General features: G+C 44.1%; 2 protein-coding genes and 1 long non-coding RNA gene across 5 annotated transcripts; 1 reads left to right on the top strand and 2 right to left on the bottom strand.

Annotated features, from left to right (window-relative positions):
• Positions 1-24935: 24935 nt before the first annotated feature.
• LOC135314046 (uncharacterized) lies at positions 24936-29373 on the bottom strand. The gene is made up of 4 exons (XR_010373533.1): positions 28822-29373; positions 28535-28658; positions 27598-28069; positions 24936-26914 (listed from the first exon to the last, which is right to left on the bottom strand). It is a non-coding gene; the product is annotated as an uncharacterized LOC135314046 (long non-coding RNA).
• A 22983-nt stretch (positions 29374-52356) lies between these two features.
• Positions 52357-110033, bottom strand: SHQ1 (SHQ1, H/ACA ribonucleoprotein assembly factor). 2 transcript variants are annotated; one of them, XM_064453457.1, is made up of 12 exons: positions 109954-110033; positions 107638-107820; positions 106537-106601; positions 105541-105663; positions 104590-104741; positions 102871-102983; positions 100798-100925; positions 90110-90264; positions 88260-88313; positions 85468-85591; positions 75561-75681; positions 52357-54156 (listed from the first exon to the last, which is right to left on the bottom strand). In XM_064453457.1, the coding sequence occupies exons 1-12, from the start codon at positions 109989-109991 to the stop codon at positions 53508-53510; spliced, it is 1905 nt and encodes a 634-aa protein (XP_064309527.1). In that variant the 5' UTR covers positions 109992-110033; the 3' UTR covers positions 52357-53507. The 2 variants fall into 2 exon arrangements, with proteins under 2 accessions (XP_064309527.1, XP_064309528.1); XM_064453458.1 differs by lacking the exon at positions 109954-110033 and adding an exon at positions 109674-109876 and having other exon boundaries at positions 52358-54156.
• A 7563-nt stretch (positions 110034-117596) lies between these two features.
• Positions 117597-141495, top strand: GXYLT2 (glucoside xylosyltransferase 2). 2 transcript variants are annotated; one of them, XM_064453455.1, is made up of 7 exons: positions 117597-117934; positions 124936-125125; positions 125333-125464; positions 131782-132033; positions 133065-133188; positions 136380-136552; positions 137290-141495. In XM_064453455.1, exons 1-7 carry the CDS (start codon positions 117735-117737, stop codon positions 137470-137472), a joined length of 1254 nt encoding a protein of 417 aa, XP_064309525.1. In that variant the 5' UTR covers positions 117597-117734; the 3' UTR covers positions 137473-141495. The 2 variants fall into 2 exon arrangements, with proteins under 2 accessions (XP_064309525.1, XP_064309526.1); XM_064453456.1 differs by lacking the exon at positions 117597-117934 and adding an exon at positions 118455-118567.
• Positions 141496-144179: the final 2684 nt, after the last annotated feature.

Genomic DNA, 144179 nt, shown 5'->3' with positions numbered 1-144179 from the left:
AGTAGATGCTCTCTCAAGGGAAGGGGAGAGGTACAGGGAGAAGAAAACTCTTCATCCAGCTTTCATGCCTAGAAATGGATTTCTCAAACACCCAGGGATTTCCAGTTCGCTTCTAAATTTGGTATGTGTGTTTTTCCTCCCAGAAAACTTAAAACTTCCTCTATTCAGAAAAGTAAGGGTGTTTTTAAAGTTTTCTTTCTTTCTTTTTAATACAACCTTTGTATATACAGTCTTTCGTGGGTTCTTTGGAAAATAGTTTTAGAACTGAATTAGCAAGTGATCAAATGCCGACTATCAGGAACTTCACACAGCAAGCCAAAAACTTTCTATCAGAAACAGGCTGCCGAAGAACAACGTAGTAGGAAAAGGATCTGAAAGATGAGGAGCAATATGCAAGCAACAGCCAGTGCCAAGAATCTCCAGGGTCTGCAAACCCTTAAAATGCCAGACAGACAGGAGTAGAAAACAGCCTGAAAAGGTAGAGAGGCATAAAAAGCTCTGCGTGCAACAGCATTAAATATAAAACTCAGCTGAGTAGAAAAGAAAGCCAACAGAAACTAGAGGCTCTAGCTAAGCATCCTGCATGCTGTATTCTACAGATAGCAAAGGCTGTGCAATTTAAATCTGTAATCCCTTCCCAAGCAAAGAGGCTTTTGCAGTAGCGCAATCTGGATGTCACCGGCATATGAATAGGCATCTTGGGACTGCTCTGGAGAGCAGAGGTCAAAGTTTAGTGATGTATGTAGTTGTCTCCCTAATGGGTCTTATTGATTATGATCCATAGAAACAAGCAATGTCTCCAAATCTGCCTCCCCCTTTGTGCTAGATGCCAGCCACCCAGAAAAAGCACCTTGATCTTCTAGCTCCATGCGGTTTGTAGAACATCGAAGCCTGCAATGAGGAAAGACACAAAGCTGCTGAACAGACTAGTGAAACACAGAAAGTGGAGAAAGGTAAATAGATCTGTATAACATCTGCATAGCAATGATACATGGGAGCACGGTGTCAAAAATATCTAATAAAATAAAAAAAAATTACGGTAACACAAGGTGGGGAAAGTGCAAGTCGACATTGCAATTCAATCACCTAAGTAAATTATGCATTTGTTATGGAAGGGGCTGGAAAACCCCAGTACAGAATAAGCCAAATTCACACTTGTCCAACTACAGGTATTCCAGCAAGGTATCTTAAATATAGCAGTGAAATTCTCATATCTGTGATACCAAATGGTGGTAATAAGTTGGTATCTTGACAGGACAAGCACAATTCTGTTGTGGCAACTTCAACAGGAGAGCAAAAATAGAAAAAGCATGAGGAAGACTGGACCAAAAGTACCAATGCTATTTTTTCCTCTTCTAGTGAGCACTGCTGTGGCAGCCAACCAGCACGGGGACGTGTGAGCAGAGCCATCTCAGGTAGGGCAAAGGGAACCCCCTCAGGGGGAGACTAAGTTGATAAATAAGCAAGGGCAAAGGTGATTATCAGACTCTTCAAACTTCCTGAGTTTGCAAGATAGAAAGAGAGAAAGCAGGCTTGCTCTCAAGATTTTGGTGCTTCCACTTCTGACTGCTGCTAGAAACTGGAAGGGGGAGGGGGACCCCAACCCTGTCTACAATATTTCAGAATCGCAGAAGACATCCCATTTGGGTTCAGAGTTAGGAACCGTCTCAGGTGGCAGGGAGGTCCTGGCTCTCTCTGGAGACGTTTGCCCACCTCCATATGGAGACACAAGGCTATTAAGGCTGGTCCTACTGATGTGCTGCCTGAGATCTGGCTGTCTGCTCTGTCCGTCCTCATCCATCTCACACATTGCAGGCTGAAAAGGGGCAGAAGAGGTTGGCAAGTGCTGCTGCAAAAACCAGGTCAGCAGTAACTCCATTTACTCCAGTGGAACTGTAACAATATGATCCCAGCCCCTGCCAGGGCTGTCGTTGTTCAATGCAACACGTCTAAGTCACAGAACAGCAACAAACCTGCCACACACTCCATTTTCTTACATGGACAGCAAATCTGGCTTCCTCTGGGGTGTGTGAAGGGACCAGCTCCAGGCAATCAGAGATGCTGTGCTTTTGTGCAGCTGGCATTAGGATCAGCGGCATCTGGTGGGAGTGCAGCTACTCAGGACTCACCAAAACAACAACAAAAAAGCCTCTTTTCTCATAGAGTACAGCTGAATTCCCTTCCTCCCATTCCCTTAACAGATGTCAGAAAAAAGCATGAATGGCTGCAGCTCTGTGCTTGACTTGCGGCTTTCACACTTGCTGCAGAGCTGGCCTACAGCTTCTGAAGCTGGTTCTGGAAGGTGTTGCTTTTTATAAAGAAAAATACAGAGAAAGGAAAAAAGAAAAAAAAACAACACAACATTAAACACTTAATAGTAAACTCCTTCAAAAGAAAACTTGCTTCAAGCCAAAAAACATTTGCCAAGTTTCAACTAAATGTGAATTTTCACAATGCTGTAATAAACACCTCAGTATGGGGGTTTCAGAATGAGAATGCTGAGACACCTTTGCTCCAAGCAGTTCAAAAATATATATATGTGATATATAACTTTTTTTTTTAAAGAGAAATCAAATTACCCCAAGGAGACATTTTACAGTGCCTCAGTTATATATATATATAAATATAGATATAAAAAACCCAAAACACAGAGAAAGCAAAATGAAAAGCCATTGATTCATCTGTTGCCCATCATCCCAGTCATGCAGGAGGATGTAGGCAGGAACAGGACTCTCTCCCCAGAATCAGATCACAGGTCTGGATGCTATTGTAGCAGATTAACCTGGGAGCACTATGGGAAGGAAGCGTTTCCAGGAGAGAGAAGTGGTCTACCGCAGAAATGCTCTTGCAGAACCTACCTGGCCATTTTATCTTCTCTAAACTCCAGCCAAGGTTCCTGTGGACTCTGCAACACACAGCGTGGATTTCTGAGCCCAGTGCCTCCTTCCCCAAGCACCGCACCAAGTGGTGCCTGCCATAGCTGTAGGCGTCAGCCTGGCTCCAGCAAGGCTCTCCAGCAGCTGACAGTGATGGCATGAGGTATTTAACATTCCTTGGACTGGAAGAGTCAAAATTCTTGACTGCTCGGATGTTGAATGGCTTTTCTTGCGCTTAGGCTGGTGCGTAGGGTGGGATCCCGAGAAAGCAGAGCTGTGGGTGCGAAGCGTGATCTTTTCTCAGGGCTATGTCTGGCTGCCTGCTTTGCAGACACCTGCCGATTTGTTTTGGAATGTACAAAAATGCCCTTAAATCCAATTTAGGCATTAGGGGAATAGTATTTTTGCAGCCCCAAAGACAGCTCCTGAAGGGACAGCCGTGCTGCCATCACCAGTCCAAAGAGAGTGTCATGGTGCTGCCAGCTACAGCATCCCTGCAGAGACAAGCAGTGGGACTGTGCTGCCAGGGGAACCGATGGCCTTAGGCTGGTTTTAATTCTGCCTGGCTCCCTCCTGCCATTGCACATAGGACGGATTGGGAAAGCTGCAGCAAGAGAACAACCCGTGTTTCTGCAGGGGAAGAGACTGTGTTTGGGACCACAGCCATAAGTTAGCTAAACTTGTCCAAACAAAAAGGGGGAAAACACCCTACTTACACTGTTTCCCCAGCCTCAGAGGAATATGTTCCCCTAGGATCAATTCAGACATAACAGGTTGCTATGTTCAGAGCTAAAATTAATCTTAGACCAAGAGAATGAATTAAAAAAATGAAGAGCTTGCTGCATTCATTGCTAAAAAATTAATCTTGTGCTGAGAGCTTCCATTTCTACTTTCCAACTGGCCACCTCGCCTTCATTCAAGGAAAGCCCAAGTGAAAATGTAAAACCGTTTCCAGGTGGTTTTGGTTAAGGCAGACAAAGAGCCATGAATTGTGTCTGTGCCTGGTTTCAGGCATGGCAGAAGGTGGAGGGTTAGCCAGAAAGAGAGAACCGCTGCTGCTGAGATACAGCCACTGGCCTAATTAGGTGGAATAGCTATTAGTGATTCTACCTAATTAGATAATTAGATTAATTATCTAATTAACTGAGATTGTTGTTAGACAAAGGCAGGTAGAGCCTCAGAGGTGATAAGGAAGATATCAGGGCAAGGTTACTCTGTGATTTATATTGATTTCTTTAACAGTTCAAGAACTCCCCTGGTTCCCACATTTATTTACCCTAGTCTTACTCCTCAAGGGTTGTTTGAAAGTGATTAAAGCAGGGAAGAGGGGGGCTGTTTTTTAAAAATGGAGAAGAAAAAAAAAAAAAAATCTCACTGCAAGTTTCTCCCATGCTGCTGAAAACTCAGGACTCAGCAGGGGGGAGAAACCAGACTGGGCAGGGGGAAGCCTTGCAGACAAGGGCTGCCTGTGCCCCCCATGCCTTGTGCTTGGATTTTGCTGCATATCTTCCCCACAGACCTTTTTGGATACCCAAAGGTATTCAAAGGTTTGTCTTTGGGGAGGAAGCCAACATGTGAACAAGTGATGCACCAGCACCAAACGGTAGCTGTGGTCCTGGCAGATTTTTCTCCATCGCTTGTTCTTTGCTCGCAGTGCTGGTGGGAACCACAAGCCAATTAAGGAGGCCTCGTTACGGTAGACGTGGCGTAAAAGTAGCATTAGAGCATCCTGCCCCAGAGACCCAGCAGTCCTCAATACCCAAGGGCTAGCGCAAGGCAGGTTTGCAAGTTTAATAAGCCAAGTCCTCCTCGCTCAGGCGTGAAGCTAATATTATGCCAGGCGGGCCCGGGTGGAGGAGGCACAGCCAAAGCTTCCACAATTTCAGCTGCCTGCTTTGAATTTTACCACAGTGGAGTCAGGCCCACAGTGGAGCCCAGATTTCAGGAGGCACAGGAGGGCATGCAACCAGATCGACCCTGCCCTTCCCATCCTACATCTATTGTTAGACGCATCAAGGAATTTGACCCGCTTTGGGAGTTTCTGGTGGTTTTTCACATTCCATTTGTCTTTTCTGACTAAAGTTTCATGCTCGTGTGTCACAGCCCTGGCTCTGTTCCCTGTGGTGGATGTTCAGATTGCCAGAAGAAGATCCAGCTGCTGTATCCTACTGCGTTTAGAGCTTCTAAGCTCTGAGCGGATCCAAGATGCTACCCGCACTGGGTTTTGAGTCGTCCTCTCCACGTGCCAGTTCCGCCTAGCATCTTCCCTTCTCGCCGAGCTTCCCTCCTCCAGCCGGCTGGTTGAATTCAGACCTTACAGGCATTGCACACTCGCTCACACCAAGTACACAAGCTTTGCAGGCTACAACATAATGTTTGCAGAGGCCCATACCAAGTGCAATCACAGGTGGGCTCTTCCCTGAGTTTTGGAGCTTGGCTGGTCTCTGCTTATGCTGCAGAGCACAACAGCATTTAGAGATCTGGTGAGCAGGATGTCCTCAGCGCAAGACCAGCTCTGTTGCTCACCTCCCTGTAGGAATCTTCACAAATCAGCTGTATGACAGAAGAAAATGGTTTACACACCTTGTCAAGAGCTCAAAGGTGACTTAAGGTTTATCTTCTCTAGCTTTGGTTGGTCCCACAGCTGAACCAGCCCCTTCCCACTACCAATGCCTCACTGTCCCTTCCCCTAACTTCTCCTGTGCACCTCTGAGGTATCTTTTTCATACGCCCTCATAGCACTCGACTTCTTCATTCAGCCAGAATACCTGTATATAACAATAGCTTAATAACTTTATAATAGCTCTAGCCTCTCTCCAGAGAGGTACAGAAATAAACCTGTCATTTCTAGTTGCAGAGACTATGTTAACAGATCCATTATTGGTCAAACCGGAGTCATTACAATTATTAGCACTTGTTGCCCCTGCTCCAGTGCTTGTGCCTTTGCATTCTTTTCAGTAAGATGCTCCACCCAGTCCTTAGCAGCATCCCATGGGAGAGCTGCAGAGTATAAATGTCACACTGGTGCCTTGGGTACCACATGGGGCTGGGCAGGCTGTGCCCCACTGGGCATTGGGCTCCCACTCTCCTGCCTGCACCCCCCATGCCCCAGAGGCCGTGGCCATGATCTCAAGAAGGAGAACTTGCTCTTTCCTCACAAAACATTTATGTCTCCACGGGAGCTAAAGGGTTGCAAGTGCAGACCAGCCGCATTGCTGCAAGCAGCCATCCATCTGTTAAGATTATTGGAGCAAGCGACTTTGAAAGCCAACAGATACTTTTTTTCAGAGTTTTTCCACTGTAGAGAATATCACAAAAACTTCTATTTTGTTGTGTCATAATACTGGTAACTAAGAGAGGTTTTTGTAATTTTCAACAAACTCTGAAACCCATCCCAGGCCTCGGGGGTGGGGGGAGTGTTCTTCAAGCAGCCACAGGATGTGCTGCCCAAGAAGACGACCAGTCCCCAGCAGCCCCGGACAGTCTCCTCGCCTCCGGAAAAACTTCTCCCAACAGTTTTGGCCTCCTTGGAACTCTGTCACCTGTATGCCGAGGCTGTCCCCCATTAGCCAGAAGGGCAGGGGGAAACCACAGGCCAGGGGGAATGAATGTAAGTCATGCCCAGCAGCAGACTTTTAATCCCTATCACAAAATCTGGCTGTTTTGCTACTGTTTTCATCTGGTTCAACAAGTTTGCAGGAATCAGGCTGCAAGAAATCAAGTGATTTAACTTAAATCTGGAGACTGATCATCCACAGAATCTAGCGGCGTTGATGTGCTGATCACATTTGGTACCAAAGGGCCTGGGCGGGCAGTTGTTTCATTTTCAAGGCTTGGAAATCAAGCAGCGTGTCTCACTGCAGCCACAGAGTTCAGACCCCAGAGGAGAGTAAATCAGGGAATGGTGCGCAGGCAGCACATTGACACTCCTCGGCATAAATATCAATTTTCACACTGTGGTCAGGTTCTGTAAGTGTGGGGAATTGGTGTGGCAACGGGATTTAAACAAGGTCTGGTTGCGATTAATTCCTTTCTAGGGAGTTTCTCTAAATGACTCGATTCCTTGTGATCACTCAGTAATTATGAGACTAAACCAAACTGTGAGGGACTGCAATGAACAGTTGCACGAAACTAGCCAGGTCTGGAAAACAAAGTTACTTGCTAGGAATTATTAAAACAGCACCAAAACATGGAACTTACCTGAAACAGAAGGTACATTGGAATGGGTAAGAAATAGCATGTTTTAGTTAGTGCTGTACAGGACACTACAGCAGGACGGAGCCAAGCTGCGAAAGAGCAGAGCAAAACCCACAGCTGAGGTTGGCCGCTACAGAGCGGCTTGTGCTGGGCTGCTCCCAGCCACACTGCCATTCAGCGGGGGGCACCCATCCTGGCAGGGGCAGGTAAGAAGCAGCAGCAGCCCCAACACAGTGAGATAAATAAACCGAATTCAGTCACTCAAGTTCCTACTCTTACTTCACCCACCCTCTTGCTTTTACCCCTGCAGCAGAGAAGATTCCCTGCCCAGAGACAGCCCGGCTGCTATCAGAGTATGCTGGGAAGAGGGAGAGAGAGTTTGCTTTGCAGAGGAAGCAAACACCTTCCTCCAGCCAGTCTCCATCGCTCTTTATCTACCCACAGCTGCTCACAATCTGGCCCCACAGATAAGGAAGGCAGCGCTCCCCATCCTTCCCGTTCCTCCAGCTGGTGAGGCCTGGCAGCTCCACGTTTTCTGGAGCTGGGGACAGCAGAGCTACGTGGCAAATGAGCGTATAGCTGAGTCCCGTGTCCTGCCGTGGTACGGAGGGCACAGTACAGCAGTGAAGGCACACAGGCTCAGCACACATCTGCTCCAAACCCACAGCCCTCCCACGCTCCAGGAGGGGGGCAAGGGCAAGGGCAGAGGCGGGGCTGGGCTGGGCTGAGTCTCTCTGTGCCCTCCCAGATTCATCCCTCCTCTCCATCCTTTTTGCCACGGCTGCAGCAGTAACTCAGTACCCTCCTTTCTTCCAGTTTAGCAGTATGGCTCTGTCAAGTGCATCCACTGTAAAAGGGCCAAACTCATGCCAGGTGTCGGCACAGAGGCTTAACCAGAGGGACGCTTGGGATGGATTTAGCCCATTACACAGCATGTTAATCATATTACTGCAGAAACCTGACGCAGTTCCCAAAGCGCAAGCCGATGAATCCTCGTGGAGCCCGGCAGGCCTCGGAGCCTCGTTCCAGCGTGCCAGAGCTTCTTTTATTCATTAATCATATTTGCTTAATAACCTTGTATCTCTCCAGCGGAGGGAACTGCCAGGCTCGCATAAGGTAGTTGTGGGATGGCTCTTCTGGAGAGACGGAAGTACCAGCATTTTCAGCCGGTGTGTGTGGCACAGCTCCATGGTAATTCCTCTCCCCAGCCTCAGCCGCAAGGGCACGGGGAGGGACGCAAAGCCCTGCAGATGTTAGCTACCCTTCTGACAGTGCTTCTCCCTCGACCTGGCAGCAAAGTTTATCACAGTGAATTTATGATGCTCTGGGTCTGAGCTGGCTCTTGATTGACAAGCCCACGCGCTGCAGCAGCATGTTTAGTGCAGGTAATTACTGATGATGTCAAGGAAAAAATTGCAGAGAAGATCCTTTGCACAGCCTGTTAATTGTACCTGTTCCTCTTGCTAAAAGTTTTGATAGGTGTAATCTATCAAATATGCTTTACGCAACTTTGCAGTGGTTGACTAAGGGCCAATTTTATTGTTTTAGATATCGATGGGAGCAGCACTGTTGGGAGCAGAAGATCCCGTCGGCGTTTCCCGTCTCCTGTATCAGCACCTGGTGTGCAAGAGGAAGGTGCTGATTCCAGAGCCGCCTTCTCTCTGTTGCTCGCTTGCTCCGTGCGGTGCCTGCTGTCGCTGTCCCAGGAGCATTTTTTGCTCTTGTACTCTACTAAAGCATCTGAGATTAGCGCTCGTGTTGTTACAGCATGGGGTCTCACTTTGTAGCTGAAGTTCAGGAACTTCCTTTTGATTAGGCTCATTGAGAATCAAGCGTTTTAAATTTCCTGTGATTATATCACTGAAAATCTCGAACTGGCACATTTTCCAAACTCTCTGCTCTTTGAGTGATGTTTATCAATTAGCCCAGGGTTCTCCATCCCCCGGTACACCCGTTCCTGCACGGCATCGCCTGGCTGTCAGTCCCAGAGCAAGGCAGAGTGACACCCCGCTACAATCCCCAATGTATTATTTTCCCCACAGTTGATCAGGGAAGGGATTCCCAGCTGGCAAATACTGTGGCCAGAGCATGGAAGAAGCGGTATGGAAGAAGCGGTATATTTGATAGCTCGTTCCCATGCAGTATTGTCCACCTAACCCACGACTCGGTTGCACCCCGGCAGATGATGCACCATTTCTCGGAGGGATGGGGGCTCGGAGGGGCTGGGCGGTGCCTGCGGGGACGTGGGGAGCGTCTGGTGGCTGCTGTTTCCTCTCTCTTCCTCCTCCCAGGCAAGGAGTGGTTTCACATAAGCAGCCTCATGGATGCAGTTAAACTGCAGCCTGGCCAGTTTTAAATCAGCCCCAGATGGGCCATCTCCTTCTTCCAAAGGGTGGTAAATCTGCTTCAAGTCCCGCTGACCTTGGCGGCGCTGGGTGAGGCCCCTCAGACTGGCAAGACGCAGCATTTACCTGGTGCTCTGTGTGCTGCAAGCCCTGCAAACGCCTTGTTAATCCTCACGAGATGGACAATGAACTGCATTAATTTCCAGTTTGCAGATGGAAAAGTGAGAGAGGACAGGTACCCAGGGAGGGCACGTGAGGGGTGCTGCTCAGGGCACAGCGTGACGCTCCTCCGCTCCTCCTCGGCTCATCCCGCCGGAGCAGCACATCCCGCTCCAACGCAAAGCAGAAATGACGTTGACGGAGTACGACGGGAATGTCAATGCTCTTCCATCAATGGCAGAGGGAGACCAGGGGAGGCATATGTGTCTGGAGCTGTGTCACTCTTCTTTCTGAAATGTACTACCCGAGACCCCCTTCTGGAAATAGAAAATCAGGGACCTGCTGGCACATATATATGGTGGGGAAGAACTTAGGAAATTCAATTGAAATGCTTTTAAAAAGCAAAGAGAAAGCAGACACCCTCCCAAGATGAGGAGACTAAAAGGTGCCTCGGCTATTGGGAACAGCTATAAACGCAGGCAGGCTGGTTCTGGCGGAGTCATGATATCATTTAATAACATTGCTGGAAGGCTAATTGCATAGTTTAAAAGCAAACTTAATAAGTAGTAACTATGAAAATGCTAGTTCTGAAGTTACAGGATTATAAGGAAGCAGGCTAGTCTATGCTGTATGTTAATGGCTGAATCAATGTATTAGAGCAATAATCTGCACTTGGTCTAGCTGTATAAACCTGCTCAATATTTCAGCAGCCAGATATTTTTGCCTTGGTTCTCACAGAGAAAAATACACTCATTTATTTCCCCGAAATAGCATATTATGATGGATGCAACTGCCAAGCTATAGCTAATGGATGTAACATGATGGAAAACATCATTATTTAGGTGTGGGAAATTGTTCTTTAGGAATCCAGTGTCTGTAGCAAACCTGCACTCCTTGAACCTCAATTCCACAATGCGTTTCAGATGTGGATTTTAAGTGACTGTTTCTAATTAGTGTATCACAGAGCCCTGTCAAAATACCTTTTGGTGAACAGCAGTAATGTGTGCACAGGATTTTAAATCGGATCTAGACAGCAGCTGTGGAACTCGATGCCTGGCCAGGAAGCAAGAAGACGAATGTGGGGACCAGACCCTGCACTCGTGGGTGCTGCTGGTCCCCTGCCACCCGTGCCCTCTTACAGTGAAGGTGCCTGGGGAGACGGTGCAGCTGGCAGCGTGGATCAGGCTGGTATTGCTACATCTGCAAGAGGCTTCTCTCAAGGGCTGTGCATCTCCCGAGGGCTGTGCATCTCCCGTCTGCCACAGCACGGGTACCCGAGGGCCACGCTGCGGGGGTGAGATGCCTGGCACCGCTAAGAGATGTTCCCAGCTGCACAGGGAAATTGTAAGCTCCCTGGTGACACATGGCACAGGAGGAGGTCTTTTTCTACTATTTCCCACAGGAAAATGAAAAGGAGTGATCAAGGCATGTGAGTGCGGTGTACAGCAACGTGCCCAAGCAGCCCAGCTGCTACAGAGGAAATTCGTCCTTGGTTTAGGATTTCTCTTGCTACCCAGACTGATGGAGTCAGCCTGGTGTAACGCCTGCGGAGAGCTGCTCTCTGTCTGCCGGGGCTCAGGAACTGGCCTGCGCTGAGCTTCCTTTGGCCATTTATTCATGGTCCAGCGCTGAGTCACTGTAATGCCCCATCACGCCGCTCAGCCCGAGTGATGCAGGCCACAGCCCAGCAGCCCCAGTCCAAACGCACTTACTTGCAGCTTACACAGCACTTCCTCACAGTGGAGAAAACCCCTCTCTGCTCCCCCAGCAAAGGCATGAGTATAAACATTTGCAGCTGGCTCCCATCAGCCGCACAGAGGCGTGTGCTTCAGGTGTTTGATAAATGTTCCTTGCTTTCTATGAATGCTTCTGCTATATATCAAAAGAGGCATTAAACCTGCCTCTCCAGCCTTCGCAGGGGCACTTCTGATGGTTTCAGCTGTGCTAGAACAACACGCTTTGCTACTTCAGTGCTCATTCTTGCTCCTGGAGGTGTTCAAACAACTCCCATTGAAGCTGGTATGTTCAAGGGATGAGTTTCCAAGCACTTCATGGGTGCTTTAGCCAGTGTTGAGAGATGCACAGCTCCCAAAGGCCAGGTGCTTTGGGATGCTGCCAAATCATCCCTGTGTTCAAACAGGAGGTAAACTCCAGCTGTTATTAAGTGGACTGAACCCTTCTGGTCGCTTGGGCTTGGCTGGCATCAGTGACCACCAGACTTTCAGTGCTGCTAGCACTGGAAGGGCACTAGCATCATTAGCTCTCATTAGCTGATTGGGAAATTAGTGATAATCAACTTGTACAAAAGCTCCAACTCCAGCAGTTGTGTGACTGTCACTGTCATGTATAGAGGCCTCTCTTGCTTCTCCAAATTACCCCGAAAAGCCTGGTCCATGCATAGCCTCAGTGACCACAGTGCAAAAGAAATAAAGCAACACAAAATTATTATTTTAGCATCCCAATTCTCAGATCACTATCACTATTTCTAGCACCCACTACACATTTTTAAGCTCTTGGCAGAGCCCTAACTGTTAAAGGAACATATACCATGCTGGATCCGACAGCCTGAGAGAGGGGAGGCTGCTGCAGCTCCGTGCCCTCAGCAGGCACATGCACAGGGTTCAGTACATATATATATTTACACACACGTGTACCAGGCTGGCCACACGGATCACAGGCAAGCACTCAGGGCACCCACACAAACGGAGCCAGCACCAGTGGCTTCATCCCGCTTCCCTCTCTGGCTGGACAGGTTGGAACTCCGCTAGCGGGAGCACGTGTGTACAGGGTGGGTCATGGACCCCCTCCTCCTGCCAGCAGCAAACCCAGTCCCCCGTGCAAATCTTCCCAGGGAAGCCGTGTGCTGGGAGATGGCCGAACACAAAGGCTCAGTCAGCTCGCAAGCCGCCGCGCGTGGCCCCTCGAGTTATCCGTGTTAGAGCTGGTACCTGCTGCAGAGCCAGGCTGGAAGGGGAATTGCATTAAGCTGTTTAACGATGAGAGCAAAGCTGCCAGGAGGAGGAGAGCCATGCTGCAGCCGCTGCCACCCACCGAGCAGGGAAAGCCACCCCAGAGGCAGCACTCCCAGCCCAGCAGCCGGGGAGCCACAGCCACGTCCCGTGGGTGCAGCACCCACGCGGAGCCAGCCCCTGCAAACGGCCCTCGTGGAGGGGGGTCCCTGCGCCAACTGACCGGCGACACCCCCTCCAAGCTGTCGGCAGCACCCAGGATGGAGCAGTGTTGCTGGCATGCTTTTTGCCGGCCGGTGTGCATGGAGAGGGCCTGCCTGCTCGGGCTCTGAGCAGCTGCTTGCAGGGGTTTTGTTTGGCTTTTTTTTTTTCCCCCTCTCTCTCTTTTAGCTGGGAGCTTATTGTGCATTTCCAACAGCAACCGGGTGACCCGGGTGATAATTCAGCTGCCACTTGGCCTGGCACCAGCACAACTTGGACATGTTTCAGACACCTGGCACCATGCAAGGAGGGAGGGAGACAAAGGGGATCGATACCTTCTGCCCCAAAGGCAAACAAACTGCATCGATTAACTCCAGCGGCCACGGAGGCTTGCAGAAATGATCTGGGTTTCAGCAGGTCTCACAGAGACAAACTCCTCCACGAGTTCCCTTAGGGAGGTGGTTTGGCATCCCCTGAGCCTCCCTTCCCATGGAGAGCCGTGGGGTGAGACCCTGTTTGCTCCATCTCTCAGATGTCTGAGACCAAACCCCCCAGGAGCACACACAGGGGCAAGAGGACCCAGAAACCTGCCAACCCCCTGGGATCACTCCTCAGAGGAGACAAACATTAAGTATAAAACACATTTCTTTGCCGCAACCTAAATATGAACAATGCAATTACAAGGTTTGGAGACAGGTGTGAGGAGAGAGAAGCAATCCGTGCCTGTAGCTGCCAACGCTTCCTTTCAGCTCCAAAGCATCCTCTGTTTGAAGCGGTTGAGCAGCTGCTGGGATGCACGCACAGCTCCCACGGCTGCGGTCCGGGACCACAGGCTGGGTCCTACTTTCATGGAGGTGGCTCTTGGTCCAGGAGTCTTTAACACGCATGTTCTCTCCCTGGGGCTCAGCTCAGGCTCGGACTTTCCCCTCCGCCCTCCCCTTTCCCACAGCTCCTCCCAGCACGTTCTGCAATTCATGACTTAATGGAGGTCAGGATTTAACGCTTTTCTCTAAATTGGTCACTCTGAATTGGATTCCCCTCTAAATTTTGGAGGTGCTGACGTTCCCCCGGCACGTCTCGGTGGGACCCCCTGGCCAGACAATGAGCAAAACTCCCCAAACCCTGTCTCAGCCCTCGCCTGTAAACAGGTCACAGCCCCCTGTGAGGGGGACGCTGGTTTGTACGCTAAAATCCCATCCTTGCCAGGACCAACATATGCCCTGCGTGTGAGCCTGCGTGTGATGCAGCCGTGTAAAACAATGATCAACCCTTACACAAAAGCACCATGCAGGTAAGGCACCGCTCTCTCTGGGCGCACCCCAAAATGGTGCTGGGCAGGAGGGTTTGGGGAAGAGGGTGGCTGCTACCTGTGGCTCCCACGGGCCTGATCCAGGCCAGCAGTGCCACTGGCATCCTGCTGCGGCTCTTGGGAGGTCCCGGGGGCTTTCCCACGGAGCCATAGTGCTCCCACTGCCTTTCCCTCTGCTCTCCCTTCACCCTTACACTGTTCTTCTGGCTGCCCAGCTTGATACTCAGCCAGCAAGGACATAAGCCACTGATAAAAGGAGAGAGGCTTTTATTTATTATTCAACCATCTCCAGGGTTTCAGCGCCACAATGCATTACCCTACTTCCCATATACATTATTTATTTCCTGGTTCAGCACAGGTAAAGCTAAAGTGAATATGAAAGATGTTTGAAGCCCCTACACAAAAGACTAATCCAGCCCAGCTTCCCCAAGCTGAAATCCCTTCCCTGCTCAAAACCCAGACTAAAGATGAAATCCTGCTCTTGCTGAAGTCAAAGGGAGTTTTTTAATAATGAATTTCAAGGGCTCAAAGCCTTAACAGATGTCTGGAGGAGGAGTGGCCCTGGATGCAGGCGTCCCCTCTCAGGCAGCTGAGAGCGGGTCTGCCCAACCACCCATCCGTTTTGGGGCAGGGCTGCCCTCACCGCCTCCAACACAAATGATTACAAGCTCTCAGGCAGCAGTGACACCAGTGTCGCGAAACCAAAACATCTTGGGATCTTGCTACTTTTTTTTTTTCTTTTTTGGCATCGAGCGTTCGAAGGGAAGCAAATTCAGGAACCGGAGATGTTCCCGAGCCTTTGGGTCACAGCCTTACTGCCATCTGCAAAGGAAGCAATCAAATTTCACCTCAGCCCCGGTGAATCCCAGGCCAGCGCCGGTGGCCGTCCCCGCAGGCTGCCCGCCGTGGCAGGAAGGCAGCGTGCATTGGGCAGCTGCCGTGCTCGTGCCTCCCCGGGCTGGCCGGGACAGGCATCGGCTCTGGTGGTGAGTGCCGAGTTCCGACGAACACCATTTCTTTAGAGAACAATGGGTTTTCTTTCGATAACTACAGGATTTCTTTGGATAAGCTCTGTTTCCAGAAAGGAAGGAAAGGATCCTCCACACGTCAGTCCCGAGAGGGGAGTGAAAAATGATCAGCTGAGATTATTCAGGCATTTAAGTTTCAATGAAAGGCGGCACTCGCCGGGAGTTACCTTGCAGAGGAGATGTTCTTTTTTTTGCCAACCCTGATGCAAAGGATTAACAAAATCAGACAGGGTGGACTTGCAACACTTGTCCTTCATAAATGTGCTTTGCCGTCCCTAGATGTACACGCAGGGACGTTGAAGGGGAGCTCCTCCGTGCAGGGCTTCCCTCCTCACCTCCTCCCACCCCTACCCACCTGCTGTCCCACCAGGCCTTGGCACCCTAACGGATAATTAGCAGAGCAAGCGCTGTTAATGTGTAGGACCTGGAGGATACTTAGGCAGCTTCCCCATCCTCCTCCTGGGAGGCAAATGAGCCCTTTATGTGGGTCTGGGGGCTTGTCCTATATGATGGGGGCTCCCTGGGCAATGTCCCATCCATGGAGGGCTCTGGGACCCCACGCCACCTCCATGCCTCACCCTGTCCCCATCCCCTCCCTCCTTGTGCCAGGACTGGCTTTCAAATTCAGACTTTGTCTTTCTATTCCACGCTTCAGCTTTGCCCAGAGGCAGCGGGATCTGGGAAGATGGCCCACAGCTGCTTACACTGGGTGTGAGCATCACAGGACCCCCCGGTCCCCTCCTGCCAAGGCCAGCTTGGAGGAGAAATGCCCCTCATGCAGGCAGGGAGCTGCCAGTGCCCAGTGTCAGGCAGGGGTCAGCCACCAGCTCCTCAACCCCGTGTCCCCCTCAATGCCTCTGCGGCCGCTCCGCCAGGGCTTGCTGCAGAATCATGGCTGAGGACGGAGGTTTGCTGAACACCTCCATGTCCGCCACCCCTCCTGGCAGGAGGATGGGCCGTGGCTCTGCAGGAGCCGGCTCAGGAGGGGATGCTCCCCCTGTTCCTGCCACCGACTTTGGCTGTGACAAGGCATGGCCATGCCAAGACCAGCGGCCCTCCCTGCAGCCAGCTCCTGGGAGCTGAAACCCTCCTCGGATATGCACGGATCTCCCAGCCATGGGTGTTGATACAATGATTACTGTGTTTGTTATGTTAAATACCACTATTTAAACAAGCTGTGCCCTTAAGCACGGTGTTTGGGAGCCCATGTCAATATTAGCTTGTGAGCAGCAGCAAGCAGATAAGCTGGAGCCGGCGAGGACATCCTCTCCCATGTGCTGTGCAAGTGATGCCTTCTCCGTAACTTTCAAACCTTCTTTGATCACTTCCCACAATTATCTTGTCGTCAGAAAACGGAATGTGGCGCTTTATAAATAACATTTGCTTTGATGTAATATCTCTACATTTTCTGCTAATAAAATGGCCTTGATTCAGCCCAGCCCTGAGCAAAGCCCATAAATATTGCTTTTCCCTTCTTAAGAGCATGCTTAAGTCCCCCCGATAGCGTGTGCACATGCTGCAGCGCGTTGCACGCTGCAGTTTCACCATGCACTTAAGTGATTTGCTGAACTGGAGCATTAAATGGGAAGCAGCGATTTCTTTTAACTGCCTATAAATACCATAACTTCTTCTCGTAGCTGGAGCTATTTTTTAATGACTGGTGCTTAGCTACACTGAAGTTTAAAACTCCCTAGGAAAAAAAAAAAGCCCTACTTCAGCACATGGCTAACACAAAAGCAACATTTCTTGTCCATATGGAGAGCATATTGGCTGAACTCAGCTACGAAGCGACCTTTATCTTCACTCCTGAGATGAGACCAATTAAGGCGGTGGTGGCAATGCTGGTAGTGAGTTATCGCTCTCCTTCCTCAGGCAGATAAAGGTCAGGCGTGAGGCGGGCGATGCGGTGCTCGCTGCACGGCGGCTGGCTCTGCTACCTGTTGCCCTGAGACAACTGGGGGTGCCCGCAGCCTGCTGCTCCTTGCGCGGCCCAGAGGCTAATTTTCAGCTAATTGGGAGATTTTGGACCCCCCGACCTCAGGCAGGATGCTGAGGAGAGGGTCCTCAGATGCATGTGCATACATATATATATACACACACACGCACCCCCTGGCATTGTGCATGGTGGAGCTCCGGCCTGAGCAGCCTGAACCAAACCCCTTCTGCAGCCCCAAGGGTTTCTTGCCCCCCTGCCAGCCCCATCCCACCATGGGGCACGGCTGGGGACTGCAGGGCACGCAGTGGCCTTCGAGCCATATATCACTACAGCTGGGTATCACGGTCGGGGCACAGGGCAGCCGCCTCCCCCAGGGGATGAATTATGGAGCAATAAACCACGCTCATCTCAGCAGGAGGGTTTTATGCCTACCATCAATCAGGAGACACAAACAGCTCCTTTCCCAGCAGGACTGGCAGAAAGCAAGGCACAAATGGGTGCATGGGGATCCTGGGGATTTATGGGGGGGTCCTGGCCAGGATGGGAGAGCTGGGCACCTCGGCATCCCCCCGCCCGGGTGCCCCCGCGGTGTAAAGCATTGCTGTGCTGGGGATGTGGTAGCATCTCCCTTATTCCCCATCCAGCCTCTCAGCGTCTGGGAAGGGCCCAGGCAGAGGCGACGGCTGTGGCCGTGGTGCCCCAGATGCCTCGGGTTTTATTTAAGCCACTCACATTTAATCTGAAGAAGTGCCAACAAGCCTGGCAGCTCCCAGGCTATATATATGTATACATCTATATTTACTCCTGGAGTTCGTGCCCAGGCACCCCATGCTGCTCGGTTCAAAAATTCAAATCACAGAGTAAAAACCCAAAACTGCCCCAAGGAGCCAGGGAGGTTTCAGGAGTTGGCAGCAGCCTGCCCACAGCAGAGATGCTGCAGGTGCAGTTTTGCCAGCAGACACCTGGCTCCCTGCTTGTTTGTTTGATCTTTAATTGATAAAAGAGCATCATGTGAAAAAAACCTACCCTCCTTATAGAGATTTTGGAGGAAGGGAGTGGAAGATGTGCATTTGGGGCTTCTAAACCCTACAGCGATAGTTAGATGCCTAAGTGCTTTGCTGAATATGGCCCTAAACATCTGCTTTCCCATTACTTACAGTTAGGAGGAAAAGCAAAATCCAAGCTAGCACATCCAAATTACTGTATCCTAAGCACAAACACCTGGACAGAGAGAATATCTCTCACCTGATACCTGCTCCCTGGTGAATTTGTATTTTCCTAATAGGCTTGTTTCCGAAGCATCCTGAGCAGCACGCTGCCAGCTTGCTGGGGCGGACAGCTACAAACCAGCCTTCTTGTCAAGACCTTAACCAAGATGAAAAGGCAATAAAACTACAGACCTCAGTTCGTTCTTCAAGAGAAAAGCTCAGATCTGACCAGCAGAAAGACTGCAAACCTGTTTCGCTGGGGTGCAAAGGGTAAAACGAGCCACAGCAGTGCAGAATCACATCTTAACCTTGAAAACCCGTGGGATGTCTCCCCTGCATTTCTTTGGGCAGAAGAGCTGCCTCACGCTCCCAGGCAAGTGCAGACCATCACCCCTCCTCCAGTCGGACATTCAAGCCATCCTCCCGGCCAGAGCCCGCTCCCCCTGCACCAGCAGCACGAGTCTCACTCATCTCCATGGGATCCCAACATGCACTTATTTTGCTGCAGGAGATAATTCAAGGACATGAATAATATGGGATAACGACACAACAAAGTGCCATTCATGTATTTATGTACAGTCTTCTCCCTGGCTCCGGTTAGCTTCTATAAAGCCGTCAGTTTTAATGAGCACCTTGCTGTTACCCTAATGTCGCAGGGTCTTATATTTTTTCCTTGCTCTGCTACGAAAGTTTTCCTTGCTGTTGTATAGATGTTTTTCCGAGCTAAAAATAGGATTATCTTTTTACCAATCAAGTCTGTCTGGGATTATGTATTCAAAGAGTGTGATATAGAGATGTGGAATAAAGGTTTAATGAATCACAAAATTGAATTCTTTAGGGGCTGGCAGCATTTTTCTGAATAAAACAACAACTTAATGTCCTACGTGTTGTACTTTAGGAACCAGGACCTAAACTTATCTTGTACAAAGGAAATTACAGAGGCAATCATGGGAGGTCTTTTATTAGTATTTCTTCTCTCCCTAGCACAAAGTAGAATATGAATTGATTGTCAAAGATTTTTTTAAGTGCCTTTGATTGAAGAGATGATCTCTGATAAGCTGCTGGAGGAAAATAGAAGCCAACAGCTGCTCCATTTAACATCAGTTAGCTTCCAGTTCTGGCGGTTTGCTAAATAACTATTTTACATTCATAAACACATCTCTGTGTCACAGCCACGCTTGCACACACCTCCCCATTTCTGCGGAGCGCCGTGTGATGCCAGCTATTCGGTGGTGCTGTGGCAGAAGTTAGGTTGTGGTGCTGAAAACATACACAGCTCCTTCTCCATCTTACCGGCCTGGACACTGGCCTTTGTCATTAATAAATTTTGAGGGGTTGGTGATCCCTGGATAACTCTGCCACGCTTCCCCCCAGCTTGCTGCATAGTACATCAAATCATTGCTGGGCCCATTTCATAACTCTGGTACCTGCTTACTCCCATAAACCACCTCCACCCACACCGTGCAAATTGTCTTTATTTTATCACCATCGCTGTCCACTCACTTCCCAGGCTGCGCAAAGGCTCACAGCCCTGCGGTGCCCAGCCCCAGGGGGAGGGGACTGCCAGCTCCGTGCCCAGCTTTCATCTCCCCAGCCTGCCAAATCAGGACAGATGTGGGCACAAGCTGCCCCAACACGTGCTGGGTGCTGGGGAGAGAGGCAGCACGGGTTGCTGGTGCCGCTGGGACCAGGGAGCCCCGGCTGGGGTCTGCTCCCCACTGAGAGCATCCCCCAGGGAGACCCGGTCCTGCTGCCATCTCTAGGGCACTGCGGCTATAAAATGCACCTAAATGGCCTCCAGTTCATCAGTGTCGAATGCATGGGTGTACATCTGCAGTGCCTACCTTTGCATGCAAGAGCAGCCCTACATAAGCACAGCTATAGGCTAAGAAGCCCCCGTGTCCCTCAGCTTTCCAGCCCAGTCCTGTGACATACAGCCGCTGCATGCACAAGGTCACCCTGCAGATGCGGGAGCAGGACCGGAGCGGTGGCCCGGAGCAGCAGCCTGCCCCACGCTCCCCCCTCAGCCGGCTGCAAAGAGAGGAATTTATGTCCCACAGCTCCCCTGCAAGCTGTGCCCCAAGGCACCAAAAATGAATCCCTCAGTACAGTTTTATTACTCAGTTCAAGGTGCAGTCGAAAGATGTTGTCCAACGTGGCTGCGCTTTCCTCCTCCTCCATCCCTCCTTGTAAAGGAAAGGAGGAAAATCAAGTTGCTGGCTGCCATTGGCACCTCCCCTGCCCTGGGCACTCCCACGCCAGAGCCAGCAGCCCTTCTGCACGTGTTGCAGCCTGGTTTATTGGCAGCCTGGATTTGATGTTATCCTGGAAAGGCTCTGAGAAGCTCACAGGCTCCACGTTTAGTGCAGGCAAAGCCTTTTCCAAAGGAAACACTTAAAGGCTTATGCAGGAACAAAGCTAAAAGGGCTAGTAATTATTTAGAGTTGGGCAGTGGCTAAATCAGCCAAGCAGAGTCATTACCCGCTACAGATCTTCACTGTAAGGCAATGAGAGGATGCAGATCTCCTCGAGCTGCAGAGCCGGCCAATTCAGAGGCTTTATTCAGCCCAGGAAAACTTTGGTCTCCCAAACCAAGAGGAGCTGCAATTCACCAGAGAGGAGGAGCTGATGCTAAGCAGCTAAAACTTGCCGCAAACCACCCTGACCTGGCCTGGCCATGTGTTGCAGAGGGTTTCTTGCCCTCTGATCCTTCTCACAGCCGACCAACCTTGCTGGGGTGGAGGGGAGTGGAGCCACAGATAAACTGGGGCGCAGCAGCTCTGGGAGTGACTTTGCAGGCTCCCTCCCTCCTCTTGCCCCAGACTGCTGTGTCTTAAAAAGTCAGTGAGAAGAAATGGCAGCTTCTGGCCATCACTTCTGATGAAGCACTCACCGAGGCAGAACCAGCTCCTTCCTTCTGCTGCAGGGCTCGTTCTGTTGGAAAACATCCCCTGGACTCTGCCCGGGATTAAGCGATCGGAGCAAAAGACGCCAGCTTGGGCCTGCGCCAGAGCACCATGGTCAGCCATCGCCGGGAGCGGTGCTGTCAGGGGAAACCTCCTCCTGCCCGAGGGAGCAGCGCGGGTGGCAGTCAGACCCGACTGCTGAGGTCCCCGAGCAGGAGCAGCCATGGCAGGGATGGGCAGGGGTTTCCAGTGTGTTCAGGCTGGACTCAGAGGCGGGGGGGAGGCAGGAGCAGGGAGGGGACTGTCCACAGAGGTCGGGTCTGCTCTTACCGTGTCTTCCTGACAGACAGGGAGAGTAGCTGTATATGTACCTCGGGTAAGTGGGAGCTTACTGGAGAGATGGAGGGGAAACTGAGGCAGCACCTTCTGCAACATGAATGGCTCTTAAGGCGCTGGAGGAGCATCACTTTGGTGCCCTGACCCAGATATAGGTCCCTTTTGGTGACGGCCCCAGGGAATGAACCTGCCTGTTGTTGGAAGCCGGCCCAGCATCTCGGGGGTGCCAGCGCAGTGGCTGTGGGATACCCTCTCTGCTCTGCTGGCAGCTCGAGCATTGGAGATCCTGCAGTCTCTGAAGCACAGAAACAAACCTGGCAGGATTTGGTTTCGAGACACAATTTCACCATAATTGGTATCATAAATATTAAACCAAACAAACCCTTCTGCGCCCTGCCACGCTGGGAGCGCTGCCTGCAAGACATGCATGTGGAAGCGCGGGCTGAATTTCTGAGCGCTGTAGTTATAGCAACAGGCGCTGTCGTTCATCAGCAGCAGTTATGCAACTCTCAGCTGCACCTTGAAAAGTGCAACTCTCTGCACAAAGCCTCTGAGCAGCAGTGGTGACCCAAAACCCATGGGCATGGGTCAGAGGGGTGGCTCTCAGGCATGGCAACGAGCCCCTGGCTGCAACACACCTGCCCCAGGTACCCTGGGAGCTCCCCAGCCACATTTGCACCATCGCTCGTGGGCACAGACCCGTAAAAAAGCAAGCCCTGTGTGCCTCCTCTGCTTGCACAGCCCCCAAAGTGTTCAACTGATGGTATGCAGAAACAACACGGACTTCTGCTGCTGCCTGTGGAGGTGAAGATCTCTTTGGTACCCAGCGTGCGCAGGGTCAGCAAGGCACGCGGGTATCTTCAAATGACACTTTGCTGATTTTCTCTTCTTCACAACACGCAGCCAGGCTAAAGAGCAGTTCCCTTGCCTACAACTCAGACGCCCTGCTAGAAAATCAATGGTCATTTGGTGATATTCTGGCACTTGGCTCGCTGCATTGCCATGCTTTGGGAGGGGACGCTCCAATTTGCCGGTCTCCAGAGCAAGCAAAAACCACTAAGGGTCGGACTGGCATTGGGCAGATGCTCTCAGACCATTTGAACAATGCAGCCTGATAAATCTATCCAAAACTCCAGGAGCCTCATTTCGTGCCCATCCAAGGGTCTGCCCAGCCTGGGGAGCAGGCTGGGAATGTCCCTTGGGTTCCCCACAGTAGTGCAGCTGCATCCTCGCTAGAAGTCCTGAAAAATGGGTTACACACCTCGCATCAACCTTGCTAAAGCCGTGACAGGTTTATATGTCAGATTTATATGAAACACACCCCAGTCTACACCAGCAACAGGTATCTCCAGCTGGCCCCGATGTGGAGCATGGAGACTTTGAGTATCTGCAGCAGGAGAGCGGGCAGAGAGCTCCCAGGGCTGGGGCCGGCACTCACAGCCCTGCTCCCAGGCTGCTCCAGAAAGCCTACAAGGCATGAAGGGTACCAGCTTGTTTACCTTAGCTTAGCTTATTTACCTACAGAAACAGAACAGGAATTACAGAATTCAGTGCTAGAAAGAGGATCGCTGCTTCAGGGCTGGGAACTGACCCTGGATTTCTGAGTCGTCACTGGACCAGGCTAAAGCAATGTGTTTCTGTTCACCGGCTTGACCAAGGAGCCAGGGAGCAATGAAAGGTGGGCATGCCAAGCACCAGCTATGGTTTAAAACAATCAGGAATCTTAAAATAGATTTGAGCGACTTTGAACCGCAAAAATAAAAGCCGATGGCATCTTTATTAATGAAGATCAGAAATTGTTCTTTTCTGTGAATTAAGGACAGCACCAGCAGGGCTGGATTTCAGCAGGTTTCAAAGGGCAGCAGATACATTATTTTTAAATGATAAACAAAATGTAATAACCCAACCTCAGGAATACAATCGTCTGCTTTCAATGCACTCCGGTTTCTTTAATTCTTTTCCATCAGAAAAGATATATGAACTGCCACAAAACCCTGCCACCTCCCCATCTGCATGCATTACAGCCTGAAGCACAGGACCTGCACTGGGTTACAACCTGACCGGGAAGCAAATCCCTCCCAGAGAGCAGGAGGGGAAGGACATGACTCTTTCCCCTGGGTGCTGTCTGTGATAAGAGGAGAATTAAGACCTCCAATCTATTTCTAATGGAGAGGTTACGAGAGGGCATTTTGGAAGCAATTGAAAGGTTGGTAAAGGAGCTCAGCCAGGAAATGTATGGAGTCTCATTACCTTTTATCTTCCGAGCACATAAAGTTTGCAGAATCTCTGTTTAGGTTAGCAGGAAACCTCTACAAGAATTATATATGCTGCCTGCATGCTTATCAAGGGAGAAAGAGCTGTGCTCTATCAGCCAGCTGTGGGGCTCGGCGGAGATAAAGATATCCCCCTGCCCAGCAGTGACTTGGGATAAATCATCCTGTCCGCGCGCTGCCATTACGCCTAACCTCTGCTTGGCCCCTTCCAGTCGTCACACAATTTAGCTGCAAGAGCCAAGACGAAGGAACGTGGCTGGGTCTTTTTCAAGCATCCCAGAGCTCTCCCTGCAGTGTGGGAAAGAAGGGACTGCTTAATTTACAGTTCAGCTATAAATGCCCTGTTCTAGATAGCCTATCGAGACCGCAGCTTTAATACATGCCCAGCTGGCCCAGCATTTGGATCCAGTTGTTTTTCAGGCTGGATCCCACGGCTGGAGGCTGAGGGATGGCTGGGACCAGGCGCCAGCTCAGCAATACCCCTTTTTCTGCAGACAACCATCACCAGCCTCACAGGTGTCATCATCCCTTTTTGCCTTCAACCCCGGCTGCCTGTCAGGTCCCACGGGAGGCCAGTGCGTGCTGCTGCCCCACCGGACACAAACCCCACGGAAACGGCCCACTCCAGGACATGCATTTCCCCCCCTGACACCTCGAACGGACCCTCTGTGAGATGCCAAAGCTCAGGTCTGCCCTATTGCTACTGCAAAGAGGGTTTGCTATGGCCCAAAGCACGTCGGCGTTGCTGGCAAGGTTGGGATTGCAGTCTGCGTGGATGTAGCACATCGGCAGACCAGCCGGGCTGCTGTCGGAGCAGCCCAGGCTTCACACAGGCGACTTCACCGCTAGCGCTTAGGGACTGTCACAGCGTGAAGGCAGCACAGAGATGTCCTCAGGTGCAAGAAGTTGGTGCAGATTTCAGGTTATGCATAAAGAGAGAGACAGCCACTGCCTGCAGCGCTTGTAAGTTCAGAGCGTGGGCAGTGGATGGTGCTTAGGGGACTTACGGCTGCCACGGCCACCCAGGGAAATCTGTCCCTTCCAATTGATTCAGCAATGATTACGAGGCACGCGATATTCAAAAGACTGCAAACAGAGCTGCCTGGGCATAGATATACAGTGTAAGGCCTGCGATATTTTCTGTCGGCCAATGCCACCAAGTCACGAGAAGTAGTGATGCATATAACCAAAATCCCAGAAGACTCATCGTTTTATGTAAGCACCATATATACACCCGGAAAATAAAACTGTGCGTGAAAGAGAACAAATTAAAATTCAATTTTATCTATACCAAATAAATGCTATCATCAGTGGGAGACTGGTAGAGATATATTGGTACTCGCGTAATTCCTTGGTGAACTTTTATGGGCCAATTGATAAAAAATATTCTCATGAGAGCAATGCACATAATTTCTAGAGCTCCAGTATTTTGCTAGTGAGTCAGTGCAGAGATGTGTGATTTACACAAAGAACACAGAGGGCTACCCCAACACGGGTAGCACAAGCACGAGTGCTCCGGGGGGAATTCTCCCCTGGAATCAGTGCACAACATCTCTGTCTGGCCTGCGGAGGGATGACGACCTAAGCCGGGATTTACGTGGATCTCTCCTGTTAGAAGAGTAGCAGATGCTTTTAGCACCAACGTTCCCAAGCAGGACAAAATCCAGTGCGATGAAAAAAATAATCCACAGCAGTCCTCCATCTTTTCTTACTATTGTCTTAAACACTTTCAGCAGAGCGGAGCAATTCCCTCCAGCTCTTCACGTGTTCACAGAACTGAACATGAAAATCCAGATAAAATATATTCATCTGTGTCTCCTTTCCAGATGTGTGGCACTGGGTCTAAATCTTGCAGGGAAACAAACTGCTCCGGTAAGGCCAGCGCTCTTTGCTGACCATGATGTCCATCCTCACCCGGCGCAGAGCAACGGCTAGTGAGTCCATGCTGCACACAGGGACAGTCACGTTCAAGGTTCCTGACACCTGAGGATCTCAAAGCACTTTCTAAATAGCAGTGAAGTGCCAGCTCCTTGCTTGGTCTGACTGTAGCTCTCATGGAAATCAGTCGCAAAGCTTCCTCACGGGACAGAGGATGCTGGTTCAGACCCCCCATAGATCATCGGTCAGGATTTGCTTATGGAAAACAGGTGGAATTTGTGCAGTTTAAAATGAGAATTACATTCACTAATTCGGTCTCATGAAGTTCAGGGGTAAAATTTCAGCTGAGAAGACTCTGGCGCTGCCTGTTGCAGGCCAAGGTGGCACGTAGTGCTCACAAGTGATGCTCGCGCAGCCGAAAGATGCGGTCGCTGCTCTGCAGCACCTCCAGCGCGCTTGCTGTGTGCACAAAGCCCTCCCTTACTTCTGTGCTCTTAAAGGACAGAAGATTCAAATAAAAGAAGACCAACATCAAACATTGGCTCTCTGAGTTCCTCCATCAGGTGCGGTTTCTGATTTCTGTGAATTCACAAGTCCTGTCTGTGTGGAAGAGGACTCATTTAGTTAATTGGTGACATTTACATAGAAAAGAGTATTCAAAACCAAACCTGAAGCAGCACAGGAAATTTACCCTGAAACTTGGAAATCAGGTGCTTAAATGATAACAGCATTTTTGCATTTTGCTGCTTGCCCCGGCTCTGCTGTCTCAGGCAAATCAGAGGCCCACGACTCCAGGGATGCTTTTCTACGTGACTCACCCTGCCGAGCTCAAGCTCTCACCTCGGGCACAAAGAGGTCTGCAGGCAGAACCTCTCCTCCCTGCCATTAGGAAGGAGATAAGTCACTCTGCTCTTCGTGCAGCGAAGGCTGGGAGGGGAGGGTTGTGTCAGGAGATATTTACTGGGGCTCAACATTCACCTGATCTTTTTAAATTTATGTGTCTTCCATATCACAGCTCAGCTAAATTTTTTTCCCATACATTTATAATAAAATATTCCAAGAGGGTTAAAAACAAAACCCTGAAGTGTTTATTTCTTCCTGCCCAAGAACAGGTATTTTCTTCAGTCACGAGGAGTTTCGTGGCCTGCAGGAGGGGGCCAGTGAAGGCGGCGTGTCTAAGCCATGCATTGCCAGTGCATTGCAAGCACCCGCCACTGCGGTCACGCTCTCATCAGCCCGGCACGGATCCTGATGGCTTTGCTCCGGCGGGACGGAGGCACCCGGCTGGCAGTGCTGTGAGAAAATGGATCAGGATGAGTCTCTAAGGAAAAAAACTGCTGAACATAATGACTTCGTTACTTCTAGCCGGCACGGTACTAGTCACTGTAATCAGCTTTGCTATGTTTTAGCCTAGTCAGCAGTTTTGGCTCCACTCCTCTGTCTTTACCAACGTAGGTAACTACTTTATTACAATCTAATCCACTACAGAATAAATAAAAATCCAGTAGTAATACCAAGGTCTAATTAAAGACAAAAATCTGTTGCCATCTTTCTAGATTAAACTGTCTTCATTTTACTTCACAAATCTGTACTCGTGTAAATCAGCCCATCAGGCTTTTTTAGGCACCTAAACAGCTCCAAGGGAGGGATGGGGGCCCCAGCGAGGCCCCCCTGGGGAACACGACATGCTGCTCAGGCAGGTTCAGGTAAACAGGGATTTGATTTTTCTGATGGCATCTTGGGTCAGGTGGGTCACATCTTACTTTCCAAAAGGCATTTCCCACAGCTGCTGATGGCCTTACCCTTTTGCATCATACCGGTGAGCAGGGTTTTCACCATGAGGGTTGGCCCACCAATGATTTTGGGTATTTCTTGGATGTTTTCAACAGCAGGAATAGCTGCTGCATCCCTCAGCCACAGATACCAAATTTAGCATCTTGTGGGAGGCAGCGCCGGTTATAGCTTGCAGGACTTACTCAGGGACTGCAGCCTTAGCAGATCCTATCGCGCTCTCCTAAAGCACATTATTTCGCCTCCGAGTGCACGACAGATCACCATTTGGGTCTGTCGGATCTGAACAAATTTTCAAGTCCATGCACAAAGGATGTACCAGGCAGATCAGATGTAGAGGCTTTCCAGGCTGACCGTCTGGTTTGAAATCAAATGCCACTGCTGAAATCAGATGCTCATATTCTCTTCTCTGACCTCCCATTCCTTTCTCTAAGTGGCAAAAGCAGCTTCTTCAAGTGCCAAAACAAACCCGAACTGTGAGACGACACAAGGATGCGACCAGACACTTGCGAAGGGCTGCAGTGAGCGGGGACCGGCCCCTCAGCTCTCGGCAGCGCTCGTAACGGTGACAGCACCGAACAGATTTGCACCAGTTGCCGCCGACATGATGTGCCTGCGCTGTCTTGCGGGACTGGGGGATTTCTCTGGCTTCTCAAACTACAACAAACACACATAAAAACGTGCCCTAGTCAATAATTTATTATACTGAGATGGCAGCATAATTAAGTTACCAGAGTGCTTTGAGCAAATATCTGGTAGCATAAGGTGCTACGTGCTTTTGGCACGAGCTTTATTTAAACACATTGGATCAATTTGAATCAATCTGACATGTACACACTTCAGGGCATAGCTAGTTTCAAATCAATTAAACTCCTTATGACTTTATGATTAGAAACCTGAGATTATAAAACATTAATATAAAATCAAGTTTATAAAGTGAAAAATAAAATCCCAGTGTAATGTTTCATGAAGATCACAGGAATCATTATATAAGCTTCATTAAACAAACAAGGTAAGGGTAATTAGGCTGTAAATTGAGTACAGTAGTTGAAAAAAGAGAAGCTATAATTAGGAGGTGGTGGCCACTTAGCCAAAAATAAGGAAGTATGGATAACTAGTCACCTTCTGCGTGATTTCAAACAAAAACACAACTGATTTCTTCATGAGATCGTGCATCAGCCACAGAAGTTGGTTGTAGCAAATGGCTGCAGGACAAGCGAGGCAAAGAAATTGATTTGCAGTTTGCCTGGAAAGAGAAAAAGAACCACGCTGAGCAAGAAGGTACATAGAGGTCCTGCACAAAATAGCGAATAAAATCCTAAACTATCATAGGCACAAGTTGGGCTCTAAAGAGCCTTCAGCAGAGCACCTGGGCAGGTACTCGGGTACTTTCCTATGCAGGGGCTTACCTGGAAGGGCTGGGCTAAGTCCCACGGACATGGACAGGACTGAAATGTGCACTTTAGCACCTGGCTGATGAGAAATGAGTTTAAGCTGGGGGCTTGAGAGCATTTCTAGGGGAAGGTCTGCCAGCAGATTTTACTTTCTTGTGCATTTAGTGTAGGAATTTCTAAATTCAAAGGTGCTACGCCCTGCTAAGCCAATTTTCATTCTTCCAATCCTTCCAATGATCATTCAGTCTGCGGAAGGAGGGTGATGATCTTGCTTCTTCTCTGGCTTGGCATAAAATAGCCAAAGAGATCAAAATCATCCTCAGCAGAACTGCATTTCTTGGGCAGATTCAGGCCAGCACACCTTTTCAAATGCTGTGAAGGATCCTGTAAGCGATTCTCCTTCAGAAATATGAATACTGATTTTGCGTGTGCTTTTATCTGACCTGCCCAATAAATACACGTTAATACAACAAAGCCTCCAGTGCTTAAAAAATAAAAAAATGCTGGGGATGGGAATATGCAAGGAGCTTCCCAGCAGTTCCTTCTCTTACACACAGGGCACCGATTGCTTCTACAGCACTGGGACGTGTGTGCCAAAAGGCAGGGTCCAAAGTCCACTAAGTCAGCAGCACAACTCATCAGCTCCAGCGGACTTTGCTCTGGGCCCCGTGCACACAAGAAATCTCCTTTGCTTCTTGTTTTGACATGATGGAAACCTGGGATAGCCCCACACAGCTTTTGTAGCTTAACCTTTGCTCCCTCCCGAATGGATGTTGGTTTAAAGATATAGAGGGTCTGAAGAAAAAGATATGTAAAATGTTGAATGGGACAAGGAGAAATCATAACCGCTGCCGAACACAGGAAAGCCCTTCCAGCAGACCCTGCTGTGCAGGTGGGGGCTGGCAGGGGTGCGGACAGCCTCTGGGCTGCTGGGACGTCAGTCCAGGTCACGTATCACCCTCCACGATGGACCCGCCCCAGGAAACCCAGGCAGGACGGTGTGCCCAGTCTGCCCAGTCTGCCCAGTCCCGGCAGCCAGCTGAATAAGAGACAATCCCTCAGAACACAGCCTGCCTGGGAAATGCTGGGTGTTTTCACGCAGCCCAGCTCCCGCGCCCTCCTCTCCCAGTCCCGCTCCCCGGAGAGCCCCCACCACCCGGCCGGGGCTCGCACAGCCCCGCGTGGGATGCCTGGCTGGCTGTCGCCAGATGGTTTCACTTCACACATAATAGCATCCGGCCCCCTCCTCCCCTCTCCTCCGGGCTTGCCGGGGGGGCCGGGGGCCACCGCACCGGGTCGGCCATCAGCACCCTGCATTTGCTGGCAGGAGGGGGTCTGCAGCAAACGCAGGACCTGTCTCAAAGCCAAGCAGCCAGCGAGGCCAGGGGATCCTTCCAAACCCCATAACGACCTCCCAATGGCTCAGAAATTAAGGTATCAAGGCTTTTGTGAGGCTTGAAATAAAACCCAAATCTGGATCACTTCAGCCTCGCGCTGCCACTTTGAACTTCTTGGCAAGTGGTTCAGAGCCTTTGAAGCTGCATCCCGGTCCCACCTCCCTCCCAGTTCAAACACGGCGCGGCCGGCGTGCCTCCATCAGCTGGCCGGCACATTGGCGGCAGCACACGGCCGGGCGACTGCTGGATGGGCGGCTGCGGCACCCCGGCAAACCCACCGGCAGCATCTTGGTCCGACCACGGTGCCCTCGGCCAGGCACTGTGTCTCAGGGGAGATTCATGGGGCAGGCACCAGCTCGGGGGGTTATTACAGGAAATTAATAAGCAGAAAGAAAGGATGAGCCTTTGTGGTGAGCCATCAGGCCTCCAGGATCAGACCCTAAAGGTTGAGGTATCTGAGTCAGGCCCCCAAAATCATGACCTTGATTCAGAGCACAGGGAGGTTGATCTTGCTGCCCAATGCTCAGCTGGTTCCCCGGTGGGTTTTGGTTTGGTTTTCAAGGGAGGGATGAATCACTTTTCCATGCTTTCCCCCCTGCCCAGAAAGGTGAGAAACAGCTAAAGCCAAGAGAAACCCCAGAAGTCGGTGATATTTCCCATGGCTTTGCTGCAGACACCAGAAACCATCCGACCCCTGGGGAAAGGGCTCTGTGTGTGTGCGTGTGTGTGCAAACGCCGAGGAGAAAAACTGGTTCTGTCACAAAAGTGGTGGGGACGCTCTGTGGCCGGGTGACGCCACCCAGCCCTCGCCACCTCCCCGCAGAGCACGGGGCGACGAGTCTCAAGTCGGGCTCAGGGGGCTCCCCGGGGGGCTCCCGACCTGGCTGTGCCGCCCCAGGGGTCTCGAGCGGGGAGCGGGACAGGGAGGCGGCGAGGGAAGGCTTTACAAGTTGGTGTACGGCATCTCGCCAGGGACGCCTGAGCGCGGGCGGGGAGCCAGCACGACGCTCCCGCATTTATTAGGGGACCTGCTGGCTTACCAGGAAATTACACAGCAGTTAAATACTTTATACATTGAACCAGTTTATTGAGGAGCTGCTCGAGAGGTTTTTTTTTTTCATAGAGGGACCGTTGTGGAAATGATGATGCTGTGAGCAGGAGCCGGCCCCGCGATGCGGCGCGGCTCGGTGGCACGGTGCATGGCTTGGTGGCATGGTGCCCCTGCATTGCCACTCGTGGGGAACAGGAGCACAGTGTGCAGAAAAAAGAGCCATAAAATGGGAGATCTCTCCCAGCAGCCTGCAAACAAATGTAAGAGAGCAAATCCCAGCAGGCGGGTGTGAGCAGGGCTGCAGCTACGGCTGCACACCGGCAAAGTCACAGCTGCAGCACAGGCTGGCAAACCCACACGGGTTTTTAATCTGTGAGTGGGGGCACTGCTGGAGAAAAACCATGGCAGGATAAATCCCACCGGGAATAAACGTTTGTCCCATGCCTGGGCCAGGCTGGGGAATAAACACGTCCCCACCGGGGCTCCCCATGCTGGCACCCCTGCCCCATTGCCCCCTCCAGAGATGAGACCAGACCCCAGCACTGCTTCTCAGATCACCTCTCATTTTCCATGGAAGCAAACCCAGCTGTGACTCAGACTGGCTTCGTGCACCAGGTGGGATCTCAAAGCTGCCAGGATGGTAAATGCTAGCACAGCAATTAATGGGGAATAATCTCTGCCAGGTAACGAGTGACTCAGGCACATACCCCCGGCCAGCAGGTGCCAAAGGCAACACAGATAAATGACAAAAAATGAACCTTGAGACTAGAAGTAAAACAATGTGCTGAGCGGAAAGGTCACGACAGGGACTGGCCAGAAAAGTCACCGAGGCTGTTGCAGATAAATAAGAAAAGGAGGAAAAAAAATCCCCACACTTTCTTATGGCAGTGTGAGGCAGGGAAGGAGCCCCGGGCTCCTGCCTGACCCTCCCTACGATGCGCTGGTGGCAGAGGGACTTTGCAGAGGGACATGGCCACGGCCAGGGGGTTGCACGCTCATTCCTACAACCCCCCCCCAGCCCCAGGGAGCACCCAGGTTTTGTTCAGCAGCCTCAGGCACAGCAGCAATCATCCGCAGGGACAAGGAGGGGAGAGTGACTGTTTCTGATTAGGTAGGAAAATTGGGGAGCCTTTAACTGCCAGGGTGGCTCCATCCTGTGAGCTCCCCAAAGGAGCGTGTTAAAACTGTCTACCAACAGCAGACACAAAGGTCGCCCATGGCAGGAGGGGGTGCAGCCGTTATCGGGGTAACGGCAGCCATTCTGCACGTCCCAAGGAGGAGCAGCAGAAAATGAGTTTTCCGTGGCAGGCATAACTGTCAACACAGTGTTTGCATTGCATCGATTATCCCTGGAGAAAATGGGGACGACAAGCGTATTGACCTTTACAGGGAAAGCAGCAAGTATCTGCAGGCTTTCCGCTGCAGAGCAGAAGCGCGCTGCTTGCCTGTTACCATAAAAAAGAGGTGTCTCGCTACCCCCTGCCTCGAGGGCACGGGAGTCATGTCCTTCTAGTACCTGCATGCCCTTGGCTTTGCCCAGAAATCACTACATGACTGCGCAAGGCTCTCTCCCAGCACCTGGTCTCCTGCACTTTCGCTCCTTTGCTTTTCAACTCAGAAGGCAAGGCTGGGGAAGATTGTCGTGGAGCTGAACAGCGCTCTGCCATCAGCCACCTCTAATGCCGGACAATCCAGGCACGCTCTGGCCAGCCAGGCGGTAAATCATGTACAACTGCTGGACTGTCACCAGCGAGAATGTGGCAAGTGGCAGCTACGACCACTCACCCATGAAATGTAAATTTAATGTAACTATTTGCAATGTAAAGTGCTTTGCACTTTGAAAAATATGCTATTATTTGTGCCTTTTATTGGAGAGAGGGGGAAAAATATATTCAGAAACAGTCTCTTGTGCATGTTCACTTCTTTCTGCATCCAGAGTTATGGAGTTTATATTGAAATTTAGCAGCTGTGGGATACGCGGACCAACAGTGCCATCACCACTAAATCATCTCTTATTTAGCTAATGCCCTTCATCGCTCGTGCTCGCCTGCAAAAGCTACATATAGAATAGAAAATGACCTGCCAGGCTTACAGCAGCCTGGTCAAAAAAATTCCTCCTTCGTTCAGTTCCTCCAAAATGCATTGTCCCAAAAATACCAACAATTTGTTTATAAATATTTCAGGACTAGTGGGTTTATTCTCAGGCAATAATAACATTTTCCCAAGAGTCTTTTTTGTTTGTTTCCATTCACCTTACTAAAAGTGTCCACCTCAAAACAGTTAAACCAACTGTGAAGGAATATATGTAAATACATTAAAGAGCACCTAATCCACTGCTGCCACGCTTACCATATTTTATTCTATTTCAAATTATGATAAAGACTTCTTAACTTTCTAGTCTCACACTACATATTAAGGAGCTGTCTTTTTTTAACTGTACATCTGTAGATATTAACAAAGGAAAAAAAAAAAAAAGGCTTGCATGTACAAGTATTTCAATTATTTCAAAATAATGTGGGGGTTTTAGCATCGCCTGACTTTCAAATTCACCTTTCTCCCACTTCCAGATCAACATTCTAAATTATGAGTTTTGCAGGCAAGGAATCGGAGCCACTGGTAACTCAGAAATTAGTAGATTGGTGGGAAACAGTTGAGAAAAAACAGTTATTTTTAGAAGTAATGCAAAGAAACTTCTTTATAAACATTACTCTGCATCCACAGACTCAAGAGGAAACGCCTCCAGTAAATCCCTGCAGAAGATGGTTTAAGCAGAGCTCTCACTTCACATGGCCACGGGCTATTAACGCTCATGCAATCAATTAGGTGAGTGCGGGAGAGAAGAGATAACTTCTTTGCTCCTCTAAATCACTCACAAGCATCTGGCCACCTCCTTGGTCTTCAGCGAAAAGGCTTGAGGCTGGCACGGGGCAGCTAACCTGCTCTGAAATGCTAACGTACATCCGCCGTGGGTGGTAGAGCTTCGGCCAGAACTGGGCACATCCATCTCACCTTGTGTAGGCACCGCGACATCCCTTGTTTCTGCTTAGATTTAACAAGTTAACTATTGCAAGTTAGTTACATCTTTATGAATACCTCCCGCCCCTCCAGACTATCTTTTCATCAGTGAAGCCAAATTATGGAAGACCATGTGGCATCACCTACAAGACAGAGCAACCGCTTGCTGATTTGTCTTTGGTTCAAAGTAAATTAGCTGTTTGTGTTGTATTTTTTAAAACTGCAAGTCAAAGACTTGTTTTGCTCCAGAAAATGTGAGTGACTGCCTGGCCAGGCTTAAACTGGTGACAAGATTAGTCAGTGGAGGTGACAAGTGCCTTAACAGCCTCAGATGCTTGGTAAAGAATGTCCCAACACTGAACCTTCATATTTCACTAAAAGTCAGGCCTGTTAAACTCTGTAGCAGAGTATTTGGCATCCCAGTATTAGAGCAGATGCGCTTCATCTCAGGGTGACACCGTCCCTCGTCAGAAACCGCAGCAGGCGGCTGCGAGCGACATTCATCAAGAAGCCCTGCAGAGACACCCCGTAGCCCCCATCCCTCACCCAGGTGAGCTGGGGGGGTTACCTACTGGCACCAACTTGTTGATACAGAAAGTTGAAGATCGATGATGGTGAACAAGGTTTTCATCATTCAGCGAGATAACAGGAGGCAGAAATAAACACTTCTGTAGGCTGCAAGGCTGGTAGGAGTGATCTCACCTCACGGTTCATTACATTTCCAGAAAGATTCATCTGCTGCCATTAAGTACTGCGTTAACGGGACTGGGTGGTTTTCCAATGACTTGACTCCAGGAGACATAGAAAAACTTCTAGCAAGCACTTCTTTAAGCGACAGCCTTAGTGATGACTAGTATACAAAAAACTGGTAAAAGAGAGAAAAGCGGGTCAATAAAAGCTATAAGGGTGGTTCTGTCAGCAATTTGCTGTACTGCAAAGGACAGTCAGCAGGAGGAAGGCAGGCGACCTGGAACGGAGGCGTCCCAAAGCTCTATTGCAAGATCTGCAGTGCTTCTAGCATGTGAAAGCAAGCACACATAGCACTGCGTGTAGCAGAGAATTATGATGGAATACTTGATCGTTTTCTGACTTACATCAGTGTATATTGGGAGTGCCCATGGAGTTACTAAGGTAAAGCCTAAAGTAACAACTAAACAACAGAAACATCCAGCCCAGAAAGTCAGATTGCGCTGAACTCATCCCAGGCATGATCAGGGGACTGGAGCATCTCCCTTATGAGGAAAGGCTGACAGACCTGGGTTTGTTCAGCCTGAAGAAGAGAACACTGAGGGGATCTTCTCAATGCTTATAAATATCTGAAGGGTGGGTGTCAGGAGGATGGGACTGGGCTCTTTTCAGCGGTGCCCAGCGACAGGCCAAGGGGCCACGGGCACAGGGTGGAACACGGGAAGTTCCCCCTGAACATGAGGCCAAACCCCTTCCCTGTGCGGGTGCCAGAGCAGGGGCACAGGCTGCCCAGAGAGGCTGTGGGGTCCCTTCCCTGGAGACATTCACCCCCCGCCTGGACGCGGCCCTGTGCCCCTGCTCTGGGGGTGCCTGCTCACGCAGGGGGTGATCTCCAGAGGTGCCTTCCAACCCCTGCCATTATGTGATTGTGTGACATCGGCCCCAGGTCCCCTCCCAGGGTGCAGAGAGGACACATTTGCATCTGCCGGGGGCTCAGGCAGAGCAGGCTGGACTCGGGGAGAGCCATCTCATAGGCATACCCGCACCCACTCCACTAAGCCAGCCATAAATCTCACCCACTTCCCTTCACTCCCCCACCAGTACTCCCAGCGCCTTCCAGCACACCCATCCTGTGCAGGGACTGGAGGATTCAGACATCCAGCGCTCACATAGGAACTTGCAAGCGTCCGTGGTGGTTGTCCCCGAGGAGGACTGCGGGCAGTTAAGGCACCAGGCTGGGCTCAGCCTCGGCTCCCCTCGCCCCACAGCCACAGCTGCCAGGAGACCTGGGGCCGGTGGGGTCCCATCGCATCAATCATTGCCTTCGCAAGCTTCTGCCGCTTTTGTGCATGGCTTTCCTTCTCATTTAGCATACACAGTGAAGCGGGTTAAAACCTAAAGCTATGGATAATAATTGTTCTAAAGGTTGTCTACAGATAATGCAGAAAATAATGCTGGATTTGGGAAAAAAAATCCCTTTTAGCTTTAATAAAAGCATTTCAAAGCACTAGAAGGTTATTTATAGGGTGTGTAAATGTAACTGGAGGGGAGGCAGAGTAAAGGGAGTTCAAAGGGTGTCTGTGAAAAGAAAAAAACCCACTGTGTTATTGACACCACTTCCTGCATTCTCACACTCAACAACCTTCTTAAAACAAACTAGAGGAAACAACAGCAACAAAAAAAAAATTCTACTGAGAGGTATTTGAGATTAAATAATACTTTTTGACAGCTGGTAGGAAAACAACTGGTCCTGCATTCATGCTTACAATAGCTTGCTGCTCCGTACCCTTACTTGCATTGTAGAAGCATCTGAAAGCCCAGAGGGAGCCGCGGGTCGGGGCTGGCAGGGGGACGGTGCCTGCGGGAATTGCTGAGCCCTGACCTGCAGCATCAGCGTCTGGGGCGACAGTGAGGTGCTCCCGCGAGGTCCTCCCTTGCACCGAAATCCTCTGGCATTGCCTATAGCTCGTGCCTGGGATATTTTTGTAGGACAAGGGGTTTTCATTCCCTCAGAGTCATGTCACCAGTCGTCATCTCATGAGGACCCCAACTATTTTGGGATGCAGCCTGGCCTCCCTGCCACAGCCACCGGACTGTCGTGGGAGACAGCACCAGCTGCTGGGGGCTGCCCACGCAGGCTCAGATCAGGACACGTGGGAGAAGTTTTCCTAGCAGAAATGTGGCTTTAGGCAAAAATAAAATCATGCAGTGATTCTGTTTTCTCAGGGCTTTGGAGCATCCGTAGGCTGAACATGGCTAAGAGGGAAGCTGAGGACTGCCCGGCAGCTCCCAGCTTCTCCAAGGAGCTTCAGCATCTTCCAGCTCACACTCCCTGGCCGTGCCTGGCTCTCAGGAAAGCCACCCCCACACACCTACAGAAAACCCTGGTTTTTCCTTCGGCAGGCTCCCTTGCAAGTCTGTCTGTAGCATTGCCCGCACATGTTCTTTCCAAATCCAGTGTCTCACCCCTTTCTTCTGGCCTGTCTGGGAAACAGACACTTTCTCCTGCCCCAGCCAACGTATAGAGTCTTGCCTAATCCTCATTAGCACCCCCACCCCGCTGCTCCCTGCAAACACCAGGTACCCTAGTCAGGCACAAAGTGATACACATATTCTGACCCACTCATTTCCCCACGAAAGAAGTTAGGTTCTTGAGAACAATCAGAAGCACAGAATTAAAACCTGCTAAACCAAGCCACACACAACACCTAGGAGAAGAAGAACTGCCTGCCCTCCCGTCTCCCCCAAAAGGCAACGAAGCAGAAATTAAAGGACATGCAATTTTGCCATGTTGCGCATTACAGAAGCCATCGGCAGGCAAGGAGGAGAGACAACAGGCACCAGCTGGCTGGGCATCTCCCACTCAGAGCAGCAGAGGAAAACTACAGCTTTGGGAGGTCTTTGCACGTGCAGAGAAGCCACTCTGCAGATAGTGCCAAAGAATGGGAATGGCACTTCTGGATCAGGACCTCTCCTGTAATTGCAGCTCACTAGATGTGCAACCAGTGGTCTTCAGTAGTTCAAAAATGAGATGGAAAAGACAAAAACCTGGCAGGTAGCTTGGAAACTGTTTGAGAGAACATGCACTAAGAAAAGTCTGCAACACATGAGCATGTTAGAGGTGCGTATTCGGCTGGCAAGGAGCCTGCGTGGGGTTGTAAGAAGTGTTCTTCATCCTAGCAGCAGGGAAAAAAAACCACCAAAAACGACGGAGGAGGAAGAGAGTTAAATTCCTTGCAAGAACCGGGCTGGGGATGGGGGCGCACCCTGGGATAAGGACCTGGGATTACATCCCTCCCATCCTTCCAGCTCTGAGAGGGAAATGGAGGCAGGTGCCCCTGCTGTATCCCAAGGTCCCACCTGGAAACCTGCACCAGCCCCCAGGGGCAACCTTCCTGCTTCAAACAATTTACACAGAGTGTTAATGAAGCCGAGAAGATTTGAAGCACAGGACACGAAAGCTTCACAAACGTATATCCTTTAAAATGTTTTCTTTTCTTCATATTTTGCTATCCCCTTAAAAAAAAAAAATCAAAAATACATTACATTAGATTACTAAATGAACAGAAAGCCTCAGGGCCTGGGAGCCCATATTCCAAATGAGGAAATTGCAGCTGGCCAGGACTGGTCCTTTAGCTCCAGGCTTTCCTAATGAGTGCTAACAACATGGTCAGGGTATACAACAGCAGCTGGGTTTCGGGGGCTGGATCTCAGCCCCCCTATCCTGCGTGGTTTGGGGAGGCGGCAGCTTTGAGCGGTGGGGGACGAGAGCTTGCAATGCACTTCACTGAGCAGTGGGGCTCGGAGGTGAGCAATGCTGGGTGAAAACAACAGGCTACAAAGGCACTTCCCTGTTTTAAAAAATCAGCATGCTGCAGGAAAGGCATCGGTTCGGCTGGCTGCTTCCCTTCTGTTTCAGGAGAGCCAGCCAGTGTATCGGATATTCATTCATTTTGGGCTAACTATCTTCTCCATTCCTGAACAGCTTCAATTTTCTTGATGTGTCGAGGAATGGTTTATGAGGAAATAAAGCCTTGAGGGTGGACAGATGGAGAAAAATCTCCCTTCTCACCAAATTGATCACTATAATCTTTCATCTGCTCGGCGCAGAGCCGGGCTCCTGGCATTCCGAGGTGCCGCAGCTCGACCTGCGTTGCGGCCTGTCCGGCTGCGTGGTGCCCGCGCCGCTCGCTCCTTCCCCGGGCTGAGGCCTGGGAGGAGGATGGACGGCACAAACCCAAACCATTTCACGTGACAGGAGGAAGAGGAAAGGAGATGGGGGGGGTTCAGATCCGGTGCTGAGCAGCCCCAGGGCTTGCCCACAGCCAGGGCTCGCACCAATTGAATTGCCGCCCTTGCCCCCTCCCTCTGCTACTGCTGTTCAGTGGCATAAAGGAGCGTCACGTCACTACTGATAATAAGAGGAAGAGAAACCTGCTGTCCATGTTATGAAGCGCTTGTATAACAATATATCCATGCCATGGCCTGTAATCAAAACTGTAATGGCAATGCCAGCATTGGCAGAGCTCAAGGACGGGTTAAACAAACAGCTGCTGGGAATGATTTTGACAGAGATCAACCTGCTTGAGGGCAGGAAAATGGATCTTGCAAGCTCTGTTCCCTTCCCCTGTTCCCTGATGCAATGACTTCATGGGTACTGTTTTCCCTCCCCGGTCCTGGAAAGTTCTGGGGATGATGAAAATGAGTCCAGCCCAAGCTGGCTGCTGATGTGCCAGTGGTAGGAACCATCTTACTGCAAAGGGCAACCTTGGTTAGCTGCCACTGGGCAAAATACATATGAAGAAAGGAACATGCAAGGAACTATCACACCACACAAAATTTGACCAGGTCTGTAAGGAAGACAGCTAAGCTTATCACAAACCTGCACGTGATGTAATTCAAGTGTCTGCACGGAGATTCTCAGGGTGGAGCCGCGGTGACTCATTTGACCGTCACCTTTCTGGTCCTGAGACAGTTTCTCAGCTCTCCTCCTCCCCCGGGGCTCACTTTTCACCTCCAGGTGTCCGACGTGCTCGGGGAGCAGCCCCAGCACTCCCAGCTAACCCCCACCCACTCGGCGGCCGGGCTGGCAGGACATTTGCCCAGCCATGGGGAGGTTTCTTGCCAGGGTCCCGCACCAGCAGAAGTTAGTACAGACCTGGGGTGACCATATTCGCAGGAGACCTGTCGGTAAAGCGCACCATGCGGTGACACAGCCTCTGAGCAAAGACCCAGCGGAGCCATCCCAACAGCTCGCCTGCCCCTGCCCTTCTCTCCTCTGGCTCGAGTCACTCCCGTGACTCTCAATTAACATTTAAGATTTCACTGAATAGCTGGCTGATTTATTTTATTTCTCCGGCCAGTAATTTATGGAAATATATTCTTAAAAATCAAACAAAATGCACTTTACTAATAGATGGGCCATTCTCTGACATTTCGCAGAGTAAATGAGCATTCATGCCCAGTGGCATGTTGTCCCATGACTGAACCCCTATAAAGGGCTTCAAAAATATCTATTAGCCAAGCTCATTAGCTTAAATATCATTAAAATAAATTGTATTTCTCTACACAGGGCTTAGATAGGCCCCAAAGTGAATACTACTCTCAGTAGTTACAGGTCAAATACTCATTTACTCGAAGGACTCTGCACTGAAAAATAGAAAGGGTGTTAGAATTAGTTTACACGACTGCAGTGGTACAGAAGGGTCCTGGTACAGAAATGGATCTGCCCATGCTTCATTGCTCGGCTTAAAAGCATAACATTGAATATGCAGAATTTATGACAGCTTTTCTTTACCTTAAAAATAAAGTTTAAAGTTTCCTGCTGGTTCTTCAAACATTAAAAAGATCTTTACATTAACCATACTGCATTTTTAGATGTATTCATTCACCCATTTAACCTGTTTAGAGACCCATTTTAAGGGAATACTCTAAGGTAAGTTTATTTTGGTGTAGCTCAATTTCTCATGTTTCTGGTTTCAGTTTGGGGAGGTTGGTTGGTTTGTTTTCCCATTGATCCTGCCAAAGAAATTAAACAAAAGTAGCACCATCTCCATACAAACTGCACAAACTCAATTAGGCTGATTTAAGCCACTCCCCATTACCAGGGCTGATTTACTGCCCTCTGCTAAGCCCTTGTGCCGCTCTGCGCAGGAACTCCTCGCACATCCTGCTGTGCTCTGATGCTCCTCTGCCTTCTGCAGCAGCTTTCGCTAACGGTCTTGCTGCTCGTCCCAGCCCTCGCCCCGAGACAGGATGCAGCGACAGGCTCGCTGGTGGCCCGCAAAGTGCCCCCCTCGCACAACGAAGGGCACGAACAAGGCACGTGTGCACGGGGATGCTGGAGACGATACAGCAAGAGGCAACCTACTTTCAAACCGGAGCCCGCGTAACTGCACCGCCTGTCTGAATGCTGACCCCGTAAATAATTATATTTGAACAGCAGAGATGTGGCTGTTCATTTATGTATTCATTGTTGTTGGCTTTGCTGAGCCTAGGCTGTCAAAGGGGAGCATTTCCTTCTACTTCTTGTCATACCTCACCAACAAAATTGTTTCCAAAACTCTGAATAGTTGCATTTTTGTTAGAATATGGAAGTTAATAGGATGCAGTGGCATCGCTAATGACACAACTGGGGTGCATGTGGTTGCAGAGGTCTGGCAACCCATGCTGTGCTCTGCTTGACCCCTCTGCTGTGGGTGATATAAAGGAGAAGAAATCTAGGGTGGCTCCAACGTCCCTGGACTGAATTTGCAGAACTAATAGTTACCGATGAATAATACCGCCAAGGCAGAATGAACCCAGCAACCCACAAAGTGATTTTCACAGCCCTCTCACAGCAGACTCCTAACAGTCTGAAGCAATCAGGACCTTCGGCCCAGGTGCTTTCTATGCCTTGAAAGAATACCCTCCCAAAACACCACACCAACCGAAGCAGGCAGTTATACCTCCAGCAGGTATTTGCAACCAGACCTGCAGCTGCTGCAACTGCAAACACAAATTAGACAAGCAGGCAGTTCTGAAGGCTGGATCTCAGTCATCTCCAGAGTGAAAAGTACATGTTATTACAAAAGCAATTTGTATGTTGCTATTCTCAAAGCATCACATGAGTTGTACTTTCTTTGTTAGCAGCACCTTGAGAATATTACTGCCAATGTAACAGAAATCCAGCATTAAGGTCCCCCTGTTAGGGCTATGACAGATTGCAGGGAAAAACAATGCAGTGATTGAGGACCTGGACTAATCAGGCCAATTGATATAAATTACCATGTCAGCCATACCGTTGCCGCAGTCTGCAGGTTTACACCTCATTAAGCTTCCAAGTGCCAAATGAATCAACAGGGTTCAGCAGAACCATTCTTAATTAATTGTTGTAGCAATAGGGAAAAAGTAACGGAAAAAGAGAATCAGAACTCGCAGCGAACACGGGCGGGTTTGCACAGACTGAAACGGCTTCTCCAATTTAGCATTTGAGATTAAAAACGCCCACGTACTAATCTCAGCCAGCAAATAACTGCCAGGGGCTGGTTTTGGACTAGGGTGGAGTGAAAATACAGGCTGGCGACTTGGAAAAGTTTTTCATCGAGTTCTTCGGTTTGTTTTGCATACCTCTTCAGGCCTCAACGTTTTGTTGCCTGTGAAATCTCCAGGTTTCGATTTCCCACCCCGCCCGGAGCGGGCAGAGGCCACTGCTGGGCACATCGGCACCTCTTGGAGCTGATGGAATTTGCAATTCAGCAGCTCATTTTTAAGTTTAAGCCGAATGTGTCCATTTTTTCCTGTCTACGTTCCCCAAAACAAGATGCAAACTTCACAGTGAGGGAAGAGGCCAGGAAAGCTGCCGTCTCACCCCTGGCAGAGTTCTCTATTGAATTGGCCGTGCCAGGCTGCTGTAAGGACACAAGGTCGAGCTCGGGGAACAAAACACAAGCAACCACAACGGAGTTTGAAAAGCAAAGGACTCTTCTGTCCCTCACCTGAGCACGATGCCCTTGTCCTCACAGGTGGCTCTCCTCCAGCATCTGGCAGCACCAGAAAGGCTCATCAAAGCCTGGAAGACCTGGAGCTCAGGGCATGCTGTGGAAAACACGAGCACAGCCTGCGGGACTGCAACACCTCCCGCGGCTGAACGTACAGCCAGCCTCCACACTTTGCTGTAGCACCTTTTTGTTGCATCTTTAGGATGGATTAAACACAGCCCCTGTGCTCCATCCCAGGGAGCAAACCTGCACTCTGCCTGCTGCCATGCCTGCCCGCACAGCCGCGCAGCTGGGGGGCTCTAACAAGCAGGGGCAATGTCTCCAGCCCGGCAGTCCGGGCTGGCAGGAGGCGGGCAGCAGGGCTGGGGGCAGGCAGGAGGGCTGGGGGCAGGCAGGAGGGCTGGGGGCAGGGCAGCTCACCAGAGCAGCCTTACACCATCACACCAGCATGCTCATGGACCAAATCCAGCTGGGACTCCAGCGTGCGCAGCTCCTGCTCTCCAGGGGAGTTTTGTATATCTTCTGCCTTACCTCACGCGCACATTACACCAGCTTAAAATCTCCCTGGAGTTCACATCTGCTTACCACACAGCTTGTAATTGCTTGTGTAATGCAATGGTCAGTTTAGCGCTCAAACCACATTTCCAGCGTTGAATATCTACAGGTACTTACATTTTCCCCATCGCTGTCAGTCTCCCAGCCCACTTTCCCTAATCTATAAAACATCCATCTGATATAGTGCGGCTTTGACAGCTACAGCTTGTAGCTTGTCACCGTTTTTCTCCAACATTCAGGCCTAGTTACAGGAGATCGGCCTGTTACTCTACACCATCAATTAACCTGTAATTTAAGTAATTTCTAAGTAAAACGTAAGTTTAAGATAAAAATAGAATATGAACACAGATTTCACCTCTTTCATGCTTTTAACTGGGGAGCACTGCTGCGTTACTATTTCCATTTTAAGGGAAGTGGGGTGTCAGGAGCGTAAGGGAGGTGCCCATGGTCACTCAAGAAAACGGCAGCAGAGTACTGAGCCGAAATTACCTGTCCCCCATCCTGCATCCTCCTCCTCAACCCGTTTTTACTTCTTTTGTACCTGGGGTTGGATCCAGTGGAAAGATCTGGCCAATTCCAGGGAATTCGGGGCTGTATTAAAATATCATCAGCAGCCAGGAAAACCCAATACTGCAACTCTAGACTTTTTTGCAGGGGCTGGTTAGGTCAGAGGCCCGCGGGGAAGGGAGACGTCGATCCCCGAAGCGAGGCAGCCGGCATCGCGCTCGCGCCTCGGTGCTCCCGCGCAACGCCGCCTGCACTCCCATGCGTGCACACGCGTGCCTCAGGGGCCGTATAACATTATCGAAGAAAATATCTTCCCATGACTTGCCAAAACCCAACCGATTCTTTTAAAGGACTGGTCTGGGACTTCACCCACTTCCTCACATTAATTTGAATCATAGCTCCTACTGACCTGATACTTCATTATTTTCTTTAGTTTCTCTTCTTCCCATGTAAATCCATACTAAATTAATAAAGCTGACAACTTAAGCAAAAAATTTCAAGCCTCAGAATTCCTGTTCTAATGATTATCAGTATTAAAAAATATTAATTGCAGTTTTGTTTTGAAGTTTGGGGCCAAAAATATTTATTTACATTATAAATATTTTGTTCTCTTACATTTATTACTGCAATCGGTGTGATAACATCTCCACGTTTGTTTTATTTTAAGGGATTTAAGGTGCAAATTGGAAGATCAGCAATCCAAACAGAATAGCAGGAAAAGGAATAGGCTTCCAAGCCCATTTATAAACAGCTAATTGCCGAAGAGTCTCCGTTAACGGCATTCTGTGGTGAGAGGAGTGAGGAGCCCAACACTGGAAGGCAGGTTCTTATGTGGAAAGTCACTTCATACCTCAATTACAGCTTCTGCCAACCACTTCAGATCTCAAGTACGATGTTTTTCCTGGTGACAGGACACCATTAGCGCAAGGAGCAGTCAGCTCCGAGGCTGCGAACTGAGCAGCACCCAGGGAAAAGCACCTCGCAGGGGGAACTCCTCAGTCTTTTGTTTTTAACCACTTTGAAAAGCGAATTGATTAACACACAGACACACACTCGTACATGCGCGTGCACACACGCTTCCTTCGCTGCCTGTGCTACTTAGATATTCATTGGCACCCAATCAGCTTTGCAGTTAATAAGAAAAGTGTGATTTAGGACTTTTCATGAGGGTCATTACGAGCATGGTATTAAGGTTCCACAAGCTTATTGTTTCAGCAATACAGAATAGGTTCAGGAAAGACATATCACTGTAATTATTCATAACTTAAAGCCCTTAGGGTTTGAGAGCATAATCACATTAGTATCAGTATCTTCTTGGAATATTTTTCCCAATTTTTAGACAGTATGATTCCACTTACTCTCAGAGTCCCCTACATCCTCCACTACTGTGACCGATGAAGTTTGTTGTCAGACCTCTGGAAACAAAAACGGAACTTTCCGCCGGCGCCCCACGACAAATCCTTTGCCTAATACTTCAGACCACAGATGAACAACTGGAGCACTGCCAAGCACCTTGGTTTAGTTTCATAGCTCTCATAGACGATCCTCACAAGTCCGACTTTGATACAGCCCGGTGTGTCGCTGCGGGTGAAGCGGTGATCCTTCCCACGCGGTGCCACGGCGAGCTCCCAGGCACACCAGCGTTCCTGCCACGGCGCCTTCGCCTCTGCCGTTTCCCAAAGCAGCAGGCACGCCGTTGCTTTGCAAGCCTGAGCGGGGCACACGTACCACAGCATTAAGAAAAGCACGTAAAGTGTTATAACTTAGACCAGATCTCATGGAGAGGCAATTTCAGCTCCCTCCTTCACCCCCAGCTATTGGGACCAGGCACGGACAGACCAGTCACTCAGGACAGGTACAAAGCAGTGTCGGAAGGTGATTGGGAGGATGGACCAAAAATCTCAACTTTCTGTTGCACTCTTGGTTATGTGATCGTTTCAGACAATTTAATTCCTAAATTAATGACCGGACTAACAACTCCTGAGTAATCTGCCAGGTACTGCAAAGTTAGGATGTACCACAGGGACACAATCAAACCTGCACCGATGCTCACAGCGTGTAACTCCTCGCGGCGCTGTTCCAAGGTGCACACAAAAAAGCGCACGGGCAATTTAAAACACAACAGGATACACATCACGACTTTAACTCTGATAGCCTTCCCCCTTTCAAGTGCATTACTCCCAGGACATTATAGTCCCTGTGCATTACGATGGCACACGACCCGTTCTGGCCAGTTTTTATTCCTCAGGTATTTTCCAGTCAGACTAAGAGACCGATGTGATGAGTTACCTGCTTCAGCTGTTAGCAGCCTAGCAGACATCAGCAGGAGAGCGAGCAACACGTTATCCTATTGCCACTATTGATCCATCAGCGATCCTGAGAGCGTGAAAGGGAGAAGCAGCTGTGGAGGCATTAAGCTACTTGTCCAGGACAGCAAATACTGAAAAGCAATGACAGCTCATCCCCGTGCTCTGCCTCTTATTCCCCACTCTGGCTCCGATACTCCTGAGAAACTTCTTCCCTAAATCCACAGTACAAAGTATTGCACTTGCTTTTTAGAATATCATCACTGAAGCACAGATTCGCAGGCTCCGATGCTTTGACCTTGTCTGGTTTTACACTTCTACATTCAGATTTTAAAATTAATCATCTAATTCCAGGTAACTGCTTTTAAATTTGGCTGAATGGGACATGAATCTTGCTGAATGAGAAATGCAGGTCTCTGTAGTGAAATAGATTAAGCACCGCTACACTCTCCATTTTGTTTCAAGGCTTCAAGTTGCAATTGCCTGCTCTAATTTGAGATGGGAAGTCTCGCTATAGGGTAATTAAGCACGCAAGGAGCTCAGGAGAGCTGCCTGCCAGCACCTGGCAGTGGGATTCCCCTTCCAGAGGCACCTGCGCTAAATGGTAATTCCTTCCCTCCATTTCCCACTTCACTCCCCGGTGCTTCTCCCGGCAGCTCGGAGGAACAGATGGAGCAATCACCCTCCTCCTCTCCACAGTACGGACCCCTGCTGCTACCCAGCGCCTTATGCAGTTGTAATACACATAATTAGGCAAATCAATGGACAATGCAGCATATTAGGGGAGGAGGAGTTACATCAAGGCAAAACACGAATCCCAATTTATTTACTGCAGGAAATGGGGTATTTCTGCATAATTGCCAAAAATTGCGGACATGAGATGAAAAGTAATTACAGCCCTGGCAGGTAGGGTGCCGCAACCGGGTCACTACCTGGACTATTAGGAGTACAGCTGAGGGGAGTTTGTTCTCATCTTGATGTGCAGTTGATTTATGCCTCAAACATCTCATTACCATTTATGAGTTATACTCCCAAATCTCTCACACATCCATAATTGGAGAGAATGATGTTTACTGCCACGCACCCTACCACTGACTCCAGACCGAAAAGCACAACTGAAGGTTGCAAAACCCTCGTTGCGAGCAGCAGCCCTCCCTGCCCTTCGTGGAAAACCACAGCTTGCACGGCAGAGGCCAAGCACACACAGCTGCCATCTCCTGACAACACCGGCTGCTGAACTTTCTCCTCCCGCGCTCCCCAGGCACAGCTTTGTTTAAGGTCAATGCTGTCTCTGTGCTCCCTGCCCAGCAGCTTCTCTCCTCTCCTCCCTCGCCCCTTGCAGCTCCCACCCACGAAAGGCAGGAGATGGTGCAGTCTCACCATATCCAAGTGGCAGAACAGAGGTTTGAGAAGTAAAATACATCAAATAAAGAGCAGGCATGCCGCGGAGAAGTGCCCAGCGAACAGGTGGGGCGGCGAGGGGAGCGAGGAACAGAGGTGGGACCTCCGAGAGCAGCTTAGCCCACGAGAAGGGGGGTTCTGCACTGAAAGCGGGGTCGTGCACGGAGAAGAGTGGCGCAAGCCAAATCAGTGACGAGAATGAGAGGCACTATTAAATTTCTGGGCTCTTCAAAGGTGGTCTGCCTGCTAAGAGGAAACACCAGGGATCTGTTTCCAGTGCTAGAAACAGTCGTGCACGCGCACAGCGGGTTTTATCCTCGTTCATTGACTCGAAGCAAGGCTATGCCCAGGGATCGCCCAAGAACAGGGCCTTTCTACAAGAACCACCAAAGTATCGTTCAAGTGGTGACGAGGCCTCACAGATCCCCCTGGGCAGAAGGGCAAGAGGTCTGTTTTACAGTGGTATTGATACACAGAGAGAACGCAAAGCCTTCAGACACATCCTTTTGGTTTTGGTTTGTTTTTAAGAGGCTTCTGACATGCAATTTTGGCCAGGTTTGTCTAATTTTCAGGGGTTTAGAGAAGCAGTGACTCCAGCTGGTGTGGGTGAGAACTGCAGCTCCCAAGGCTCTGACAGCCTTAACTCAGACGTTCAGATACTGATACAGAGAAAAGTATTTAAGAATACATCAGAAACTGTAGATTTTAGCCTCTTGCCCTTCCTCAAGACAAGTCAGTAGCAGAGAAAGAAGCCTCCGCTATCAGACTTGAGCTTTGTTCCTTTTTACTGTATTGCTGCGTTCCCTTTCCAAAGCTGGCTAAGTAAGGCCTGGTAGCTGTGTGAAAACAGGGAAAATGATTTACAAAGTCTCTCAGAACATCAACAGCAAAGAGAGGGACTGGCCACCGAGCTCCTGGGCTTACTGGGTAGTAAGGTTAGCACCTGGCTGACCTTGCTCGTTTATAAACCTGACACTTTCTGTCCTTTGCTGTGCCGATCACTAACCAGCGCTACCCGACTAAAGGAAACTTCTCCCACAGAGATGACCGGCCGCTGGGTCAGAGCTGTCCTTCATGGAGCTGTGCCAACATCTCAGTCCTCACCTAACAGACACAGCTTTTTGTTCTTGTCCTCGAGCATCCTCCAAAATGCCGTCAACAGTGCTGAATTGTATCGCGGCTTTTCAGTACGAGAAAACTTTTAATGAATCGCAAACCAACGTTACCAAGCGCGTTTCAGATACAATCCAAGTCAGGTCTCCAAATGCAGCATTTGTGGAAATGGTACTGTCACTTCTCCACAAAACTAGGAATATATAAATAGTTTGATTTATGGGTACCACAATATTACAAACCCAAATTCATTGCATCAGTGCAAAATCATGCCTCACACATGCCCACATAAGCACGGGCTGCAGCCCACTTACCGTTAAAAAGGAGAAGAAATAAATCCATGACAGGCTCAGAAAATATTTTAAATTAGTGACTTGCTAAGACAACTGACACTAATGCCACGTGTTTGTATGCTGTAATGCTGTAAATGTCATCCACTGCTGAAATATTTAAGAAAATAAGTTTGCAAGTTCCCATTAGGCATTCTCCTGGGTGCTGCACCCTGCTCACTGCAGAGACCCCCGGGGTGCAGGTACCGTATTTGCTCCACGTGTAAATGCTCAAGTATGACCATAGCAATTCCATATTCATTTTGTTCTCCCAGCTTATCTTCTCACAGCTCTGGAGGGCATTCTTCCTTATCTTGGAGACAAATGGCATCCACAGAGAGCTCTAAACAGCAAAGCTATTTATCTGTTTGACATGTGTTTCCCTGTTTGTTTTCTCCAGCCTTGAGATAGTTGGCTCAGACTTTGACAATATTCAGCTGTGTCAGCGGCGGAAGGTTGCCTGGCCCTTTCACTCCAGTGCTGCAAATCAATTTCTTTGCCATATTTATCATTTATTGTAGTAAATCAAGTCTAATTGTTGCTTTTTTCTTTTGGTATAGAGCAAACCCTTCACAACTTTTCAGAAAGCTGGCTGGAATTAAAAAAAGCTGGGGGGTTGGGGGGTGGGAGTGTCAATCAATTCAGCACTTTCTTTGGGGAAAGAAATGAAAAGGTGGCAATGTTCTGTGGGTGCAGGTCTCCATTGAAAAAAAAGGAGAAACAAACCCCAAGGTTTATCTACCGATTGTTTCCGGTATTTCACGCTGCTTTTAACACCTTATTCTCAAGGCATGACACGAACAAGTGGCTCTCTAACACAAGTGCATCTCCATTCTTTCAGAGCCAACTCCTGGCCAGAAGGGCCTCCCTCCCTCTGCACACACGCGTCTCAGTCCCACCGAGCAGCCGAGCCACGGCTCGAGAGCACTGGAGTTGCCTCCGTTCTCATTTAGCCGGGCTGTTACGCTCGGGCAGCTCAGGACAGCAGGGCTGGCACACGTGCCCCCGAGAGCACAAACAGGGCCTGCAGATCCCTCTCCCGCTATCCTTGGCAGGAGCGGCACTCCAGGCAGCAGCGAGGACGCAGGACAGGCTCCCCCGGGGCCTCAGGCAGGAATCCAGGCTGCTGCCGTTCACTTACCCAGGGAGATCAGCTTTCCGTAAGGACAGCTCACACACATCTCTGTGAAATACGGGGCTGGGAACGAGACCTTGCCTTCGCTTGACATTCCTAAGCACAGAAGTGGGCGCTGCGGCAGAGAAGCGTCAGGACGTTAACTGGAGCCACCTTAGCTGGCTTCAGGGGAGCTCTGCACCCCTGCCATGTCATACGGCTGGGACAAAGATGCTCTATTTAGACAGCCTAGATCTCTAATAAAAAATTAACTGATTAACAAGACGACATTAAACAAGTTACATTTCCAACTCCATTTAATCCCTGCCCCAGAGCGCTCCGTACACCTCAGACAACCCCATCTCCCCTCCTCCAGCGAAATCCCACAGCTCTTCCCCTCTCAGGCTTTGCTCACATTCAGACTTATTTTCAGTAGGAATTTTGTCCAGACGCTGCAATTCTGTTCCCTTCTGACTGACTGCAATGATGAGCAACAAATGCCTTAAAATGAAGTATCGGCTGTGCTACAAATAAGCTGGGGAGGGGCCCTGAAACAAGGAGAACTGGAAAACCAACAGAGCACACTACACATGTATTGAGCTCCTCCTGCATCAACCGATTTCCAGCCTGGAAAACTTGCATAAGAACTATTTCTGTGGATTCAGCCAAATAGCTCCTCTACATAAATTGGACTCCTTATTGTAGTTCACTCCCTTCTTTCAGAACCCGCAGCAGCTTACGGGACTGCGGGGTTGGGAGTGGTGGTGGGGTTTGCATTTGTTTGTTTTCATGGATTCAGCGAGCCTCAATTTCGGCTAACCAAGGTTACAGAGCTCCACTTTTCTTTTAGAAGTGTCTCTGCGTGTTCTTTTTAGGGAAGGAAGGCGTCTGTCTTAGAGACATTGCTCATCCCAGCCACTCTGCGTGCGCTGGATAATGCAGCCACATGTGAAATTCCCACCACCCGATACAGAAAAACTTCCCACCCCACCACTACAAAGGTCACATAAAATTGCTGTCAGATCAATACATAAATCAAAATCCATTATCAGCTCCACAACCACTAAATACCGAGTTTTGCAAAAAGGCAATGATGAACATCAGCACTGGACTGGGGAAAGGCCTCAGGGTACAGCATGCTTCCCCAGGTGCAGCCATGCAGAGCAATAGCAGGGCAGAAGCAGAAGGACAGACAGCACACTGCAGACCTGCAGAAGTGAGCAGGCACCAGTACATTTTCAGAAGCAGAAACAGAGCTCAACTCTGTCCCCGCCTTTGAGACCCTGCATCGAAGACACCTAAGTTATCTGGGAGTTCACACCTGTGCGCGTGCCATGTTCTCATCCGGCGTTCAGCGTGGCATCACACTGCATGGACTCTAAAGATGTTTAAACCCAGACTGGATTCACACAGACATGATGGAAAAGGTTCAAAAAAGGCATAAATAAATTATGCTTTTAGGCACACAGAGGAAAGAACAAAAATATTAACCACAGATGACGCCCTCGCTCCGGAAGAGGCAGCCAGCCCTTGAATGTAAGCAGGTCTGTTGGAAAGAGAGGAACATTCTCCTCAGTCTGCCACAAAATGGGAGAACGGAGAAAGGGGAGAAAAAAAAAAAAGCTGAAGATATGAGATATTACAAATACCTATCAATTTTCACAATATGTACTTCCTAACTCGTAGCAACATAGCCTTTTCCAGCCCATGTTCAGCCAAAGGAACTTTCAGAGTCCACACCTGCAATTTGGGGAGAGAGGGAGGGTCACTTTTTTTTCCTTAAATGCCTTCCACCCCCCCACCCCCACCCCCAGCCATTCACTGCATAATTGCAGCTACAGCATAGATTTTACTGCTAGCATTTAGAAGAGTTAAGTGCCCACTGACATGCAAGATGGGAAGGGCTCCTCCCCTGGGGAACAGAACAGAGAGACTGATTAAGCAACCAGTAGGTATTTAAGTACACAAAAACATATTGGCAGATCAGGGTTGCAGTTCTTACTGAACAGAAGTCAGCACACGAACAGGGCTAGCCTGCTGATTTCCAGCAGGGTGTAGCACTGGTGAAGAATAAGTCTTTAAGCTTCGGATTTTTATACACTTTTTAATAGTAAAACGGTTGAAAAGTAATCACAGCTTCCTCCTCCAGAGGCACGAATCAGGTGCTCCTGTTTTGTCAGGCTGCTGAACCAAACCCGGAGGTCCACATCCCATCCCACCCACCTCCCAGATCCTTTTGTAAAGAATGAATAGCAGTGCAGTAATTTGCAGTAGCCACCTGATTTCAAGAACCTATCTACGGTTAACAGAAATCAGCACAAAATATGTTGACTGGATTATTTTCACAGAATCACATCAATGTTATAAAGACAATAAGGAGCAAATGACTTGGCCAAATCTACGTGACGGAGTAAGAACAAAGCCAGCCCCAGAGAGCACAGGTTTGCCTTCAGTCTGATACTCAAGACCGTTTCTTCGTTTTGGTTAACATTACTGTTGTAATATTAAGAGCATATGCAGGAAAAAAAAAAGTAATTAGGATTTCTGTAGTTTAAAGAACAACAGTAGTGTCCACGTGTGGAAACATTTCAAAAAACAGCACAAAATAATAAATACATAACAAAATGTTGAAATAACTTACATAAGAACTGCAGTAATATAAACTATAGCCCTTCTATCTTGCACTGATAAAATGCCTTTATTTTGTACAAATAATAGAAAATATTTATATATTTAAAATAACTCGTCAGCACTAGACTTGTAAAGTTGTAACCATTATTTTTAAAGTGGTGAGCTACAAAGCATTTTAAAATTAAAAATAATGCAGCAAAATGTCATAAACAAGTTTACACAAACAGGTTATTTTTCAAGTAAATCCCAACAGGTAAAGATAATTAAAATGATGCTCAACTCATTTCAGTTGTATTTGACTAGGACATCATTCTACTACCAAATAAGCTTAATGAAAACTGCTTCTAGTACTTTACTGAAATGACACATTCCCAAATGCAGGGATCAAATCTGAGACTGTTTAATCAGCGAAGAAAAACAAAAATCTAACTACAAGGGTATCTATCACACAGTCCTATCAATTCTTTTCAAAGCAGTCTTGTCCTCCAAGCTGTCAACACAACAAAGAAGAAAAATATCAACTACTTTCTGCAGCTCAGGGTAGCCTTGGGAACACCTCATTATAGCAATGAGCTGCATTGCTAGTGGGTCACACCGTGTGTCCTAACATGGTCCTTCAGTATTCATCTTCATTTCTGCTGCAAAGAAAAAGCAACGGGTTTGTCTTTGAAGACACCTCCAAGAAATTTCCCTTCCCAGTAGTATCTTTTGAAAATCCGTCAGGTTCAGATACACAGTTTTCTTCTTGTTCCTGTAAAATGCAGCTTGCAGTAGGCAATCCTTCAGGCTGTTCTGAAAGTCTAATTGCAGTGTGCATTTGCTTTCCTAATTCTTCTACTAATTTTCCAGGAACAGATGTAGATTGCAAAGAAACCTTTGATTGTTCATCACTAACCTCAAACGTCGAAGTGTTTGTGCCCTGCCTTAATCCATTACAGTCAATAAGTGGAGCTGTCCTCTCCTCTTGAAGTGTGCCTTGCAAAGAATTTATTTTCCCATCTTCACTGGTTGAGGACTCTCGCTCATCTGAATCAGAGCCTTCTGTCTCAGATGATGAAGTACTGCTTGATTCTTCAGAGTCACTTGTCTCCAACTCAGAGGAAGGCAGCTGTTGCCTGGAAACTGTGCCAGCAGCTTTTAACACGCTCTCTTCCTCTTGTACCAGCACTGCTGCTGCTTCCAGCTCTTCTAGTTCAAATCCTATGTGGGACTTAGCGAGTGTGGTTTTCTGCAAGGATTCAGAGAGTGCAGCCAACTTTTTTGACCTTTAACAAAGAACAAGATTTATTATTTAACTTTACAAACAGAACTTTCCCATTTGATAATGGGAACACAAATCTTAAACATTTCTACTCTTTGCTTAATTTACAACTTTCTTCTTCAACTATGACTGTAAAAGTAGATGCTACAGGGGAAAAAAATAATCAAAAGTATTCATAAGTAGTATTATTTTGGGTACCTTTTTCCACAATATTAGACAAAAATCCCACTGAAACTCTTCAGTGGCATTTTCAGAAGAGATGCTGCTTCTCTGATGTTTCAGCAGTGCACAGTATGGGAAAACAGGGATTTCAGAACAGGCCTTTTCAGAATTGCTGTCTTTAGCAGTGAACTTTGTGGCTTGCTGGATTAAGTTCATATGCAGCAAAATTATTTTGTTTTACCGCTCTTCCAGGTATGTCTGTTAAACGCAGATAAACCAGTAGAGCACAGCTGATGAGGTCCATCTCAGACATATATTCTCCCCTTTTCACAGCAAGCTTGGTGCACCCACGACAGCAGATGTTTGACACACTGTCTGTAGATGTGCTTTTCCTTTCATTTGTAACTCAGCTGAAGTATAACTCAACAAAAATATCAGGACCATTTAGATAAACACCTCTAATAGAGCAGGCATGTTACGTCAGCTTCAGATCTTTGGCACAGCCATATCCATTTCCTCAAGTGTTTAAGTCCACACATGCTTTACCAGAAAAGTGCATCATGGATTTATAAGCAGAGAGAACAAAAAGTAAGAGAGTGCCTTGAAATGGAGGGGCAGGGGGCAGAGGAGAAAATGGGTGTAAAATAACAAACATACATCCTGTTTCTTGTTGTAGAGTTTTGCCTCAGACTATCAATCAACTTTTCACCACTTCCTGCAACAGCAGGTCTACTATAAATCCTGCAGTAACTGACTGGGTTTCATTTCCTCTGCCAAACCTGCTAACCTGCAAGGCATGACACACTGACACCGGAGCAAGTAGCTGATAATGTAATACATGACTCCTGCGAGGCAAAAGTTAAAGTGCTTGTTCTCTCAGTTGAATGATTTTAAAGATCTTTATATTCTATTTCCCAGGGGGCATAATTACTCAGTATAACACAGACGCTTCAATTTTTTTTTTTTTTTGCTCCTAAAGGAATTGTATTTAAAAATGGGGGAAGGGAAATTCAGTGTGGCTTCTTACACGTTTTACAGAGACTGTGCAACATTTAAAAGCTGAACATGGAATAAAACATATTCAACTTCCTTAGTTCAACCCATAGATTGGAAAACTAAGAAATAAGTGTTTCCCAGAAGTAAGTGATGCAACCGAGAACAAGTTACAGTTCTAGGATTTTTAAATCTAAAGCTAAGAATTCAATCACAACATTATCCTAGTGGCCTCCAATATAAACTCAAGTACCAAATTTTAAAAAGCTGCTTACTTAACACTCTTCTAATTTATTCGTTTCGGTGATATATTTCCATTTTGTTTTTTGTCAAGAACTTGACTTTTTCTTGAAAAGTTATGGAAGATTTGAGAAATTGCCAACCTAATTGGAAACAAAGAAAGCATTCTCCCTGCTCCAGACGTAAAAAGAACGAAAAATGAGGCCGATACATAAAAAGGCACATGAAGCCCTGCAAGTAGGTGGCAACAGAGTAACTGGCTTGCAGGGGAATCTGTTTCCTGAACACACTGGTGAGAAGTTGTTTTATACCCTGAGTAACAAGAGTTTACATCCTTTTCAGAAAACATTTTGCTTTGCTTTTGAAACAGTCTTTTTCCTTCCTTCTAACTAGACACACGTATGTGCGTGCACGTGCCCCCTTCCTCTGTACGGGCTGTTCATAATATGAAGGCACAATCCTTTTCCCTGTCCTGTTGCCTGACCATCCACAAGAATACAACAAGCTCCAAAATCTAGATGTGCACTGTGACAGAGAACACTTTTGTACCCGTTTTAGATGTAGTTCCTTTTAATTTCATTGACAGCCATGAGCAACTAACTGTAGGCGCAACGATTTCCTCTGGTGATACATCTTCTGCTCCAGCTACCTCCGTCTCACCTGCCTGTTTTACTATTGCCATTATAGATAGAAAATCAATTTTGAAAGTCCTGTTTGTCCTCACATCTCCTCTATCACATCTGTCACTTTGTTTCCCAATCCTGTACGTATTTTTTGCCTTTTCCCAGTTTCTACTGTTCCAATTTTTCATGCATATTTTTCTCTTAGATACTCACAGTCCTTGAAATCACTCCCTTAAAATCTTCTCCTCCTCTTTTGCTATTCTCATATAATGCAGTTAACACCTTAGATGAGAAACGTGTCACATTACTGAATCAAGTATTAAGGAGATGTATGGCACCACGTATGCTGTGGCATTAATAAATACTTCACTGCACTCCAGATTATTTAATGCCAAGAGTTAAGGAAGAAATGATATACTAATTTGACTCAGCACACATTATGTTACTAAATTAGATGCGGTACTACTGACAGGTAAACGAATGGCCTCTCTAAAGCAGCGTTTGATCGTTCTATACACAAATGCATTTTTATTGATGAGTTCAAAGAGAATGAACACAAAAGCTGGTGCCCAACAGCTACAAAACACCTGCCCTGCTGGCCAGCTGCAGAACTGCGAAAGACATTCTTAGTCTGAGACCTTTGGGTTAATTCCTTCTGAGTGATCAAAACTCACTACAAAATAATGATAACAACTGATTTTATACAACAAATGTGGCTTCAAGTTTCACATTTAGTCCTTTTTCCCAAAAGTTTTGACAGAACTACTGAGAGAGGACATCCTTTTTATCTTTACAAAGGATTACAGAAGAAAAGCCATCAATTAAACAACCTGCTCTTCCCTGTTAACAATAACACAGCACAAATGGATACTCTGCTTGGATGAGTAAATGCCTGCAAAAGGCCAAAAATTCCCTCTATCCTCTTAACCTCTACAACTGCCTTCCTTCAGCTCTCTCACGGCGGTCCCGTGGAGCAGTGTGACTGCCAACACCGTGCATGAGGACAGAGACCATGACCTGCCAACCACCATGTTTCAGGAAAGGGGAAGGGGTGAGGACTTCATTGCAGAACTGCACAACCCTCCACCTCTCTGCACTGTCAATGCCCCGAAGACCATGTTAGGCCAGCCACAATAGGAATCTTCTAATAAATCATTAAAAAAACCTAGAAGATTATTTTATTACTTTTCTAGCTCTTAGCCACATCAGGTATTTGATTTAAACTGGATTTAAACAGCATGAAAAAGTCTCTTTTCAGTTACTCACATTTCTTAATTGGCTAAGTGTTTCCTCCCAACTTTCACTCTGGTCATCAACTCTTCCAGAAAAAAAAAGGACATTCTGCAGAGCTCAACATTTCAATATAAGAAAAACTCAAACTGCCACGGTTTTGACGACTTTATACATAAAAGCAGACAACTCCACTCCCCAACTTCCCAATCTCCTGGTAAAAAAAAAAAATAAAGCACTTGAACAGCTTTTTTTTTTTTCCTCTCCCCCTGTGCAGGGGGCTTACAGCATCACCACTAGCTATCAGTTCACCTTGTTTAAGGCAATTATCTAATTTCAAGGAGAACTGAGTTTCAGAAGTGCATTTCTTATCAGCCTTAAGAAAAGGTGGCAGCGCTCCCTGGACATAAACCAAAGCAAATGCATAAAAATCAGAGAATGGAAATACTTCCCACAGGAGACTGTGGTTCTCCGATCTAACAATTTCCCTAGCTGAAATATAAGCAACAACTCAGGAAACAAAAATGAGACACCAGAAATGAGATATCATGTGTGAGAGACTTATAGTAAACAGGTCCTGCTGTTTCCAAAATCTTTTGAGTAGTGTTTTAGAGATTAGACAGCAAATACTTTAATTTTTCAAGTATGATTAATGGAATTGCATGATTACTTTAAGACATGCTCATTCAGTATGCACATTTGTGGTAATGATATCTTATTATTATGGTAATAGTGTTCTTACATAAACATGCATAATAGGCTTTAAAGGTGCTACACATGATAATTATTAGTTATCAAGATGTCAGTTGCTTAAGGAAAATGTTTAATTACAGGTTGAACTGATCAGATGCATGTTTTGCTTAATGTACAGCTTTGAGGAACAGATAACAACAGAGGCATCTCAGGTCTTGTCCATGTGGTCTGGAATTTAAATTGCAAGACAGAACTACTGTAATCCTTGTCTAGGCAGCAGGAGAGTTTCTCCATGTGCTAGGAAAAAGAAAAAAAAAAACCAGAGGATTATGGCAACAGGAAAGGGAAATCCTTACAGGTTTACAGCAAAGCCCACCTGTGGCAGCATGAAGAGAAGCGATGGTGATGGGGACTGACTGCAGTGCTGTGACACAAGAGCAGCCAGGGTGGGAGGGAAGCAGGACACAAATTCTCCAGTTAAAGACTAATACTCCTACAAGCTCCAGTTCTACCTTCTGTTCTGAGGAGGAAAGAGGGCACTAGGATCTGATGAATCAAGATAGCTGTTATCTCCAGAACATGGAGCTACTAAAAAGGGACTCACAGAAGATATACATTAGGGATTTGGTTGTTTCCAAGGAAGATCTAACATAAACTGTAAGGAAAGACAAAAGTCAATCTAGCCACAGAAAGTAACTTGGGGGACTTGGTGGATACAGCCAGCCACAAAATCCTCTGATTTTTCCCAAATATTAAAATAAAAAATAATTATGTTTCTGTGTACTATGTCCATCGATCAGAAATAGCGCTACAAAAGGAAAAGGTTTAAAGAAGTCTTTATGGGCCAGGCCTTCCTATCTTGCCTTATATCCAATTCTCTTGCTTTCACAGTTTATTTATGTTAAAGAAAAAACCCAACGAACAACTCAAAGATAACTCAAAAATAACTTGAAAATACGAAAATCAGCATTCTGCTGCTCATTCTGTATGATGGGTGGCACTGCATACTCTATATCATGACATGGGACCTACAGATTAAAACACTGCGGAGTATTTACAAACATGGGAGTAAATAGTCCAACTGGCAGCACAGCCTTTCAGAGCAGGAGTCAGTAACATTTCACTATGGAATGAAAAGGGACTTTTCTTGTACAGGCACAAGCTCTAGCTTGCTTTTGTTTTTGTAAACAATAGCAGGATTATTTCTACTGCCTCATAAGCTTTGCTTTGCATTTCACAGATGCATACAAACATCCACTTTTCTGAACTATGCGATATAAACGAGGTGTAAGACATGGTAAAACACAACTATGAGGCAACAGAATTTTCTTATTATGTAGCCCTGCTCAATCACAATCAAGTCAGCACACAGTGCCCAAGTGCTGTCACGGCAGGTTGAGCTATTCTTGCCCAAGCACAACACAAGAGCAACAAAGCATGGGAACGGGTATATCAAAAACATCGACAACAGCTTTGGTTACCTGCCTGGTGTTTGAATGTAACCTAACTGGTCTCGGAACCAAGCTGGAGCCTAACTAATCTTGGAGTCAACTAAAGTCTTGTTATATTATGTTGTTCAAATGTGGTTAGGGCCTATTCACCATGTTACAATGGCAAATCAGTCCTCCATGCTAGCAATGCTCTAACTTGGCTCTACAGGGCTGACAAGCCCTGTTTTAAATGTAAACTACTTTACATTAATTATCTTTAAGCCTTAAAGGCAAGATAAACAAGTCTCAAAGAAACAGTAGATACTTCAAGTGCAGACGTGTGTTTGCAGCCTCATAGGTTCCACCGAGTATGAAAATGGGCCTGTCTCATTGCCAAGCTGCTATCCCCTGGTAGGCCCACAACTCCTGAGATGCATTCAAACACAAACTAGCAGCATGCTGTGCCAGTCAACAGGGCTGACAAATATAAAAAGGGCAGTTATTTAACTTATCTCCACTCAACAGGAGCTCTGAACGCATAGGATCCATCTAATAAAGCTGCTTGCAATAAGCAAAACGCTTTGTCTGAAGGATCACAAGGTATTCCCAACTGCCTTTATTTTATACATTTACTGTATGAGAAGCTACCAAGTTGAAGGAGAAAGCGTCCTTTCTCAAAACTACCTTTCTCAACAAGGCCTGGCAAAACTCAGACTTGTGAGAGAAAGTTTCATAGACACCCTCTTTCTTAGATAAAACAGATAACAAGGAATACAACCAGCCAAGAGTATCACCACTTCAAATGTGTTCCAAATTACATACCTGGCAGCACTGCTTACAATTTCCCACAATCATTCTCTTAGCCAGAGGCAGTGTAAGTATTAAGACAATTCTAGAGTAATATTATCTCAGACATCACCAGATATTACCCCAAAGTAGAGCCTCAGCAGTTCAGATACTGAGGATGTGTAAATTTAGTACCTGCAAGACACTGAAACATCAGTTAAACTATAAAGGATAATGAAATTTTCTGCCTTGCCACAAGACTGGTTGAAGGCAGGCTGCAATAGGACGTAACTGATGTTTCTGCATGGACTGTTGCTGGTTCGCAAAAGGGCACCTGCAAAAGGGCCAGACTCTTCAGACCCTTCAGATCACCTTGTATTTCCCCTGCCCAGAGTGGTTCTTGCTGGATTCCATCCATCACTGTCTTCCAGCCCAAGCCTTATCTGTCCAGACACAAGGGGTAGGAAGAGACATTATTCAACGTTCAGTCCCTTGATAATGGCAACATTAACTTCCAACAGGAACTCTGTCATGGTCTTGATGAAAATTAATATCCCTATGGCAGTAAGACTACTGCTTAAGCTCCCTTGAAGCAGAAGGCTCAACAAGTTCCAGCCAAACATGATATCAAAAGCTAAGAAAGTAAGCTGACACAAGAATGACACAGCTGACAAAGCATCCTACTATTCTTAGATATACTTGAGAAGAAAATAGATTTTTCTTCAATCTAAAATTCTGATGTCACCTTCTATCTAGTCCTACACAGCTGCTTGAGCAACCAAACTGGAGGTCTTTGGGAAAAGTTTCTTGAAGCTGATAGAGCTCACCCTGTTAGGCAACGCTGTAAGTCACCAGAACAGTATATTCTGACACCCAGGGGTGGAGGACAAAGCGGGAGAGACACATGTTCTTGAATTACCCTAACATCGCTTAAACTTCAGGGCTTTAGCCCAACAGTAGCATGCCTCCTTCAGAAAGGCAACTAAACAAAGATCCTTCCACACTTGACATACAACTTCAAACAGCTAGAGAGAAAAAACTAATATAACGGTTTAATTCTTATGATACAGAATTGAAAGACAATTTGATTTTAATAAGATATTCAAGACATAGAAGAGCATAGGTTTGATCTACCCCAACTGGTAAAACACAGAAGTGGTAACGATGATAGCGTTGAATGCAAAAGCAGACTTCATTATTGCAGAAACATCTAAAGTCAACATGCACAAAAAAAAAAAATGGTCGAACAGCGAGAACAGATAACAAAACAATCCGCTGGTTCAGGAAAAGAATCCTTACAAATGGATATTTAGCTGCAATAACAGGAAACTCCTCACACTAAACACACCAGCTATTTGCCAAAACTACTCTAAAAACTCATGCGTTACAAGAGAACAAAATCCGTCCGGAGATAAAGAGCCTAAGACTCAATTACACCTTTTAGATCGTGTTTTATATGCAACGCCATATTTCACCATTTTTTATATCACTTTCAGGGTGAATGCTAATGAGTGCTTCAAGTTATACACCAGTCAATGACCTCCACAGTGAAGTAGTTTTGAAAAAACAGGCTCAGAATCAGTGAACAAAATTACTCAAAATCAAGTTCTGAAAGAAATTCATAGCAGAAATTCCATAGTCTTGGTAACTTTTGACAGCGACAACCACTTTCCCCATCTGCACACACACTGCTGTATTACAGACTACAACAATGAACTTAACTTTACACTGGTTTTACTGCAAAGTACCTTATAAACCCCTCTATCCCAGTTCCCCACAAACTTGGGGAAATTACGCGCAGATTTTATTTCATCCACTTCCAGGAACACAACCATTCTGTACAGTGAAACATGGCTGGAAGTTAAAGCATAACAATGCTGCCCCAAAGTTTGAGGCATGAAGTGGAAAAGAAAATAACACAGCACTTGAACCAAAGGGTGACCCATCCACAGAAACAAAAGGCACTCGTTCAGAAGAGCACAGGTAATATTCTTTTATCTCCCCCCATGCACAGAAAATACCACAGGTTCCTAATGAACAGGAACGTCTAAAACCTATTTTACATCCCTTCTTCAAAAATGGCCACAAAATTCCTTACTGTATCAGTTAAACAAAAAGATGAATATGCAACATTCAGTAAATCACTCTTTCCTTTCAGCCTTTATTAACTGGTTAGCTCATCGTAACCCTACCCGGTGTATGAGATCTGAAAGAATCGCAGAATATGTAATACAATTAACAGCCAGTGAGATAAACACAGACAGCACCATTCAAGTTTCATGTGCTTAGTTTATTATACATTTTGATACTAAGAGGTAGAACCAATAAATAACAATTAAAATCTCATTAGCTCTGATCAATGAGTGCAGAAGATAACATAAGAACAACACTGAATTTAATGTGTTGGTGAAGGTGAAGCAAGACTGTTTTCTTCAAGGACTCAGGTAAAAATTGACCTAAATTTTAACAAATCATCTACATTATCTGCAGCAAAAGACAGACAGATGAGTGTAAGCACAAAAGAAATAATGCAGTATTTGTTCACATGATTTAGTACTAGATTAACCACTGTCTTCAGAGGAAAGGAACAAACCGTCTCAACAGTACAGCACTAAAGACAGCTGAATTTCCACACTTCCTTATGAAATCCGGCTGCTAAAATAAAATGTGCTCAGTCTATTCTAGATACTATATACAACTGCAGGTAAGAATTAATTCTTTCCATTTCTCAAGAAGCTGGATTCTGATTTTTAGCCTAAACTTAGGTTTACACAGTTATGCTGCCCCTGCCTATACTTACTGTTCATTATTTCCTTTCTAACAAGTCTTGGAAATACCAGGCAACTTCAATCAAATTTAAGAGCAACTAGAGGTTAAAAAAGATCTTTAAATTCCTACATATTTCATGAAAATAAGCAGAGGTAGACCCAAAATAATGACCCTCATGAGAAAAGGCTGGCAGAACACAGCTATCGTGTACATACCAACCAGTGCTAAGACCAGCTACCGCAAATGCTGCCTCTTGCCTGGTGGAGGTGTCGGAGGATGTGGTGAAGAGATTAGGGCACAAGGCTTGGGTTTGTAGGAAGTTTATAGAATCTTTTTTTTTTCCTCCCTCCCTTGTAGACACCAGACAAAGTGGAGACTGGAAAAGCATTCATTGCACACCAAATCGTTATCTTAAATATAGGAAAACCACACCATAAAAATGGGAGCACAAGGTTAAAAAAGAAGTCTGGAAAATACATCTCCCTGTAAGCAAGATGACAGCATTTTAAACTGACAGGATTAGAAGAGCAGAAATCCAGCCTAGATACACTACTTTTGACAAAAGAAATCCACCACTTATCTTTAGGTGACAGAAAGCAGTCCTGAACCATAAAACAACGGCTGATGTAGAAGAATCCAGTGGGTTTATGGGAAACAAAATGCTTTCGTCTTGAAATTCTGGTTTTCAAAGGGCATTACATGTATTCTGGATCTAAGAGTGATACACGTACAGTGCAATCCAACTTGCAGTCTTGTAAACATGAACTGCTATCTTCATAGCTTAAAGTATTAGTTTGTTGACCATAAATCAAATATAAAATACAGCACCGTCGTTTCAATTTAAGTGACTTTTTATTTTAATAAGTCTGAATATTTCAAGTGACTTCCCCTCCATATTTATTCTGAAATTCTACGGTGCTTCTTTCATAATGAATCTAAATACTGCATGAGCTGAACTTCACATTTATAAATATTTAAAAAAAAAGATGAAGCTTTCCAATATAACATCTTACTTTCATTACTTGGTCTTTTTGATAAGTTGAAACCAAACACATCATGGATTATAAAAGAAATCAAGTACAGCTTACTTATTTAGATGATACTATGAAAATATTCAGAAGAGAAAACAGACTAAGAATTAATATTGGACTATAAAAAGAAAATGAGCAGTATGTATATGTTTTAAGAATACTTTAACTGAGCTTAGAAGCAGCTCAGTATTGCCAAAATAGCTTCAGTAAGTTGCAGCCAGTCCAAACATCTAACAAGGCACAGCTTCCAAAGTCATATATGATAAATACAAATAATGAAAGATGAATAGATAACTCACCACAAAACAGATGCAGAGAAAGGAACAGATTTTATAACGTGATGGTAAGTATTGGCTGCGTTACAGCAATGGAACACTGACAATTTTTCTACGTTATTCTTGCCTCCCTCAAATTTCTTAACTGCTATTACCTAGAACTTGGTCTTCACCATCACCAGTGGTGATCTAGGAGATAGCGCTCCTAACGCTGTAAATTATACAATTTGTATTACAATATGGGAATGAAAGGTGCTCACACAAAGCAGAGCAGATGTGAATTTTAGTGTCAGGATAATGATAGTGAAGTCATGTACTACAAAAAGAACAACAATGACGGACAGGCTAAAAGGCAAAATTACAAAAGCATTATTACTCCAACATGATCCTACTCCTTTACAATGGAATTTTTCCACCAAACAATAAAAGTCCTAGCGAGGTCGATCAGAGGTTTAACTCTGACACCGCTCCATTGCTTCTGACTGACACCTGAAACACTTCAAGGGAAAACACCACCTGTAGCCTTCCCACTCACAGTCCATTCTCAACTCGCACAATCCAAACAAAAAGACACCAAATCTGAGCATCTTGCAAATTCCTGGCAGGAAAGCTGATTTTTGCATGGGCCTAAACTGAACAGCCTGCTCCCATCTTCCCCCCACACCCTGCTGTGTTTGTAGGGTACCTAGTATCAGATGCTCTAGAGCATGGTCATGCCTCTTATGAATAATAATAATAATTTTCAATAATACCACCACACCCCACTGAATTGGCTGCACATCTGGCTTCCTAACCATGACAGGGAAACTTGAAGGCCATGCATGCAGCGTCACGTAGCCGGCCCACACTGCCCAGTGCTTGCAGGAAGGAGTCCAGTCCCCAGAGAATAGTGGGGAGTGGGCCTTAGGCCACAGACTAAATTATCATCACGTTCAATAATTTTTCTCTCTCTCATTCTACCTCTGCTCTGTCTCCAGATTTATGGGACAATCATGGCAAGGGGTGGGGGCAGGTGGAAGAGACCAAGCTAGCTACTGACAAGGTTCGAAACAAAACAGGAAGACTATCAGCCTGCAGATCAGCTTCCCACTTTGATCACAGCTGCATACTCCACCTGCTTAGAAAGCCAACAACTACACACGCTCATCCTTCCCCTAGTCAAAACAGAAGAAGAGTCAGCTGAGATGCGCTGACTGAAAAGACATGACACAGATCACTGACCCTTCTGTAGGCAGATAGGAACTGCCTCCCAGCAACTTTGGGAAATCAAAGCAGTAGCCTGAAGGGGAAAGGAAAAAAAAAAAAAAAAAGGCTTTCTTTTTTGCCTTCTCTACCCACAGCAAGGTGCATTCAGACACAGCCTGGAGGAATATGAGCTATAGAAAAGTGATGGAATAAATAGGAAAAAAAAAACAACAGAGGAAAAGGAGAGGAAAAACATCAAAGGAATCTGCAGCTAGCAGCTGGGAAGAGAGATTAAATCCCTTGTTAAAAATCCATGTTTTACAGGGCTTGCTAAAACATAGATAAAGGGGAATTTCTGGTATTATATCCACCTGTCTATCACATTTTTCAGCCTTCAGGGCAACAAGTGTTTTGCTTTAAGCCTCTTAAGTCAGTATATTACATTACTTGGGTATTGTTATTTACAAAGTGCTCTGTGTTCACCTACTGCTTTGCAGACAATTGAAGTGACAGCTCAGGCCTTAAATAAGATGCAACATTTAATGAGAGGCATGGCAGCTCAAGATGACAGTAAACAAAAAGAAACTGTATTAAAAATATGCATCAAAACAGTGGAAGAGGAGACATATATAATAAGCTTGCAAATTATTAGTTACTATTTTTAAATCAAAGAACTGTGATCTAAGGATTAAGAGCAGATGACTTGGGATGAAAAATAAATAAATGTGGGTTCTCTACTACTAAATTCAGGCACCAACAGTCAACATACTCTTTGATAAACTGGTAAATCCTTATCCAAGTTCTAACAAAACTGATAGCATTTCCTCTTGTAAGACTAGAGAAGGCCGTTTTAGTAGCATAATAAATTGCACAGAATCTCAAATACTTTCTGCATCAGACCCACATCTAGTGTTTGAACCACAAGGTATTTTTTTGAGCTACGCTATCTTGATGGAAACAAGTAAGACAGTAGAGAATTACCCAACAACCTAGGGAGAATGAGCCAACTTATTACTCTTTACTAGTAAAATGTGAAAACTTATTGCTGTCTGATTTTTTTTTCTGTTTCCTGTTCAGCTAGATGGATTTTATATGTAATTTTTTTTGTTATACTGCACAATGGCTAAACCCCAAAATCTCTGTCCCATCATACTTGCAGACAAGTCCAAATCGATCTTCAACTTTCTTACCAATGAACTACTGAGTTTATTGGGTCTCTTGCCATAACTTAGGTCATTCAGACATATACATTTGTGGAACCTTTTCTCCCCTAATTCTCTCCATTTTTCAACATCTCTTTGAACAGACGCTAGAATTGGCCTGTGGTTTAGCACAGTCTCACAAATGATGCATTCTAAGGTCATGCCCCTTCCTTGTCCTAAATCATACTACTCTGCTTCTTCAGCTGAAGATTGTACTCACCCTCTCACCTCCTCAGAGATAAATAGGTGCTGAGATTCAAACTGTTCTCAAGCATGACCCAACCTATTTTTCTAGAGCTGCTACCCTAAACTGGCTTACATTCTCCACTCCATAACTATGACCAACAATCTTCTATTGTGCGTGTGCCCTCTTATACTTGATTGTATTAAAACGTACATTGTTCAAATAAGCACGTTGCCAACCTGCGTCAGACTGTGCAATTAGTTTTCTAACTTTAAATAAATAACATTTAATGTCACCAGAAATTTTTTAACTAAAAGGACATAGACTGTGTGTTTTCTTGCAGATCGTTAAAGATACTAGACAAAAACTCTGAAAACAATAGATGATCTTAACGTTATAAAGCAACAAAGAACTATCTGTCTTTTTCCAGGTTTTTTTTTTCCATTTTCCATTATTTCCCATAACACTGACATGTTAGTAACTCCGAGGGTTGGTGATATGTAAACTGAAATATACATAAAATGCACCTCAAAGAGCCTACAGAGACCATTTGAAGTGGCCACTCCCATTATTGGTAAAAGCTTGAAAACCAGCTGGGACATCTGAAAATTAATACACCACTACAGGCCACCAAAGAAGTGAATGAAAAGCAAACCTAATGCAGCATAATGACTCAAAGCGGTAAGCAAATGTAGTGCTGCATGCTGAACTAGCTGCCAACAGCAGTAATGCCAGCTTGTAAAGCCTGCTAAGAAGGAATTACAATAATTGGGGATTGTAGCCACGAGCTACTATAGCAAGTCATCACAGGACAATAAGGGTGAAGCCTATGTAGCCAGATAAAACACAGCTTTCTTACCGTGTTCATGGAAAAGGTGTAATCACATGCAGCACCAATATTTTTTTTGGTTTATGCCTTGTACCTGTATGGATCTTAAGCCAAAGCAGCAAAGGAAAGAATATCCTTCAAATGAAAAATCTCCAAATTCCAACAAGTTTTGCTTTGCAAGGGGTGGGGTGCAGGGAATTAAGTGGCCTCAGGATCTCCACAATGACAATACCATTAAAGGAGGATAGTGAAAAATATGATCCTCTAACTACGGGACAGATTAAAAGAAGGGATTTTGCAATGGTGGCAATGGGGTGGTTACACTATCTGATAAATAACAGAACTGGCTACATCAGAACATAGGCTAAAAGCATATGCTAATGGTAAGGCTGCTTTCAAAGCAGCAGTGTGAAAGCAACTGGTTTGTCTCTGCACCACCTACTTTGAAAACTGGAATTTTTATCAAACCTGGTATTACCACAGCCTTCACTAAGTAAGCTAAGGTTCACTTGGGCAGCAATTAGGGTAAAGTAAAACGTAAACTACAGCCAAAGCAGAGTATAGTTGACCATGAAACTGTAATGCACATAAAATACAATACTATGAGGTGTTAGCTTCCTAAGGTCTTAACAATATGAAGTGCTTTAAACATGCTGTGTGAATCAGTTTAATCCCATAGAGCCACGAAGCAGGATTTTCATCCAGAATATATTACTGCTTATGCCTTTGTTCTTCTGAATCATGGCTGTTGAATCCAAGAGGTTAACAGCTGAAAATGAGCATATTCCTCTAACATTTGCAAATTTTTCTTATCTGTTAATATATTCCCTTTTCCCCCATTAGAGATCGAAAAATTAAACTACCATGTCAGTAGTACACCATTTGGAAACCTTTTAGGATAGTTTTGTTCTTGAATCATCCTGTCTGAGCTTCATATTTTCATAGTAGAGGTCACAGTCACCAAGAGTTACTCCATTCACCCCTCGTTCAGCAGTACAGTCCTGAGTTTCAGGCATTACAGCTGACTCACTCCCAGGAACATGGCAATGCCACAAAGAGTGAATGAGACTTCATGAATATCAACCCTTCAAAGAGCAAAAATACACAGACCAAAAGATTTTTAAAAGGCTGTTTTTCCTCTATTCAAGTATTTTGAGCTTTATAAAACCCTAAACCACTGAAAAAAAAAAAGCCAAGAAGAAACAGCTGCAAAAATGGCACAATCAAAATAGTTCCTCCATACTTTGGAACACTTTTCAAAGTTTTCCAGATCTTAGCAAATAATAACCAGGTCAAATTTCCTAAGTTTGCAGATAGATGATCCATTTCACAGACAATTTTAACATACAACTGGGCATGTATGTTGAAATTCTATTTACAGTCATCTAAAGAACATAATATTTGACTACACAAGCTTACAGAAGTTTTATGTTACAAAATATTTTCCCAAAGCTAGCAAAAGCTTAAGGTAATTCTTTCAGGAAGGCTGTCATACATGATCTGTACTCAAATGCTTTTTGTCCTACAAGCAAGCACAGCATAGGATATGGAGAGCTGGTATGTGTAACAAGATACAAGGAAAATAAATAAGATCCTCTACAGAGGAGAGAATTTAATGTAAATTAATAACAGACGTATACAGCTATGCAAATACTTACATGAACTGAAGACAGGCTGTTGACCAGTGTGGTACAGCGTGTTTAAGTGGGCACAACAGCAGTCGAACTATCAGCATTACTCTGATTATCAAATATGTGCTTTGAAAAAATGCCAGTAGGCTGTCCTACACATTCAAACCCTCTCTTTTCTGCAAATATAAAGAGATGCTCACTTGTAAAATAAGTATTTAAAGTCAATTAAAGCCAAGAAAGAGGTCAGAATGAACATAAAGAAATCTTCCCTCTACCAAACTTTAGCCAATGCAGTGGACTGAAACTATGATGCTGAAGCACGATTTCCTTACTTCCTTGTGCACTTTAAGATGTGATGTGGCACAGGCAGTAAAAATCCTAAAACTCAGTTTTTTCTTTTTTTCAGAAAAACTCAGCCTCCTTAATACCTTTGCAACATCAGGCCTTAACACTTCAGCCCCCCACATTACACTATATTGGTTAAAACAGTAATTCAGAAAACCTTGGGAAAAGGGGGGCTGAACAATCACAGTCAATCCCATCACCTCAATGACACGCTGTGAATGTAATTAATCCTACCTTTATTTAGAGAACTTCACAGCCTACACATAAAGCAGCAACTCCCTGCTGCCTTCAGACTAGGTAATTGTGTTGTAACAAGGACTAGGTTTCCATTGTTATAACAAAGAGATGAAAAGGAACACAGACCTATGAAGCTAGCCTATCTTTTAGGGTATGTCTCACCTGCAAATCAAGAGAAGCAAATGTAACATGCTCAGGAATATCTGAGTTCGCTTTAATTTAGTTAGTTCCAATAAAGACAGTAGCTTCTACACAGACTGCATAAGCGCCACCAGAGATCCTGGTTTTCACTGTAAAGCAGTCAGTGCTTGAACTGGCACGTTACACCTACATATGCCAGAAATAGCACGATTACATTTGTCTTACATTGCGGACCACATATACTTATACGTGAAGGTGCAACTACAGAGCATCCATATATTAAAGCAGCCTATATGCCGGTATAGCAAATGAAGCTGCAGATACAGTTCCACAGGACACAGCTCATTTCTCAACACACAGATCTCCTTTACCGCATGAGTAACACACAACCCAAGTAATGGTTTTATAATTTTTTGCAACAGAACAGATCATTAATAAAGTGTAAGGTATTAAGTTAAAAAGTAGAAAAATAGCGATAATGAAAAATGTAATACAAATTACATGGGATCAAACACCTTATTCTCCTGCATTCCTCATACACATAAAACTTTGAGAAGTATACAATTATACAACTGTGCATAATTAAGTGTACTAAGCCCTACAAAACTGCCAGGAACACTAACAGCCTCACCTCTAATTCATTAACACAGAAAATAGACATTTACTGATACTGAAGTGGTACACGATTAAAACTATACATAAATTTAAAAGTTAGGTAAAAATATTTTACATCATTATGTGCTCAATTGTTCTCTTATGCAGGGACCCAGAACAATATACACTTAACTGCTTGTCTGGACTAGGACTCCTAGGAAGTCGCTCAGCCCTGCACCTAGTCACTCTCGCTATGGCCAGCAGGCATCCTGCGGCCAAGGTACCAGACGGCACATATTTACCACAGCCTACAACAAAAAGCAGCGTGAATAGGGGCTGGCACAAAGGGGAATACAAAGCACTGGAGAAAGACATCAGGCTGCACAAAGGAACCTCAGCACAGCAAGAGTCGGTGAGTAAACTACTCTGGCTTCTATAAAGGACACAACTCCTATGGGGGCATGGACGCATAACTCCCCTGCAGCAGAAGGTTAAAAGTTCTCTTGCAACAAAGCCACACCAAGATCCATCCCCCTGGTCTTAGCAGCCCATATTGCAGCTATCAGACAACCAATGGTTTCCCCAAAGCGCTCTCTTCTCTCCCTCATCTCCTTCTGCTCAGAGTAAGGCACGAAAGATGGAGAAAAGCTCAGACTTACAATACAAATTCAGTTACAAGTTCACCTTGGAGAGGCTGCCATATGTATCATAGTGGTTTGTAAAAATGCTGAACTAAAGAAAAAGCATGCAAAACATACAAATTAAATTTAATTTTATTATGGAAATGGAAGTAATAACAGAAGTGACAGCAGGGTAGATGATAAGCTCACTTAGCAGGGGAATCAAATGAAGTGATGACATGTCATTATGACCTCAGGGGTTAAAGATGCAATTTTCCATCTGGCTGCATCTGGCTTTTCAACATAAATGTTGACACCACCTGCCGAGATTTACTACAAGATGCCTCCATAGGTCTTTGTCTAGCTTTTGTTACCCAGGTTAACATTCACTTCTCCCTCTTTTCTGATCAGTTTTGCTGAGCAACACGCTCCCTTTCTTCAAAACCCAGTGAAAAGTTATAAGGATTTTACATGCCACTTTATATAATAGATCGAATTATTAATAGCAACTTCACAAGCAGCTCAGAGAGATATGAGAAACCCACAAAGCGGGTAAAACTAGCCTTAAGTTTGCCAGCAGGAAGATGAAACTTTAGCTACACTTGCTAGTATCTTGCATTGTCAAAGACTTCTAGGCATCTACTTTTCTCTTATAACAGGTACCTGAATGAAATAATTTAGCTGAAAAAATCATTAGTATTAAAGAACTCTATTGTACTCACCATATCCAATTGACTATTAGCCACGTGCAAGTGTTCTATTCAGCAGTTTAATAGTTTCCAATTCCAGATACATGGTGCTTAAAATAAATCATCTTTCGCCAGCCTAGTGACACATTCACTTATTCATCTAATTTAGCCACAGCCAAACTACAATCTCAAACCAAATTTGTAATCAGCTATCGACACACTGTTGACTATAAAGTTTTTGTTTCCACATTGAATATTTAAAAGCTACTACCAGTGGTGGTGTTCTCCTGGAGGCTTAATCTGCAATAGCTTACTACCACCTGATACATCCATTACATTTTTGCTCATGCCAAACTTTTTTCTAAATCTACAGCTCCCAGACTTTTCTCCCCCAGTGCAGGTGAGCTAAAAAGCTTCCTTTTAGCTGATTTTAAAGTGCCCAAGTTCTTCACTAAAAAGAATCTATGGTCTGGTTTAACTGTTTAAACAAAGAGGTCCCAACCTCCATCAGGCCTTGGTTACATACCAGGGAAAGAGGGGAAGAAAAGAAAAACCCTCCACAGATTTTGAGTGCCCTGGGACTACAGCTATGAAAAGACAGGGGAAAAATGGAGACAAAGAAAGTTAATGAAGCTTACAGGGAGTAAAGAATAGCTAAGAAACAAAACAGAGAAAGCATCCAGACTGATCGGACACACAAATAACTGCATAGAAAGACCTGCACGAAAACACCTATAAATACCCTCCCCTCCCAAAACTCTTTCACCACAAAGGCAGTTACCAGCAGGATGTCACAAACTTCTTCCCCTGGAATGGAGGATGCACCACCCCCCTTTCCAGATGCCTTACTCACCTTTGGGAGCTACAACCCTTGTTCTTAACAGACGAGCCGCCACCCATTTCTGTATCTGTTAAGGTATTTTCTGAAGGACAAGAGAACTTTGTTGTTCCCTTCAATGTTTGGAAAAAAACAAAGTGTTCCTGTTTACTTTGCATATGCTTAACTTCAAGCACATGCTTCACTGCTAAACTGATCAGGAATGACTTAAGCATATGCTTAAATGCTTTCTTGATTCAGACCCTAAAAATAGGAGTGGTTTCTGCAGTTCCTCTTTCTCTTGTTCTCCTAATGACAGACAACTATTGTGCCATGTCATCATGACAGTAAGATAGCTTAATTGCCCTCTTTCCAGAAGCTGTCAGTTCTGCTTAACTGGTACATAATGTATGCGTCTGGGAGTAAATGTGTTAATTTATCAGTCACTTATATCTAGCATACATTTTCCTCTGCTGTATTTAAAGAAAGCCTTGGAGTTTATGATGGACTTGCTAGACATTATATTCATTGATATGGGCAGCAGTAATATTACTGCCTTATGACCCATTTCTTCGTAGAAGATGCATGACATAACCTTCTTAGTTTACTGCATGTTTTCAACTGAACTTCAACCTGAACATGAATTTCCCCATATTTGTATTTACAGTGTCGCTGAAAAAAGCTTCCTCAAAAGTTACAGTGTAAAATGAACCGGCTGTTCCTGTAACTAATCAGGATTGATGAACCAAAATGTTTGAAAACACCTGTAGTTGTTTTAGAATATCTTATGCATTGTTTTCCTGTACTAACATAGTGATTGAAACCATACACAGAAGAATAACAATCAACAGTATGTACAACATGTAATAAGCAGCTATGAACTGAAGGCCTTTAATTCTCTAAACTACCAGCCTATGAGCCTGGCTCAATTCTCTTCCACATTCTCCTCTCTGATCATGATTATTACCAAGTCCCCTTTATATCCCCTCACTGCTTCTTGTGTCAGGGGCACTTAAGTTTTTTTTCCTCCCCCAGCTTCTCGTTAAATTGTGAACTGGAATGCAGATATTATTTTTAACCATTGTTCTCCAAGTCTGTAAGTTGCTGTATTAACTAACATGATAATGGCATTATTTGTGTTTGTACTAGTAAGGCCCTCCTTTTCAGAGAAACAGTACTTGCAACTCACACATGTGCTTTTGTGGGCCTTAAGAGAAGGCTGGGAAGACATAAAAAGTGAAGGAGAAAAAACAAAAGCTGTGTGAACAATAGAATAAATCTGACAGGAACAATATAAAGCTGTATAAGATCTGAATGCACAACTTGCTTTGTTCAGTTTATGCAGTTCTCACTGTCTTCCTACAAATACTTTTGGTTTTAAGGCGCTAAAGCATGCTGATACTTCTAAGCAGTCTGGTTGCAAAGTTCCCAAGACTCTGGAAGTAACACCATGCTGACTCCACTGAAAGAACACAGGTGACACACGGAAGTGGTGAAGTGCAGGGACTTTGCCTGGAAGTGGCAGAGTTTCCTCTCAAGTGAAGCAGAAGCCAAAGCATACTGTCAGGGAGAGCGAGCTGGCAAGCAACTACACGGGCAAGAGTACACACAGCGCAGAGATTTGTGACACTTATCTGGTGTTAATAATCAATTGATACAACTGGCATAGTCCATAAATCAGCTGCTTCATACAGATGTAAATGGTTTGCACGTGTGTCTGCCGTGGTTTAACCCCAGTTGGCAGCTGAGCACCACGCAGCTGCTCGCTCGCCCTCCCCCCTGCCCCGGTGGGATGAGGGAGAGAATTAGGAGGCAGGGGAAAAAAGTAAAACCCATGGGTTAAGATAAATGCAGTTTAATAGGACAGCAGGGGAAGAGAAAATAATAATGATAAAATAATATAAAAAGCAAGTGATGCACAGTGCAATTGCTCACCACATGCTGACCAATGCCCATCCCACCCCTGCGCAGCAATCACAGCTCCCCCAGACAATTCCCCCCAGTTTATATACTGGGCATGGCATCATATGGTGTGGAATAGCCCTTTGGTCAGTTGTGGTCAGCTGTCCCAGCTGTGCTCCCTCCCAGCTCCTTGTGCACCTGGCAGAGCATGGGAAGCTGAAAAGTCCTTGACCAGTGTAAGCACTACTTAGCAACAACTAAAGCATTAGTGTGTTATCAACATTATTCTCATACTAAATCCAAAACACAGCACTATGCCAGTTAGCTGGACGAAAATAAACTCTATGCCAGCCAAAACCAGCAGAATGTCTGACCAGAACTGGAAGTTGTCAATTCTATTGAAAGTTATAAATTTAGTCCTGAAACAGAAACTGTTTCCAACCTTTTTTTCCTAATGTTACCTAAGTGCTATATAAACATTTTTTTTAGGAAAGATTGCAATAGAATGAAAATTCCCCAGAAGCTGTTTTCCCCCCCAACCCATTAATATATTAATGAAAATTCACATTTTTAAGATGCAGTTCCTCCCTCCCTTCTCCAATGACGTCACTACATAAAAAGCAGTACTAAATGTGTTTGCTTATGCAGGAAGAATAGCTGGATAGCCAAGGTTACTAAACAAAAAAGACCCATCAAACTTCCATTTATAGGAACCAGCATTTCTTTTTATTTTACTGATTTGTTCAGAGATCAAGTATGCTAAAAATATTTCCCACATCAATAGCTACTTAAGAACTTACTTGGATTTTTGAATCCAGATGCAGTAGTCTGTAATGAAGAGATCATTAAGGATATAGGCGGGGTCATTCTCCCTGAAAGTCTTGTGAATGTCCAGCAGACACTTCAAAACTGCAGCTTTTCCTGGAAATAGATTTTTATTTTTGTAATTCACTAGAAATCATAATAGATAATATTTACCATCTTCTCACCTTTGAGGCTTCAATAACCATGCTATCTACAACCATCTTGTAACTTTAAGTCGATTCACAGTCTCAGAACAGTAGTAAGATGGCTGTGGCCCTCAGTATCCACATCTATGTGAATACAGAGCCTCTGAATACAGTAGGAATCTCTCTGCAAGACTAAAGCCCCAAGGCATAGTCATGCGTGTAATTCACTACAGCTGGAGCAGCACCCCCCACCAGCTTTTCCACTTCTCCCTGAGCTGTGCTGGTCCAAACTTTAGCAGAGTCATAGAGCAAACCTCATTTAAAAACAAAAAAAAAACCAAGCTGAAAAGTAACCTGCAAATAACAAAGTTATGCCCCATCATTTACCCAGAAAAAGAAAAAATCCTATTCCCCTGTAGGCCTACACAAATACCTGTTCTGGAGAACAATAAGGTTGGAAACCCACAGCCCGCAGCAGGGTCAAGCACGCAGGAACCACAGCAGTTGTGTAAGCGATACCCTCGCCTAATATCTAACCATTGCCTTAAATTAAGCAGAACTTTCCTGCTTCTCTTCATTGCAGAGTAATTTGGCAAACTGAGCCCCCAGAAAGAAAAACTCACTTCAGGCTCAAGAAGGTGCCATTTGACATACAGTTGATAAATGCAGTAAAAGGTTAAAAACTTGAATGTTTTTTCATTCCACAATCAGAAATCTTTCTGCAATCAGTTTAATTTTCTTCATATGCAACCACTGTTTACGAAGAGAACTGATTAATGTAACTTCTGGTTAACTGGAATCTCCTCCCTTAGTTTTCTGATTAAATTGCAACAGGTTAAGAGCTAGAACACTAAACAGAAAAAAAAAAACATATATTCACTGTTTAATGGGGGGGTGGGGGGGTGGACACAACACACATTCAAACAAAAACAGCCACTACTGCAAATGGAATCTAATAACCCTCTCCCAAGAGGCTGGCTCCTCCTAGGCTATGAAACCTGAACATGGATGAAATTACATTTTACAGATTAAAAAAAAAAGAAAAAAGAAAAAAAAAAGATCAGAACTCCCCCTGCTGTTCAAGCACAAAATGTGTGTGTTTGTTTTTAAGTAATTCCATGCTGAAAAAATACAGACAGAGAATGAAAGTTTAAGGCTGTGGAAGATGGCAATAAGGAGGAAGAACCGGGAGAGTAAAAAGCCATAGCAAACAGAACTGAAAAACCCACTGGTTTGGAATAGACCAACGGAACAAAAGTCAGGAACGAAAACAGAAAATCCCAAGTGTAACTGACGAACTTGTAAATTGTATCACCGTCACTGCTTGTCAAGCCAAGCTTGTCAAACTTAACTATTTTGACTAAAAAGAAGAGTGCTCTTTTAAAAAGAAATTATATGTGGAATTAAAATTTTGCTATCTTTTCAAGGTTCTAGCTGTCAAGCTGCCAGCCTGAACCACTTACAACATCTACTACTCTTACTCATCTGCCAAGCAACAATGTAAATTAGTGACTGTAACACTAATTCTCAATAAAAAGCAGTCTTTCTTCATAAATTACCGTTTTAGATTATAGTAGCTTAATGGGCCTCTAATCAGAGAGGTTGCAAATCTAGCCAGACTTTATAATGCAGGGAACCCTACATACAGGCAAATACACAGAGCACAGCAAATGAGCAAACTTCGGCTTTCAGAACATGGACCTTAGAAACAAGAAGTCTTTACACAAAACTGCATTTGACTTACCACAGGAATAAAAAGTAAGAGTGAAAGAGCAAACACTATTTAAGCCCTAATGTAGGATATTCCATAACACACAGATGATTCTTGGCCTATTTCTGTGAAATTCCACACTGTAGGTCCGGTCTTTGGTTATCTACTTCAGTCTTCAGCAGACAACTGTTCTTAACTTTCCGGCTGTGGTTATATACTCAGTGGTATTATTACTTACACTGGCTTAAGTACTCTTTGTTGCACTCCTTTGCCTCCCCCTTTTCCACAGCTCTTTATGATGTGCCAGTGCAAGTAGTCCTGAAGCCATACAGCGAACTGCACCAGAGAACTGATGAAGCCAAAAGACAAACAGGCTAGAGGCTTTTTTGGCAGTTATGTCAGTCCAACTCACTCAAAGCTTGTCTATCAAAGCCAACCTAAAATGTGCTAGTTTTAAAAGTTGCATTTCTTTTGCAGCCCTAGGATTGTAATTTTTAAAAACTCGCTGTATACTGGAATTAAGAAAGCCATGCAGTAGAAGATTAAGACATGCCAAGGATAACCGATTTAATTTCTTCACATAGCTTAAAGAGGCAAGCACTTAAGTTCAAGGGTGAAGAAGAAAAATAATCTATTCAGAAAACCAGCAATAAATGTTTAAGAGCAGGCACAAGAAACTTTGATAAACCCTATTCTCCTGAGATGATGATTTAAATTTAAGTCAGTTTTTGCAGATCATCTGCATAAAGTTACGGCTCTGCATTACACTGACGAATTAATACACTGCTTTTTATGTACAGATACTATTTCCTGATTATTCAAAAAGCCTAGTTATATTTAAAAGTACAAATAAAAAGATTCCATCATCTGCAATAGAATCAAAAATATCTGGTCTTCTAAGCATTTAAAATTTCAGAGGTAGAACTTAAAAGTTTATGGCTTAAGACAGACTCTAATTCCCTTGATTTTTTGGCACGAAGATCTGTGTTAGAGATAAAGGAAGATAACAACCAGCTTGGAATTTGGATATATTGCAAGGTGGGGTATCAAATCTAAGTACTAACCCATTGTTTTTCTGAGACAAAGGTGGCTTTCTTTTTCTGCCATTAAAAATCACTACACTGCTGTTGGGGAGAAGATGAGTTGCAACTTCAGAGGAAAAGCAGCCGAGTGGCTGAGCAGACAAGGCAAAAATCACAGAAGTCAGAGCACATGTCTGCAGATCACTGGATTCTTCGGGAGTTCATTGCTATGACAGCTGGCAGATGACAGCCCACAACTTCAATTCCACCGTTTCAGAAATCCAGTCCTCTTTCCACAGTCCGAAAAAAAGGTTACAATTTGACCCCAGCGCTGTATCTGGCATTTGATCTAACAGCCTACTGATTTTATACCATCATAAAATTCTGCCTGCTTTCATCCTGAATATTTGGAAGCAAAGGAAATTTGTAATCTTATAATTCTATTCTACATTAGGGTATTTTTCCTGCAGATTTCTAGATATTCTTCCACTTCTTCAAGAAGGAGGAGCATTCATCTAAAGAGATAAACTGAGCTTTACTGTCTTATTAAAATTTGAGAACAGCAACATTCTTAAAAACAAGAAGAAAACTCTTATGGACGTTTAGATGAAAACATCCTGGTAATAACTTACCCAGCTAGGCCACGGTACAATCTGTTTTTAATGGATAATTACATCATCCTAAATCTATTAGTTTTAACTGCTTATGGAAAGCAGCAAAGTACATTCTATGTCAGAAAAGAGCACAAATGAGTTCTCTCTTCATTATTAGTGCATAGACAATAACTTCACATTGGTATTATGCAATGGTAACACAGTGTCAGTAAATACTGACAGAACCAGCCCACACCACTTACTTATAACACATCTACTCAAAAGAAAAAGGGCTCCATATATTTACATTAAATGCACACCTGATAAATTTTTGTCAAATGCAGTATATATATTGTATTGGAAATAGCATTGTAGCTTGATGTAGCATGCATTTAATTCCCTTTTAAAGATCCTATTTAAAGAACAGATAAATCCAGTAGATATCCTAGATAACTATGCTGATGCTGAATTTTGAACAGTTTTGCTGAAGTATTTTAAGTGTTATAGATCCCTAAAACAGTGTATGAAAAAAATCTGCTAAGGACCTCAACATTAATCAGCTTAATGCAGTCATCTTACAATCAACACTTTGGCAGGAAGTCTTAATTAAAAATGAAAAGTGTTTCAACCACACACAACGATCGTTAATAGCTTACAAATGCAGTATCCTGTACCTTGGAAGCGATCCACCAACACAGCGCTAAGATTTTTAAAGTCACATAAATTGAGGCACAACAATTCAGTCCCACCAGAATTCTTTACTATTTTTTAAATAAATTAGTTTACTGTGCTTATTATCGAAACATTGTATTATACTATGTCCCAACTTCTGTTACCAGCATACTGAAAGAAACCTCAGGTCAGGATGAGGTCAACTCATAACTGATTCTTCCTTTAAGCTAAACACCAGTCCTCCTGCATCTGCATGAAAAGGGATAGTTTTGTGGTACTATTTAACCGAATCCATTACCTGTTAATCGACAGTCATTTTTTCCTACGTTCATCACACATATATTGCAATATGGTATCAAACTGGTGAGGAGGCATTTTCAGTAAACAAAGAGTATTTAACACTATCTATAACTACTGTGCTTTTGTACAGCGCATAGTTCGCTAAGGATTTTGTAAAAACAGAAAGTCCTCAAAAGTGGGGCTCAACTTCCACTGTTTGAAGGAGGAAACATTTTGACTGAGCAAACGTGCCATGGCAGTAGAAGCATCAGCTCCAAATCCACCTCCTTTAAGAGTACACACACTTTTTACCCCCTCTTTTGATTATAGACAGATAATACAACTGTTTTGTATCTTCCCCAATTCTTTGGAAGTAGGCTACTTAAAAAACTTGCTGCTTTTCACACTATACACACACCATAATAGTAAATACTAATTTGATACACAAACTCCAGAACTTTCAGAATTTAATGTTAATCACCATTAGTTTTACCACTACACTGGTAACTTGCTAATGTCCCTCCCAACAGATTTACGTCCACATGAAGGAAGTAATGTATTTGTGCTTGCTGTCCAGGCAGCCCCTGGAGATTATCATGGCTCACACTCAGGACAGTGACCTCCTCTCTCCTGTTAACAGCTCCGGTTGAAATGGACATGCATTCTCTTTTCTTGAGGCTTGCATGTGCCTTTTCAGCACCCTGAAGACCCAGGGCCAGCTCTGCCGAGGCACCATCCTCCACTGTTTCCCAGGCAACCAGCACAGACAGACACAGAATGAAGCCAGACCTGCTGCATTTCTTAACTTCTTTCACTGCTTCTATACCATTCTAACCATCAACTAAATAAATCTGAATTTCTGTTAAAGCTTATGGTAGTAATTTTTACACAGATCACTGAGGTAAAAAAAACTAAGGCCAGCCTATCTCCCATCACAGTGGACAATGAGTTAGCATGCTACTCCTCCAGAGGAGATGGGGACTTCGCTTGTTAGAGCAAGACCATCATGGGCAACACAGGGAGACCATGACGACAAGCATTCCGGGGGCCACTGTGTTTTAGAAGTAGAGGGTAAGGAAGCAACAGCAGCCACATACCCAGCATAGGAAGATGGAGTAGGAAACGTGACACACAGTACTGAAAATATTTTGTTGGATCATTAAATGTTCACTCCAATACCATTATCCAGCATAATATTAGAAGAAAAGCAAATAGCTTGCCTCTTATGTACTATCGTCTTCGAAGAAATATCTAAAAGGCTGGCAGCACTGTGTGATTTCAATTTTGCTATCAGAATTCTATTTTTTTGCTTACAAACAGCAGCATAAACCACAGGACATAAGCGAAGAGGGATAGCGTATATCTTCCCCTTAAAACTTCACTACCTGACTGTTCTAATGTAAATGATATTTTGAATCATCAATAGTTTTTGGCAGTAGTAGAGATTGATATTTTCATTTGTGGGGTTTTTTAATCCTGCAACTCACAAGCATTGAAAACATACCGAAGTGCTGCTTCTCAGTGATTCTTCTGTCAAAAAGAAAAAATCTAACACCAAATGGTTTTTTTGAAAGTAGTAACTTACAATAAATAGAAAAGTTGCAAGTTAACTTTAACAACCCAAGATATAAACATGGTTGTGTACAACTGCACAACTGAAGCTGGAATAACCATAGGTTTGAAAATTTGTACTGTTACATGAAAGATGTCTGGGATAAACAGGGAATATATAAAAAGAATGTTGCTGCTGAAAGAATAATTTGCAGTCATTAGGACTATGACAACTCCATTCTGGAATGTGAAACAAAACAAAGCTACAAATATGTAGTGTGTAGTCAGTTTTAAATTTTTTTTTAATTACTATTTATTTATTTTTCAACAGAATAGTTTTCATGGTATTCACTGCTTTTTTTTTTTATGAACAGCTCTACTTGTCTGATATTTAGAACCATCTTATTTTCCTAATAACAACTAAGATAATAAACACAAGTCAGATTTTGGCTTCAGCTCCTAAGAGAAAAAAATTGTATAGGAAGTACAAAAAGAACAATGATGTGAAACAAGTTTTGATGCTGATATAAATTCAAGATTTCTCTTCTTCCCAGACTGCCACTGGACTTACCGCAGTCACCTCAACCATTTTGCCTTAATCCTACAAAGAACCGTAACACTGAACCTGAACCACAAAACTACCCCTTGCCCTCAAACGTGTGATTCTGTATGGTAATAAACTGGCACACACAATGGAACAGGTTAGGAATTAAGATGGCTAGGTGTCAGATATGGTTATTTTGAACAGCAAAAAAGGAAATAATTAACAGACTGGCTCAGTTTAAAAATACAAAGGTTTAATTAAAACAACAGTCCTTCCAAACAGTAAATCGTCCAGGGAAGCTGCCTAGCTTTGCAACTGCAAAACCACGATGAGCAGAACTTAAACAGAACAGGTGGAACTACTGAAGATGACAATGCTTTAAGAACTTCCCTCAGATGGAGGCAAATCATGGAATTTACCAGAAATCCTTCCAATCCCTAACAGGTTTCAGTCAGGTAATTAAAGAACACAAAGAACAACAGAAAACAAAAGGACTGCTGCTATACTTTAACAATAAGCGACCCTGCTTTGAAGTAAGAACTTAGAAACATTTAGAATAGGGTCTAAAAAAATTATAGCATCTAACATACCGTAACAAAAGCTTCATTAAAATGTTCTTTTCCAACAGAAATATCTCTTTACAGACGTGCCGCTGGACCTGCTGTTTACGAACAGAGAAGGCCTGGTGGGTGATGAGGTGGTTGGAGGCTGTCTTGGGCTCAGTGACCATGACATGGTAGAGTTCTCAATTCTTGGAGAAGTAAGGAAGAGGGTCAGCAAAACCACTACCCTGAACTTCAGAAGGGCAGACTTTGGATTGTTAAGGAGTCTGGTTAACAGAGTCCCTTGGGAAGCAGTCCTGAAGGGCAAAGGAGTCCAGGAAGGCTGGATGTTATTAAAGAAGGAAGTCTCAAAGGCACAGGAGCAGGCCGTCCCCATGGGCCGTAAGTCCAGCAGGCAGGGGAGAAGACTGGCTTGGCTGACTAGCGAGCTTTGGCTGGAACTCAAGAAAAAAAGGAGAGCTTACTGGCTTTGGAAGAAGGGGCAGGTGACTCAGGAGGACTACAAGGATGTTGTGAGGTTATGCAGGGAAAAAATTAGGAAGGCAAAGACCCAGCTGGAACTTAAACTGGCCACCACCATTAAAGATAACAAAAAATGTTTTTATAAATACATCATTGACAAAAGGAGGGCCAGGGAGAATCTCCCTCCTTTGCTGGATGTGGAAGGTAACCTTGCCAGGAAAGATGAGGAGAAGGCTGAGGTACTTAATGCTTTCTCTGCCTCAGTCTTTAATAGTCAGACTGGTCATCCTCAGGGTCGTCAGGCCCCGGTGCTGGGAGATGGAGATAGTATGCAGAACTAAGTCCCAGTTGTTGAAGAGGTGGCAGTCACCGACCTGCTCCTTCACCTGGATGTTCACAAGTCCATGGGGCCGGATGGGATCCACCCAAGGATACTGAGGGAGCTGGCAGAGGAGCTTGCCAAGCCACTGTCCATCATTTATCAGCAGTCCTGGTCAACCGGGAAGGACCCAGACGACTGCTAACTAGTGAATGTGATGCCCCTCTACAAGAAGGATTGGAAGGAGGATCCGGGGAACTACAGGCCTGTCAGCCTGACCTCAGTGCTAGGAAAGGTCATGGAGCAGATCATCTTGAATGCCATTACGCAGCACATGTGGGACAACCAGGGGGTCAAGCTCAGCCAGCATGGGTTTATGAAAGGGAGGTCCTGCCTCACTAACCTGGTCTCCTTCTATGACAAGGTGACCCGCTTCGTGGATGAGGGGAAGGCTGCGGACATTGTCTACTTGGACTTTAGTAAGGCCTTTGACACTGTCCCCCACAGCATTCTCCTGGAGAAGCTGGCTGCTCACGGCTTGGACAAGTGCACTCTGCGCTGGGTTAAAAGCTGGCTGGATGGCCAAGCCCAGAGAGTAGTGATGAATGGAGTCAAATCCAGTTGGTGGCCAGTCACGAGCAGGGTTCCCCAGGGCTCAGTGCTGGGGCTGGTCCTGCTCATTTTCTTCACTGATGATCTGGATGAGGGGATTGAGTGCACCCTCAGTAAGTCTGCAGATGACATCAAGCTGGGTGGAAGTGTCGATCTGCTGGAGGGCAGGAAGGCCCTACAGAGGGTCCTGGGCAGGCTGGATCATTGGGCCAGAGCCAACAGTATGAGATTCAACATGGCCAAGTGCCGGGTCCTGCACTTGGGTCACAACCACCCCATGCAATGCTACAGGCTTGGGGCAGAGTGGCTGGAAAGTGCCCAACAGAGAAGGCCCTGGAGGTGCTGGCTGACGGCCGACTGAGCATGAGCTAGCAGTGTGCTCAGGCGGCCAAGGCGGCCAACGGCATCCTGGCTTGTATCAGGAATACTGTGGCCAGCAGGAGCAGGGCAGGGATGGTGCCCCTGTACTTGGCACTGGTAAGACCACACCGCGAGTACTATGTTCAGTTTTGGGCCCCTCAGGACAATAAGGACATTGAGGTGCTGGAGTGTGTCCAGAGAGGGCCACAAAGTTGGTGAAGGGTCTAGAGAACAAGCCTTATGAGGAACGGCTGAGGGAGCTGGGGTTGTTTAGTCTGGCGAAGAGGAGGCTGAGGGAAGACCTTATCACTCTCTACAGCTACCTGAAAGAAGGTTGTAGAGAGGTGGGGGTCAGTCTCTTCTCCCTAGTAACAAGCCATAGGACGAGAGGAAATGGCCTCAAGCTGCGCCAGGGGAAGTTTAGGTTGGATATTAGGAAAAACTTCTTCACCGAAAGGGTTGTCAAGCATTAGCACAGGCTGCCCAGGGAGGTGGTTGAGCCTCCATCCCTGGAGGTATTTAAAAGAAGGGTAGACGTGGTGCTTGAGGATACGGTTTAGTGGTAGACTTGGCAGTGATAGGTTAGCGGTTGGACTCGATCTTTAGGGTCTTTTCCAACCTTAACGATTCTATGAATCTATGAAATACAGTATAGAGAAAAATACTTTAAAGACCTTTTCCCTAAAGCTTTACAAATCACAGTTGGACTATCCTGATTTATCAAGATACAAGATCTGATCGAAGATTTTTCTAAGAATAAGACATTAATAACATTTCTTCTGTGTAGATTTTCCGGCATGAATAATACAGCTGAATTTACACTGCAACTGCATTTTTTATCTGCTGGCTAATAAATTAGTCTCTTCAGGGGCTTTTTCCAGGTAATGGCACTAATTTTGTTCTCTGCTTTCCCCAGCCCCATCTTCACAAATCCAAGAGATGTCCAGAAATGTCAATATCTACCAAGTTTGGGTGAAACTGGCCAAAGGATTCAAAAGTTATTAAAAAAACCCAACATACAAACAATGTGGCTATTTAGGCATCACTTCCAATGCCTAAAAAAACTTACCTAGTTGCAGTATCATGACTGTATCATTGAAGGCACGTGTCACTAATCCAAAATGTCTGTGTAGGGGATAGCATAGCACTCTCCTTCCAAAAGATACCAGGACATCATGAATGCTAGGGAAACTCTGTAGATCAGTGAAAAATCTAAGTTACTCTGTATGCTTTTCAATACAAAGAATTAGTTTTTGTTTGTCTGCTTGTTTTCCTTTAAGGAAAAAAAGTCATAGCAGAATAGAAAATAGTGCATATTTTTATATATTATGCATCAAAAAATTCTGTATTTTAATAGATACGGAAATGAACATGTTAAATAGAAACAAGACACTGCACATTTAGTTTGCATGGCAGGATAACAGAAGTCCTATACATTTTAGTGGTTTTGAATTAAAAAAAGAATGTAGAGAACATTAGAATAAAGCATCTAACTCACGACTCTGCCATTCTTTAGATTAAAGCAATAAATTACATCTGTCCTACATTATTATATATATTAAGGGGAAGCTATAAAAAGCCTTTTAAGAATAAAGAAAAATTAAAACCACATGATATTAACAAAATACATGTGTACATGTAAGATCTTTAAAAATGATACATGACTCTGCCTTTCATGAAAATTATAGATATTCAAGACAGGGATAAATATTTCTGCCTAGGGAAAGCAGTTCATTGTCCTCCTTTACGAGTGAGGAAGACCTCTAATTTACTCAGGCCAGAGGCATTAATGAGTTATTAAAGACTAAGAGAGTGATTTCCTTTGCAGCTTTCACTTTTCAAGACAAAATATTCCATTTATGAATTCAAATAAAAATACCTATTTCATCTTGAACTCTCACTTTATTAAAATTAATAAAAATGCTTTGCTGACAGCCAGCACTTTTTTTTGCATTATATGACTACCTCAACCCATTTTTCATTTTAATGGATTGCCAGTAAGCATTTAAATAATTTATGTTTTGTTATTTAATACTTTAGAGTCTAAGGTGTGTACATGTCATGCACAGCAAAATGGCAGTCAGTTCAAACAAACCATAGCTGAGGCAATTTTGTTTACAGATTGATGAAAACACCCGCCTCTACATGGTTTGTATAACAGATATAGTTATTAACAGCTTGGTGCCAGGAGACTGAATTTTCTGGGTGTGAAATATACTGTTGGCACAGGCTGCGCCAAGAACTGCTATATTATAGGATAAGCACATGCAGAGAACTCCTTCGCTATGTTAGGAAATGGAGCCGAAAAAAATTTAGAGAGTTAAGGCAATCACTGCATTTTAACGGCACTCCTTTGTGACTTGCTACTGTAGAACATTCAGTTGAAAGCATTAAAACTAACAGATCGAGAAAACCAGACACCACAGAACAAGTTAGTACTTAATATAACACTCACCACTATTAGAAATGTTTGAAGGACTGAACCCAAAAATCCTGTCCAATTTCATTTTTGATCCTGCAAACTGAGACTTGGCTCACTAATTTCAGGAAGGAGGACGGGACAGTCCTTTCTAGCTTGCTGCCATCTTAAGAAATAATATATTACAGGCCAGGTTAAATCTCTTCCACTTCCAGCTCCCTAATGACTTAATGACACAGGCCTGTGTGCTGTCAGTGAACAATCAAAAAGCACAAAGAATAGATTTCAGTTTGTTTCTGCTAGTCTATGGTGGTTTCAAAGGGCTAGCAGCAACTAAACAAATAGGGATGTGGCAACAACACTGAAAAGAAGGTGGCAGGTAAAGCAACACATGTCCGCTAACAGAAGTATTCAGCATGTGTCTGAAAGATCACAGTCATTAAAGCCTTAATGAGACAACAGTTCAACTACAGCACTGAGGTCTTCTTGCTATGAGAATATGGAATTCAGATTCTCTGTGATAGGGGGAGGCAAGGGGAACAAAACACAAAACCACCCCACTGTTTGAGTTCTAAGAGCTCCTCCTATCCCTGGGTTTGCATTTACATCTGGGCTTCCCAGTTCCACTCTCCAACATACTCTGAAGCCACACAGCAGAATGGAGGAAAAGCCAGAAGCCACACAGCAGAATGGAGGAAAAGCCAGAAGCCACACAGCAGAATGGAGGAAAAGCCAGAAGCCACCTGATTTGCAGCCAAGAAAAAGAGCAAGCTACAAGCACAGAATGATGAACTAGGAAGGCAGAAGAAAGGCTCAGCAGTCAAAACCCCAGAAGTGAACAATAAGCTGCTTTATTAAGGCCTGCCATCTTCAAAAGTTAAAAGAACATATATATATATATATCTCTGAGGCAGGACTTAAAGGCACAAGAACACCAAGAAATTATACTCCCTTTTTATGCCCTTTATATTTTAACATGCTTTAGCCAGTTAAACAGGAAGGTATCTCCAACTTCTGATCAAGGAGCGAGAAGGCTGTATTTTCTTGCCTTAAGCATGTTGTTGCATACACATATCGTGGACATATATGAGGAATAATTACAGTTACTTCTTAAATAAAGGTCAGGACTTGTGAATCAAGCCCAGGAGCTTAGGGACAGTGTGTAGATGAGCAGTTTTTTCATAGTGCCTATCCTTAGCTTTTCCAGAATGGGGCAGAAGGTGGCCCAGTACCCAGCCAGACGAGAGGTCACACTCCAGCCTCTTAAGGCTACTAGTAGCTGGGAGCCCAGAAGTCAATCAATTCATTTTTTGGTAACATTTATTAAAAAGAGCATGTACACTTAATTCATCTTCAACACCAAAACAGTAAGCTTTCCACAAAAGTAACAAACAATACCAAAACCAGAAAGCACATCACACAAAACTTAAGTTTTAACTTACTTCCAGCCAGCACAATGTTGCACTCAGTTTCCTGATGTTCCAAGATGATTCAACCTGATTTAAGAGGAGAAAATAAGAGAAGTATTATCTAATTCAACATTCAAGACTGCTAGCAAACTATTTAAGATAACATTCTGGCAGCAATTTAAGAACCTTTGTGACTATGAAGCAGTAATTATATTATGTGCATCGAAATGGCCACAGGACAGCATTAAAAGTTATACTGCAATGCAGATGTTAAATAACTAAATTGGCTTCCGTATTGGGAATATCCAGCCCTTGCACAAAGCCTTTAAAATACAACAGTAATCACAGAAAAATGGTATTTTATAGTGGAATTCTGTCCCTTTTCACCAAGTAAGAGAAACTTGAATCAACAAAGCTCAAGCTAAAATGTCTTGTTTTGAGAAAACAGCTCTAGACTTTTGGCTTTCAGAGAGGGTCCTAAAGCCAGCAGTACACATAAAATGTCATTATTCTTAAAATATGACAGATTCATAGTATTTGTGTGGTACTGTGGTCTAGTGAGATGATTAGGGCAAAAAGCCAGGAAGCCTTGATCTATAATCCTGGTTCTGGCAAAGTTTTGTGTGGCCTGAATGTCTTGAGTTTCCTATTAAAAAGATGGGGGGAGGTGGGTGGGGGTGAGGAAAAAAAAAACCCACAGTGCGTTTTCCACATATACCAAATGGTTACTGCAAAGATCAACAAAGAATTGTACAATTGTGTTCCTCACCTATTTGTAATTTTGTGCAACACTAACAGGCAATAGATGATTCTGTTGAATAAGCAGGTGTGGACATTTCTGCCTGCCATTCCAAAAATCCATGCCCCGCAATTCAGTCTGATTACGACAGAATGGTTTGGATTATATGTTCCAATATTTTGATTATAAGCACTGAGAAAACATCTCATTGATTAATATCAGCAGAGGAGATGCTAGGCACAAAGTTGTATCCGGGAAACAAGACCATTTCAAAAAGGCAAGCTATCCACAGAACAGCACAGAATCCATTCTAAACTTCTGCTATTTTCTTAACTCTTCATATCCTGTAAAAAGCCTAGGATACAGAACACAAAATAAAGCTGGCTGCTGCCTATGTAAGAGATGGGCAAGCACCAGAATTCTGAAAATGGAAACATGCCTTCCTACTTCTCTCCAGCACTTGAGTACTAGAAAGAAACTTCTGCATTAATATTTTTTTATTTTTTAGATGTGTGTTAATTTAAAAAATTCTAAATGCCTCGCTCTAGTTTCCAGAATGCCTCAGGAAACACCTATGCTCAGTGCATAAGCTTAAAAAAAAAAAACAAACCACAAAAAACCCCAACAAAATCAGTTTTGTCAAAGGCATATAACAGTAGCCTACACTGAACACAGTTTCAGTCCTACAGACTTAATGATTTCCCATGTGTTTTCAGAATCCGAGTCAGCAGTGGTGTTATTACAGACACACATACCTATTATGGAACCGCCCAAAACACAGAAGGAAGAACCATCAATATAAAAGAAGAGTTATTTTATGAAATCTGCCTTTGCATAAATCAAGACACATCACAACACAACACAAATCAGAAACAGAATTGTCTGGAGTCTCCTGCAACTCCACTTCTCTCCTACAGCTAAAATGTTGCTCCAAAAGAACAGAAGTATTTAGAAATCAGATTAATCCCCACATGCATCCCAACAGCTCAATCTAGAGCTATAAAGTCTTTCATTTTAACTTACTCAATTGTGTATTTTTAATGCTTGGAAGTAAATTAACTTTAAAAGGTAAGCTTCCTACACGACAGTACAGGGTCCAGCACTAGGTTCCTAAAACATACTGATTTTTTTTTTTTAAACTTACATTCTTGTCTCCTTCATTGACACAGATTTCATAGCAATATGCCAGAAGGATATCAATTAAACCAAGATATACATGATGACGGCTCCTTTTATCCAGAAGATAAGATTTATTTGTGAACTTTCTCAGCTGCTCTCTCTCTTCCTCAGAGAAGACAACTATAAAAAGTAAAAGGATAATTGATTATGAATTTAAAGCTGGCACATTCATTTTAATAGGTGGTAATACTACTTCAGCAGTCTATTTAAGAAGTGTGTAACTAATCACAAGCCACTCATCACTCAAGAAAAAGCCTAAATCATTCTTACTTTCATTTTTAACTTTCATTAAACTCTGATATATTCCTTTCAAAGTCAAGTTCATGCCCACCATGTACACACTGGCAATTCTGAACCCCTCTGAAAGTGCCAAGGATTTCTGTGGATGCCTGGATATCTTATACAAAGATAAATGCACAATCAGGATCTGAATAAACTGAAGTTTCTTGAGTTGTATGGGATAAAAATAACAAAACAGGACAACAAACCAAAAATCATTTTCTAATTGTACAAAAGGGTAAGAACTTAAGAAATAGGGAAGAAAAAAAGGAAAGGTACAATTTTGTATTTCCAAGCCTCACCAATTTTGACTCATGACCTAGGCATGGTTCATTATGCCATCTGAACACCGTGTCTGAGGAAGATCAAAGATAGATCAAAATCCTATCCCCACCAACGTTGGTATGAAAGCTGCATCTCCTCCCAGAGAGTTATGGTATCCACCATCAGTGACCATCATATTTTGCTTATCTTCTGCATACCTCATTTAGTTAAGAACAGCTATACTGAGCCAGCCCAAAGAATCTTCTCACCCAGTACCTTCTCTTTGGGATGCATAGGGAAGGTGATGACAACACACAGCAGGCATGCTGTGACAATGCATCAAAGTATTTCTCTAGGAAACAGTGGTATAGGCACGGATAGCAAGAGTGAATATTAAATGGTAATCCTTCTGAAGGGTACTTAAAACACTTCAGAAAGGATGGAAGAATTGCCTTGAAATAACAGTAGATATTAAGCAGATAACTGACTAGAAGCCATCTCTGTGCAAACTCAAAGTAAATCAAGAAGCCATTTAGTGCAAGTAAAACAGCCAGAAGCCAGAGCTAAGAGATTTTCATCCAGGCTGCATGCCGCACAGGCATTCCTTGTCAACAGGCTCTGATTTACTGAATAGGGTAGATGCAGTGAGCACACTTTGGTCACACCTCAGAAGAAAGTTACAGGCACAAGGTGACTTGACAGGAGAAAGTGTTACTAGGTTGACAGCTGATGCTTTGTTGCCTTGAGGAAGTCCCACTCCATGATTTGTTCAAGCACCAGTAACACTGGAACCAGCCTGAGTTTAAAGTATCACTCCCTGAAGATGTCTTTGAAGACAGGAACAAGCCTAATCTCACACTCTTGTTACACTTTCAAAATAAACCCTAAGTGCCAAGGTTTGATACATGATGTGCTTCTTAACTCAGTGAATTTTAATTATTTATTCTGGCAGGGGAGGGGTACCAAAACCAAAACCTTACAATATCAAAATTTCTCTTCAGTTATTCTTTTACCACCCATTTTTTTAGTCACCATGTTCTAGCACACTTAGCTGGGGGCAGAGAAAAGCTGTAGGTGAGATGTACAAACTTAAAAATGTAGAACAATTAATGGTTTAAACACTAAGATAAGGATGTGATACTGGCTAAGCATTAATCTGTTCATCCCCTGTAATAAAGCACCTGAAGGGTCCTTGCTAGCAGGCAGGCAACTGAGAGGGGTCAGCCTTTGTGGCTCCCCGAGACACATCCTTGAATACTGCTGAGCTGCCATCTTCCACCAGCTTCATCAGCACTAGCAACTTGACCTGACAACCCAACAATTCCTGTCCCAACTTGATTCCCTGTTTTTCCAGTTTAGGATTTTATATCTTCCCCATTGGTATTGACCTCTGGAATCCTTGAGCTACTAGTGATCCTGTCTCAACAATCCTACCTGCAATGTTACTCTTATTTCTCTGCAGACTTTCTCACAGCTCACTCTCAGCAGCGTAAGCCAAGGTTGTTCAGCTGGGTATAACCCAGAGCCCTGGCCCATTGGGGCACAGGCAGCTAAAAAAGCAGGGCTTGGAGGGTGGTGTTACAGCACGGTTACAGAAAGAAAAGATGACAACTAGTAAACCAAGTTCCTTTTTACACCCCTTGCCCATGTCTTTATAATAAAGACGATGACTGCAAGTGTGCTTACAGATGTTTCTCTTCAAACATTGCTCATCATCTTACAAAATCCACGCTCCCAGGGATGCAATCCATCGATAAGACATGTGGTCGTCTTTATCCCAGGAGCTTTCTACAAGTTTTCTAATTTTATGACATGTTTTGAAACAAACATTTCTTTTGCCAAAGGCATGTACATATGCATACACCTCATCAAGACATAAAATTACGAATTAGGAAAAACATTTTTGAATGTTTCTTCTTTATGAACTTTTTAAATGTTTCTATCAGCTTCATAACCATGAAATACTTGATTTAAATTCCTATGGAAACTTCTTGATGAGCTAAACACTTCTCTGGAGTCAAGCCAGTCCCCATCTATTTACAACCTCCCACAAAAAGAAATTCCAGCTTTTATATCATCTTGAGAAAGCCACTCTCTTCCACTGGCTATGAACTAGTACAAAGTGACAATTCAGCAAGACTATGGCAGTTCTAACTCTTTTTGTTAATGGAATGCAGTTCAGTATTACCACTTAAATCACAAATATAGATGATGTATCTAATTCTATCAGCAAATTTCTTTAAAAGTTCTTAAATCCCATTGATTCATTGATTCTTCAGTGAGTCACCTCTATCACTCATACTAAAATTATCCATAAAACCATATACACAGTGTTCTAGCACATTTGAAAAAATAGTTTCTGAAAACATAAAACCACTTTGTAAGTTGCAGAATGGGTTTAACGAGGTATCACAACAGGGTGTTTACAGTTAGAAGAGGGTTCAATTGGAAAGAAAAAAGGCATTTGCAATTTCTTCTAGCTTTCACTAGAAAACCCTCTCCTGGGATACAACACAATTTATTATAAAATCATATGCAAGTGGCACTTTCACCCTGAAGAGAAGCACAAGAGAGGACAGGTGCAACTGAAGCTAAAGATGGAAAAGAACTTTGAAAAAGCGAACAGCCGTAAGTTTGTTAGCAAAGACTACTACAGCAGATCAGATTCATAAAATTTGAAATCACTTCTGATGACTACAGGGATAAAGACTTTTGTCACAAAGCAAAGTAACTCCTTCAAATCATAGAATCATTAAGGTTGGAAAAGACCTCAAGGATCATCAAGTCCAACCGTAAACCCAACACCCCCGTGCCTCCTAAACCATGCTCCCAAAGCACATGAGACTATCACAGACGGAATACCTGTTAAACAGTTATGCCAGCACTCATATTCCTAGGCCCACCTTGATGTGCTTGCTACAGAGAGCAGTCAGGATGCACACAGACCAGGAATGCAACTGTTCTCCTTCAGAAACTCATTATATTCAGTACCTGATCCACAATGAGAATCTACTCTTCTTAATCAGCAACTACCACCAGAAGCTTGTCTCACAGCTGATTAAAATTAACCTCTCTTAATCATAGATAAGAAACAGTCCAACACAGAGGAAAAAAAAAATTACTTCTGAAAGTTTTACTAACAAGTGTTTGTTACAGTTCCCCAAGATCCACATTCTAAAGGAATACATACATGTGAACCGTACTTCCCTTCTAAAGTAGAAAGCAAAAAAACTCCTTGCAAAGTTCATGAAACATACAAGGTAAAGTTTTCTTCCTCTACAATGCACACGCTCTAAAGCATCATAATATACACAACCAGGCCATAAACACAGAAATTGCAAATCTATTAGACAACAGCAAACATGATGTACCTAGACAATTCCCAAAGGTAAATGTTACAAGATGTTCATTAACTCACTGCAAAAGCGCCAGGTGTTCTATATAAAATTTCTCTCTCTGGAGGAAATACTACAATTTCACAAATAAATATCTATGCATTCCTTAAAGTTTTCCAATAGTAAATTACCCAGGCCTGAAACTCATTATTAACACATCAAAACCACCACCTACTTTGTTTTCCTGATTCAAAAATACAAGCAGAAAGTATAGGATTAACAGAACAAGTAAAACTGGAATTACATTTTCTGCTATGTTAAGCCTGTACACTTCCATACACTTGCATTACCAGTGTTTTCTCTGACAATATCTGTGCAAAGCAGCAACTGCTGGTACGTATCAAGTACCAAATTTGCAAGTTTACCTTAAGTTTGATTTTAAAATGTTTTGTACATTTGTCAGTGCCAAAATCATACTTCTAGCCACAGTGTAACTGTGTATTAATATATGCATGTCTAAAGGAATCAAAGTAATCTCACAGTTACTGTTAGACAATACTACAGAGATCACCCTTACTTTTTAATCATCTCCTTCACTTAAACTAGCCATTCCTCATGTTAAAATAAACATATTTCAAATTGCCCTTCAGTACCTTACTGTCAGTTTAGTACAGTTTAATCTCTCTAAAGGGGAAGATGCGGTCTGATGGCTAGAAGGTGTTTTGTTACGGTCTTACTGCTATTTTAAGTGATGCAATCGGCAGCGTAAATCAAGCCAGTGTAAGACCTGTATCTCAAGACTGCTATGACACTTACAGTTCTAAATGTATTAGGGGTACTTAGATAAAATGTGCTATCTAGAGAGATAGCTGACTCAGTGGTCAGACTCAAAAAAAGTACAAAAAAGTATGTCAGGAAGGACCTCTGATAATCAGCTGGTCTAGCTGCGTGGTGAAAGCAGAGCCTTGTCTTATGGTCCTGTCAAGCCAAGTCTTGCATTCCACAGCTATCTTGAAGGAAAATAACTGAGCAGAACTGCTCCCTGTTTTTTGGTTTTGTGGGTTTTGTGGTTTTTTTTTGTTTTGGATTTTTTTTGTGTGGTTTTTTGTTTGTTTTTAGTGTTAACTAAAATATTATGCTACAACATTAAGGGTTTTAAATGTGTACTTCTATCACTTCTATCACTGTAAGTTAAGGAATCAGCAACACCAGATAAAGGAAGAGATTAATCAGCAGAGAGCAGATTAGTCAGGAATAAAGTTAGCTTTGATTTTAATCAGTCGCAAACAAGTCTTTCTTATTTTCAAGCTCTCCCTAAGACACTAAAAGAGGAACGGCGACTCTGTCTACTCTGACTAGAAAGACACCCAAAGGCTTTGCTCAGGATCAGCATTTCCCTCAGTGCTGGATACTCCCTTAAAACTTAAACAAGTAACTGAACTAACGAAGCTGATTTTCTATTGATTTGTCTCTTGTGCTTGGATGTGTTGCTATCTGATAAGGTATGAAAAGTTACTGGAACTTTCCACAGTGCTGACATGCTGATAACACCTCTTTCCTGTACAGACTCTACAACAACTAAAAAGATGGCACTGACGATTCAATGAAAGCACCCTTTCCCTTGTACATGGGGCCATTTTTGCCGAACTTGTAGGAAGTGGCCACCTCTGAGAACCCTAAAGCTCTGAAGGAGACTGTGACCAGACAAGCCTCAGTTCTTCAGGAAGTGAACTAAAAGTCCTAAACACACAAAGCAGTCTTCCTCTGCACGCACATCTATATTCACGCTAAACTATTATCGGTCAAGTCTGGTTTGTTCACCCCTCCCCTTCCTTTACAATTCTTCCATTCAAGATTTAGCTTCTTCACAAATATCTTGTCTTCCATGTCAAGCTTCTACCCTTCTCTAATTCTCAAATCAACATTTACAGCACATTTCCTCCATATCACTTTTGACCTTCTTCCTCCAGGCATTCTTCATAAAGTCACTGGTCTTGGACAGTCTTTCCTGGATCTCCGAATTTCCTTTATACTAATTTTTGTCATTGTTCTTTAACAAAGCAGCAGTTCCTATAAACTGTATCAAAACCACACATCATTCTTTCCTCCATGTCTTACTGTTCTTGCCTTTAAAAATCCAAGATATCTTACAACAGAGACCTATCATTTATATAAGAATTTTGTGTGAATAAACAGCAGCCTTTCCATCACATGAAAAATACTTGCTCTGCCTCACAACAGTGCCAGGAAGGTACACACGCTGCCAAGGCCTGGAAGACTTGAGTAGGACACGTCGACAGAACAATTGCAGAAATCTGATAAAAAAATTAAAGTGATTCATCTTAAACTTATGAATCTACCAGTAACGGTATATATCTGAGCAGAGCCCTACCGTAAGGTGGATCTCTGAAAAGAAATTGCTTCTCATTCTTTAAAGAGATCAGAAAGAGAGAATGGTCACTGGTAAGCATGATAGGTTACTGTAAACAAATTATCTCTGGAGCATATGTTATATTAAATACATATGTCAGCCTGAGCCTTTGAAGATTATTGTGTTGCGTAAAAAGAAGTTTTTACAGTTGTGCAATTTGAAGTAGAATAAAAATGAACCCTTAACTAAGTTGAATGTGACTGTTACAAAACACAAAACCTTTCTTCTGGAATCTGTAGAAACAAGACTTCAATGTAAACTTCAGCAGCAGCAGCAAGCAAGCCTTCCAAAGTTTTATTCCCTCGTGGGAAAGGCTGTGTAATTAGTTAGGCTTTATGGAGTTTTACTTGACTTGCATTAGAGACTGTAAGCATGAACAAAATCTGGGCCTTTCAGTTTCAGAAAATGTCCACTCCAAAAATGATATTTTGCTATAAACATGATGGTGAAACCTGCTCTCTAGTATTTCTTCTGGTTCCTCAGCCATACTGCAAAGGCAATAATCTTAGCTGCCTGGTGGCTAACAACCTAGGGGGAAAATAAACAAAAAGCCCACAAAGGGCAAGAAGAGACAACACACAGTAAAAAGTTAAAAAAGGACAAAAGAAAGAAGACACTTAGGACAATAAAAGAAGACAAGATACACACACCATGCACACAAGCTGGGGAAAAAGTAAAAGGTTAACTAAAAATAGATTCATGGTAAGGACAGGAGAGCTGACGACTTTAAATGCTAATGAGAAGAGGTGACCCAAAAAGAAAAAAATCTGGTAATAAGACATTAAAAAAACCTGGTGATTTTTACATCAGGTTACAACCAGAGAGAATGACCAGAAATGAAAGTAAGAGCAGTAATCAAACAGTTAATCGTAATGGCATAAAAAATAAAGGCAGCAATCTGTGTTTCTAATTACTCCTTGTAGCTGAAGACATTATAAAGACAAAAGTAATGAAGTTTTTCGTTCTAAGAAACCAATAAAGATAAGAAACAAAAAGGATATCAATATAAATTAGAAAAAAGAAGAAACAAAATAATAATTCTCTTGGTTCAGTGTTTCTGAAAGAAAAATATACCTTTAAAAGAACCTGCTAATTTTTACACTGCTTTCCCGCAGTAAACTTACTTTTCCATGCAGTAACTTGAAGAGTCAGTTCTCAGTGATATTCCTCATTCCACAGACTCTGGGTAGGTGAGAACTGTCCTACTGGCAGCAGTAACGGAGCACAAAGTACAGGGGCTCTAAAGGTACCAAGTATCAAATTCTAGTGCCAATACCCCAGTATTGCAGTAGCCTGTACTGTAATTTACCATCAGTTTTCACATTACCATTCCTACCTTCTTGTCTTACCAAACAGCCATTTACCTTCAGTGACCAACCCTCTAAAAAGATCCACCATCTCACATTTGAGAATAGCAGGCTTCCCCAGTACGAGCTGCACATCTGACAGCATCTGATTTCCATCGTATCTCTCAGTTTCCATGTTCTTGTGTAACAGCTTTGGACAGCACATATTTGATCAAGAATATAACCTTCCTTCACACAGGACAGACCAATGTTTCTGCAAGCTGGCCATGGCACTACACCTACCACAAGTTGTACACATCTTAAACACTCCAATATTTGAAGTCTCTTTACGAGGTGTATGCTTGGAAGTCCTCATCATGGAAGACGACGGAAATTGCCTTATTTTAGATGCTTTCCTTAACACACGACACTAATTTGAAACTCAGGACGAGTAAGAAATCTGGGTACGCTTCATTTTATGCCTATTTTCCATAAGCAATAAAAAGAAACTGCATGGAAGTTTCAATCCCTCCTCCTTTATGCCCTTAAACAGGTTCAAAAGTAAACAGGGGACATTTGTATCTGATTTTTGTAATGAGAAAGGCTGACCTCACACCTACCTGCAAGGGGATACACGCATACATAGGCTCAAAGACACACCACACATCACTTCATAAAACACCTTGAAACATACTGAAATACACTTAACATTTGTGCCCCTAGAGCTTCTGTGCTCAAGCACTCTTTGGCTTTTTACAGCTAAGTACTAGTGTTCAAAGGCTTCTTACTACAAGCACACTCTAATACCAGTGACAGCCTCCTTATCCTTCTAGCTGTACAGCACACCTTGGCTTAACACTGACTTCTCCCCAGTTCTATAGGAAATAGCATAAAAATTCTCAAGTAGTAAAGTAAGTCCTTCACTTGGCACAGTCCTTGATTCTTTTATGTGCCTTTTCTATGTCACTTCCACTTACGAAGCATGCATACTGGAATACATACTAATGCAGATATGCAGCCAAATTGCATTCAGCTTGTAAGTATTCCTGAATCTGTAACTCAGATTAGGCGGACTGTCCCTTTAATTGGATAAAGCACAAAAGCAACGTAAAACCACAGGGAATTAATCCTAATGACGATCAGATTCCAGGTCCAACAGCATGGACCCACTTCCTGCCCTTTTGCATTTCCATTCATAAGAGACCTTCAAGTAGAACCTGTACTCCCTCTCATGGTGGTTTCTTTCACCACAACTCAAGAAGGTTTAGGAACCTCCAATGGTTTCAGATCCTCACTCAGCTGCTTGCCATCCCCAGCTGGTGTTGCCATTCAAACAGCGGTAGCAATGTTATCAAAACTGAGGTCTTTCTACCCGAAAGGGTGGCTTGTTGTCATTAATATAACCCAAACACCAGATAAGCTCTTCTGTTACTTAAATTTCCTCAGGATCCACAAAACTACGAGCGCCTTCACTCAGCCATACAAAGGTCAGACTATACTTTTTTGGTCATACTTATTAAATATATGTTATAACAAATGGTTTAGAGAAAAGATGATCCTTTATGTAGCTCCATTTTCCGCATAACTTTCATTAGCAGGCTTGCCAGGCTTTCCAGTAGTTTGTCTGTTGTTGTTGCCCCTAAAACCCAGCAACATGTGTGTGTGTTTTTCTTCAGAATCTCCATTTGGAGCAAAAATATTCTTTATCAATAAAATCATCCAGCAGCTCTTCATTTTCATTATATTCCTTAACACAGGGAAACATTAGCAGTTTCATTTACTAAGGAGTGAATGGATAAAAACAAACAAAAGAACCCCTCATTATTCTATTTTCAAGCCTCTTGTACCTTTGTCCAATGCTTATGATCGATATAATTAACAATTCTGGCTTCAGAGGCTGAAAAGAGAGCAGTAATGAAGATCAGATTACATCCACGGTAAAATACACAACAGTTACCCAAATTCCATTGTTCTTCTGTAGAAAATGTGAAAGCGCAGGTATTATTAGTGCACTAATATTTGTTAATAACCTCTGGTGAAGGGATTATCATTATCTACTTTAGTAATATCATATTTTCATACTACATAGGAAATGAACAAAGGACAATAAAAGACGATGCATAATAGTAACGTGTAATGCTCCCTGCAGTCACTCAGTTAATCTGTTAACAGCACTGTTACAAGGTCATCTACCAAAACTGAAACCACTCCTTTTTCATTTCTAAACAGACACAAAGATTTTTCCTTTAAAAAAAGCCTATGAGATCCATAAAAATAAGAGTAATAAATGCCATGAACTTCTGTTGTACTGTGTAAATAAAATAAAACATCCTACAGAAGACATGCTCAAACAGAGGTAAGGGCCAATATTAGTTCAATCTTCCACAGCTGATTCTTGGAAAATGTGAAGTGTCTGCACCACATTTAGAAGTGGGCTTGAAAAACAGTTTTGACTATTTTTTCCATTGAAAATACAACTAGGAGAGGCAGAACAATTACTTGAAAAATCTGAAGAAGAAAAAAAAAAAAAAGAGATAAGCAGCAGCAAAGGACCCACTTTCTAGCTATCACAATCACTACAGAAAGGTAGGTTTGATTTGATTTCAGATGCCATGACTTACTGAGACTGGCAGTTTCTCTGAAATCTTAAAGATTACAGAATACTCTTAAAAAGGGAAGTTTTCTTCATAGATACCTGAAATTCTAGAATGGCTTTTATGAACAGTTAACTCCAAAATTTGTTATACAGATGAAAAAGAGATCATCCACTACACAATTAACAGGTAAACGGTTCAGATGAAATAACCACTTGATAATATACTGTCAACTGCTCCACACACAGCTGTCTCGAAGATTTCAGTAGATAACTGTCCCTCAGAGGAAAAAAACATTTCCCTGAGGACAGGAGAAGTAACAGAATACTCTAAGAACAACAGTTAAGACTGAAAATTGTAAGGTAAACCCATCTTTTCCCTTTAAGAACAATAACCTAGAACACAACATGGCATCACAGCAATTATCATGCAAGCACCAGGTGTGTACATGTGTATGTTCTCACCAAATGTAGGAGTGTCATGTTCCTGATGACTTTCTCTCTGCAAGGCTATCATTTTTTTATGAGCATCAACCCACCATGGTTTGTACTTCAAGACATGCTGAATAGCTTCGTCTTCAAAAAAATCAGCTCTAGGAAAAAAAAAATCCAGATGCTATTTATTTTAATTTATAGTGTATGTGGATATATTTTAACGCATACATAGAATACAACTGACTTGGCTATTTTCCATAATTAGAAATACAACAAACCTGACCAGTACCTGTTCTTTGACTTAAAACCAGAAAACAATCATTATTAAAAGCATGAACAATATTCTCTTATCTTACAGAACCCCTTCCTTACTTCCTCCACCTTTCCTGAGCCACCCAAAAGCCTAGGAAACTGATGAGCTTGCAGAATGACATGAAGGTGAACAAACCCAATTTGTTCTGTATGAACCTGAAGGAAAACATTCCAAAGAGAAGACTTCTCAGAGAACATCACTGGCAGCAAACTTGATTTTACTGGGAAGCTCTCCCACTGTAAAACTGCATATACTCTGGGGGAGGAAGGGTATGCAGCTGAAGGGCAAAGATAAAGTAGGGATAGGGACTGACTTTTAGATAAATAAAGGCATGCTGTAGCAAGGTGGGGGGGAAGAGTTGTACATAATTTCTGGGAGAGGGATTACCTCCATCTCAGCACAAAGCCACTGTGGTAAAAAATGTCAATATAGTAATTCTGGAAGGATTTATATAATAGGATTCAAGCTCTAGGACTCCTCTTACAATTTTAGCTTTTTCTTCAAGCCAAACAATAGTATAAATACTAAGAACTAAAAAAAAATGCAAGAAATTTCTTAATACCTTCTTAATCATCATATAGAACCTACCCAGTCTACATGTAATTTGCTTTACTTTCAAAATGACAGATTTTGTGATGCCTTCCTTCAGTGTCTTTATAAAGTAACTTAAAGATATCAGCCAGTATACATCTTCCTCACAGGCAACATAACAGTTCTCTTTGCCACCCATAGCTGTCCTTCTCATCTGGGTAGACATGAAAACCATTTCTGTTGAAGGTCAGTATCATCTGTTCCGAAGCATCCAAAACACTACCATTACACTAAGTGGTTGCAGCTCATCCACCAGGGTAGAACACACGGTCCAAGATGGAAACTTATACTTACTGTAATCTGCATCACATTACAGATTAGGAACTACCTTGGTTCCAGTGAAATATACTTGAAAGTGATGTTTCAAGAAAGCTTTTCTATGTGCTACACAAAGACACACAGCTGCCTCTGAAACACCCCACTGGGGAAAAATTCCAAGTTTGCAACTCAAAATGGGTTAAAGCCTACCTGTCCCCAACAAAACACACCACAAGTACTAATTCCCCCGTGGGGACTACACTCTTCTCCCACCAAATCGATCTTGCAGGAGTCACTTTATGAAGTAAACTAAATTAGAAGCCAAGAGATTTATTATCTGGAAGTCTCTGAACCTAACCTGACCTGAAATACTCCACCTTTAAGTGCACGAAGTGTCATTTCCACCTTCATTGCATGGAATGAAGTATAAAGAAACACAAAGTCTTGGTTTGGAACTTTTCCTCATTCTGCTGTAAAAAACGTTTTGTGTACTGAAGGCAAAAAAGTGGCCTAGACAAAAATCTTTATAACTTCAAAACCCAAATTTACTTGCTCATAGCCCAGGATGGTTCAGTAATCCTTGTTTCTCAAGGGGAAAACAAAGTTCTGACATCTAGAACCCAAAATGTTGGCAGGGATCAGCTGCTCAGCTGCTGAAGAGGTGAACTATGAAACAACATTCTGCAAAACTTCACACCAGGCCCTGCCTGAACTTAAGCAGTAACTGAACAGAAGAGTAACCCCAAAACAGATAAGCAATGTCTTGTGTCAGCATCGCACATAGGAAAGCCCTTTAAGGCCTGCTGCGATGAGACAAAGAGACAAATAAGAAGTAAAGCTATTACTAACAAAAGTCATCTCAAAACCAATGATTTGTGAAAAGAAAAAGTGAATATTTCAAACTGAGGTACTTTGACCAGATGAAATAAACCAATACTCACAGGTAATGATCAGGATCAAATTTGGCAGCCTCAGCTGCCAGGCGTTTCCTCCTACGTTCATCTACAGGAGTTTGGTCTGGATCCTTAATGTCAATAACTTCACTGAGTTCATCCTGCAAATGGAATAAAAATTGTATGACCAAGCCACAGGTATGATATTTAGTGAGAGTTTAGGAAGGATGCTTATCAGCATTTCACTGAAATCCCTAGATGTCCTTCAACCTCCCTTTCAAATCTTCGAAATTCAAGCTCCATTGTGCAAATAAAACATCAAAATTCCAAGGAAATGCAATTATTTGAAGCTCCTTAGAATTCATGATGCTAAGATGTCTATTTAGGCTGCTTTATCGTAAGGCAGGCAGGTTATTTTGCATTATGATAAGATTTGCCACATGTAACAAAGGCACGTGACCACAACAGAAATAAGGTAAAAGCCATAGATGGTGTTCTTGCAACTTTTGAGATTACTCTCACAATCTGAAGTGGCCATAAATTAATTAATGGGCAAGTGCAGTGCCCTTTTAAGCATCATTAAGTAGTGGTACAGAAATGCTGATGGGAAATGTACTACTTCACGAATTTCACAGAAATAGACCAGTGTATATTTCCAAACAGAATGTAAACACTTTCTCCATAAATAGCAATCCTTCTGCTCTAAACCCTGAAAATACCACAATTCATGCAATACTGAGTTAGAGTTACGTAATTAAGTTGCTTTAAACAGCTACAACTCAAATTGCTCAGGGCAAGAACTCTAGAAAAAATTGTCATCTACTATTTTAATAAAAGCTCTGTATACTACAAATATTATTATACTACCTAGCATGATACAGGTTAGCTTCAGTCTATGCATGAATTAAAGAAACTGCTGAACGCAGAAGAGCAAAGTAACTCCATTTTAAAGCTCCTATCCTACCAATTAATCCACAAAAATCAAATTTCAGTGCATCACCATAACCCTAGTAAATCCCACAGACACCAGGGGGCAGACACCTTGAAGGGTACACACTTTAAAAGTTACGGTCCTGTGAGAAAATCAAGTCTAAAATAAAAAGTGCAAAGAGAAAATAACCATGAATTTCACAATCAAAAAAAAGTAATGCAACAACTTTAACAGGACCTATAGATTAGCCCACTTTATTTTGTACTCTTTTTTAGTAATTTCTTTTTAATGTAAAAATAAATTAGAATTCAAGGTGTCTGAAATATACTGTAGATCAACATTAAATATGTTTGAAGTCTGAATAAAAGACAATACTAAGCATAAAGCAAAAGTGTTAACAGCAGACTGCTGACAGCATGTAGACTGTTTGCAGCTTGCCAGAACTATTCACCTCACACGTGGCCTATTTCATACGGGCCTCCTTCTCTGTGCCTTCACAGCTAGCTGAACCGTGCTGGAGAGAGCAGCCCCCTTCCAGAGGCCATTTTTACCACGGACCCCATTCAGCCCTTTCCTCTAACACTGAAATTATTGCAGAAATGGACCAGCCTGCTGACTCTGCTACACAATTAACTCAGTCTTGACCACCCCCTACTTCTGCAGGAACAAGTATGTGTCTGTACCACTACATGCAAAAACAGAATGTTCTCAGTCTCAGAATGGGTAATGGAGAACAGTTACCTAATGATCCCCTCCAGAGTATGGAATGAGCCAGGAAGCCTAGCCAACAACTTACCCAGAACTTATATGATATTAAAAGACAAAAATGCACCTACCTGCAGCCGCTGGAACACCCCCGACCGCAAATTCCCAAATCCATAACGGTACTGTAGAGGTAGAGTGCTTTCTGCACTTTCTTTGTAAGGGATCTGCTCTATTTCCCAGTCAAATTCTTCTTCCTCCTCCTCAGACAACTCAGCGGAGGCACCTGTATACATTGCATGGTCAGAGAAAGAAAATTATTACACAGAAAATACTATGACTTAGGAGAAAGGGAAACACTGATAACACAATAAGAAAGCCTTTCTCATTTTACTACATCTTGTAAGAAATCTTACACAACGCTAGGTCATACAGACAGATGCTTACATCAGTAATCCATAGGTGGTCCTCCAAATTCTACAACTTTCAAAAATGAAGACCAGGAATATTGAAGTCTTTAAGTATGCTCCCTCAAAGACTGAAATAATTGTTCCACTGATTTCAACAAGATCAGAATTTGATGCTAAGAGAACTCTGACAGGAGCAAATTGATGTTAGCAATAATTTAAGATAAATACTAAAAAGTTAAACACGGATAGTCAAACCTTCTTGTCTGTAAAACACTGATGTTAAGAAAGCCATCCACGAGAACCTGTGGTTTTAATGAGCTTCTACCATTTAAGCTAAAAGTCCAGTCGCGCCAGCTTGTAGAAAGCAGAAGACTCAAATGTGTATTATACAGCCACTAGAGGGGTACAAAGATCTACAGAGGATTAGTGTACGTTAAGCACATTTTGGAAAAAAGTAAACATAACTAAGCCTATAGAGATGACACGTATATCACCTACAACACACGGACTTCTATACTTATCCATACTTTCAGATTCATTCTCACCCTTCTCGTACCTTAGACTAGACGATAGAAATACTGTATTTTCCTACATAGATCACTATGCAGATCTGTAACTATTTCATTAGGTACATGTATCACTGGTATAAATAAAGATATTTTTTTTTTGTCATACCTATTTCTTCTACTAAAGGTTTTGCTGATCTTGATTTCTTTGGTGCTAAAAGAGATGTCAGCATGTCCAGTCCCTCAAAATATTGGCCAGGAATCTCCTTAGGTAACCGAATTGTAAAAGTTCCTTAAAGGAAAGTCAGAATATAGTTACATCCAAAGCATCCAAGAAAAACAAAACTGTACATTTTTCCTCTAATAAAAAGCACTCACAGGAACTGGGACACATGCAGGTAGCATTTTATTATGCATCAATCTGTGTGTGTTTTTACCCTTACTTTACAAGTTACTCCAAAATAAAAAATGTTAACAATAAAGCACAAAAGAGAACATTTAACCAGTTGTGTTCCCTTGACTCACATTGTGTAAACACAAACCAACAGAATGCAAGTTTTATTTTATTTTTAATCCTTCCCCTAATCAAGCAATCGGCAGAAGATCATAGGAACCTACATTCAGCAATCTGTTTATTGTCTTAAGTCAAGCACGTAATAAAGGCTTTGCAAGCAGCAAATTATAGGGTTTATTGCTGGGGTGTTTTTTAATGAATACATTAATTTGAGAAGGTACATATTTTATTCCAGAAATACCTTCCACCTTAAGCTGTAGAGAAAGGCTAATGTCTTCTCTCAAGATGTAGCCAAGCGACTGCCTCAGGATTATCTCATTTCTACTCAGCACTACCTGACTACTTTGCAGATTTACTAGACTAACGATCTTGGTACTGTAACATGTCTAGCTCTCACCGGGCTTGAAGGACTTGTACATAATTTTTTCATTATTAAAACAGTTCTGAACACGTCCCTTGCGCTTATGGATGGCCCAAGTACATACAATAAATCCTGAGCAAGACTTTATACTACATAACAGAGGAGAAACTTTACATTTATTTACAGTATCATATACTTAAATAAAGTTGTACAATTCCAGTGCAGCAAAATATAAATTACTGGAGAGCTAGTAGCATTTTTAATGACACATACACTAATAACATTAATACCTTTGTCTGTATTATAAGATGCTTTTTCTCTGCCATCTTCTACAATTCTTCCAGGAAGTGTCAGTCTGCAGGCAAAAAACCAAGATGCCTCACTGAATGCCTGATTAATTCTGCAACTTAAGGTCTCAGGCCATAAAAATGCAAGGCACATTCCAAAAGCAGCCCAAAGGACTTAACTACGTGACTCCTTTTGACAGTAAAGAAAGTCATGCAGTTAAACCCCCACGTACTTCAAAATCGTTCTCCCTAACTATTGGCACAAGAGACCAGCATCCAAGACAGAAAAAATTTGTGACTCCTTGCTTCCCAGCTTGGACGAGGTCACAGCCATGACAGAGATGAGGCCCTTGGCACTATGTGCAACACTTGGAAGATTCTGCAATTTAAAAACTCTAAACTAACCCAGCCTGGCAGGACATAAGAATTCATCCAGAGTTCCTGTACTGCTTATTCAGAAGAACCAGTTCACTGCATTCTACCAGTCCACTAAAATCCCTTCTGGTCTTCTAATGTATATAGGGGAAACACATCCAAGAATACAGGAAATGGAAAAAAGAAAAGGTTAATAGCTCATCAGCTCTTACATGTCAAAGGTTCTCTTTACACTTTCATACTGAGAATGCATCTTGTTCCTTTTCTATGGCTTAGTGGAGAACTTGCTATCTAGAGAAAAGATACAGCCTGGCACCTCACTCCCCACTGCCTCCACTCGAACAACTTCTCTCCTCTTATGTCATTACAAGTGCAACAAAATTCATTCTTCACCAAATATACTGCACCTGGCTCTCAACAGGGAAAAGACATACTTCTTATACACAGCTTGCATATATCCAGAGAATTGTCTTGGTATTTTACAATTAAAAATCCATTGTAAACTAAAATTAGAAAAGTATTTCTTTAATATCCCTTCAAGATTATTTAATGCCTAAAACCAAAGAGGCCATATCCATAAAAACAATTCTTTGCACAAAATGGGCTGTCTGCAGTCTACAGTGTAAAAACTGCAGATGAAGAGTGTTCTGAAGGGACGAAAAATGAAGTTCATTCTCTAATGACTTTATTCTACAAAGGTTTTTTTTTTAAAATCCTTCAACTACTTGCCTGAGAAAGTACGGCTTAGCATAAAATTTAAAATCTTCCCCTTCAAAATATACATCAAACTCTGAAGCTCTGGCATAAGGTACTCTGATTATTATTGTAAGAAAATCTGGATCCTGGGTCAGCTCAAAAGCTGGAGTTATCATGATGAATCCAGCAGGGAAAGCAACCAATGGCTGTATGGCCCTATCAAAACAGGAAAACAAGAAAAGATTATTGTAGTTTCCAATTTATGAGAGCAAATAGTCTCTCTTCAAAATTCTGCAAGAACATTTGCACAAAATTACCTTCCACATGCTCAAGAAGAAAGCACTCATGACAACAGCAACAAAACAACACAAAAAGCGTTATCGAGAACGTGAAGGTACCACCCCTCTGCACCTTAATGAAACAACTGAAGATAAATGAATGCACACATTTGGAGCCCAGGAAAGCACCTATTATATTCCACATTAAAACCACACTAAATTCAGCCCCAGAAGGTGGCAGCTTTTTGTAATTATTTATTATTTCACATGTAGCAGATGTTAGACCTCTACAGTTCATTACTGAACTGATCACAAAATACTATTAGAAAAATACTGAAAACCAGTAATTCTTTCAAAAAATTAGAGCTGTATTTGATAATCCATACACATATCAGCCAGAAAACAAGCAACAGACTCAGTACACCCCAGGCAGATTACCTGAGCATACACACTGAGCATTCTGCCCTTTGTGTCAAACTGAATGCATAAGCCACTGGGACAGTAAGTGCACAGTAAGTCAAAGATGCTCCTTCGCAGCGGGCTCATGACACAAGAGCTGTCTGAAGAGTTTAAACATGAGCAGCTGACACACTCAGCATGCCCAACGGGAACATGCTTACTATTTTGATCAGTGTGTGGGGTTTTCATCCTAAAAACCTCACATTTCTTCCAAAGATTCAGTCGAAGAACATGTAAATAATACAGTAGTTGTAATGGAATTAAATCACCTCGAGGTTATCTGGAATCTCCTTCACCAAGCGTTTTTAAGGACATTTTAGGTCAACATTGATCAGAACCGTATGTATGTATATACATGGGCTTGCACATATATTCAGCATGAGAAAATGAATTTACATAGTACCATTCACCTGATACATAACTTGTCTGACTCTTCAATAGCTTTGAAATGCAAGGTAGTTGCCCAGGTTTGACTTAGAACCCAGTTTTTTCATGGGGGGGGGGGGCACACACTTTGGAAAATTAACTTTTTAAGACAAAAATATTTTCACCAAACAATGCAAAACAGAACTATTATCTGGGAAAGAGCTACTTTTCACTGACTTTCACTGTTATCTTTATTAAACTTATCCCTGTTCTTAAAACTGGCAAGTTGCAAGAATTGCAAGCTAAGCAGAATGTCCTGCTCATGTAAGAGCAAACACGGAGCATTAACCATTAATAGGGCCAAATTAACAATTATCCGGTTTTTTTCACATAGATAATTCGTATGGGTAATCTACCTCAACTGACAAGCACGAAGGAAGTGAAACTCCCCATTTCACCTACCAGTAGCTTCCCAGGCAACATTCCCACCCCCTCCAGGCTGAGAACCTGCTTATCGAGCTGTAGCTAGATAGGAAATACCTCGTTTGATGAACATCTTCTGTGGACCTTCTTATCTACTTAAAACACTACATGCTGCCTAATAACGCGGGATAAGAGGTAACAAAAACCCACTCGCTCATCTGGACCCTCCAAGGATGGCATGCCAGCCTGCGTTTGTATTTTCCTAAACCAGAGGTTCGGAACATTTCACAGCAGCCCCAAAGCCGGGCCCTGCTGTTCCCGCTCCGAGCTGCTTAGCGCTGCTGCACTTTTGGCATCCCTGACGCAAATTACTGGTCCCAAACTAACGTGGAGGCTCCCACGCAAACCCCAGGCATCTCACAGCCCACAGCCGAGGAGCCGCGGATACCCACCCCACAACAAGGCAATACCCAGTGCCCAGCATCGCTTGTTCCAGTCTAAAAATCTGCTACGCTAGGTGAAAAGCCGACTGTGAAGCCGTACCGCGGAGCACACGAGGAGGAAGCCGGCCGGCCGCTCCCCTGACGGCCGCGGGACAGGCGGGAGCCGCTGAGGAGAGGGACGAGCTGGGCTCCCACCAGCGGGCCCACGGCCGCGAACTGCCGCCTCCGAGAGGAGCGAGCTCTGCGGGGAGGCGGCGGCTGCCAGCGGGGAGAGCCCCGCGCCCCGCCAAGGTGGCGCCCATCCTACCCGTCCTACCCTGCCCGCCCGCCATACCCTGCCGCCCGCCACACCACCCGCCCGCCATGCCGCCACCACTCACCGCGCCCGCGCTGTGGCGCTGAGGCGGGCAGCGCGCATGCGCAGGCGGCGCCTGCGGAGCGGGAACCAGCCGGAGCCCGGCCCGGCCGCCTCCTTCAGGGCCGCCCCTCCGGCCGCTGCCCGCCTGCGGGCGGGGACGAGAGGGCGGAGTCATCGGGATGGAGCCGGCACTGGCCCCGGGAGGAGGCCGGGGGGCTGATACTGTGCGGCCGGCCTGGCCTTACCTCACGGTCTGGTGTGGCCGGGGTGCCCCGGGACCCGCCGGCGAGCGGGGATCCCTTCCTTCAGGATCCCCCCGCTGGCCTTACCTTTTAACAAAAATGATGATACAGTGGCCCAGACGGCCTGGTTCAAGGCAGGTCTGACCACCTGAAGAGATGAAAGCAGTATTTGATGAGACCCTCACCCCAACAGCTGCCATCCTGGCACATCCATCAAAATGCTGCAGCGTGGGGATCTCCCGCCTAACCTCAGCACTTTCCTCCTCCGCGATAGCTGCAGCCACCCCTGAAACTGTTCGTATCTGACACGGTCAGATACTGTTTCTTAAACCTAACAGGCTACTGAAAGTAAATTGTGCGTCTCGCAGCTCTGACTGTGAGAAATATATGTGTAAGTAAAGCGTGTAGTGAGAACAGATACCTCTGGAGAGGAGAGGATGAAGTTGGGAACTGCGTAAATAGGAATGTAAGGTTTGGACCGAATGTAATTTAAATTGAGGTGGTAAGGATAAAATTATTTCAGGAACTGAAATATATCGAAGAGTAGGGCTGCAGAAATAAGCAGAAGAGTGACCCCATGAGCACTCTCGGAACAGGAATTCCCAGTTAGGTACATCTCTTCTAAGGCAGCGGATAAATGTGAACAAGGTTGGCAATGTGAACAGAGGGAGATCCCGATGAGTCAAAAGAAATAAAGCATTAAGGCGGAAATGCAACAAGAGGCTCAAAAACTTGCTAAAAGCAGAAAAATTGGATTAAGAGCCATAATTTACTTATCTTTATATATAGCAACTAATGTAGAGTTAATCTGCTTTTTCTGTCATTAGACCATGCAAGTTATTCTGGTTCCAGATGATTCTCTACATTTTTAAATGCTACTGACTCTCTTCCTCTCCCTGCCCCCTCTGAAATGCATTCAAATGTTTTTTCCTGGAGGGAAAAAAACCCCATAATTATGTAACTTCTGCTAACGAAATTTTAAAAAAAAAAAACAAAACAGACAATCTACCAGGCTGATAAAGATTGATTTTTCCTGCTGGAAATCCACTGAATATGACATCTCTTAATGAGAAAACATGTTCACTCTTGTACAGGACTGAACCAGCAGTTTAAATACCGTGCAAATTGTTTTGTTGGCATGCACAAAAAATAAATATTTGCTTCAAAATAGATCATTCTCCCCATTGATCTAAAACTGATGGATGGTTTTAATATTTAGCCTAAACCTTCTTGTGTCCCAGTTTTTTATATGCAGAAATTGAAGATACATGGCACATAAAATGCATTTTTTTATATAAAGAAGTTAATGATATCTAATTTCAGATGCTGATTCGACTTGGACCAAGGCCTCGGTGAAGTCCTCAGAAGCTTTTGATGCATTTCCAGAGAACTTCAGCTCTAATTAACTTTTGGACCTTACCAATGTAATCTGTAGTAAGAATGTTGGACAGGAAGCTGAATTACAAACGAGTAGGCACCATCTCCTCTGGATAAGTTCAAATTTGCATAAGACAAGTCTATGAAAGATAAGAAGTTTCATCAGAGAGTTTATTCTTGTCTAACTGACACTTTCCAAGACTGCCTCAGAATTATTTTGGGTTTTTTTAGAGTCTAAGAACTCCCAGCCTTTTTTGTCTGGTAATACCTTCTTTGTCAAAGAAATACTTACATGCTGATTTCAGTGAAGAAACTGGTGCATCATCAGCCATTTTGCTTTTCCATCCAAGTAAAGTATGAAGGAGCATCTCTAAGAGATTTGGATGGCTTTCTTCTGTGAAAAGCATGCTGAATTTTTAGAAGGGTAATGAAAAAGTTTTATTTAGAAATGTAGAAAGACTACATCTTTCTGATTAATTGAATTTGGCTGCTAGATGTTTAATGGAGCACTGAAGAATGAAAATGCATTATCTACAATGTTTTGGGCAAGTAATTAGCAAAACTTCCTGTCCCTTTGAAAAATAGATGCTTGAAGCTTTGCAATTTATAAGCATAATTGACTCTACCCGGCTAATAATAAGTAAATTTGGCATAATCCCATGGCTACAATACATAATATATTCTAGATATAGAATTGGCACGTTCATAAATATGGTAGTCAGATACAAAATGTGCATTTAGTTTAACAAGTAAAATGAGGCATAAAACTGTTTCTCTATCCAAGAAACAAATGGAAATAAAGTAGGTATGTGTTTCAATCTGAAACATATTTCTCTACAATATAATACATAACTGTTTCCATTATCTAAATTATCAGTGCTGTAATTTTTATAAACAACTAGAAAGAGTTTTGTAATTGTCAGACTTAGACTGGGCAAAAACTCAGTGTAAATGAAAAATGTAAATAACAACTGGGGGCTTTTCGTGAAATGGAAATAGAAGATATCATTGCACACTTGAGTAAAATTCCTATTATTCTTCCCTTTAACTTTGAAAACAAGTGAAAAACAAATATTTTTACTTCTTTTGTCTAAGTGGCCTGAAGAATTCCCCTGAATCTAATGCATTTTAATCTGAGTTTCCTTTCCCCATAGATTAGATTTTCCACGAGTTTATAATCCTTAACAGTTTCACATACAGAATTTCTGTGTTCAGAATACCATGGTATCTTCACAGAATCACAGAATGGCAGGGGTTGGAAGGGACCTCTGGAGCTCACCCCGTCCCACCCCCTGCTTGAGCAGGTACACCCAGAGCAGGGGCACAGGGCCGCGTCCAGGCGGGGGGTGAATGTCTCCAGGGAAGGGACCCCACAGCCTCTCTGGGCAGCCTGTGCCCCTGCTCTGGCACCCGCACAGGGAAGGGGTTTGTCCTCATGTTCAGGGGGAGCTTCCCGTGTTCCAGCTTGTGCCCGTGGCCCCTTGGCCTGGCGTTGGGCACCGCTGAAAAGAGTCCGGCCCCATCCCTTTGACACCCACCCTTTAGATATTTATAAGCATTGAGAAGATCCCCCCTCAGTGTTCTCTTCTTCAGGCTGAACAAACCCAGGTCTGTCAGCCTTTCCTCATAAGGGAGATGCTCCAGTCCCCTGATCATCTTTGTAGCTCTCCCCTGGACTTGCTCAAGCAGTTCCACATCCTTCTTAAACTGGGGGGCCCAAAACTGGACACAGCACTCCAAATGTGGCCTCACTAGGGCGGAGTAGAGGGGGAGGATAACCTCTCTCGATCTGCTGGCCACGCTTCTTTTGATGCACCCCAGGACACCATTGGCTTTCTTGGCCACAAGGGCACATTGTTGGCTCATGGTCAGCTTGTTGTCCACCAGCACTCCCAGGTCCTTCTCAACAGAGCCACTTTCCAGTAGTTCAGCCCCCAGCCTGTGCTGGTGCGGGGGGTTGTTCCTCCCCAGGTGCAGGACCTTGCACTTGCTCTTGCTGAATTTCATCAGGTTCCCCTCGGCCCAGCTCTCCAGCCTGTCCAGGTCTCGCTGGATGGCAGCACAGCCTTCGGGTGTATCAGCCGCTCCTCCCAGCTTGGTATCATCAGCGAACTTGCTGAGGTTACACTCTATCCCATCATCCAGGTCACTGATGAATATGTTGAACATGACTGGACCCAGCACAGACCCCTGCGGAACACCACTAGTGACAGGCCTCCATCAGGACTCTGCTCCATTGATCTTCATAAGTTTATTTTTGCTCTTTCCTCTTGCAGTTTCCCTTACCCAGAGATAATGAAGTTTCTCATTTTATTTCTCCAGAGGAGAGAAGGATCCTGGATCACAAAGGCCTTCCGTGGTTTTTCAGATAAGCATAACCACATGGGTCTCTAGAGGCAGGACAGTGGTCTTTATAAAGTCAGGATCAAACCTGCAATAGTCTTTACAAGAAGAAAGTCACAACAGTCAGGGATGTAAATATGTACTGTGTTTCTTGGTATTAACATTTCATGGTGTTACCTCCCAGAGAGATGTCCAACTTGCTTTGAACTAGGTGTCTGTAAAGTTTGCATGTGAGAGATCAAGTTAGTTTTGTTTCTTGGTGACTGAACACCATAAACTGTAATATCAGTAGCTGTACCACAGCAGCCCTAATGAATCACAGAACCATAGAATCATAGAATGTCCTGAGCTGAAAGGGACCCACAAGGACCATCGAGCCCCACTCCTGTCCCTGCACAGGACAACCCCAAATTCACACCGTGTCTCGGAGGGCCTTGTCCAAGTGCTTCTGGACTATCGCCAGGCTGGTGCCGTGGTGCCTCCCTGGGGAGCCTGTTCCAGGCCTCCACTACCCTTTGGGGGAGGGACCTTTTCCTAATATCCAACCTAAACCTCCCCTGGCACATCTCCCTGCCATTCCCTCAGGTCCCAGCATTGGTCACCAGAGAGAAAAGACCAGCTCCTGCCCCTCCTCCTGCCCTTGGGAGGGAGCTGCAGAGCGCCATGAGGCTGCCCTCAGCCTCCTCTGCTCCAGGCTGAACAACCAAGGGACTGCAGCCACTCCTCATACGGTTTCCCCTCTAAACCCTTCGCCAACTCCGTGGCCTCCTCTGGACACTCTCCAGTAGCTTTATACCCTCAATGTCCTGCGGCGCCCAACCCTGCCCACAGCACTCGGGGTGAGGCCGCCCCAGCGCTGGGCAGAGCGGGACAATCCCCCCCTCGCCCGGCTGCAGGGCAGGGCTCGGTGGCCCCCAGGGCACGTCTGGCCCTCGGGGCTGCCAGGGCACGCTGGTGGCTCGTGTTCAACCGCTGAACCACTGTGAGAGCCTGACCTGCCACTGCTACGCCAGAGAGTTCTCAGACCAATGACCCATGGAGCAGCACGGGGGCAGGCGCATTGGGTACGGCATGTATTTGTGGCAAATGTGGTTTTTTGTGCTGAGGCAACTTCTGGGTTTTTAAACAGCTTCCTAGGAATCTGTTGTGGTCTCGTGTGTCTTAAACGCCCTTGGAGTTTTTCAACTTATACTCCAAAAGTAGCATATAAACACCGCTGTCTCCTAGTCTGGGTTTTTAGCTCAGCTGTAGGACAACAAATTTTTGAAATTTATTGCTCACTATATAGTGTGTGGCAGTTTTTTTCTCTCAATGCCTGTAGAAGGTGTATTTCTGTTTGCAGGAACCTGGCTCTTTTAATAGTGTCATTTACACTGAGTTGCTTGAACCTTTGAGTACTGCAGAAGATAACACCTCTTACACAACCTCAGAAATGGTAACAAAAAAAATTTACTAAGAAAGCTCCATTTTTAAGTTTTTCTCAAAATATAACTATGCTTTAAAGTAGTTCCTTACAGAGCTACATTAAAAAATCATACATTATAGTACAAGCCTTTGAATGATTTGCCTTTTAATATCTACAACGATGCCATGATACTGTGTCTGCACTACAAAATCTGCTGAACACGCTTGGTGTTAATAAATTTGTTCAAGTCTAAAATATGTGTAATTTTACTTAACCTGGCTGTCTCTATTATTTCAGATATAAGCCATTTGCCTGGATAACTCAGTAGCCACTGTCACGTATCGAGACTCCACATCGTGGCCGGCCCGTTGCGTTGCTGCCAGTGCTGAACACTTCTGGGAGTGCAGTGATTCAGCAGCGCTGATTTGAAGCTGTGCGACGCAATTCTGTTTCAGCCAGCAGCGGAACGGATTTTGTTTGAGCGCACACGCTGGTGGCCCAGAAGAGTTGATATTTGCACAACTTAATTTGAAAGAAAATGATGCAAGTAGGCAGGTAAGTGATACACTACCACGTACCACAGAAACAAGGGGAAAAGTCTCTAAAAACCCCTTAGAATGTTTTTCAGCTTTCATGGTTATCTCAGCATTTTTATGCAAACATTGCTGACGCATCTCCTATATGTGAAAGATAATTTATTCATAGTATAAAATCACACATCTGTAGAGGTTGAGGATTTCAGGGGGTTGCTCATTTTTTGGTTGCATATAAAGTTTGGTAGGGTTTTATTGTAGTACATACATTCTCAGAAAAGAGCGTATGTTGCTTGTGCATTGTGGTTTTCCTGTAGTTTCTCATTTAGTATTGCGATTTTCTCTTAGCATGACATAATTTATGTTTTTACACCTGCTCAGAATCTGAGCTGGGGGAAATTCTGTAACACTAATGGTTCATTGCATTTGCACGGCTTCTGAGGTACAGGACATTTTGGGATACCATTGGTAAAAAACATGTTGCAACAGCAGTGTAAAATGGCCAGGATGCATGGCTTCACTGCCAAGTGCAAGCCATCCAAGTAGTGAAGGACCAATTCTTGGAAGATCTAGCCTAAAAGTAAACCTGACTTTGCAGAGCAGGGCTGTGCAGCAGGAGGTTCACCCTTTTGCATGAGATATATCATTTACAATATGCTGATCCCTTACCTTGGCAGGGTCCTGATCTGCATGTCCAAGGGACTTTGTCCTCGCAGCCACGTGGTTACCTGTCCGAGGCACACCGCTTCCCCACCAGTAGCACTGCGACTGCAGTGTCGGTCTTCGCAGGGCAGTTGTGGCACTGAGTGTTTATTTTAAAACTAACAGATCAAATAGCCCCCTCCAGAGAGCTCACCTCCCGGGAGGTGAGAGATGTGATGAGAGCTGTGCTGGGCATCAGCCCCATAGCCCTCCTCTGGTGTAGCTCAGCAGTGGGTGGTCATTGCGCCGCATGTCCATCCCTGGGGCCACGCTCACTTCGCTCAAGCCCAGCTCAAGTTCACTTCCAGGCCCAACACCGTGAGGGACGTGTGAGGCTCCCGCTCCCCTGCACTCCCTGTTCTAAGGTTGGTGTCTCCATTCTTTGCACAGCCTGCGCTCCAGCTCCACGGGGCAGCAAGAATACTTATGTTTCTGTCATACTCTACATTTACAGGTGATAAATCAGGTCACGAACCTCAGGAGGATTTATTTCTGTGAAATGCACAGTGTTGCCATCTCTGCTGAGACAGAAGACCGGCTAAGTAACTTGATCAGTCATACGAGGACAAGTTTGAAGCCACCCCAAAGTAAGCGAATGCTTATATTCCTTCGCTGTCCTACAAGTGTTGCGTTTAGTCCCAACACAGCGTGCCTTCGGAGCAGGTGGGACAGGAGCAGCGCGTGGGTCGGTGGTGAGCGCCGGCTGCGAGGTGGCGGGAGACTCGGCTCCGGTTGGCCCATTTCTTGGCACGAACAGATGAAACGTGCCTCAGAGACCAGTTCCCTCTCCCACCTTTTCCTCCCGCTCGTCCTCCAGCGCACGCTGGCGCTCTCCCGCCGCCGCACGCCTGCACGAACAGGCAGCTTCGCGGCGCGGGGAGACCCGAGGTACCTCCGAGCGGCGCGACCTGCCAGCCGCGGGGACGCCCGCCTTTTGCCTCTGACGAGGAAACGCTACTTGATGACGGCGTTATTAAACAATATTTAATTGATGAGGAAGCCGTAGTCGGGGGCGACTAGTCCAGAGAGTACGGTAGGGCGCGCCCCGCCCCCGCTGCCGGGAGCCGGGCCGGGCTCGGCGGCCACGTCCCCGCGGCGCGGAGCGGAGCGGCGGGTCGCGCCGGGGCGGGCGGCAGGCGATGGCGGCGGGCGGGCTGAGGGGCGGGCGGGCCTTGCGCCCCGCGCCCTGACCTCCCGCGCCATGCGGCTCTCCTGCAAGGTGGCGGCGGCGCTGCTGTGCCTGGGGAGCCTGCTGCTGCTCTATCTGCTGGCGGCCGGCGGGCCCGCGCCCCCGCCGCCCGCGCCCTCCCGCCCCGCCGCCCCGCTCGCCCGCCGCCAGCCGCGCCTCAGCCGCAGCCCGCCGCGGAGGAGCCCGCCCGGGGGCAGGCTCGACGGCGCCAGGTAACGGGGGCGGCTCCGCCTCCGCGCTCCCGGCCGCCGCCGGCGGGACGGGGGAGCTCGCCCGGCCCACGCGTGACCGGCCGGTGCCCCACGCGCGATCGCCCCCCCACCCCCCACCCCCCACACCCTTCCAACCCGTGGTCCCTGCGCTCGGCGGGGAGCCGTCCGGGCCCCTCCGGCCCGGCCGCGGGAGCCCACCCGCTGCCAGGCGTGCCGGCCCCACGCGTGCCCGCGGGTCCCCGCTGCCGCCCGGTCCTCGGGCACTTCCCTTCCCCGGACCCTTTTTCCCTCCCCTCGGCTCCGCGGGTGAGCGGGGATTAGAAACCCGTGTGCGAGCCGCTCTCTTTGCAGAAGTGGAAACTTGTTTGCCGTGTGTTGTCGCTGGGAGCGTGGCTGCCAGCGGTGCCACGACAGCGCGTGGGGGTGCCACCGCCGGACCCCGCGTCCGAGCAGGGGCGGCCTCTGAAATAGCTGCTTTTCCGTCAGTTTTGGCCTGGTTGTGAAGGCTGACGTGGGGAATGTGGTGGTGCTGGCTGGAGGCCGTGGGGAGCTGCTGTCAGGCTCGGGCCGCGCTCCTGCGAGGTGGTCGTTAGTGCTGCGGGAAGAGGGAAGGCAGCTGGCTGTCTCTGCGAGGTACCCCTGGGCTCCACACTGCGAGGCACCGGCGGGTTTTAAGCTGTTGAGCTTTTTTGTTTTGAATGCTTTTTATATGTAAATTAATTTAGCAGAACTTTAAAAAAAAGTTTGAAATCATGGTGTGCCGTGTTCCCTCTTGCAGCACCTTTACAGGCGGAATACTTTTTAAAAATCTGTAATTACTTCAGGAAAAAGATACAGGCAGCGTGTTTTGGGTGGGTGGAGGGCTGTTTTCCCCTTTGCATTCCAACTATATTATGGTCAGTGTGACCTCATATATCTAATTAACTTGGTATGTCTTTGTGTCTTTGATTCATGATTTCACAGAGATGTTCTGAATGAAAGACTATTCCTGGTTTTTTTGAGCTCTTATTTCTTAACTTATTAAAGCAGTTGGTTTCTTACAAGCATTGTTACCCTACTGAATGCAAGAGGTGTTTACTGTGGCTGGGAATGGATCACGGACAGAATTCAAATGCATGTATTAAAGCAGGATTATTTCCGCTAGCAACTGTACCTCCTGAAGTCATTTTTCTTTAAGGCATATCTCTGCGATTATCATGGAAATCAAGAGGAACGCTAAAGGAAGGAGCCCAGAAAGTATGAAACCACTAGAGAGTGTAAACAGCTGTTCCATTTCAATGAGCTTTTCAGTGATCATCTTCAGGTTCCAAAATTGGACATTATCTAACTTTTCTATTATTTATTGACTTTGCAAGTACTTTTTACAAGGTCTGCAGCACAACAGAAAAAAAAATTAAAAAAAGGAGGAATGCTGTATTTAAACCGTGCCTTTTCTTCAGATTTTTTTTGGTCGGTGGGTTTTTGTGGGGTTCGGTTGCTGGGCTTTTTCCCCCTCCTGGCTGCTGGCAGGGCATGATCCTGCACCACGGGCACCAGCAGGAGTTTGTATAACTGAGAAGCTCTGTGGGTCCGGTTCTGCCCCTTGCTGAAAGACTTTGTATTGTGTTAGTCAGTACTAAAATAAAATTTATTTGAGGGAGGGTATCCATAAAAAATAATTTTTGGGGTGGGGTAGGGGGAGTGTTGATGTAACGTGGTCCCAGTCGAGGAGATGCCCACCTTCTTAGAAAGGCAGAAACACCCGCTAACGGGTGCCCTTCTGGAACAGATCGCATCTGCGCTCGCACGGTGAAGGCATTGGGTGCTGGGATCTGCTTGGCTTAAAAAACCCAATCCAGAATTTTGTGATACCGCCTTCTGTATTCACATGATAATAATAGAAGACATTAAGTTTGAAGACGCGCAGATTTCTTCTAATGTAAGGAGTCGTACATGATAACAGCTTAGCTTAGTCACATACCATTAGCTGGCTGGAACCTAGCAAATGTTGGTAAATACGTTCATGTGCCCTGCTTTGGTCATGAGGTAATTTGGGCAAATCTAGATGAGCAGTGCCTTTAAGTTTCTGGTTAGCTTTGAAAACTGATTTTTGATGGTGGTTTTACTGATCCTTCCTCTTGGAAGTATGTCATCCTATGCCTTCAGTAAGATATTTTTCATATGAGGAATTACAAGTATGTGCCAAACCCATGTGTGCAAAGTATCAAAAAGCAAAAGGGTTATTTTACATTTGAAGGGCAGATGTGACCACACTTTCTATTAAACCAGCGTGGCAAGGCTTGGGAAGTGAACCTTTGCCAGCACATTTAGTTCCCTGGAAGTAACTTTTCCAAAGCAAAACATCTCTTATATGGCAACCTGTCAAGATATTTTTTCCTTCCTTGCAGCCTGTGTGCACACACATGCGAGTTTGGCTTGCATTTGATAGCCTATAATAACATGCTGAGGGCCCAAATACCTCATACTTGTCTAACAAAGAACCCACAGGGTAAAAGAGGAAGATACAAACATCCAGTTCTGGCTTGGAGTGTTTTTCTCCCCTTTCTGAGTGGTAGAAAGAGGTTGAAACTTCAACGATTTTTTGATTGTCAGCAGCTACAGTCAGTTTTGTGCAACTGCATTAAAGTGAGAAAACTGTATTTAAAAACATTTAGAGCCTTTCTAATGTCTGTTTTAAAGTGTGTGAGAGAATGTGTTTCATATAATGGAGCCGCTGTTGGGACATGGACTCAGTGTTGACTGTCAGGAAAGGAGTTATTTAAGTGAATCACCAATTTTGATACAATGCCTAAATCTCACCTTGTTTATGCTGCAAGAGTAAATGAGATCATAATATGAAGAAGGTTTCAAAAACTAACAACTATATTGCATTTTGTAAGAATCTGCATGCATTATCTTTCTCTCAGGAATACATTTGAAGGCTTGAATAGATTAGCAGGCTCTGTAATGAGATGGGAATTCATTATTTTGAATGGATCTGGATTGATTTAGACAGGTTTTGGGTTAATTATGTTTGAGACACTTTGGCTGTGACTAATAAGAAAATTGCATGTAACTGAAACTTTAAGACCTAGAAATGTACACTATTGTGCTTGAGCGCTCAGGCTTCGTCTGCTATGCCAATACCCATGCCTGTCAGAAAAATGTATGCAGTAAATAAAATACCATCGGGCAACTGGACGGGAGTTGGTCTGTATTGTTGGAAGGCTTTTGCTATAAACATTTTATCATGCTATGTCTTAATCAGGTCTGTCTTCAGCTGTTTCATAGGGATGTATTCTGCAAGTATTTTGTGATGCTTTCTGTTGTGCTTAATCTTAGGCAACAGTTCTTAATTTTAAAGCCATATAATAATAGAACAGCAGGTAAGGGAGAGCAGGAAGCAATTTTCGCTGAGCAGATGGGTAAAACAGGGAACAGAGCAAAGAGTCCGACAGAATGTTATATTAGTTAGATTTATAATGTATCAAAAAGCTACATTTATATAATGAAATTAGAAGCATAATATTAAGGCAACAAAGATGTTGAATTTGTAGTTTCTTTATTTGTTCTCATCAAACACGTTAAACATTAAGGCCCAGGTCACGGTATTGTTTTAGGTGCATTTAAACATTTAATTCAGGTCATAAAATCCTATTATAGACTCTATCCATAACCAGTAAGTTGGACTATAAATGAATGAATGTGCATATAAATGTTAGGAAGAATTGGCTAATAATAATGATTGTAGTATTCTGTGGATCTGTGTGCTTTTTAATGTGCTTGGAAGTCTCCTGAGGTACGTAACTGTTACTACCGTAACAGCTGTTCCCATTTTACAGGTAGGACAACTGAGGCGTAAAGAAGTAATGACTCACCCAAAGCTTTGCCAGGGCTGACTTACTGAAACAGAGCCCAAACCAGAGCTTGCTTACCCTTCAGCCACCAGCCGAGTACTTCTCTGTGTCAAAAGCCTGTTAATGTCATGGGTTGATAACCTAGCAATATACTCTGTGTTGCTTGCCAGATGTTTTTTATTCTATGTAATAAATTTTATCCTTTGTACAATTTACCACAGCATTAACATACTCCGTCCTTTAAAACAAGCTATGCATCTTTCATCTATTCCCTTTGTTGCATTGTCTGGTAACCTCTGAGCTGGTAGTGTTTCAGAAGACTCTTAGGGTCCCAGTATGTTTGCATCAACCACTGGTAATAACACAATAAACAAACATTTGCAATTAGAGGAGATATGATGTATTGAATCCGGGCTCTGTGTGTACCTTTATGAAACCTCAGCTTAAAGAAGCCCTTTCATTGAGCAGTAAGCCTGAATGAGAAGGCTCCTGGTGCCCAGCCCCACCTGGTAGACAAGAAGTAGTTGCTCCGCTGGTATGAGCTAAGTTTGAACCTCCCATTTCTCTCTTGACAACCCACGGTGGAGGCCCTCTTATCGTCAAGAGGGGATCAGATAAGCCCACATAACCACTTATTCTGTGTAAAGCAGAAGCATCCTAGATGCTGTTGGACAAACTGGAACTGTTTCGGTTTGAAGACATTGGCCATGTCCTGCAGATCCTTAAGGAATATCCGCTCATCCAGATGTTATTTCTTCCTGTCCCTTCCCTTCCTTCCTGCACTGTATGTACATGCACGTATAAACAGAGGAGGGAAGGGGAGTTGTGGTGTTCTTTGCTGTAATCTGCTCCCGTAACCTGCTTGTTTGCCTTCCTAGCAGTTTGTCTTTGCCTTTGCACCTGCCTGTTTTCATACTTCTGGATAACAATAGTAGTTTTGTACAGGCTAAGCTAAAATTGCTGTTACGCACATCCTGCTGTGGCACTCTTGTATCTCCCTTTCTGGCTCACCTTTGTTCTCACAGTCCTCTTGCTTTCCTTAGGTATTTATAAAAATGATGCAAAATGTTGTGTCCCAACATTCTTCTGTACCTCATTGCTACTTTCCTCGCTAACTGTTGTCCTCAGTGTCCCAGACTACTACTGGTGTAGCTCAAATACTACCTCATGTTCCTTCTCTTGGGGATTTTTGTTCCTATTTAGGCCACTGCAAGTTCCTAAGAACCTTCAGCCCGGGCCTTTGCGACTCATAATTACTCATCTCCAAGGCTCAGCTTTCTCCTCCCTACTCTCTGGGACTGGGAGGGTGTCTGTGTTGGCAGGCGGGATGTCTCTTGTTCATCTGGACCTCCCGTGGGCTTACGGGGTGTTCTGCTTTCGTCGAGGGTTGCTTCTGCTGAGTCGGTTCGTTGGAATTGCTTGTCTACATATACTGGGTTTTTCACCACAAAACAGCTGCATAACGGAGAGATCACTGTGGCTAAAATTTGCAAAGAAAAGGTGTTGGGTTTTGAGATGTTGCAATAAAAGCTTAGTTTAGTCCCTCTCCCAGTGAGTTCCATTGCCAGAAGCTATATCAAAGCAGTTCTCATCCTGCATATGGCTTGATTTAGAGACTCAATTAAGAGGAAACATTAAAGAGATACGGAGAAGGGGGGAAAAGGGGATCTGTGTGAGCAGCTAATTATTCACTTCAATAATTCAGTGATTTTTACACTAATAGGTTGGAAAGTAAATACCACTTCACATAGATGTAGTATTCCATTATTTATACACTGATGAAAATGGGGTTTAATTAAGACTAAAGCCTAAGACTTTAAACCCTTAATGAAACATGTTGCTTTGTATAGTCAGTAAAGTACTGTTGGCTGGTATTCTTAACAAAGTGGATTGCTCTGTAGTATAGAACACTGCTGTTATACAGAGCAGCATTTTAGTGTCTGGAAGAAGATAATGACAGCTTTAGTAACTGTCATTTTCCTCTTTATTTAGAACTTTTGTTTCTAGTATTAACTTCCCTGATCAATTCTGTGTGCTGAGAAGAGGCAGGGATTGATGTCCTCTGTTCAGCAATATGTCAAGAACTGGTAGTGATCTATGATTAGCCTTTTGAACTCTTCTATAATGATTAAGATGCTTGTAATTTAGTTGCTCTGTCAGGACACATCCATCTGAAGGAGTATAAATGCGATCCATGTTGGAATGTGAATACAATACGCTAGAAGCATTCCTGGAGGATGTGATTTTTACCTCCATACTGATGGGGGGGAGACACACAAAACCAAAAGGCCGTCTTTTCAAAATGTTTTCAAGTCCCCAAAAGAATCCTGATTTTTCTGGCGAGTAGGTAGCTTCATTGCGCCTTTTACACGCAGATTCCCCTGTAGTCTAGCTGAAGTTTATTTAAAGCCCACACAGATGCGTGTTAAGTGAAAAACCCATATTTGGCCCTTGACTGCTTGTGGAATATAGTCTGATTCATCTGGGACATGTGAATATGTTTGTTTTTAAAAATCTCTATTTTAGCAAAATCTGAGGGATTCCGTGGGGTGACATGGAGAGCAGTCCTTTGAAACTATGCCAGTACCTTTAGGCCAGGATTAAGGCGTGCATTTTTACCAGCAAATTAATTAACTGTTGGAATAATTTACATATAGGCGGAGTGGATTTTTTTAAAGTATCGACGTCTTCTTCCAGTCTAGGCAAAAGTTATGAGCCTGGTGAGGAACTTACTAGACGTAGTTCTGTAATCTGCATTATGTTCGAAAGTTGGCTAGTTAGAAATAAATCCATTCTGGCTTTGTAACCTCTAAGCTGGAGGATAAAGCTATCGTCTGCACAGAGCAACTTGTCTGGTTGGAGGTGCTATTCAATTAGTTGCATCTGTGTATGTAGTGCAGTGATTTACGCAAATCCCGAAATGTCAGAATAACCAGAAAATTTCTGAAAATAGCGTATTTGTGTTGTAATTTTAACACTCTTGCTTTGTACCGTTGCCAAAATTGGCATGACAGTTGCATGTTTTGTGGATATCTAATCAGAAGAAAACGCCCTCCTGATCCCCTACATAATGAAGGGGAAGCAAAAACTCCTGATATCTATTAATGCGGAATTCTCTTCATGTTTACCTCAGTATTTTTTATATGCCTGTTTATGATTTTTCAGGAAGCCTGGAGAACAGAAACATTCAAAAGAGCCTTCATCTTTGCAATGCATGCATCTGGCAGTTGTGGCATGTGGGGACCGGCTGGAAGAGACACTGATCATGCTGAAATCAGCAGTTCTCTTTAGCAACAGGAGGCTCTGCTTTCACATTTTTGCTGAGGATTCCCTTAAGCCTGAATTTGGGAAAAAGGTGAGTTTCTTTGTCATTTGGTAAATAAATAGATGAGTTAGTTCTAAGCCGCAAATCTCTGAGCAAAACTACACTGAAATCAACAAGTAGCAACTAAGCACTTTTTTACTGTACGTGGTTTATAAACTCCTTATGTGTGCACATTTTTTTTGTTTTTAAAAAGCTGTATAACGTGTAGTGTCTAATTCCTCTTCCCATGTCTTTCAGTTAAAGGAATGGCCTTCCTCATATACAAAGAAGTTTGAATACAACATCTACCCAATAACCTTCTCAGTAGGAAATGCTCAGGAATGGAAAAAGTTATTCAAACCATGTGCTGCCCAGCGCCTTTTTCTTCCGGTAAGGCACCTGGATTTCTGAGCGGGTCGCTTCAGGAAAAGGTTAATTCCACAGAAAGGAAGGTTTGCTGGTATAATATTAAAACCATTTTCAGGCTGAAACATCTGCTTAAAGATACTTTAATCTGTGCTTTAGCCAGTTAAAAAGAACAAAACAGAAATCCAGCCTCGCTCTTTTTCCTGCTAACAAAGAATGTGTGTTTCTTATTTGTCTCTAGTTCCATTAGTCTCTCAGACTCTTAAGACTCAGTGCGAGAGCTCTTTCAGGGCAGTTGCTTTCAGGGTAGATGCTGCATGCCTTCCATAAATAACATTCTTTTCAGCGTGCAGTCATCATATCCTCTTGACCCACTATCTCCCTTTCCATATGTTAGCCCTTAGACTGGTGCCTTCAGCAATCCCTTTTCCTTGAGGTTTATTTCTTTTTCCAGGACTGTCAGATTTGCACTTAAGGTAATAATGCCACTGTCTTCAAAGTCAGATTTCATTCAGGAGCCCTGTGTGTCCTGGCAGCTTCAGGTTCACTGAAATTTTGTATTTTACTGTGGAATACCTATAGTGCCATAAACTTGGAAAATATTTAAGGTTGCTGGAGGGAAAGGTGGTGTTGATAACAATTCTGCATATGCAGAATTATCAGAAATGGAAAGAACTTTTGCATAAAGCAATTTCTGTGGAATTGAGAACATAACAAAGATACCTTGTGCATTGCTATTGACTCCAATAAAGTGACATGTATTTGTGTGATCCAGATTTCTTCATTGCTGTCGTATGAGAAATGGTGGGGGACAAAGAAATCTTTACTTTCTCAGATGGAAACAATCAGGAGACAGCTGCACGTCCAGATACGTAGGCTATGAATACATATGTGAGAAAATATGTGCTGTCAGCAGTTCTGTTTATCTGCCATTTAGGGGTAGACTATCAAATGTGCAAAGGCCAGATGGGCTGAAAGCAACTCCAACTTCAGCAGGGATCCTCTCTTCCCTGAGTAAATATTTATATCACCTGGAAAATAATCCCTAAGCATTAGCTTGTTCAATCCAGATTGTTTGTTAAGGATGTACTCAAATGGGGTTGTTTTCACTGGGTAAACACAATTCTTTGTTCTTCCTATTTCTGTGGTATTTTTTGTAGACTCCGATCACAGAAACGGTTTCACTTTTATTTGTCATCACTCTTCTGATGACAGAAAAGGGTTACGTATTCATGCCAATTCCTTCAGGCTGGGCAGTGCTTTTTCAGTTCCTTTTTGCCACTCGCATGTTGCCAAAGATCTCTAGTAACTTCTTGTAAGGAATATTAGACTGTTGCAGGTTGCCCTAGCAAAACTCGGAGGCAGCCTGAACTGTTTATATCTCTTGGGGCAATTGCAAAATGTTGTGTGTGGTCAGGCTGAGGTTTATGGCTTTGAATAGGAGGGGTTGTCTGCAGCTGACACTAAGTTGATATGAATACAGTAAAGAAAACAAGTTGTAGAAATAGCTGACGTGGCAAGTGTCCAGTTGGATTTTTGGTACTCAAGTTCGGAGCCTGGCAGAACCTTAGGCTGTTTCTGGGTAGTTTCAGCCACCATTATTTTTACTGGTGCTTGATAACTAGGTTCTGATGTCCCATTAGAATGAGACGAGACTGTAGAAATCCAGTTGTCTCACAGCAGGAGCAGAGGGTTTCTACTGTTATTGTTTAGAGAATTATTTTGACTTTTATTTTAAATAAATACCAGCAGGATGTCAGTATCCTTTTTTTCTTATCCTTCCCTGTCCTAAGCATTTTCTCCTGCAGTGGCATAAAATGCGGCTGGTTTTAGGGAGGACCCCAGGAGAGCAGTAGCTGAGTTTATCAGCTCTTTAGCCCTCAGTTGTGCAAATTGTCTTCCTCCTGATAATGCTAAGTCTGAGTGGAATGTGAGTCTTTGATTCACAAGTGCCTCTCCTGCCAAAGAAACCTTTCTCCTGCAGCACCGGCAGGCATGTGAAAGTGGACGGGAGGGTAGGAGGAATGTGTTAAGGCAAAATCGCTTAAGAATGTTTCAGTGGTTTTACTTGATAAAAGTAGAGCAATGGGATGTGAACCTGCAGCTTGTAGTAACGAACTGCTTTGACCTGGCTAACAGGTTGATCTACACATTCCCAACTCATTGAATCTGCCTGGGTTACTAAAGTATGAATGAAGATCATACAGCAGCCTACATCGTGTAGAGGCATTCTGTGATACCTGATCAAATGTTTGCTACTGATACACAGGGAAAGTAGATTGAGCCTCCATGTAGTCTCACAAGTCTAAATCTCTTGCTGCAGTCTACTACAATAAAACCATCAATGGGATTTGCAAAGGCAGGATAAGGAAGATGTGGATCTTAACATGAGCACAAAATGAAACTTTAAAAATTAACTAGGAGGGTAGTGCTCTCAGCAATCACTTGAAACTGTTTTGTAATAGTAACGTGGATGTTAAGATACCGGGTGAGAAACTGTCTTTGGGCAGCTGTGTCTGTATTGCTGGTTTGGAGCTTCCAAACCAATCGGCTAAAGTATCATGAAATGCTTAAGGGATTTTTGGATGATTTTTAGTTCTAGCAGTAACTAGCATTTAGAACCCTTCTCAAAACACTTAATCTGCTTAAGAGCTTTTAAGGTAGATTAGCAATATCCCTGTATTATAGGTGTCCCCTTGAGAACGCTGAAATATCCGAGCCGGCGGATCCGTGGCAGCCCTGGGAATAGATACCAGGACCATAGCTAGACAAAAGTCTCCCGTCTCTGTTGTGATTTGAGTTAATTGATTACTACACTTAAGTTTAGTAACTCAACTTCACGGTACTGCTACATTAGCGTCAAGATTTGTAGTTTTCCCCTAATTTTGGATAAAGCTCTGATGAACTGCCATGCTAGCCGCTGCAAACCATTAGACAGCACAGCTTCACAGTACACCAATATGTGTTTACACGGTAGTGTGTTATTCCTTGCCAACCTTGCTAACACAGGGAGAATCTATGGAGACAGAAGTTGTGAAATCAAATTACAGATAATTGAGTATTTAAGTGAAGTGTCAGGCTAAATATAGCAAGTTCTGTGCAGAACTTTTTCACAGATTTTCTAAGAAAACTCTATATAGCTGCAAAAAAATCACACTTCTTAAGCTGTAAACGCCTGTAGTGCGAGGAAGAAGACAAGCACAACCAAACCGTATTCCTGACCATTCGTTTCAAAAATCACAGTCTGTCGAGTATGTCTGCATGGTTTGTGCTAGCAAGCTTGAACTTAGGCTACCAGACTCAATCTTCCATTGCTTATGCCCCAGGTCAGACGCATGTCATTTTTAACCTGCAGTCATGCCCCTTTGGTGAGCCCTCCTGGCAGGCTCGGTGCGCTGCCAGCCCTCGCTGTGCAGCCTCTGGTTCAGGCAGAGCAAGCTGGAGCCAGGTCTCTTGTACCGCAGGCTTGGCTTGTGGTACTCAGCTGCTTTTAACGTTGAAAATCAGCAGTCAAAAATTCATCGTCTCCTCTTGTACACTTTTGAATAAGTAAAAGCTGAATAGTATTTTAAGGGCTGGGTAAAGCCTGAAGTATTTTTTTCACAACTTCTTTAGTCTGAGAAGAGAGCTACCTGAAAGCTATGGGAAACTGGGAATGCCGGAGTTATTTAAATGAAGTTTATCCCCAGCATAACTCCACTGAAATCCCGGGAGCCATGCAAGGAGCTCTTACAGCTGCAATTTCTGAAATGAAATTCCCCTACCCAAGGCGAAGTTAAATGCACAGCCAGAAGGGGATGTGATCAATTCAAACTGACGTGTAGGTTTTAAATAAGTCTTAACACTTCACATGTGAAAGAGAAAAGCATGAAGGGCTTAAAGGAAGTAGCACAGCTTTTCTTTTGGCCTGTTGGGTGTCGCTGCAGGGCAACACCTCGGACACAGGAGAGGGAAGAACCTTTTGACAAACCAGAAAGGAGAGTGGATGAATCCTGAGTGGAGGAATACGAGGTGGAAAGCATGGGGCCAGGTGCTGGTAGGCGCCCATTTCACACAGAACGGAAATACCTGCTCAAATCCATTTATATATAGAAAAATTATTACAGACTTCCACAGACTTAAATTCATGTGTATATTTAAGGTTACTGAAAGAACAGCTCTCTGCTGGAAGAAGCAGTGCCCAGGCTGTCACTTATGCTTGGGAGGAGCATCTATATGCGCCCATTAAACTTCCCCTTTAATCCTCTGCTGGAAAATGCCTGAACTTGTCTTTCTACCAGAGCACCCTTAGAAACAAAAATCTTACCTGGTGTACAATGTGCTGTGGATCCCTCAGGCAGCATCCAACAGCTTCTGCTCGCTTTGTATCTCTGTGCTATCTCCTGTCTCAGACTAAATTTTGAGGTTATATATTTTTTTAAATGTATTTTGATTTTATATGACTTTATATAGTAGGTCCCTATGAATTAGGGCTTCTAGGTTCTGCAGAATAATATACAATATCCAGGATATCCTGAAGCTGAAAAACTTTCTTCTTTTCAACTGTGTGTCTTTTATTGATTTACTCTTACAGTAGCTGTCTTTTTTTTACTTGGTGGGTGTTATTTTTAAGTACTGGACTCCAGGATACTTAACACTTGCCAATATTTACCTCTGAGCTCTTAGTGTGTTATTGAACTACTTGTGTCACTGATTCCTTGATACCTCCACATGCTGTCTTGTATTTTTTATGGAAAAATGGTGTATTGCTATAACCTTCCATCTGGCAGAGTGATCTGGATCATGTTGGACTTGTTCACCTGGAGTTTCTTGTAAGCATAACTTTTATTTCAAATGAAGAGACACTTGCCTTCTGCTTGTCCTCCTACGTAGGAAGAACATGCAGTTATCATGTCAGAAATACAGGTCAGGGATTTGTTAAACTTGGCTAAAAGTCAGTCTGAACCCTGAAGTGTTCAGTGAGGTGAAAAATCCCATTTAAGTCTGTACTCACAGATTTGGCATCTTGGTGGATGCCTGTTGAACATGCTTAAAGGCAATCTTTTCCCCCCTACTTGTTCAAAATCTTAATGTTGTTCACTCTATTTCACAGGTAATCTTCAGTCAGGATATATTTCAGTTTAGGTAAAATTCAATTTCTTCAGTAGAATTTATTGTTACCTGCATAAATAGGAGAGTTTGTCATTAGTATCACTGCAGTTGGATGAGAGAGTGGTTGTTCTGTTCCACAACATGGTGAAAATCAATAGCCTTTTGGATTTGCTTTTCAAAGAAAGAAAGAGAGGGAAATAGGGCTTCTGGCTGAGACCAAAGCTGGAAGATTTCAGTCCTTCCGGAATTTTTGGACAGCTTTAGCAAACAATGAAGAAGAGCAACAAAAATGCAGTTGGAACTGATGGCCACCTTCAGCTAATGATAATGATATTTATTACTTAACCACCAACCTTACAAATAGCTGGTGCAAACATCAAGGGAGTTTCCTTGCACTGTTGAAGGACTACATAATTTGCCCTACTTAAATTAACAAATGAGCATGTAAGGATTTGGATAGCCACAAGGGGGAACATTGTCAACAAGAACAGATGAAATATCCTGGCTCTAATTTACAGTTTACACGCTCTGACTTGACTAACTTTACTGTGGTTATTCCTGATATAGAGTCCGATAACAGAGATCAGAATCTGACCTGATGAGTTCTAATGTGACATTCCTATTTACAAAGCAGATTTTGAGGAGGATGCATGTACGCTTTCATGATCGATAGGGTTTTCTTAATTAATGCGAAACATTTGTATATGTTAATACTGAGTGCAAGTCTCCTAGGGGCTCAAGGTTGTAATAGGAAAAACAGTCATTAGAAAGGCATAAGGAAACATGATACCAAATGGAGATGAAAAGCATTCTGTTATACTGGCTCACCCTTCCTGTCTCTGGAGGAGGCTGTATATTTCACAACTTGATTTTGAAAGAACTAACAAAGCTATGTAAATATATATTCTTTGCATTTTATTTCTGAACTGATACTAAATAGTCCTTGCAGGTGTTTTTGAGAGCTCAGTGGATTACTGTTTCATATGAAGGTTAGAATCCAACTTCTGTGGGCTGGTAGTTGTTTTACTGTGGAATTGAAAAAAAAAAACACAACCAACAATGAAACAAACAACAAGCCAATAACCTGATAACTGTTGTTCCTATGTGTAATTACATTTAGCTGATAAATCAATAACCTCTTTCAAGTTACCAGTTTAAATTAAAAGTACCTCTTGCCAATAATCTTCTTTTTTGTTGTCTCTTTGGTTTCTTCTTCATCTCTTCCTCTCCTCGCTGTGCAAACCCAAAAGGTCATTTTAAAGGATGTGGATTCTCTCCTTTATGTGGACACTGATGTTCTCTTCCTGAGGCCCATTGATGACATCTGGCACATACTGAAAGAGTTCAACTCGACTCAGCTAGCTGCCATGGCCCCAGAACATGAAATACCAAAGATTGGCTGGTATAGTCGATTTGCACGTCACCCTTATTATGGGACAACTGGAATAAATTCTGGAGTGATGCTAATGAATTTAACACGGATACGCAACACTCAGTTCAAGGTGAGAAGAAATACAGCTGTTGCAGAAACTAATGATTTATGTATTTTCCGTATCTTGTAAAGCTTAGTATAAAATTACATAAAGCCTGTAATAAAAAGAATCTGAAAAATATAGAATATATATAATTGGATACTAAAAGCAATTATAGTGAAAATGATCATTAAAACAAGTGAAACTTCCTCAAGAGGCTGGAGCACGGAGAACTGGCAGATGAAGCGGTCTGTCAGCAGTAGTAAAAATGGCTTCTTCAATGCTTCGTTTTCCATTGAAAGATACAGGAAAGAATAAACCGAAGGATCTTCAGTGCAGTCACTGTATTGTTTTTAAAATTGGAAAGCTTGATGTAAATATCCAGAGAAATTGGTAATATTTTGCATCTGCTGTAAATAGAATTTTGTATCCTGCTGCAGATCAAGTGACTCTGTGACTTGATATAAATGAGAAGGGAGTACTTTTGTGATATCTGATGTCTCCCCTCTTACGTGAAAGGCCTAACATGTAAAATCTCTATTTGTTTCGTTGAGCATGTGTGCTTTAATTTCTTTAAAAATGTTATTTACCCCAAATGGTCTCGTTCCTCAGTCAAGGCCCAGGGGTTTCCTATACCTTTACAGGAACAGCTTGAGTAAAACCAGTCATTTCTCTTAATATCATAATTCCCATGGAAGATAATTTCCAGGCTGCATTTTTCCTTGCTTTTGTACCTCAGTTTTCACCTTGTCCCTGCATTTTTGCATTTTTCCACTTTTTCTCCCTCCTGTTGTTCAGAATAGGAAGATTGTGAATAGCAGGAGCTGACATCAGAGCTAGACCCAGGAGACATTGCTTTCCTGTTTAGATAAACAGGAGCACGGTCAGCTCTGCTGTTCCAACCCTATCCAGGTCTAACGTTTCCTGGCAGTCTTCATTTTTCACCCTGGTATCTGACGTGGCTTAGCAGACTTACAAATATGTGGGTGCCACGCTCTGAGTCATGTATCACATCACTGTTCATGGTATTAACCCATTGTTTCTGTTTTTCTGCCCTGCAGAACAGCATGATACCGAGTGGTTTGACTTGGGAAGAAATGTTGTATCCATTATACCAAAAGTACAAAAATTATATTACATGGGGAGACCAGGATTTACTAAATATAATTTTTTACTTTAACCCAGGTATGTAATGATTCTGGGAGTCATGATTACCTCTGTTAAGGAAATTTCTTGAACTTGAAAAATGAAAATAAAAAGGCCCTATTTGTTATTTATAATATGCATAATGTACTCTGGCATGAAGTTAATGTGGAAGCACACCTCGGATTTACAACCTGTGAAAATACTTTTGAAAGTGGGGCAGGCAGTGGGGCTCAGACCTGGCTCCATTGGATATGTAAGTTGGTTTTCTGGAGACTCTGAGAAAATAAGGAAGTATAACGTTAATGATCAAATGCAGGAATGAAGTTCAAGTTGGATGTGTGCTTAAGAGCGTCACTGGACCAGGGCCTAGCTGAAAAAACGTTTTTGAATCTGAAATTGCCAAACTTTCTCCAAAGCTATGATCTGTTTTTCTGAAATTCAGCTGAATTCTGGTATTTATGCAAATGAGTGATGAAGCTAATAGAAAATGGACACAGCCATGGAAATATCTCCTCTGAAACTGTCGTCCTCCTTAGTTTTGCTCTTTCACTAGAAGTTAATTTTTGAGAAAGAGGCTTCCAGCCTCTCAGCTGAATGATCCGGGCTCAGCGGGCACCAGGATGGTGTCATCTATGTTCTGCTCTTAGATTTGTGCATTTTCTGCTCTTCTGTATTGTGCTTGCTCTGGGACTGTGAAGAGCTCTGGAGGACTCCAAGTCTCTCAAAACCTTGTTCGCAGAGAGCAAGTGGCATAACCCACCTGTCCTAGCGTGGAGCCGCGTGACCCATGTGTACCTACTTGTCAGCTCAGCAAAGTGTCATGTCTGATTCCTGCCTGTCACTCGTGCACAGCGCCTCCATAACCAACTTGTAACGGTTTTGGTTTGTCCTTCGTTTCCTCCTGAATTGGAGTTGTGTCCTCACGAGTGTGTATATCCAGGGAACTGGCAAGTTTAGGCATCTTTATTTTAAAAGGGTGTGACTTTTTCCACAAGTGCTGAGACAGTTTCTGGAAATTCAGCCCCACGTCAGTATTTTGCCCTGATCACACAGAAATGACTTCAGACACTCCCAAAAACAGTAACATCTGAGAAATGCAAGGATTTCAAAATCGTAGCATAGTACGTGCTTCCCAAAGAAGCCGAGAACCTTATTTCATGCTTCTGAATATGCCGAGTATCCAATCTTACTTGCTTTTCCTTGTTTCCTATGTTACCTTGTATTCCCTCAAGTGATCTTAAGAACAGAACAAGTTTGGATTTATCTTTATTTATGCTGTTCCCTTTTCTTTTTCTCTAAGGAATCGTAGGGTAGGTAATTGGATTATACCCAAATTGAGGCAAATAAAATGAGAGCCAAGGCAAAGCAATAAGCTAACATCTGTTCACAGCGGACAGATGCCAAACATTAGTGTCCCTGGTACACCATGTATTGCCCTCAGTCCTAGGGAAAAAATAAAGTGGAAGAAGCCTTCATTATGGAATCATAAATTAATTTCCGAAAAGAAATGAATGTTATGGAAATAGGATCTACTGGAGGAAGAAAAAGATGAAGCCAGATTAGTTTTGAAGTCGAACTCAAGCTTCTAACTTAAGCGTGGAGGAAAAAAAGAGATTGCAAAATAATTGCAAAATTTTAAAATAATTCTGTGATGAGAGCGTTCTCTATCAAATCCACATGTTGAGACTCTCTTCTGCACCATAGTCTGTCTTTTCCTTGTAGCTGGTAAATAATTTTTTACGAATTATGTAATGTCAGACTGCACAAGAAAAGAAAATAAAAGAACTGGATACAATTAAAACAGAAAACTAGACTTTCCCGAGGTTTTGAACTGCTGGATTGTTGAGGCTGGTTTGGGAAGGAATCAGTCAAGGCTCTGCAGGTGGCTTTTTATAGATGCAGTGCATTGGATTAAAAACACACAGAGCTGCGTTACCTGGGGCCTGAAGAGACGCACCCTTTTTTCCCATCTCTGAAGGCTGTTCTACTGATGAATGGATCTGCAGGCTTGCAGAGCGGCGGGAGTTTGAGTCCAGCTGTGACGGCAAAAAATGCACAAAAGCGTCACAGTGAGAAGATCAAGTATACTCAAGTGACATGTACGAAAGCTAATAGACACCCTCTCCCCGTAGTGACCTGCTGATGAGCTGTACTTGCAAACATCTGTTCAGGGTTACCGAAAGGATCCCCGTTAACTGTAGCAGGGTTTGGATCACACTCTCCAGCTCTTCCTGCCCTTTCAGCAGCACCGGGGAGCAATGCTGAGTGTGCGATAGGCCAGGCTGAATGGGAACCACTTACAATCTTCCTGTTCTGGAGAAATCTCCTGCTAGACAGGCCTTATGGGAAGAAATGTTTCAGAAACTTTCTCTCCTACTTCAAGGATCGCACAGGATCAGCTGCAGACTTCCTGGGAAGCTGAGAACGACCAAGTGAAGAATTCAGTCTTCAGTGCTGCTGACGTGACCTGCTGGCATAGTGCAGTGATTCATTGTACTCCGTTTCTGAAGCAAAAAGGTCACCGGGACTGGCGTGATTTATTATAAGCATATTGCAAATACTGTGGGTGCATAGAGAAAGTTTAAAAAAAAATCAGAAAGGAAGTTACAAGCCCCTTTGAGAAATTAGGCTCAGCTTTAAATAACCTGGACCTATGAAATTAATGGATGACAACTCTTAGAAGGACTGTGCATAAATTACACTACCTCTCATGCCCTGCTGTATGTCAGTATAACAAATTGTCATAGCCTCGGTGGAAGCTTCAGCAGCAAACATGGGATGTACTTCGCAAGCTTTCCCATGCTTTCTCCGGAAGGATTCAGGATTTTCCATAACCTTCGCTGCTCTGTGTGCTTCCCTAAGCGTTTCTATAAGCTGGAAACTTCTCACTTGGAGGACAGAGCACCCTGGATAGTGCCACCTGGTGCGTATTTATGGGTTTGATTGTGTTACTTCTAGCTTTGTAAAGCGCTCTCTTGGTTTATGCTTGCACTCTGTCTTTGTGTTGCCCTTTCTTTCTGTTAGTTCAGGTCTAACAGAGCTGAGAGGTGTGTAGCCATCCCCAAGGAAAGGAAGCTTCTATGTCTAGCTGCTACTGGGGGTAGTTGCAAAAGAAGTAACTGAATTTTTTTCTGATCGTCAGAAACATGGTTTAATTTCTTGTAACTCTTGTTTGACGTGTCTTTTTTTCTTCCCCTGCTGCCGCCACCTCCCCTGACCGACACCGGCAGAGTGTCTCTACGTGTTCCCGTGTCAGTGGAACTACCGGCCCGATCACTGTATGTATGGAAGCAACTGTAAAGGTGCAGAAGAAGAAGGTGTCTCTATTCTGCATGGAAACAGAGGTGTCTACCATGATGACAAACAGCCTACATTCAAGGCACTCTATGAAGTGATACGTGATGTAAGTCTTCTTTCTCGATAGAGGCAGTCCTTTTATTTCAGCGTAGGTTACTGCTTTAACCGGGTCACTCAGATCGCTCTTCCAGCAGATCAGGCTGGGCGTAGTTGTGCTTTACATGTACCCATCAGACACAAAATAACAAGGTTGCTTTGCCCTCTCCTGTCTTACTGCATGCATGCATTTGGGATGATTTAAATGGTCCTCCTCCATATGATAGTAAACTTCTTATCAAAAAAGCTGATGAATTGCTTTTCTGTAATACTGGAGGTGGGAAAAAATGTTTGAATGGAGTTCTTCCTGCTGGTACGGCAGATCTGGTCTGTAAACACCCAATGAAAGCTTGCCCTCCCCGAGCACCTTGTGCCTCTGGGCACATGGAAGGCAGAAGCTTACCTACAGACACAGGTCCGCGTTGCCACTTGGAACATTGTATGTGCACAACTCCACTCTCTAAAGTGTCTGCTTTGTTACAGTAGCCCTGTGTTAGTACACCTCCTCTAAATACAGACTCTAGAAATACAGTTTCTGGGCAGTTGTATGTTTCAGGTAATAGGCCCAGGCAAACTTGTCTGAAAGCACACACTCTCAAGCAGAGCAGTGTTGGTAGGCTTTGATGACACTCGAGAAGGCGAGGGACAAGCCATTGCCTATCTATAGAAGGTTTTATCTTGCAGAAACTTCTAAAATGCCATTTTGTAACTAGTGAAAACTAATAATTCTTTTTTTCTTTTCTTTAGTTTCCATTTGAAGACAATCTCTTCCAGTCTTTGTACTACCCTCTGCAGTCTAAGTTCCTGGATACAGTGCACACTTTATGTGGGAGAATTCCACAAGTATTTTTGAAGCAAATCGAGAAAACTATGAAGAAGGTGTATGAAAATCGTGTCATTGTCTACTTGGGGGCCAACCATAGATACTAAATATAGCTATATTTTATGCAGAGGTTTTCATTCCTGCACTTCCATCTCATGAAGCATATAAATGAAGAGTATGACGTCTTACTCAGACTTAAAATATTTTCCATATCCAATTTCCTAATAACCCCTGAAATTACAGAACTGGAAGAAATCCTACAAGTCTACCTGAACTGTCCTTTCTTAGGCCTTCTGTTCTCTTCCTGCATTTCTCCTGGTTGCAACAGGGAGAGCTGATGATTCTCACTTTTCTTGTATGAGTTTATTTGGTTATTGGTTTAAGAACGGCTGTGTTCACTGTAACTTTTTCTGAAGTTGTGCAAAAGCTTGTACTGATCTTAGCCTTAACAAAGAAGTTACGGTTTGAGCTATGTAACGTATACGGAATATAACTTGATAGGGCAAATATTCTTGACTGTAATGAGAATGCTGAATTACAGAAAAGATTAACTCTTGTGATAGGCTGAGTTAAAATTTACTTAAGGGAAAGTATTTGCTTAAAATTGCACATCTGTCTGAAGATATATTACCTGCTATGTGTAGGACCTAAGATTTCCCTTACTTTAAAAGATGAGGGGAATAGAAGCGCCTGTTTGCTTTGTATTTTACAGCACTTTTTGGCTAGTGATTGTAATTTTTCCTCTGTGCTCTTCAGTAGTTTTGTGAGGGCTTCTACTGAAGGAACTAGAAGGAAAATAATTACAGCATAAGTAGGAAAACGGTGTACAAGAAGTGGGAGGGGGGTGCAGTGGAAGCGATGGCACCTGCACGGCTAATGGAGAACAGAAAGAGAATCCTTTCTTGCCTGGAGTACGGTCATGCCCTTCCCTTCCAATCTCTTACAGTTCTAAGGATATATCCCCTAACTTGGGCATACTAATTGCATTAGACCCAGTCCAATAATATTGTCACCACCCAGGTGCTATTGATCTGTTTTCGTCTTTAATTAATTGCTATTTACTGCACAGTAACAGTGGTATGCCACCAAGAACTGTTCTTCCATCCCTGTATTGGGAGATGAGAGCGCTGCTTCTGACACCCCTCTTCTGCCTCGCCAGAAACCTGGGGCACAGAAACACCTTTCTGGCTGGCACTCTCGTTCCTGGAAGTAGGGAATTTTATGCTAGGATGATAATGAATAGCCTCGAAGCGAACGAGGGCACAAGATGGATTTGATGTTTATTTAAACTACTTCATTTAGTTCGGATTTTGGAAGTATGATGATCATCGTAGGATCTGCACAGACAAGAGCTTATTAAAACTTGCTGAAAAGCGCTTGGGACAAGTCCTTGGGGAATTGAAAGTGAGGGCACTCTTAAAGAGCAGTGCTAAAGAGCAGACTCCCAGAGGGCATTTGCTAAGTATAGGCCCTGAGGGGTGTGTGTGGGCGAGGGCTTCAAGAGAACACCAGAGAAACTGATCTTACTTCTCAAGTCTGTTCGGCAAAAAAAATCAGCCATTACTTGGAACTACTCACTTTTATATCTAACAGGCAAAGTAGGAGAGGGGTGAGATACACAAAGCTTTTCTCTGGTGAAAGGAAAACTGATAGAAATTGCAGATCTTGTACATGTGATGTACATTTATTAGAGATAAACATCTGGGGCGTGTGGATGAGAGAAAGGCTATATTTGCTAAGTTAAAAAGTAGGATTTCTGAAGACTTGCAGTTTTAGGGGTTTCTACCCTATCCAGTCAGGACTGATGCACAGTTTCGTAAGAAAACAGTCTCCAGGAAAAAATCCTTTCAGCTTGCACGTTCCTGTCTCCTTGAGTGGCAGCTCAAGAGAGGAGGGGGAAACGCAGGCCTTGCTGGCATCTCAGGCTGCCAGATAACCAGGCTGTACGCAGGGTGAAGTGCCGATGCCCTTTTTCCAAACACTGGAGCATGAAAATGCCTGTGACACACCCGTAAGCACGCTGCGTGAGCGACACGGCGCGGCAAACAGCATCGCTACGGAGCCATCTGAGTAGAGGAGTTAAGAGAGAGGCTTGGAGTAAGGGGCTTACGGGCTTGGACCTAGCAGTTCCACTGCTGGTCTGTGCTCCTCCTCACAGGCGTGACAGACAAACAGAAGCTTCTCTTGTTTGCGCCTCCCTGTGCTGCAAATTCTAATCAACAGTTTCTGCATGTTTCTGACTCAGATCTGGTGTCTTGCAGTCTTTGCCACGTAAGTGTAAACTGACGTGCGAAGGACAGAGGCAGCTCTGCGTCTGTTTTGACTGAAAGCCCGGAATTTCCTAGTGGAACCCGTTTAAACTTAAGTGTAGACGTCACTGTCTCTCTTGACTTGCCTTAGTATTTTCTATTTTAACTGAAGGGTTTTTAAGAGTTTAATGTAAGCCTAACATAAGAGAGGTAAACCTCTTAGGCTAGCAATACTGAGAACTTGTAAATAACATAGGCTTGCTTTTTGATCTTTATTTTCAATTATGAGGGTAAAGCTGTCTGGAGGTCAAACGAGGATAGACAAGGCGCATGCTGGACGCTCTGAATTCCTCATTTCTGTGGTATCTACAGGCCACGGAAAGTTGCAGAGCAAAAGTCTTGTTGCCCAGACAGTTGCAGCTCTGGTGCTGAGCCTCTGAAGTTTGGGAGGCAGGGATTGTGTAAGCTGTGATTCAGCAGAACCCTGCAACTATGGGCGCATTAAAATGAAGGAATGGAATTCATTACAAAACAAAGGCATTACTGCATATAACATAATTAGAGATTAAAACAGTGCTTTTTTATGTTTACAGGAGGTGCAGTGTTAGGTTTAGAAGGAACAGTGTTATGTTCTCAACAGCTATTAAAATATATGAAGTATCTGCTTTAACATGAAGGCTTTTGTTAATGTAATATCAACTCGCAGGAAGACTGGGGGAGGTTCCCCACTGCTGTGCTTTTTCTGAGAGGGGAAAAAAAAAGCTATAATTTGAGCTCTCCAAAGTGTTTTAAAACAATTATGTAACTTTGATTTTTTTGTTGTTGTTGTTAGAATTATTAATTTATACTTTATTACAGCTTCCAAAACCATGTTATATTTTGGTTTTAACAGTAGTTGATTCTAATATTAATCTTATTTAGAAACGAGTTTTCATTTTGTATTTCATACTTGTGGCTAATTCCTTGTTAATTAGCCTTCATTTATTTTAATCGTGGGATGTGTAAATACTTATATAGACTTTATATCCTCATTCCCCCTTCCTCTCATGTATTTTAGTTATTTCCAATGGTATAATGTAACCAAAACACCTTTGCTGATGTAACACCTTGGGCAGTGTCATCGTAGCGTAGGGGGGGAAACCAAAATAGCTTTCTTTAAATGACCAGAAGCTCCAGCACGCGGCACGTGTGTATGACAAAGGAGGAGAATCGCCTTCCTCGCTGAGAAGCAAAGAGCAGGGCTCAGCCCAGAGAACTGCGCCCAGGTTATTTGAACATAAGCCCTGGCCCGGCAGATGTTTGATACCCTGAGTTTTGCCTGTGTAGTCAGGAGGCTTATATGCAATGCATAGAGTTAAGCAGGTAACCAAGTCCTTGCTGTATCAGCGTCAAATATTCAGGTTTAAAATTTGCTATGTTATACTTGAACTTGCCGAAGCTAGATAAACAGGGGCTTTATGTTAGAGCTGCCGAGCACCTCCTTTTAGCCCAAAGCCATTTAAGAAAGTGTCGGGCTACCAGTGCGCATTGTACGGCAAAGAACTGCCACAGGAGGAAGCGTTTGGTTGCATCATTTATATAATGTGAGAGGGTTTTTTTAGGCTGTTTGCCTACATATTACAAAGTAGGCTTAGATAACTTTGCTATTGTTTCACTTACAGGTGGAAACTGGAAACTGCTCTCTGGGTGTTTGTGTGTGTGTGTACACAACAAGAGCGCATGCGTAGAGAATTCTGTACCTTTTCTCTCATTTAACTGCTTGTGTATTTTTACTTGACAAGTGCATCAATTGTTTATAGCTCCCAAGGAGGCCTAGCAGTGCATTTCTGTGTTGATGCAGATCCTTTGGCTTACATTACAAATAAAGGAAGTTTTAAGCAAGCTCTGCATTCTGATAGTTTTTTCTTTTAAATATAAGATATTATGTGTGTGGATGTGTGTACTGGGTCTGGTTGGGATGGAGTTTAGTACTAGTGATGTTATAGCATACGTATACAGGGTATGTCTGCATTGAAAATGGCAGAGAAAAATGTTCCTCTCTTACACTTTTACCCCTACCATAGTGAGAGAGTATTGGACTGGATATGTTCCTGAAAGAGACAAATGCCTACATTTAACTTTCCTCAGAGTGCTGGTGGGTCATGCTGCAACTCCAGTTGTGTTACGGAGCCCATGGATCAGAACCTGGTCTCGAAGGAAACTGAAGTTTTACTTCTCAATCTTTTTACTGTTTCTCCATTATCTTCTGCTCCTCAGAGCATTCGGCCATTTAGTGTCATTTCCCTTCCTTTCTTGTATTTAATTTTATTTCTTTGACACCCTTGTATGGTCACTGCTGCAGTGGCTGTGGTTTTGCTGCAACATCTCCGAGTGACAGAAGTTTGTGAGTCGTCCATTCAGCCAAACCAGTTGTCTGCCTGGTGATGAAATAGTTTTCTCCCTTGCTCACTGGATGGTATGTTGGGCTCAGCCACACTCTCTTTGGAGCCAAGAGTAAAACTCCCATTGATCCTCATGAGAAAAGCTGAGGCCAGCTGTAAACCCGTAGTACTCTGTACAGCGCTGCTTCACCTCTGGCCTGGGAGGTGTGTAGTTGTGTGGTGCTTGGCTGCGTGTTCCGTAATCGAACTGGTTGGTGATGTTCTGATCCAACATTTTTCTCTCGCGAACATGGCTTCAGTCAGTATTGCCGTGGGGAGAACGCAGAGGTTTTTCCAGGGTACAGGCTAAGCAGGAGCGACACAGGCACAACAGCAAAGAGGATGGGCGCCTGCCTGTTGCTGGTGATGGAGGGAGAGACCTGGACCGTGATTTCCCACATCCCTGTGGCCGTACTGCTGCATTCGTTACCTCAGTCTAAATCTCGCTGGCTGCAGCTCTCCCGTCTGGAACAAGTAAACTCTTTGCTGAGGCAAGGCCTTGGAGCTCAGTTGCCCGCCGCTGAGGGACCCGGGAGCTGGAACAGTCTCTTTCTCCCCTGCCCTCGCTGCTGTGAGCACATTGGTAACCATGGCTCTGATGCTGGGAGCCATCCTCGTCGCGCTGTTGTGGAGCACGAGCCTAAACGGAGCTCAGTCATGATTTTACATTCATCTTCATAAGTATGATCCTGGTAGAGGTAACTTCTGTGCATGTTCCGTGACATTTAGAGCTGGGAATAAAGTACCACCAACTGAAAAAAATGTGAGACTTTAATAGTAGGATAAATCTTGATGCTTCATCATCTTCAGCACAAACTGTTGATGATTTAATTTAAAATAATTTCTTTCCCGCTACTTCAAGAAGAGGTTCCTCCCCTAAGAACCAGGTACCTGTAACCATAAAGGAGCCGGCTTTCAGATAATGTTTCGCTCCTCTCCATCAGATACAGTCAAATATGACGCTAGTAAATCGCGGCCAAGGAGCCATCCCGAGGTGGGCTGGCATGGGTCCACGGGCTGTCCTCCACAGCGGCTGCAAACACTCCCCCGTTGTGCTCTTGAGGCCAATGTGCGGCTACGCTGGGCTCCACGCAGGCTACGGCCTCCCGAAGAACCGCCGTTGGCATGAGAGAAGGAGCTCCGATTTGCACTTCAAAAGAAATAGCAATGTTTGGTAATTTTGCTTTCATTCGGGATCAGAATAAAAAACAAACTGTCAACACTTCATTTGGAATGAAAATGAAAATTGAGACAAAACACCAAAATGAGAATCAGCGTTTAAGATTAACAAAGCGCTTTGTTAATGTTTTCTTTTGAGGTAAAATATTTTGTTTTGACTTGAGCATTTCTATAAATGTACAATAATTGCTTATGTTATTTTGTGAAAACCACAAACATAACAGTCCAAAATATGTCTAACAGTGTCTTAGAACTAAAATATTGTGGTCATGTTGAAATAGCGACGCTGCAATGACATGGCCCTTCAGTCAGCATCACCAGTTGGCCTGTTCCCGCAGAAACGTCTTTCCCGAATCCTTCTGAAACAGGTTAATTCCCCGCTGCGGTGGTTAGAGCTGTGCAAAGCAGGTGCCTTCTCAGGGTGCGCACCTTTAAAAGATCTCCTTCCTCTTCTGCTCTGCACTGCTAAAGGGCAACTTGTTTTGAACGCTGGCTTCCTCACACCTGAGGCTCCAGGTGAAAAAGCAAGCCTGGTTTTAATCTGAATGGTGGTGCAGTTTGCAGAGCGGCCTAGGAGAAGCTTTCTGTCCTAGGGGTGTACTGGGAGGAAGGTGTGAGAAAGCAGCTTGGAAAGCATCTGCCCCTGGTGCTCGTTTGCCATCGGCTCTTGGAGCAGTAAGGGAAAGTGTGCGGGGACTTGTGTGTTAGTTTAGGGACTAGAGGCTACCTTAGGGAAAGCCTAGAATGCTTATCACATCTGCCGCTTCCTTCTTTTTTTAATCTCACTGTGAGTACTCAATCAAAATAAAGCCCAAACACCCACAAATACTATTTTTATGTTTTCAGCCTCTTCTGGATTCAAGGCGCCACACGCGAGCTATTCTGATCTTTTGATACTCCCAAGTCCTCCCTGATTTTATTCTTATTAAAAGCCTATTAAAGCTTTTTAGTCATTTTCTCAGAGGA

This window comes from Phalacrocorax carbo, chromosome 6, assembly GCF_963921805.1.
Source record: "Phalacrocorax carbo chromosome 6, bPhaCar2.1, whole genome shotgun sequence".
Classification (NCBI taxonomy): domain Eukaryota; kingdom Metazoa; phylum Chordata; class Aves; order Suliformes; family Phalacrocoracidae; genus Phalacrocorax; species Phalacrocorax carbo.
The sequence above is the reverse complement of the archived record's forward strand: the minus strand, read 5'-3'. Positions and strand labels throughout refer to the sequence as shown.

Coding starts and splice junctions, on each gene's coding strand:
- SHQ1 (XM_064453457.1), bottom strand. CDS start 109,991: ATGCGCGCTGCCCGCCTCAGCGCCACAGCGCGGGCGCG. Junction 107,821..109,953: donor AGCGCCACAGCGCGGGCGCG/GTGAGTGGTGGC, acceptor CTGTTTTGATAG/GGCCATACAGCCATTGGTTG. Junction 90,265..100,797: donor ACATGACACTCCTACATTTG/GTGAGAACATAC, acceptor TACTTTTTATAG/TTGTCTTCTCTGAGGAAGAG.
- GXYLT2 (XM_064453455.1), top strand. CDS start 117,735: ATGCGGCTCTCCTGCAAGGTGGCGGCGGCGCTGCTGTGCCTGGGGAGC. Junction 132,034..133,064: donor TACGCAACACTCAGTTCAAG/GTGAGAAGAAAT, acceptor TCTGCCCTGCAG/AACAGCATGATACCGAGTGG. Junction 136,553..137,289: donor TCTATGAAGTGATACGTGAT/GTAAGTCTTCTT, acceptor TCTTTTCTTTAG/TTTCCATTTGAAGACAATCT.